Here is a 144,179-nt window from a genome sequence, read left to right on the forward strand (position 1 = left end):
TAAACACACACACACACTTGCACGGTTTACATCCACACACAATTTCATTGCACTTTCATTTCGTTATTTTAAAAGAAAAGTAGGGTTCTTAGAACAAGAGAGCAGCCCCCCCTCTTCAGTTTTCCAGCAGATTTTCGTTGGGTTTCTTCAAGAGAATCGTTCCACGATCGTCCCGGATCAACCCTCGTACCGTTTCTGCTTCGGTATCGCCGTATCGTGAGTTTTAAATATCAAAAGGCATAAATAGTATTTCATTCTTCCATCGATCTTGTCATATTATATGTTTTGTTGTTTATTATGCGTGAATTTAATTAATGTATGTTGTGCAAAGTATGAACAAAAAATTTGTTGGATCGGTTTTGAAACGATTTTAGATCTGGAAACTTGAAATTAGCTGTCATTTTAAATATTGTGACTTTTGGTCGATTTTTTGGAAAAACTTTAAACATATAAAACGTATAACTTTTCGATACCTTCGATTTGACAGTAAATTCGTAATTTTTGGACAAGAAACGAGTGAGTTATGAATGTTTTCGTGGGACTGCTCAAACTGTAATTTTCTGAAAATATGTTCTTGACGTGTTCTTGAAGTTTAATTGGTGCAGACTTCGTTGGCAACCGTTGGAAGATCGCTGATGCGTTTAGGTATTGTGAGTATGATGTTGGGATGAGTTTTGATACTTCGTTTCGTGTCGATGATCCTTGGGTGCATTAGAAGTCATAGGAAAAGCTTTGGTGTTAAATTATCGCGTTCACAGGTTGTGTTACGTTGTTTGTGTTGCGTAGTTGTTTTGGAGCGTTTGTTTGAGTTTGAATCAGTGACATAGCATCCTAGGATGAGTCTTGAGGTGTTGGTTCACGGTCCGTATGATCGAGTGAGTAGGATTAAGTCACAAGTGTAGGGAATTCCGTTGGTTCACAATTCCAGTAGGTACATAGACCCGAAGCCGGACCCTTACACAGGGTCTGTGCCCTTGTTTCCTTCGAAATGCGAAATTCCAACATCTACCCGGACCCGTACCCGAATCCTTACATGGGTCCGTGTACTCCTAAAAAAAATTAAAATTAAATTTTAGGGATTGTTTTGAGGTTTGATGTCATGATTTAGTACGATGATTAAACGAGGTCGAGTCCCGAGAGATTTAGAATGTCATAAGGAAAGTTGTCATTTTCGGGTGTAAGCATTACTATACATCTAAGTTATGCAAGATAGGTATTCGAACTCATGTTATTATGTGCAGCAGTGGCCCCAAGCGAGATCCAATAAATCCCTCAACGCCAAGTAAGTATGTTCGAAGTGCAAAAGAAAATATTTTATGTTTTTGAGGTATGCTAAAGGTCTCGTGACCAAATTATGAACGAGTTTGGAAGTCGGTGAACGTGGTCGAGGACCTCTCCACCTCGGTAAAGCATGACCGGGTTTAAATCAGGATTGGAAAGCGGTAAAGCATGACCAGAGACCAATCCACGCGGTAAAGCATGACCGGGGATCTCATGTATGTGGCAGTGGATTTTCTCTGTCAGCCCCGTCTGATCAGGCACATTTATGTATGGTTCACTTGTTTTGAAACATATCTCTACGCAAAATGATGTTATGTATGCTCAAGTATGTATGATGGAAGTATGTTTAAGAAAAGTTCTATGATGATGACACGTCTACGTTTATGCTACTACGTTCAAGTTTCAAGTATGTTTATGTTATTACGTTCAAGTTTCAAGTATGTAAGCCCTACTTTAAAGATGCATGTGGTTTTATTATGCAGTACTTGTTATCTCCAGTTTATACTTCTAGACTTGATCGATGCAGGTGAGGATGACTTTGAGGAGATGAGAGGTGGGGACCAATGAGCCAGCTTGGACTGCGCAGGAGGCTAAACCCGATGACCGCTCATGTTTTAAGATTTTATGTATGACGATTTTAATACTCTGATTTCACGTTATGGTTTACGATGTTTAAACAAGTGTTTTTCTTGGGTAAAATTTATTTGTGATATCTTTTATTGCAAATATTTTGGATGAACATTTTATTGATGATCGAAATTTGAAAGTTTATTTTATATTTAAGAAAATTTTTATTTTTCCGTAAATTTTAAATAATTTAAAAGTACGGTACGTTACAATGAATGTTGTGGCTTCTAAAAAAGGAAGGTGAATGGAAGAAAAGTGACAAATGACGCGAAGAAAAATAAAAAAGATAAAAAAGAGAATAAATATTTGAATGAGTTATATTTCATTGAAATCTAAATCCTACCAAATCTTCTCAAATTCGTAGTGATTTGAGCCAACATAATAAAATCATTGCAAATCCCATAGAATTTTTCAAAATTCGATTCCTTTATTAAATTCTATGAAACCAAAGAGTGAAAACATGATTCACACATCCAAGTCCCATCAAATCCAAGCTTCGAAACAATGTGTAAAGGATTTTGTAATGAGTGGATCTCATTTGAGACTGTCTCACAGATCTTAATCTGTTATACGGGTCAACCCTATGGATATTCACAATAAAAAGTAATACGCTTAGAATAAAAAATAATATTTTTTCATGGATGACCTAAATAAGAGATCCGTCTCACAAGTACGACCCATAAGACCGTCTCACATAAGTTTTTGTTTTTTGTGATATCTCATTCATTTTTTTCCAGATTATTATAACCAATAATCGGCTACATCTCTTTTTTGTTGGGGGCCCACGGCCAATCTTCGAGAAGAAAAACCCATGTATTAATTATTATAATACATATTTCAGTAGCGTATACACAAATATATCTTACAATATATAAATAAACACAAGAAGTAGAAAAACAAACATAAATTAAATATTATTTTTACCATATATATTAGCTAGCAAAAAGAGGATATGCAAAAGGGAATAGATCCTAAATTGGAAAAAAAAAAATTAATTAAAAAAAAACACACATTTTTCATCTTTCAAGATAAATTCGGAAAATTGATTGTTTGAGCCGCCTTGTCAGTAAATCCATCTCCCATAAATTTTCACAATATATAAAGTTTTAGATGAGAAAAGAAAATTGAAAGCTAAATAAACTGTGAAAGGACGGACATTCTCTGGTAGCTAATGATTTCAAAATTTGTGATATACATTATTTTCATTTTTTGAAACCTGTACATATACATTAATAAAACCATGGAGAATTGGAAATAAACCATGGACACAAACAAAAATATGGAACATGCCTTTGTAATAACACATAAAAAATTACTAATCAATAATTACTATATTACTTCATTTCACTTTGAACTACATTTTCTGGTAATCAATCTTCTCATGAATTGCTTACAATGACAGAAAGGAATCCTTGTGCTAAACTTTCAATGTACAAGAGAAACCAAATTCATATTGGGTTGTCTATATAAAAAACAGAAAGAAGAAAAACAAACATTCAATATCTCATGAACCAGTAATTATGGGAAAAAAATGGTAAATAAAAAAAAATTAATATTATAAAACAAAGAATTCCAACCAATATAACAACATAATAGAGGATTTGGAGCACGCATGGGCTTAGCTCAGTTGATCAGTGACCGACGAATTCGGTTGGGATTAATTCTAGCAAGCGGACTAAGTCAAGTTATAGTAAATGGACAGACGTCCAAGTATCGATCCCACAGAGACTATTATTTAATTACTAAGATTCAATTATTTTATTTAATCTAGGCAAATAATAATGAGTGATTTGATTTTTATTTCAACTACGTGGATTTTAAACTAAGTTATGCTAATTTAATGACTAGATCAAATATCAGGGAAGTTGGGACTTGGGATTTTCAAATTTAAATAAAATGACCGGGAACACACGACGGTAACAAACTTTAATTATTATCATGCACTGGAATTATTTAACCACAAATTATTCGATATCACGATGCAATTCCCTAATTTAATCATAAATCTATTTCTAGAATTTATAATCCTATTTTTATTTAATAGTCCAATGATTTCTAATTGAATTTAATTAAACAAAAATGCATTTATCAATGAAGGAATTACAGCTGTCGCCTGAAATCGCACACTGAAACCGAATACTATTTCTAGTCGGTTTAACCGCGTGTTGATTAATATTTTCGAAGCTAAATTCAATCTATTCTCTTTCGAGTCAAGATTGAACAACAAACATGCAATTAATTGGCCAAATTAAAAGCAAGAAAATTACGCAAATATTAATCAATAACAAGAAATAATTTCATAAATCAAACAATTCAATGAATAAACAAAAATCAATCGTTTGTTCCTATCGTGGTCCCGATCATAAAAGAAAACTACTCCATAAATTCAAAACTAAAATCAAATTTAATAATTGAATTCATGTTTGACAATGAGAAAATAAAAGGGAAGAGAAATCTCAATGACGGTGTGCGGATCTTGCGTGTAAATTGCGCTGTCTTGTCCTCTCGTTTTTCCCCAGTCGTCGCCGTCTTCCCAAAGTTTCAAAGCTTGCGCCTTTTCTCCCTAAAAGTCGGCTGCCGTCTCCAATATTCAACAACCCTCTCGTGTTAGGTTTTTTTCTTTTTATATCTCCAAACTCACGAACAAAATCTTTGCCAAATTCTCGATCTGATATTGCATACACGGACCCCGTGCTTGCATCCGGGAAAGGGTCCGTGTAGATTCTGCCTCAAAATTCTTCCGGAACACTGGACACGGACCCCGTGTAGAGGTCCGTCCTGGGGTCCGTCAGCATACTGGATTTGTATTCTTTCTCGAGGATGGCTGACACGGACCCCGTGTAGGGGTCCGTCTGGCGGTCCGTGCAGACACTCTAAGTTGGGTTCTCGGCAATTGAATGGCACGGACCTGTCTCCGGGGTCCGTGCCTGGGCCCGTGCTTCTTCGGGTGATTTCTTCTTTATGGTTGAATGACACGGACCCGTCTCCGGGGTCCGTGTATAGGCCTTTGTTTCCCAAAGCTTTTGTGTTTTCTCCTATTTTTCCGAGTATTTCTGATGTGGCGTTGCGAGGCTTGACTTTTCTTCCATTTCTTTGGTTTACACCCACTTTTGGTCAAACCTGCAAACAGCCATAATGAGACGAAATAAGCGCAAAACTCGGAATAGAAAATGCCAAATAAGCACGAATACGACAAAATAAAATCCCTAAAATGCTATATAATTCGTGCTTATCAATCAGCAGCAGTAAATCTTGGAGCAATGATCAGAGATCGAGTCTCGCAAGCGGCAGTGTGGGAGTTAAATTCCCTCCAATGAGGGGGAGCTCCTTGTGCGCGGCGTAGCATAAGGTCTAGCTGTTGCTGGTTGGATGAGTCACCATGATTTACCTCCTCTCACATTCCTGTCGAGCCGAGGGGTGAGGGGCGCCTAAGGTGAGCGATTTCACCTTTTAGAGCAATAATAGAGGATTTGGAAACAACCCTCTATAAATCCGATGTTAGGCAAGATCCCAAGTATAGTGTCAATAATGAATGAATGATAAATTAAATCTATACATCACATTATTTGACTTGGCAACAATGTTTGTATATAATCTCTATAAATTAGAATCTACATGCTTTTGAAATTATATATATAATCTAACTAAATTAATGAATTTTTGGTCGGGTTCAAACTTCAAACCACATATTCGGTTTTATTTATAATATACAAAATAAATAACTATATTAATTTGTATCAAGATTTTATAAAATGAAATTGAAAAAATAGTAGTGAAACGCCGTCTGTGGGAATCGAACCCACGACCACATGGTTAAAAGCCATGCGCTCTACCAGCTGAGCTAAGACGGCTTAGTCGTTGAGAAAGTTAATACTATTAATATCATTTATTAAATGTTGGAATCCATTCATCTAAATTTCCGAAACGCGCGTTTAATTCGATCATTCATATTTTCAGAACTCCTTTGTATTCTTCGATTATGTGGCACATACAAAATACACAAAGAAAATATAGATATGTAAGCAATATGACACATGTTAAAAGAAGTAGTGTGTACAAATTGAAATTGGCGATGGCTAAGAAAATTTAGATGCGCACACGATTTTTCTTCTGACTCTCGGTTCCCGATACACTCATCGATGGTATGAGAAATGCATATAAATAGAGCGATTGAGGTCCCTAAACACACACCTCATAAGAAAAATTTATACCACCATCTATTGAGAGGGTGGAGTGCTTAGAAGGCATCAACCGAGAAGAAAATCGGAGAAATCAAAATTTTCAATGGCCGGAAGTAACACTCGATTTAAGCTTCTGCATATTGTTCGTGTATATGTAAAAACATGATTTTGAGAAAATCTATATCATTTGGTATCAGAGTCATGATACCTCTGCCTTGAAAATTTTGCTTCTGAGAATTTAACGTAAGAAGTTTGAAGATCTGATAAAATAACTTATCTGATAATTTTGTCCTCGGTTCCACCTTTAAAATCTTCCTTGAATCTTGAAAAATAAAATAAGAATTTTTTTTTGGGAGCTAAATATTTTCGGAGATGCTATGGGTTTTTTCTGAAAATGGAGATGTAGAAGACGAAGCATATACAAATGAGCTGCCTTCACATTTCATACAATTAATATGAATTCAACATATCACGTGAAACATTCAATGTTCTACAGAATTTTTGAATTCACAAGTAACATTAAATGCTCAAGGGCCTATATGTCATTATATGAATTTGCTGTCGGTTAAGGTTTATTATTTAAAAAATAATAATTATAATACTAATAATAATTAATATACATGTGTATATATATTGTTGGAAACCCACAACTTTTGACAATTGAAATATTTGTCAATTTTCGGTAATTTTTTGTAATTGTTATTATTATTATTTTAATAATAATAAATAAATAATGATTAATATACTATTAAGTTATATGTATAATTCGGTATATATATAACATTTGGTTAAATAATTTATACACATTAAAATAATTTCAAGTTCGACGTAATTTCTAATACATTTTAGAAATTATTTTTGCATGTTAGATAAAATGTCAAATATTATGAATAAGTGTTTGATGTGTGTACATGCAAATTTAATATTATACTTGCATTTATTTTTTAAAATATTTTTTAAATACAAATTGTATTGAAAAATATTTTGGAAAAACAATATTCACATTGTGTTCATATTAAATTATATTAAGTTGTTTATAATTTTAAATGAACAAATCAAGTAAGATGTGAATATAATAAAATATTTCAGATATTCACAAACGAACAAATAATCCTCACTTTACCACTACTCTGATAAAAGAGAAAAACTGATGAGGAGACCACATTTTTATGTAAATGTGATCCTCACATCATTCTTAATTATGAAATTAAGGGGATTTGGATCACATAATGGACATCAATTGTAATTAATTATATAAGCATAATAAAATTTACCCCACAAGAATTTTTATTATATTTATATAACTAATTAGGTTAAAATATCAAATTATATTTTTCTTAATTTACCCACAAGTAGGGGTGTTCAAACTTCGGATAAAACCGAAAAAACCGAAAATCCAAACCGAAAAAACCGAACACTAAACCGAACCGAAAACCGAATTTTATAATTCGGATATAAATGTTAAAACCAAAATTAATTTGGTTCGGTTTCGGATTACAAATGTCAAAACCGAACCAACCGAAAAAACCGAAATTTAATTAAATTAATAATGTTATTTTTATTTTATATTATTTATTGAGATGATATTAGTGAATGAAGAATTATTTTGAATAATACTTAGTTGATTGTTGTTTATGTAATTCATTTATACTTTATATTTAAATATTTTACTAAGAAATCATTTAAGAAGATAACATATTATATTTTATAATATATTTATATTATTAATTTAAATAATTGTATCAAAACCGAAATAACCGACCGAAATAACCGAACCATTTCGGTAGAAACCGAACCGAACCGAAGAAAAATGGTTCGGATATCGGATTACATATTTGTAAAACCGAAAACCGAAAAAACCGAAATAAAAAACCGAAAACCGAACCGAACCGAACCGACCGATGAACACCCCTACCCACAAGTGAAGTAGAGAAACAGTTGGGACAAAGCATCAAGTTACTTCGATCGGATCGAGGTGGTGAGTACTTGAGTGCCAAGTTCCAAGAGTATCTTAAGGAGAATGAGATTCTCTCGCAGTGGACTCCGCCTGCTACACCCCAGTTGAATGGTGTTTCGGAGCGTCGTAACAGGACTTTGATGGACATGGTTCGGTCTATGATAGGGTTCACGGAGTTGCCGCCATCCTTTTGGGGATATGCGCTTGAGACAGCGGCACTGTTGTTGAACAATGTCAATTCAAAGGCAGTTGATACGACAAAAAATGAGATATGGATGGATAAGCCTCCCAAGTATTCTTATCTTAGAATATGGGGGTGCCCTGCTTATGTGAAGCAGGTAGTGGGAGATAAATTGGATAGTTGATCCATTTTATGTTATTTGTGGTATATCCAAGGAATTCAGTTGATTATTATTTTTATCATCCCCAAGAAACAAAGGTGTTTGTTTCTAGGAATGCAACCTTTTTGGAAAGGGAATTCTATTGGATAAAAAAGGCGAGATGATCGAACTCGAAGAGGTTCGAGAGACACCAACAATTATAGAACCCACATCCGAAGAGCCAAGAGAGGATATACAAGCTCCTAGAAGATCCGAGAGTCTCGAGACCACCTATGAGGTATGGTCTGCTTCTTGAAGAGGGCCATGATGAGCCTAACCATGGATGTATTCCAAGGACCTTCAAGGAAGCGTTATCTGATGCCGATTCATCCAAGTGGCTTGAAACAATGGAATCTGAGATGAATTCCATGCATTCGAATCAAGTGTGGAATCTCGTGGATTCACCTGAGCGAATTGTTCCCATAGGGTGTAAATGGATTTGCAAGAGGAAACTTGGGGCGGATGGGAAGGTATTGACCTTCAAGGCACGATTGGTGGCAAAAGGATATACTCAAAGACAAGGAGTTGACTTTGAGGAAACCTTTTCTCCAGTTGCAATGTTCAAGTCTATATGGATATTGCTAGCCATTGCTGCATGGTATGACTATGAGATATGGCAGATGGATGTCATGACAACCTTTCTTGATGAGGATATTAAGGAAGGGATTTACATGTCTCAACCTGAAGGGTTTACATCTGTCGGAAGTGAGCATAGGGTATGCAAACTTCAAAGATCTATTTATGGTCTAAAACAGACATATAGGAGTTGGAACCTTATATTCGATAGTACAATCAAAGAGTTTGGTTTACTAAGAATCCTCAGGAACCCTGTGTGTATAAGAAGGTCAGTGGGAGTGCTGTGACATTCCTGGTGCTGTATGTTGATGACATTCTACTCATTGGGAATGATGTAGGAATGTTGCAATCAACTAAAATATGGTCAGCGAGTAAGTTCTCGATACAGGACTTGGGTGAAGCATCTTTTGTATTGGGAATACAGATCTATAGAGATAGATCGAGAAGATTGCTTGATCTCACCCAGTCCACATACATTGATACCATCGTGAAGCGGTTCTCGATGGATGAGTGCAAGAGAGGACATCTACCAATGTTTCATGGCGTGTCCCTATCCAAGTCTATGTCTCTCAAGATTGATGCAGAGATAGCGGCGATGACAAGCATTCCTTATGCATCTACGATTGGTAGCATCATGTATGGGATGATATCTACACGTCCTGACGTGGCTTTTGCACTAAGCGTAGTGAGTAGATATCAATCCAAACCCGGTCTTCCACACTGGAAAGCTGTGAAAGACATCCTCAAGTATTTGAGAAGGACCAATAAGTTGTTCTTGGTCTATGGGGGTGGAGAACTGAAATTGGAAGGCTATACCGACTATAACTTCCAAAGCGATATCGATGACTCGAAGTTCAATCTCTGGGTTGATATTCATGCTCAATGGTGCTGCTGTCTCTTGGAAGAGTTCCAAGCAAGACAGTACTGTGGATTCCACCACTGAGGCCGAATATATTGCAGCATCAGATGCAGCAAAGGAGGCTGTTTGGATAAGGAATTTCGTCCAAGAGTTGGAGGTCATTCCTAATAGAGTTGCTCATGTCCCGGTGTTGTATGACAACACGGGAGCTATAGCTCAAGCAAATGAGCTGAGGTCTCATCATAAATCCAAACATGTATTGAGAAAGTACCACATCCTCCGAGAGATTGTGGAAAGAGGAGATGTCTCGATTGACAAAGTCGGCTCCACAGATAATGTTGCTGATCCGCTAACTAAGCCTTTACCTGGACCATTATTCGAGATGCATCGCGAATCGACAGGTTTAAAGCATATGGGTAGTTGGCTCTAGTGCAAGTGGGAGATTGTTAGAATAGGTGCACGTCGAGCCAAGTGTTGGCCGAGTGTTCACAATGAAACTCTATGTATAAACGATATTTATTTTATAATATTTGAAATTATTATTTTGGCACATCTTTATCTGTATACCTATGCTAGTTGTATAGATAAAGCCCTTGAATAAACAAATAGTAGAAAGAATGTGAGATGCTCATATGATGAGTATCATGAAACTCATATTTGGAATACTGTATATTCTAAACAGTTTCTAATCGATTCAGCCGCCGCTAAGAAGGATATAGGCCGCTCGAGTTCGAGACTAGTATCTGCGATGTGAGTACCATGTTTCATTGGTAGGGGACATTGTGATGTCTGAGCATGCAGATAGGTGCTCCTGGTAGAGTGCACTGAACAACCTTCCATAAAGGACTTTCCAAGTGGTTCTCACTTATCGAGTGGAAACGTCCTAGTTTATGGTTGTACACCATCAGTCCTTATGACCAGGGACAACATTGAGACTCTATGTGCTAGCATTACACTTTGACTTGTTTACCGACTCTCAAGGGGTCATCAGGTGGCAAGGTTGGGTGTTTTGTCGAAACATATATGAGTCGATGCATTGTAGTCGGGTATTCACCACTTACCTTCGGGTATGGATATCTTATGTGTATGTAGTATGAAATCTCTGATCAGAGTATGTTGGTAATTATGAAAGGGGTTTCATAGATTACACCATCGATGCAACTACAACATGACACATAGTATCGATTCTTTGACAACTCTCGATATATCAATGGTTGTCGAATCGGTCGGGATATATGAGTTAAAGGGACCGTACTGTATGCTAATCATAATTGAATGGTTCTTGCAGGCACTATCATTTGATACCTAGGGAATCATGTAAGCGATGCTGCTAGGCGTTTAACATGATTGGTTGGGTACTATCAGACTCGAGTTCTGACGTTCTTGTTATCAAGGAGTTGATAAGTAAGAATGGAGTAATTGAGGTATGCTCATATAAGGACATGTTTAGTCCGAATCACATGGAGATGTGAACCCACGGCTAGTTGTATCAATGAACCATTGAGGGCCACACAAGTACTAGCTTTCTAGATCCCGTTGAGAAGTAAAATATTTCAATGTATTGAACGGCTTATAAAGGAGTTTATAAGCGTAAGAAAAAATAGAAGTATGACTTCTATGAGAGAAATGTAATTTTAATTTATGAATGTGTTCCTAAATTAAAAAGTTGGCCAAATAAATAATGTATTTGAAAATTGTGATTTTCATAAACATTATTTTGGACTAAATTAAATTAATTCAAGTGTTGAATTAATTAAATCATATTGGGTCTTGTAGAGCCAATAGTAAAATAATTATTCAACTAGTAACTTGAGTAAATTCAAGTAATGTTTAATTAGTCTCAAATATGTTTGAGATAATTAAATTAAGTCCATGGGTTTTTAATTGTTAAAAACCATATAATATTGCATGCATGGGAGGTGAAAGGTTGGGAGATAACTTTTTTTATTATCAAGACTTGGGATGATAAAAGTGTTTTAATTTTTCCCACAATCAAGACAAGTCTTCCTCTCCCATATTTGAATGAAGCATGGCCGAAACTTGCAAGTATATTCTCTCCATATTTTTATCTCATACTTGTTCTTCAATTGTTGGAGAATAACACTCACTTCTCAAAGAAAAATCAAATTGTTGGAGAATAACACTCACTTCTCAAAGAAAAATCCTCATATTTTTCTAGTGAAAAATATGAGGGGATCTACCTAGTTGGTGGTGGGCTTGATTTTGAAGGAAGGACTCAAGGACAAGGAGAGCTTGTAGATTTGTCTTACCTTTGAAGAGCCAAGTTGTTTACAACTTGGTTGGAGCCATTACATCAATCTTTGAGATTGATAGGTAAATTTCTCAACACCCTATGTATGACAAAGGTGTTTAGTATATGTTACACACTAGTACAAAGGTGTTCATTTTTACTCAAAAATTTCGATTTTATGCCATAGAAAAGATATTTGAACTTCCGTTGCGCATTTGAACACCCTAAAATCGATCCCTTTCAAGTGGTATCAGAGCTAAGGGTACCAGTTTTTGTGTATTATATGCGTAATATAATATTGAGATCGATTTTTAACCGCTTGGGATATATTTTGCAACCAAAATCAAGGCTTGTTGGGGGCAAATTTCGGACAGCATGTTGCTGCCCGTTTCGGGCAGCAAGGGCAGCCCGAGGGGCTGCCCGAACAGCCCCGATATTTAAATAAAAAAAATTTTGGGTTGGTCGGAATCCGGCGACGGAGCTCCAGCGACGGCGATGACGACTAGGGTTTTCCAAAAGTGTTTTGGATTATCAAAGTGTCATGAGACTTGAAGTTGTTGGGTCATTGGATGGCTAACATATTTGTGAATTTTAAATGGCCAAAATTTTTTTGGTAAAAAATGAGTTTTTTTGCCCCTTAAGTTTAAAATTACAAATGTTGCAAATATTTTCTCATAAAATAAATAATTGAAATTGGAATTTAATTATTTATAGTAAATTTTGATTTACAAGAAATTCGGTTAATGAATAAATTAATTGGAAAGTAGACAAAGGTGTTTGTATACTTTGTTAATTTAGTTTATAATCGTGGCGGTTAGTGATTGGTTCAAGATATATAATATTGGATCAATTAATTATTGTGATAATTAATTGATGTTGTATGATATGTGATATTATACATGAAGGATGATCAAAAGCCCAAGCCCAATTTTCTAGGTGTATGCTAGGATATTTTGTGTTGAATGATTGTAATAATTGTCAAATTTAAAGTGGATTTGGTTTATGGCCCGTTCCCACCCCCATGAGATGTATACCTATTTGCCATGGATATTTATTTGTAAATATTAGTATAGTGGAATATCAGGATTGGAAGATGGTGGCCATGATGATTATGAAGATCGAAGACATGTAAATATTGGAAGCTTATGTAATAGTTGCATTTGCATCCCTTTCATTTCCCTAGGATTGAACCTAGGCCCGTGCTTAGCTCACACGGGTCATTAGTATTGGGGCGATTGATCATCCTTGGTTTGTTTACTGTTTATAATATATGCATGATATGTTATAAATAATGAGTATGTGTGTTATTATTATGATAATAACAAAGTTGCATGAATCCGGCAAACATACGATCAAACATGGCGAGCTTTTAAATAAAATTAATGATGAGACCTTTCAAAATTAAAAACCCTCATTTTGAATAAGATTCAAAATTAATATCAAGCTCGAAAAGGGGAATTATAAATTTGTTTATAATTTCCATGTCTTCCATCGACAATGGGTGCATGATGAACGCTACCCATGCTCGGGGCTCGGCTCATATTATTGGGGGAGTCTTGGGTGCCGGAAAGCTGTGACATCCATTGACATGGTGATGTGAACTACGTGGAACTCCCATGATTTCGGTTTATATTATCGAGGGAACTCATGGCGACCGTCCATTAAGGTTCAACATTGATGGGTAAGGCTTGACACGTAAAGATGAACGACGTCATATTATTGGGTCCTAATCAAGCGTGAGACAAAATTTTACGTAGAGGGTTGCATGGTGATGCAATTGGAAACTACCTTTTAGGAATTGTGATTGGCTGATATTATTCGGGATCGTAATTCCCTAATTGGACCTTGCGTACCTACTGAGGAAAGGAGTTTCATGTTTTCACTAGAGGGTAGTGAAAGATGTCAAAACAGTGGGAGTAAAAATTTATGAAGTAAAAGTTCAAACTTCATATCTTACTAAATATTTTAAAATAGTCATCAACATTTATTTTTTCTTACTTTTCAATACTTTTTGACAATGTCTTCGATTCTCAATTCGCTATATGTAATACTCGACAAACACATATTAACCAGACCTAATTACCTCAGTTGGCTAAGAAATCTGAAAATCGTCTTGAATTCGGAAAGGATAGCATATACACTTACTAAGTCGCCCCCTGTTGAGGTTCCGACTGACTGCACTCCTGAGGAATTGCAGACTACAAGGAATGGTGTGATCATGACTTGAAAGCCGAGTGTTATATGCAGGCTTCTATGAAAGATGAGAAGACGGTTCTTCATGTGGATTCTTCAACTGGCACGAAGATTGGTCCACCTGGGAAGGGAAAGAAACGTTCTTTCCAGCGTCCCAAGAAGAACGTGCCCTTGAAGAGGCAATCTCCGAGTCCCGTTGTGGCAGCCACACCAGTGAAGGCTGACAAGACTGTTGACATCTGTCATCACTGCAAGAAGCCTGGACTTGGAGGCGTAACTGCAGGGAATATCTTGCCCAGAAGAGTTCTGGAAACGTTATGTTCTATATTGAAGTAAACATTTCAATTAACTCTACTTCTTGGGTATTGGATACCGGTTGTGGCTCGCATCTCTGTAATGAGTTACAGGTGATGGGAAGAAGTAGGAGGCTTAGGGAAGGTGAGACCTTCTTGAGGATGGGCAAAGGAGCAAGAGTTGCTGCCAAGACTATTGGAGATGTTTACTTGCTTTTGAACAATGACGTTAAGTAAATTTTAAGAGATGTTTTGTTTGTACCTGAATTGGTGAAAAACATTATTTCCATTTCTATGCTTGATAAAAATGGATATTCTTGTTTATTTAGCAAAGGTGTTTGCAACATTTACAAGAATGAATGCTTAATTGGTACTGGAGAACTTGAAAAACGATCTCTATAACTTAAAATTGAAAGATATTCCACTAAACAATGTCCAAGCAATAACAACAACAAACAAGCGAAAACAAGTTACTCTAAAATCGGCACAATTATGGCATGCTCGATTAGGACTTATTTCCCTAAGAAGGATGAACAAGATAGTGGGAGTGGGCATGTTTGATATGTCTGATATTAATGCTCTCACGATTTGTGAATCCTGTCTAAAATGAAAGATGACCAAATTCCCTTTAAGTGCCATGTGGAGCGAGCCAAAGGGTTATTGGATTTGATCCATACCGATGTGTGCGGTCTGCTTAGCATCACCACTAAGCATGGACATGCCTACTTCATCACCTTTACCGATGATTTTTCACTAAGCATGGACAAAGGGTTATAGGTATGTGTATTTGATTAAATACAAGTCTGAAGCCTTTGAAAGGTTCAAAGAATTCACAAGTGAAGTAGAGAAACAGTTGGGACAAAGCATCAAGTCACTTCGATCGGATCGAGGTGGTGAGTACTTGAGTGTCGAGTTCCAAGAGTATCTTAGGAAGAATGAGATTCTCTCGCAGTGGACTCCGCCTGCTACGCCACAGTTGAATGGTGTTTCGGAGCGTCGTAACCGGACTTTGATGGATATGGTTCAGTCTATGATAGGGTTCACGGAGTTGCCGCCATCCTTTTGGGGATATGCGCTTGAGACAGCGGCACTGTTGTTGAACAATGTCCATTCAAAGGCAGTTGATAAGACATCATATGAGATATGGATGGGTAAGCCTCCCAAGTATTCTTATCTTAGAATATAGGGGTGCCCTGCTTATGTGAAGCAGGTATACCAATGGTTGTCGAATCGGTCGGGATATATGAGTTGAAGGGATCGTACTGTATGCTAATCATAATTGAATGGTTCTTGCAGGCACTATCATTTGATACCTAGGAAATCATGTAAGAGATGCTGCTAGGCGTTTAACATGATTGGTTGGGTACTATCAGACTCGAGTTCTGACGTTCTTGTTATCAAGGAGTTGATAAGTAAGAATGGAGCAATTGGAGTATGCTCTTATAAGGACATGTTTAGTCCGAATCGCATGGAGATGTGAACTCACAGCTAGTTGTATCAATGAACCATTGAGGGCCACACAAGTACTAGCTTACTAGATTCCGTTGAGAAGTAAAATAGTTCAATGTGTTGAACGGCTTATAAAGGAGTTTATAAGCGTAAGGAAAAATAGAAGTATGACTTCTATGAGAGAAATGTAATTTTAATTTATGAATGTGTTCTTAAATTAAAAAGTTGGCTAAATTAATATTGTATTTGAAAATTGTGATTTTCATAAAAATTATTATGGACTAAATTAAATTAATTCAAGTGTTGAATTAATTAAATCATATTGGGTCTTGTAGAGCCCAATAGTAAAATAATTATTCAACTAGTGACTTGAGTAAATTCAAGTAATTTTTAATTAGTCTCAAATATGTTTGAGATAATTAAATTAAGTCCATGGGTTTTTAATTGTTAAAAACCATATAATATTGCATGAATGAGAGGTGAAAGGTTGGGAGACAACTTTTCTATTATCAAGACTTGGGATGCTAAAAGTGTTTTAATTTTTCCCACAATCAAGAAAAGTCTTCCTCTCCCATATTTGAATGAAGCATGACCGAAACTTGCAAGTATATTCTCTCCATATTTTTCTCTCATACTTGTTCTTCAATTGTTGGAGAATAACACTCACTTCTCAAAGAAAAATCCTCATATTTTTCTAGTGCAAAATATGAGGAAATCTACCTAGTTGGTGGTGGGCTTGATTTTGAAGGAAGGACTCAAGGACAAGGAGAGCTTGTAGATTTGTCTTACCTTTGAAGAGTCAAGTTGTTTACAACTTGGTTGGAGCCATTACATCAATATTTGAGATTGATAGGTAAATTTCTCAACACCCTATGTATGACAAAGGTGTTTAGTATATGTTACACACTAGTACAAAGGTGTTCATTTTTACTCAAAAATTTTGATTTTATGCCCTAGAAAAGATTTTTGAACTTCCGTTGCGTATTTGAACACCCTAAAATCGATCCCTTTCAGTTGGGTCCAGAGATTATTCAGCAGACTGTTGATGTAGTAGCCCGGATCCGTGATAGAATGAGGACTGCTCAGAATCGACAGAAGAGCTATGCAGATCAGAGAAGGAGAGATTTAGAGTTTGCTGTCGGCGACCATGTCTTTGTGCAGGTGGCACCCATGAAGGGTGGCATGAGATTTGGGAAGAAAGGGAAGCTCAGTTTGAGATTTATTGGACCATTTGAGGTCCTCGACAGGGTTGGGACGCTAGCTTGTCGTGTTGCTCTTCCGCCGAATCTGGCCGGAGTACACAATATGTTCCACGTCTCCATGCTGAGGAAGTATATGCTGAATCCTTCGCATGTGCTGAATTATGAGCCGTTGCAGCTTACTCCGAACCTATCTTATGAGGAGAGACCAGTGCAGATTTTAGCCAGACAGGAGAAGAAGCTTCGGAACAAGCTGGTTAAGCGAGTGAAAGTCAAATGACTTAACCATTCAGAGGAGGAAGCTACGTGGGAGTCTGAGCCAGAGATGAGGAGTCGGTACCCCGAGTTATTCGGTGAGTCTTAAATTTCGAGGACGAAATTTCTTTTAAGGGGGGAAGGATTGTAGAACCCGTAACTTAGACTACGTATAAGCCATGCATAATTCTAGTATTTTAAATTAAAATGATTTTTATCGCATGAGTATTTAAATTTAATTATTTTTCGTAGCAGTTTAAATTTTTAGCATTTCAGTTAATTCAGTGAGGCCGGACTGGAGTTGGAGTTTCGAGATAAAATTTAAGATTTAGAAAACATTTCCAAAATTTATTTTAGCTAGCAAGTAAGTTAATTTAAGTAATAAGGAGGTTTAGGGATTTATTTAAACAACTTGAGGTGAGTAGAGAATAAGTTCATTTAAGTTCCAATAATTAAGGGGTTAATTCACTAAATTATTTAAAGGATAGGTAAGGCTTTAAAGGGTTATAAATTTACTAAATAATCAACATTTCCCCTTCATTTTATTGTGTAAATTTCGGCCCCCTAGATGATTAAGCAATGCCTTGCCAACTTATCATCTTTGACCCATTCTTTGTTAAGTTTAGCATGCAAACCTTTTTATTTATTGATCAACCTTAATTAATTAATATTAGAGCTTATCCTAACCTAGTCTAGCATGAGAGAATCGGCCACCTCACCTCCATTAACACCCCAACAAATATTTGATATCAAACCATAATTCAAATTTCAAATTTGTAGACTTGGTCTTGCTTTGTTCCCTATATTTTGTACCCATCTCCCTCACTCCCCTAACCAATATTCTCCTCCCCTATCCACTAAAATCAGAGAGCATTTTCAGAGTGTAAACTGTGGGATTCAGAGCTAAAACAAGAGAGGAAAAATTCAGTAGCAAGCTAGGTAGAAAGCGCTCCACCTCCTCCGCTCCGAATCGTCTCATTCTTTCGTTTTTCTTTCAAACGAAACCAGGCATGCATTTATTCTTCCTTGACTCTTCAATCAAGTCCTACTAGCATTATTTAAAATTACATGATCATGTTTTGATAGCCAAAAACCGAAATATATCAAGCAATTTTCAGAAAAACAAACATGCGCGCAGTTTTAGGATTTCATTGTGCTCCTCACGGGTTTCATTGGTTTTGATGGTTTCAGGTATTGGTTCGATTCCACTCTCCCAAGGCGACATCTATACATGTAATATGATGCATTAGGACCATGTCGGTACATTCATTTAAACCCATGTTCGCTGGAAAGCAAGAAAATGACAGCAACTCCACCTTTTGTCCATTTGAGTTTTCGAATTTCAGCTTTTGCTGTCATATAGGAAATGATTCTGATCATGGCTGCCACAAAGCCTATAGCCATGGTTAGATCACTTCCCTAGCATGTCTAAGAAGTGAATAAGTCGCCCTTTTGGAGACTTGGTCCATGGTGAATCGGTTTTTACAAAATAACACTAGCACAACCCCTCACCATTTCGGCTTCCTCATGTTTACAGATTATATGTTTCGAAAATGGTGGAATGGTGTGGATCTTGTTTGGCCTATGGCCCTTAGCCACAGTTCATACCATACCAAAAGATGTCTAGATCGTGCCATGATCAATCAAATGGCCACTGGAACGACGCGAGACAGCAAACGAAGCATTAACACCACACACGCATACAAGGTGTTCTCGGGTGAACCTTTCGGGTTACTTCTGGAATGGTGCGAATTGTGGCTGGCCTAGGGCACTTAGCCATGGTTCAAATCATTCTTTGGGATGTTGGTAAGAGTCTCTGGTTGATGGTTTAAGCTCCAATGGCCGGTAGTCTCGAAAACGACACAAGAATTGCGATTGCACAGCTGCTGTAATTTGACAGCAAGTGGTGCTATTGTTCTCAGGCGTGTTTCGAGTTATCGTTTGGCTTTTAGCCTATGGCCTTGGACTGTACAGTGCCTCATCAAGTTAGGAAGGTCATGTTTTTGGCCGTTCGTGATTCGGATAATTTTTGAGGTTGTACGAGAATTTACGGTGCGATGTACCAAATTGACTCTCGAAAGAGCGTTTCATGTTTTGGCCTCCATCCACCTAGATTTAGACCCTCACCATTTTAGGGGTATTAATTCATCATTTTAAGCGTATTTTAATCATGACTATATGATGTTTCAGTGTTGGTTCGGGTTGGTTCGGAGTCATGATTAAATACGAAGTCATTAGGCGCACTTGTCTCAGTTTTTGGATTTAATTGCATAGTTTGGTCAAGTAAAAGCTATTGCATATTTTCATGGCATACGTAGGTTGCAGCGAGCCTGGGAGCGATCCAATCCATTCAGTAAAATTATTGCAGGATATTTAATTATGTTAATTAATTATATTACGTGCAAAAATATTCATTTTGAGATTTATGCGATATTGCTTGTGGTCACTTTACTATCATGATTAAAACTGGTCGCCAGTTACCGGCCCGGTCGCCCGTTACCGGTCAGTTCAGTTGTTTCACCCAGTATACTGTGGCAGTAGTGTGATCAGACGTACATTATTAAACCCGGTCGCCAGTTACCGGTCAGCTCAGTTCAGTTCAGTTCATGGACCACTTGCGTAGACCATAATCTCACCAGAAAATTATTACATGCTATTTCAGTACAGGGCTCCAAGGAGCAAACATTTTCACTATGATTTTCAGTTCAGTTATGCACGTATTATAATTGCTCATGACAAGTTATTTTCACATTATGCCTCATGACATGATATTATTATCCCATGCAAAATTTTACTATTTATTTGTTTGTTATTTACGATATATGCATACTGAGTCTTTAGGCTCACTAGACTTGATTTTTGTAGGTACTGATGATGTCGGGGCCGAGGGCGGGGACCAGTTAGTTAGCTTGGGTCGGCAGTAGTGGCACCCGAGGACCTCATTTACAGCACTTGCCATTTTTTTTGCTCAAACATTTTATCAGTTGTTGAATACTTTAACTTGTTATTTTGGCGAGTAATAATTTCTTCCGCTGCTATTTTGAACATTTACACTTGATCTATCAGTTGATTTTGTGAATGAGGCAATTTTGATTATTTTAAAAAGAAAATTTTTAATTTTCCGCAAATTTTTCAAACACGGATTTTTAGGCCTTCTACAGATTCTTCTCTAGTAATGGTGAGAAATTGGTTTGTAAGCTTAAGAAATCTATATATGGATTGAAACAAGCTTCCCGTCAATGGTATTTAAAATTTCATGATGTTATCTCTTCATTCGGATTTTTTGAGAACCCCATGGATCAATGTATACACCAGAAGATCAGTGGGAGCAAGATTTGTTTCCTTATTCTATATGTGGATGATATATTACTTGCAACCAATGATAAGGGTTTGTTATATGAGGTGAAACAATGTCTCTCTTAAAACTTTGATATGAAGGATATGGGTGATGCATCTTATGTCATTGGCATTAAGATACATAGAGACAGAATTCGAGGTACTATAGGTCTGTCTCAAGAAACCTATATCAACAAAGTTTTAGAGAGATATCGGATGAAAGATTGTTCACCAAGTATAGCTCCCGTTGTGAAAGGCGATAAATTCAATTTGAGACAATGCCCAAAGAATGATCTAGAGCGGGAACAAATGAAAAACATTCCTTATGCTTCTGCTGCCAGAAGCTTGATGTATGCTCAGGTTTGCACTAGACCTGACATTGCATTTGTTGTTGGGATGTTGGGAAGATATCAGAGTAATCCAGGTTTAGACAATTGGAAAGCTGCAAAGAAAGTCATGAGGTACCTTCAAGGGACCAAAGATTATATGCTTATGTTCAGACGAACTGAGAATTTGGAAGTAATTGGATACTCTGATTCAGACTACGCTGACGGCATTGATTCAAGAGAATCCACTTCAGGATATATTTTCATGCTAACTGGTGGAGCTGTATCTTGGAGAAGTGCAAAACAGACATTGACTGCTACTTCCACTATGAAAGCTGAGTTCGTATCTTGTTTTGAGGCAACCTCACATGGTGTATGGTTGAAGAGTTTCATTTCCAGGCTTAGAATTATGGATTCTAAATCTAGGCCATTAAGAATATTTTGTGACAATTCAGCTGCTGTTTTTATGGCTAAAAATAACAAAAGTGGTAGTCAAAGCAAGCACATCGACATTAAGTATTTAGCCATACGAGAACGTGTTAAAGATAAGAAGTTACTTATCGAGCACATTAGTATTGAATTGATGATTGCGGATCCTTTGACTAAGGGCATGTCACCATTGAAATTTAAGGATCATACAGAAAGAATGAGACTTGGTTCCTTTATGTAATTTTGTTGTAAGAACAAAGTTCATGAAACTATGATGTGATATTTTCTCATATTTTTTGTGCACACATTCGATTCGAGAAATATCAATAAAGTTGGACCTTGAATAAACATAAGGTTTATTCATTAAGTTATACAGTTTGAGATACATAATGCATTGTGATACATGGAAGATAATACTCGCTTCTAGAGGAACTATCGCCATGATTCATGTATTCTGTTTTCTACTATGGTAAATGAGATATATGTGTCAAGTGGGAGAATGTAAGAAATATGACACATGTTAAAAGAAGTAGCGTGTACAAATTGAAATTGGCGACGGCCAAGAAAATTTAGATGCTTACACGATTCTTCTTCTGAATCTTGGCTCCCGATAAACTCGTCGATGGTATGAGAAACGCCTATAAATAGAGCAATTGAGGTCCCTAAGCACACACCTCATAAGAAAAATTTACACCATCTATTGAGAGGGTGGAGTGCTTAGAAGGCATCAACCGCGAAGAAAATCAGAGAAATCAAAATTTTCAATGGCTGGAGGTAACACTCGATTTAAGCTTCCGCATATTGTTCATGTATACGTAAAAACATGATTTTGAGAAAAATCTCTAACAAGATACAATATTTGTTTGTTTAATTTTTCACTCCTCTTTTTTTCCTTGTTTTATGATAACGTTTATTTTTGTATATGTGTTGACTGATTACAAAGTCAGTTCACTCTAAAGTGTTGCAAGGATGATCTCATCCAGCAATCCATTCATCATGTACCTCTCCACGTCCTTTATGACATCTTCCATTTCAAGGAACATGTACATCATCATTTTGTTCCATTCAAAGGCCCATGCGCTGTTCACATCCGGTGCCTCATTATGGATGTCTTTGTGGAGCATGTCATATAAGGTAGCCTGCTTCATCAGTTTCACGGCCGATTCCCACCATATAGCTTTATAATTTCTAAATCTTTTCACTGTATCTTGACCAAATCATCCAAGGACTTTCGCATAGCACACTTCGTACGTATAGGGATGATATGTGACTTGATACCTCCTTGCTTTTATATTCATTAATTTCATATCCACATTCCAATATGAGCCTCTTCTTCGCGACTTCGTCACTTGGATCCCCAGCATGAAGAAAGCTGAAAGGTATGTTTAACTTGAACATTGCCTCTTTAGCATTAAGGAACAGCTGACTTTTTATTAGTATCTCCTTCAGATCCTTTTCACTCATCAGAGTTAATGTGTTCTGCCAGTTCTGTTTTTGGCAGTCCTCTTCCCCCGAACTGCTTAGTGTTGTCGTCTGATCAGCTTCCATTCGTCACTTGTGTAACTGATTTGATGAGTCTGTGTTCAAGTCCTTTGGCCCATTTGAAACACACGCAGAACAAAAGTAGCAGCACCAAGAAATTGGAGAATCAAATGGGCCAAAGGACTTAAAACGTTCACTATTTTTTAACTTTAAAATCCTATTAAATTTTTTTCTTCTTGAAGAATAAAATTCGAAGTTCTCATTTCATTAACTCAACATTTCATAACCAAAAACTTAAATTAACATTAAAAATTTCAAGTGCATAAAATCCCTAAATCGTCAATTAACAAAAATCCAACTTCTACTTTTTAACATGATCAAAACTAACTTCAAAATAAAGCGTAAAAATATCTAATAAATCATTATCAAAATCTTTAAAACTTTAACTATCAAGCTAATGTGGAAAATAAATGTCCAGCGGGAGTGTATTGCCGACCTCGATCTACTTAAGCATCAGCGCCTCCCTCAACCTCATCCTCACCTGCAACATTCAAACCTAGTGAGTCTAATGACTCAGCGCGTTCTAAACATGAATAAATAAATAATACATATACAACCACATGCATTAAAATCATACTTTTATTCAAAATAAGCTAGCATAAATTTATAAGCATAATTTAATCGTCAAATCGTAAAGCTTTCAATTATTTATCATTTTGGGTGAAGTTTGATCCTTGAAACTGATTAGATGTATCTTATGGTCTACTGATCAGTCTTAGCTCACCATTTTGCATGGGAACGGACACTAGGCACTGATGTAAAATGGAAATACGATCGTTGGGCTCCCTCTGGGGCCTTCTCCCGTAAACGGGCCCCCTCTGGGCCTTTTCCCTCACGATATTCCCAAAAATCATATATCATATCCTTTATGTCACAGCTCACATCCTTCAAAATTTTTTTCTTTTTCTTTTTAATCCAAAATATCGTATCTTTTTCACATTCGAAAAAAAAAGTATTTTAACAAGGAAAATCATACAACTTTATCATGCATCATAAAATTTCATAATTTCATCATAAACATTTTAAATATCATTTAGCATGTATTATGATTCTTCGGGACACTGCCAAGCCTTTCGTGCTACACGGGATGTAAAATGACGATTTTTACCCTGGACTCTAAAATTCTCGATTTTAACGTTTTCTTACTTTTATCGACTCGAGCCTATCCAAACCATCATATAAGCTTAAAATTAATTTCTTATATTTTTCTTGGATGTAAACCCGAGCCTTTCGATTTATTTCCTTAATTAATAAATCGTGAAGCGTTTTAATCCCGAATTATTTCAATACTAATATTTTATTCCCAAAATTTAATTATAAACTTTTCATACTTAAAATACCCATGTGAGCCACGAACCAGCCCTCGTGACCCATGGTTCCAACCATTTCCTTTGATACTAGTCAATTCGAACCATAAGCTCTAAGTCATGCCACGACTCCCAAACACCGAGCCACCCTCCAGCCCCCTAGAACCAGACCTAACCTTGACCCTCTTGGATCCTACATGAACCCTCCTGTACCAGCACACCAGCCCCAGCCCACGCGAACCACCCTTATGCATGAACTCCTAGCCGCGACCCTCCCTCATCGAGCCACCATGCACCATGCTGCACCAGACAAAGCCTCGACCCCAAGCCATCCTCCCTAGATCCTACTAGACCAGCCTACGCCCCTAAACCAGCCGCAAGCCCCTTGCTGCTGAATCACGCCATGCGCGTGCATGGGAGGAGTCCTAGGGTTTATGAACTCTTCCCTCTTTCCCAAGCCAGCATATAGCCTGCCTAGGGACCCTTCCACGACTGCACCAGACCTTATTGAGACAACCTCTGACCAGATCTAACCTTTACACGCAGCCCCTCGCCCAAACTCCCATGACTGAGCCTTAACCCTCATGAAACCCTAGGTCACGGCCCTTCACCATGCACAACCCTCACATGCTCGTCCAGCCCTCGTGTTGCCCCTTAAACGACACTTTTCCTAGCCCTTAATCATTCTATATTGGCAGCATGTTCATTAGAATTCATAACGTTCACAAACGAATCGTAAAACGTCAAAACTTTAACAATAATCATCAAAACGTTAAGAGATTTGTATTCAAATAATTTTCATGATAAAATACGTAAAAGAATGAATATTATGACTTTAATGGTACATCAAAAAAATTTAAAAGTGTGCCTTTAAGTTTTAGAACGCTCGAATATACGATAGTTGGCGTGAGAAGCGAAGAAGGACGAACGAGCGACGAAGAATCCTTGTTTTTGCCTTTGATTTTTTTGAAAATGTGTGTGTAGTGTGTGTGTGTGTGTGTTTCGGCTGATATGGTGTACAAAAGACAATAGGTTTCTATTTTATAGATTTTAATTTGCATGTTAATTGGCTTAGATTTTGGGCCTTTAAATTTAGGAGCAATTGGGCCTATTAATCTTAGGTAATTTAGGCTCAATAACATCTATTTAATTGAAAAATAAAAGTTTATAAATATTAGTTTTCAAAAATGATAATTTTGGCCTTTTAAAAGTTCTTCGTTTGGCCAAAATTGGTTTCCCGGATAAAATTAAGCTCGTCTCATAAAATAATTTTAACTCTACCATTTTTATAAAAATTTAATCATATTTAGTTATATTAATAAGCCTTGAAAATATTTATTTTATCTTTATCGTCCCCGGTCTCCTTTCTCATCCTATTATCGAATATTCGGATTAAATCTACATTTTTCATAAAATCATGCAATTAGACCCTTAATCATATAGTATTCATCATGTAAGGATTTAAAATCGATAAGTAAATCAAGTAAGCAATTTAAATCGTTTGCATGCATGTGGTTTACATTGGTTGATTTTTGAACGTTACAGGACTTTATTGACTTTAATGTAAAATCGATCTTTATTTTAATAATATTTTACGGTTTTATCTAATTATGACATTTATTTATCTATATACACATGCAAGCTGCATAGATAAAACTCTTGAACAAATAATATGTATCATGATGTCTGTCTCACAACGTAAGATCACGAAACTCATTAGGAAGTGTATCATATATTCTAAACAAGTTCCCAATTGAATCAGCAGCCTAAAATTATGTTAAAGGTCGCTCGAGTTTGAGACTAACATCTGTTATTTAAACGTAACGTTTCATTGGTAATGGCATGGAGATGTTCATTCATACAGATAGATGATCATTTGAAGATTCACTGTACAACCTTCCATCGGACTGTCCAAATTCTTATCATTTATCGAGTGGAATAGTACGCAGTTACGTTTGAACACCATTAATCCTTTAGCCAATGACAACATAGAGGATATACGTACTAGCATGCACTTTGATCTGTTTACCGTCTCCATTGAGGGGTCATGAGGTGGGTGTAGTTTTGAAATACGTAGGAGCAAATACATTGTATTCGGGGATTCACTGTTTGCCTATGAGTGAAGATATCCTATGTGATCTGATGAATTAATAGTACAAGGAAACTATGGCCATAGTAAGACATGTTCATTTTGGAAAGATGTTTCTTCAGTTGCACATAACATATAACTATTATTACTAAGATATATCACATCGTTATTGAATTCTTATGCAACTCTCCGTATATCAATGGTTGCAGTTTCGATTGTGATTTATTTATGAGTCAAAAGGGCCGTACTTTACGCTTACCATAACATAATTTTAATGCAGGAACTATCATTGATACCTAGAGGATCATGAGACGATGCTATTAGATGCTTTTACCATGATCTGATTAGTGCAGTCAAACTTGAGTTCTGACATTTTTAATCAAGAGGTTGATGAAAAGAATGTGGCAAATTAGGGTAAGCCCGAATAAGAATAAATGTTATTCTAAATCACAAGGAGGTGTAAACCTGCAGCTATAAGTATTCATGGACCATTGATGATCATATTAGTATCAGATTCTGCATTCCCAATAAGATATTCTAAGTTCACGAAATTGAATTTGGCGAATATAGTTTAATAGAGATAAAAAAATGCTTATAAATGAGTTTATAAGTTGATTGCATATGATGAAACAAGTGGAAGTTAACTTAAGTGCTAATTGAGTAAGGAGATAGGAATTACATGTTTTGATGAGGGAATTCACAAAACTGACAGCTGCCAAAAATAGATTAGTAGAAATTTTGATCTTCGAAATTTTCGATTTTCGCTATAAAGAGATAACAACAATGGAACAGGGGATTCTGCTATGGGCGGAGACATGTGTTATCTCTTAAGCTCTCCGACGGCGAGAATTCATAGATCTTGAGCTGAAAAAAGTGTCTTATGGTAATTAATCCAAGAGAAAGGAGAGACTTTACCGCTCATGGACCTACTGCCAAGGATGATGCAGCGGTCATCGGTCAGATCGAAATGGATGCCGACTCTGTCAATGATGATTAAAGTGAAGAGGCCGGAGTATGAACTCCTAAAAGTGGCAGAGGTTCCGGCTGTTGAGGAGGTAGTAATGTCAGAACAAATTCAAGCCACCGAAATAGAAAATAAGGCATAATGTGTTACAACTGTTCCTCCCTCGAATGTTAAAAATGAAGATCTCCCAGAGATTCCGTTAAGCTCAATGGATGAATTGGTTATGTCACTCTCACAATTTGAGTTTGACCAGTCATATATGGACCATTTTTTTCTCCAATGATGCAAGACCAGATCGATGAAGACGTCCATTCTAAGGTAGAATCATTGCCAACCACTTTGAACGAAACATAAATAAAAGTTGATCCAATTATTTATCAGGACAATCTGACCAGTTCGGATATGGTAATTTAGAAGTGCAATAAAACCTTCTGATTCTCATATGCAAGTGATTGAAAATCTCACCAATCCAACCGTTGATTATCAGGCCATTCTAAGAGCTCAACCAGCGATATGATCGGTTAATATAATCAGAGTGTTTAGAAAGGGGGTCGAATAAACATCGGGCTTTTTATTATCTTTTGAGGGATGAATCAGTCTTTTATATGACTGATCCTGAAATCTTGTATGTCGAAATAAATCAGTCAATTAATAATAGTGCGGAAATAGAGTGAAATATAGATTGAATACCAGTGTAGAATATTGTGAAAATTGAATAACTAATCAACTAGAACACATGAATTTTATGGATATTCGGAGTCTTCAAGTGCTCATACATGACCTCTCCCATCTCAAGGATATTTTTTTCACTAAAAGACTTTGATGTATCACAACATATTGTTATAATCCACTTCAGTTGGATTTATACACTTCCAAACTGAAACTTTTATTTTTTTCAAATTCTTTACATTCATAAAACTTATTCGCTCTTAACAAGTAGCCTGACTGCTATGAATAAATAAAATGAAAATAAGAGCGTAAGTATGCGATTTGCAGATTTAAAAAATGCTTGAAGAGAGTATTGCAATTGATCGATGATCTTCAATAGTGTGTTCAATATGTTCACCATCTTGTGTTCAACTGAGTTGATCAGCTATATATAGTCTTCGATCCCAACGGTCGTATTGAATGGAATGACAAATATTCGATGAATCGTCGTTTAGTTCAAGCTGATGACTTTATCTAACAGTAGTACGAAATATCAGATTGTTTTGGCCTGTTACATCTGTTTTGCTTGTTTACGAACTGTCTGTCTGTCGTCTGATATATCAACTGATGTCATGGCTAACTGATCAAGAGTCAACTGATCAACATATCAGTTTAGCTGGACATTTTCAGTCCAAAGTGATATTATTTCAATTCGGGATACTTCAGTTGACGAGGACTCTCTCAGTTCAGTTAATCGAATTTTTCAGTTTTAAATATCGATTAGTTAACTGAAATTTTACGTCATTGGATTTATATCTTATTTCAATTACTATTTTTCCGATCAGTTTGGTCCTTCAGTTCTTTTGCAAGTATATTTTTCAAACTCTGAAACTTATAATATTCCAATAATTTCCCTATTTTTGGCATTTGACAAAACTTAGATGCCTTGGACTGATGAACCGATTAACCTGATGAAGAAATTGATTGTAGATAAAATAATATACAGATTAGTACATAATCAGAAAAGATTTTTCATTGAGTTTGAAAGAGGTAAGTACAGATTCGTACATACATTTCAAAATGAAAAAAAAAATACAGATGTCCAATAGACTATCAACTGACTTAGGACTCTTGATCATTTCTTGGACTTCTTCTCAGCTGTTCCTTTGTCAGTTGGTTTGTCTGGTTCAGTCCTTTTCTTGCTGCTACTCCCCATTGCTGTTGTCAGCTTTCGTCCCCTTTTTTGTCAACACCTGCTGATCCAGTGAGGAGAAGGACTGCTGAACTGACTTGATCCGAAACTTCAACTAGTTGATCTGGTACCAAGTCAATTTTCTTTGAGAGACTTTCGTGGACAAAATCAATCATGTTGCTTAGTAGTTCCTTAGAGGAGAGAGAGTAGGGATTGTAACTGGCGGTGGACGTGGAAGGTAAGCTATCTCCTCCTCGCGAGCCCCACGGTCCTCGCGATCAATCATACGTCGGGGAGGCATACTGTTCCATAATCAAACCCAACACATAACCAACATACATAACAATAATAATATTTATATAACAAATTAAATATTATTCAAAATTTAAACATGCAATTAAATAAACTCGCACTTTAATACTTCTTACATTTAAAATTGTAAAAACATACAAACTTGAGGCGTGACTTCCTGAGCTACTCGCAACCAACAGTAGGCACAACCTTTTTATCATTACTTTCCTCTGATACCAACTGTAACGACATATACTTACTATACTACTTAAAATATGCGAAAAATAAAATTTTTCTATCTAATTAATTCTTAAATTTTACACTCAATAAAAACCTACACATCATTTTCGAAAATTTCAGTAATTAAACCAACAAAATTTGAAACAAAAATAATAAACAATTCAGATGCTGATTATTTTGAGGCATAAAAAAAACATCCACGCCAACGTCCATAAAATATTCCCAATGAACCAACAAAATAATTTGTTCTCAACCATGAGTAAACAAAATAAATCAGAGTACTAAATCAGTTTTAACACTCATAAACTGGAAGGTCATCGGGCGTGCACTGCCTAAATCCCGAGTTTGCTCACTGATCATCACCTCCAGCTTCCTCAACAATGTCATCTGCATCAATCAAGCCCAATGAGTCTAAAGACTCCGTATGCATAAACTGTAAGTAGCAAATACTACATAATAAAAGCAAAAATGTGATTTAAACAAAATTAATACGTAAAATAACTAGGCATAAATAAATACTACGTGACTTCCCTGCATAAATAATTTCATAAACGTGCTTCATGTTTGATATAACATAAACATAATCATTTTGCGTAAAGTTTTGCTCATTGAAATGTGGCACCATAACATAATTTGTTTGATCAAACTAACACCACAACGCTTGTCCGACAAGGATCATCATAGCCCTTGATCTGGATATTAACTACCAATCATAAGATACTCATAACATAAATTGGAAAAGTCCCCAGACACAGTTCTCCTGTTCCAAACTCGTATTGGCCACAAGACAACTTACATAACTCAAAAATAATATTTTTGCATATTATATTTATTTAAGAACGTCGTGGACCTCTTTGGATCGACCCCCGCACCCGGTGCCACCACTTATAACTTACAATTCAAAAACATCCCAAAAACTTTCATCTTACCCATACGACTCTCGAATTAAATAAAACCACTTGCGACTTACCCTCACGACTCGGGACTCAACTCAACTTTGACCAGCAACCTAACACGTTGTCCTAGCCCAGCCCGAACCTGCCCCCAACCACCCGAACCTGAAGAGCAGCCCCCATGCGCATCGATGCGACATCTTGTGCTCCACATATTCTTCGTGGGACTAGACCACTTCCGACCCTTTAAAGACTGATAAATAATATCCGAACGATCCACACGACGCCTACGCAACAAAAACTCACGAACTCTTGAAAGATCTTGCACAAAACAAAATTCAGCATACAAATATATGTTTTGATTCAAATCTTTCATATATAAAAACGTTTTTCATGCATAAGTATTATCAAATAGCAGTATATAACAAGATTGATGCGTCAAGAAAGATGTAGAACATGTCTTTACGTATAAAAGCTCGAATAAACGAATATCGGTGCAAAACAACGTGGAGGATAAACGGGAAACGATCGCAAAATGTTTTTCCTTGACAGAACTTGTAAAAAAAACTAACTAAAGTATCAATACAGGAGAGGAGAAGTGGTGGTAGCATCTAGGGAGCCAAAAACCCTAGGTTTCTTTAGTGTGTGTGCGCACAATTGGTGGGTGTAAGTGGGTTTATCATTTTTTTTTCCAAAAACCATGCAAATTTAATATAATGCTAACATAGCAATTTAATTAAAAAAAATAAAATTATTAATAAAACATTAAAAACCACGCTCAAAAATTAAATCTCTTAATTTTTAATTTGCTAATAAGATTCTTTTAAATCTTTTGATTCACCTAAAATTTGATACTTAACTTTAAAAAGCAAAATTCATAAATCATTTAAATTAACTAATTTCTGGGTTTAAAATTAAAAAATAAGGTTTAATTTTAGCATTTAAAAGTTCATAAAAAGAAAAAAATTGGCTCTCACAACATGATGTACGATAATATAACATAAAGTCTATCTTACATGGTATCATATAATATAATTTAATTTTAAAAATAATTATAGTATTTTTACATATGAATTTGGATATTTTATCCATCTGCTAACCATTTTCGATGCATTATTCAGCTTCTCTCTTGAGCTAAAAACCAATTATGCTTTTAAAAAAATTATGATCCAGAAAAAATTATATGTCCGATCCACAAAAATCAGAGTCCAAATAAGACAGAATTTCGGAGGATCATTCGAGCCCTAGGTCTTGATGTACCAAGTTTCCACAGGTAAAATTTAACGTAACTAAATCGAAACAGAATCATTCCGAATAATGAATAGCCAAAACAAAAGGACACGGCAACATAAATTGAAACATCGAATCATATATCAAGAAGCATATTCACCTCCAAGAACCTTGTTACGATAGCCCTCCCTGTCCACCAGACACCGCAACATAACCTAAAAATAATTGCGCTTCCTCGAATCATTTGACGACAAAGTTCTGCATCATGCGCAACCATCTTTCTTTACAAATTTCAATAGATGAACCAAGTTCTTTCTTCAAGTAGCAAACTAATATTCACCAAATATCTTTCTTAGCTCAATGGATGAAGCGGACAGTTTGAATCAAGGTAAAGAAGCAATTCAAAAATACTGATCTTCCAACCACCACAACAGCAAAATCTCATAATAAACATGCACCGGTGACAGCAGTTCCACAAGTACAAAAACGTGAAAGTAATTCATGGCCAGGCTCCAGCGGTCAATTGGCAAGCCACAGAGCGAAGATTGCTGATCTATTACAATCGACAGATGCCTCCGAAACTTTCAAGACAAAGCTTTCCTTTAATATATATTCTACATTACAGCATATTGACCATTGATAGCTCAGAGTGCAACAAAAGTTTCAGTGGCTTAATTGATTAGCTTAATTGATATAGTTTCGAATGTACAAAAGAAAATTCGCAGAACTTGGAAATGTATGACGAAATGAATAAATATGATACGCAATGCCAAACATCAGAAGCATAATGTAAACACCGATGCGTATGTAAAACACGGACTAGTTAATAGAACAAAATTAGCGTTGTAGATCAGACGATGACCAACAAACACAGTTGCTGTGATTACTGCAAGAAGAAAGTGTAGCAGAACTGTTTGGATTGCATGATTAACATTTACCCCATCAGGATGCCTGTAGATGGAAAACCTCATATTCCAATTTTAAAGCTAAAATGGTATAAAAAATTTCCAAGAACTGAAAAAGTCCAACAACATTGTTATGGCTGTAACTGTACAACGTCCTTCACTCTTCTGAATTTGATAATAATGAATTAAACATATCCTTCTCATTGTTCTGAATTTGATAATAATAAGTTAAACATACAAAGACACGAAGTTTCATTTTTGTGAATCCAATTATCATAAATTTATTAGACAAATTAATGTGTGAAAATTGCAAAAAAAAAATTAGATGGGAACATTTTGGGTGATATATCAAACATGATACAAAGGAAAGCTGATATATACCTTTGAATTCGTTGATACTTTGGGTGATAGAATCCTTGTTTGCTTTCTTACTTCTTTCCTCGCAAAAATTGAGATTCAGTTTGGTAATGAATGGATTGGGATAGAGTTTGATTAGTTGTAATCAGTATCCCATTCAAGGCCAAACTGCGGGATAGATTGCCGGATACGCACCATTAACACCATGGAAGGAAACAAAAGCAAATGGCAAGAACAGAGAGAGAGAGAAAAAAGACACAACGCGCACGAGAGAGGAGAGTCGGGCAATTTCCCGTACCATCTCCCCTCCAAAACAAAAAAAACATTTTTTTTATTGAATTCGCGACCTGCCATGCGAGCGCACCCATCATGGCAAAGGTCAAAATCGACAAGCGATCGCCATGTTACACGACTATTTCCTCACCATTCTTTCACAACAAATCACACAACGATGATATTGAAGCAATAACATGCAATTAAACACAATTATTTGTTAAAAACTTTCTCAAACCGCATGGTATTCGCTATTCCACTGCATAAATCCTCCACGCAACGATTGTTTCTGAGACGGGAGAAAAAGGCTGAATCCGGTGAGAGAAGTACAGTTCAAAAACCTTGTCGTCGAACAAAGATCACCTAAGGATTTAAGATCAATCAAAACACGAAAAATATAAGATCACGGACGTAAGCTATAGCAAAAAGGCAAAAATAAGAATCAAACAACCAAAAATCAAGAAATTCCGAAATGAAAACTCGCCAGAGGCCTTTGTGGCATAAACCATCATCAATTCAGCCATAGATCATCTCTACATAGGGTAAAAAGATATTACAAAACACAAAACAGTCATAAAATACCTTCATCAAAGACCATGGATAATACGAGTAGATTCGTAAACTACCTTCATCGTTCAGCCGAAATCCTCCACAAATCTCCCGAGCAGGATCGATCGAAATCAAGAACGGAACCGAAAGAAAGGCCCGAGAAACGGTTAAAATCGTAGAGAACCATTAGTTTCAAATCCACGATCGAAACTCAGATCGTCGCACGATGCAACAGAATATTAAAGGAAATTTTCACCAAAAAGAATCAACGAAGCGAAAATCTAAGAAAAAAGAGCGAGCTAAATAGCTAGTTAGGGCTTCATAGCGAGGCGGCGATAATAGAAGATTGCGAGGCGGCTGATTGAGGGTTGTAAAAGGCAGTATTTATTGAACGGTGTGGATAGGTTATGTAGATTAATCGATGGCTGGGATTGGATCTCGGAAATTTCTAGATGCGAGTCTTCGACGGGAATGAGAATTGGAATATCTTTTACTATTTATTAAAGTTAAGCTCATTATAAAAATTATTTGGTGTCTTTGGTCTGTTTTTTGTTTATGCAAAAATGCCCCTCCATCTCCTTTGACTTTCTCCCCCACGTTCCCATCTCCTTTCATCATATCCAACGCATACATCAAAATAAGATTCTCTCAAATCAAATCCGTATCTCAGATTTCACCCGCAAATCTATCGTGGTTGTTGTTTCCTCCTCCACGTTTGTTTATTTTTCTCCCACTACTTAAAGCGTCATTGAACAGGATGACTTCGACGGTCTTCCTCGATACTTCGAGCAATTGATTGACACACTCGACTCCAGCCATCCTCTCCTTAGTGTCCTTCCAGCACGCCAACTCGCGCTCCTCATCCATAGAGGCGGTGGTTTGGCTTACGGTGATTTCAATTTCTTCCCTATTTAAATTAATTTTAGTTTGATTACTGCTGTATCACCTCGGACACCATTTAGGTCTTCATCGATACTTCGAGAAATTAGTTGAGACGCTCGACGCCAGCAATCCTCTCCGTAGTCGCCTTCAAACGCCCCAACTCCAGCGCATCCTCCATAGTGGCGGTGGTTTGGATGCAACACCCTACGGTGAGTTCCATTTTTTCCATCTTCAAATTTATTTTATTCTCATCACTGTGTAACGGCATATTATTTATCGTGTTTTATTTGCTCCACTGTATGTGTGTTGATGTGATAATAGTCATATATTCATGCTAATACTCATATATTCAATGACATCAAAATTGTTTATTTTTTTCACATTTTATACGTGTGCAAAGTAGCCAACAAGAAATTAGGATACGAGGCACTTCAATGAAATTGTGAGAGAACCCATTCTGTACATTGATAACAGGAGCCAACCGCCATCCTCAGGCAAATTCGGTTCGTCCCTCGATTTTCCCCTACATCGTCACGTCCACACATCGCTATCGACGCATAATCAGGTAATTCTTTCAATCCTAATTCCCTTTTCTCTTCTTTTATTTTGTTTGTTGGACCACTGGTTGATATAGTGGATCATTTGCCTGCTTTTCATGTTTGTACATTATGGCTGCACTGTTTGTATGTTATGGCCCAGCATTTTCTTGCTGCAAATTGAAACCTTTTTGGCTTTTACTATCTTGAAGTAGATTTTTAAAAAGTTACAAATATAGCTTTTAAATTTTACAGATAGTAAAATTTGTAGCCGAATGGTTCTGTAGGGATAAATGGACAAGTTGCAAAAAGGGACAAATACTATCTTTCTTTTTGTTTTTTTCGGGGTTGGGCTTTTCTTTGAAGATGTGATGTTAAATAACGTGAAAAGATGTGGAGCTATGAATCCTGTTCTAACTGCAATGAAATCCCTCTAAAGCCGAGTTGATCTAGCCATCACCCATGTAATGTGTGAGAGTAAGGCAGCCAAGAAAAAGACATGAAGCAATATACACTAATTTACTAGAGGATATGTAAATACACACATTTAAGTATTCTCAAGGATTGCCTGATCACAGAGAAATTTTAAGAAAACTTTGGTTCCATAAGGTAAATACGAGAATGAGCACATACAAGCTCATGAATGTCGACCTCAAAAATGTCGATTGGAATGGCTCTGTCATCTTTACTTTTTACCGCCAAATGATGGAAAAATAAAATGTTCTGCCTGTGTGTAATCTTGATTATTGGATCAGTGGAATCCCATTAAATACTTAATTTCACAGATCTATGAAGCAACAATTTTAAACTTTTGAAACCAAAGTAGGGGTTCCCCAGAGTAGCATAGATTCGTGAAGAATCGTAGCCCTTCGGAAACATTCTGATGAATGTATATATTATTGTGGCAATAGCTAGCGTTACTTAGCGGCGGTGGTTTGGCTTACGGTGATTTCAATTTCTTCCCTATTTAAATTAATTTTAGTTTGATTACTGTTGTATCACCTCGGACACCGTTTAGGTCTTCATCGATACTTCGAGCAATTGGTTGAGACGCTCGACGTCAGCAATCCTCTCCGTAGTCGCCTTCGAACGCCCCAACTCCAGCACATCCTCCATAGTGGCGGTGGTTTGGCTGCAACACCCTACGGTGAGTTCCATTTTTTCCATCTTCAAATTTATTTTATTCTCATCACTGTGTAACGGCATATTATTTATCGTGTTTTATTTGCTTCACTGTATGTGTGTTGATGTGATAATAGTCATATATTCATGCTAATACTCATATATTCAATGACATCAAAATTGTTTATTTTTTTCACATTTTATACGTGTGCAAAGTAGCCAACAAGAAATTAGGATACAAGGCACTTCAATGAAATTGTGAGAGAACCCATTCTGTACATTGATAACAGGAGCCAACCGCCATCCTCAGGCAAATTCGGTCCGTCCCTCGATTTTCCCCTACATCGTCACGTCCACACATCGCTATCGACGCATAATCAGGTAATTCTTTCAATCCTAATTCCCTTTTCTCTTCTTTTATTTTGTTTGTTGGACCACTGGTTGATGTAGTGGATCTTTTGCCTGCTTTTCTTGTTTGTACATTATGGTTGCACTGTTTGTATGTTATGGCCCAGCATTTTCTTGCTGCAAATTGAAACCTTTTTGGCTTTTACTATCTTGAAGTAGATTTTTAAAAAGTTACAAATATAGCTTTTAAATTTTACAAATAGTAAAATTTGTAGCCGAATGGTTCTGTAGGGATAAATGGACAAGTTGCAAAAAGGGACAAATACTCTCTTTCTTTTTGTTTTTTTCGGGGTTGGGCTTTTCTTTGAAGATGTGATGTTAAATAATGTGAAAAGATGTGGAGCTATGAATCATGTTCTAACTGCAATGAAATCCCTCTAAAGCCGAGTTGATCTAGCCATCACCCATGTAATGTGTGAGAGTAAGGCAGCCAAGAAAAAGACATGAAGCAATATACACTAATTTACTAGAGGATATGTAAATACACACATTTAAATATTCTCAAGGATTGCCTGATCACAGAGAAATTTTAAGAAAACTTTGGTTCCATAAGGTAAATACGAGAATGAGCACATACAAGCTCATGAATGTCGACCTCAAAAATGTCGATTGGAATGGCTCTGTCCTCTTTACTTTTTACCGCCAAATGATGGAAAAAAAAAATGTTCTGCCTGTGTGTAATCTTGATTATTGGATCAGTGAAATCCCATTAAAGACTTAATTTCACAGATCTATGAAGCAACAACTTTAAACTTTTGAAACCAAAGTAGGGGTTCCCTAGAGTAGCATACATTCGTGAAGAATCGTAGCCCTTCGGAAACATGCTGATGAATGTATATATTATTGTGGCAATAGCTAGCGTTACTTCAACAAAAATGAATGCTATGAAAAGGTCAAACATATCAATCATATCAATAAAATACTATAACTGTGGTTAATTTTTTTTTTCCATCTCCTCCAAATCATCATCTTTAATTTTTTTTATGTTATAAGGTGTTAAATTTCATCCACCTCTCAATTGTCTCAACTCATCTACGTGTATTGAATTGTTCTCCTATATTGCAACATCACGTCTAAATTTTTTTATTTTATTAACTCATTCATGCCTTCAAAATTTTAAATTCATTTTATTTTCGGAAAAAAATAAATCTCTTTATGTTATTTTTTTTTCTTGCAATAAAATAAAAATAACTACACGAGCTTTTTAATTTTATGTTTTTTGTTCCATATATAAATTTAAAATTCAATTTCAATTTAGATCTCTATGATTGTGATTCCAAAATAGATAATACTTGAGTGAATTTACTATTTAAACTATAACATAATAATTCGTCAAATACTATTTGATTTATTTTCCAGCACCTTTAAATTTTATTTCGTGTGAAAATTAACGTTATAGATAATGGAGTTTAATATGTTATTAATTGTATGATTTGTTTTCGTTTTGTTTAAAGATCCTCTGTCAATAGCTTGATGTATTTTATTAAAAAAAATAATATGATGGATCTCCAACTTTGTTTTTCTCAAATAGTATATTGCTTCAACATTATTGTTTTTTTAATCCTTATTCGATTTATTGTTTATAAAATTGTACATAAACCTTTTTTGATATTATTTTTTTAATTCACTTCGAGCAAATTCCTCTTCCCATCATTCGAATGCATATTTGTCTATTGTAATTGAAGTATTCATATTCCAATTAGTTTCATTATGGAATTAAAATTCTTGAATCGAGCATCATCAAAGCTTGGGTTTTTTGGTACATGCAATTGTAATAAACAAATTATTTGTGATAATATATGCAATTGCAATAAAAAATATTTGAACAGGGTGCTCTAAAGTGTGTACTCATTACTCATTTATACCCTGAGTGTGATTCAAAGTTGAGACCTTTAGGTATGACTTCTTCGGATAATTTACAGTTTCTCATAACTAACATTTTTTCATATCTTTTTCATCATATTCAATGTATCAAAAAGGTCCTATTTTATTTATTTTTGTCTTTGGCTGTCTTCATGACAACCTTTAATTTTTTAAAAAAACTCATGTCTCATTTATACTACGACAGTGATGCAAAGTTAAGACCTTTAGGTATGACTTCTTTTGTTAATTTACATGTTTTCAGATATTTTTCATCATATTCAATTAATCAAAATGGTCCTATTTTATTTATTTTTTGTCTTTGGTTGAGTTGATGACAACCTTTATTTTTTATAAAACTCCAGTTCTCACATGTTAATGACAACCTTTAGTTTTTAAATAACTTCATTCCATCGCTTTATATTTGTTGTTATTGTTTTATGTTGGGAATTGAGTTCTGTTCAAACTTTTTTTTTATCCAATACTCCAGTTTATAATTCTTGGAACCATTAAAAACTGTCAAATGTTTTGACAAATTCAATGTTATTCTGTCACTTGAACCTAAATAAAAAGAGGTACATTGTCTTTAACTTTTGCTAAAAGAAAATTTATTTCTAGAATTAGATGCAATGTTTTTATGTCATCTCATGTTGATTCGTTCTTCAAACAAGATAATCAAGTTTTGTAATTTTGTATAAACGTCCTTCAAATTATTTATGCTCATGAAAATTTGAACTTATTTAACTTCAAAGTGATCATTTGGTTGTCTCAAAAGACACTTTTTCTTCTGTCATACGTTGTCATATTACCCGTCATTATAAAAACTGTTTGGTGTCTTTGGTCTGTTTTTTGTTTATCCAAAAATGCCCCTCCATCTCCTTTGACTTTCTCCCCCACGTTCCCATCTCTTTCCATCATATCCAACGCATACATCGGTTTCTTTGAAAACTGAAAATCAGATTCTCTCAAATCAAATCCGTATCTCAGATTTCACCCGCAAATCTATCGTGGTTGTTGCTTCCTCCTCCATGTTTGTTTATTTTTCTCCCACTACTTAAAGCGTCATTGAACAGGATGACTTCGACGGTCTTCCTCGATACTTCGAGCAATTGATTGACACGCTCGACTCCAGCCATCCTCTCCTTAGTGTCCTTCCAGCACGCCAACTCGCGCTCCTCCTCCATTGAGGCGGTGGTTTGGCTTACGGTGATTTCAATTTCTTCCCTATTTAAATTAATTTTAGTTTGATTACTGCTGTATCACCTCGGACACCGTTTAGGTCTTCATCGATACTTCGAGAAATTGGTTGAGACGCTTGACGCCAACAATCCTCTCCATAGTCGCCTTCAAACGCCCCAACTCCAGCGCATCCTCCATAGTGGCGGTGGTTTGGATGCAACACCCTACGGTGAGTTCCATTTTTTCCATCTTCAAATTTATTTTATTCTCATCACTGTGTAACGGCATATTATTTATCGTGTTTTATTTGCTCCACTGTATGTGTGTTGATGTGATAATAGTCATATATTCATGCTAATACTCATATATTCAATGACATCAAAATTGTTTATTTTTTTCACATTTTATACGTGTGCAAAGTAGCCAATAAGAAATTAGGATACGAGGCACTTCAATGAAATTGTGAGAGAACCCATTCTGTACATTGATAACAGGAGCCAACCGCCATCCTCAGGCAAATTCGGTTCGTCCCTCGATTTTCCCCTACATCGTCACGTCCACACATCGCTATCGACGCATAATCAGGTAATTCTTTCAATCCTAATTCCCTTTTCTCTTCTTTTATTTTGTTTGTTGGACCACTGGTTGATATAGTGGATCGTTTGCCTACTTTTCATGTTTGTACATTATGGCTGCACTGTTTGTATGTTATGGCCCAGCATTTTCTTGCTGCAAATTGAAACCTTTTTGGCTTTTACTATCTTGAAGTAGATTTTTAAAAAGTTACAAATATAGCTTTTAAATTTTACAGATAGTAAAATTTGTAGCCGAATGGTTCTGTAGGGATAAATGGACAAGTTGCAAAAAGGGACAAATACTATCTTTCTTTTTGTTTTTTTCGGGGTTGGGCTTTTCTTTGAAGATGTGATGTTAAATAACGTGAAAAGATGTGGAGCTATGAATCCTGTTCTAACTGCAATGAAATCCCTCTAAAGCCGAGTTGATCTAGCCATCACCCATGTAATGTGTGAGAGTAAGGCAGCCAAGAAAAAGACATGAAGCAATATACACTAATTTACTAGAGGATATGTAAATACACACATTTAAGTATTCTCAAGGATTGCCTGATCACAGAGAAATTTTAAGAAAACTTTGGTTCCATAAGGTAAATACGAGAATGAGCACATACAAGCTCATGAATGTCGACCTCAAAAATGTCGATTGGAATGGCTCTGTCCTCTTTACTTTTTACCGCCAAATGATGGAAAAATAAAATGTTCTGCCTGTGTGTAATCTTGATTATTGGATCAGTGAAATCCCATTAAATACTTAATTTCACAGATCTATGAAGCAACAACTTTAAACTTTTGAAACCAAAGTAGGGGTTCCCCAAAGTAGCATAGATTCGTGAAGAATCGTAGCCCTTCGGAAACATTCTGATGAATGTATATATTATTGTAGCAATAGCTAGCGTTACTTAGCGGCGGTGGTTTGGCTTACGGTGATTTCAATTTTTTCCCTATTTAAATTAATTTTAGTTTGATTACTGCTGTATCACCTCGAACACCGTTTAGGTCTTCATCGATACTTCGAGCAATTGGTTGAGACGCTCGACGCCAGCAATCCTCTCCATAGTCGTCTTCGAACGCCCCAACTCCAGCACATCCTCCATAGTGGCGGTGGTTTGGCTGCAACACCCTACGGTGAGTTCCATTTTTTCCATCTTCAACAAAAATGAATGTTATGAAAAGGTCAAACATATCAATCATATCAATAAAATACTATAACTGTGGTTAATTTTTTTTCCATCTCCTCCAAATCATCATCTGTAATTTTTTTATGTTATAAGGTGTTAAATTTTCATCCACCTCTCAATTGTCTCAACTCATCTACGTGTATTGAATTGTTCTTCTACATTGCAACACCACGTAAGAAAATCTAAATTTTTTTATTTTATTATCTCATTCATGCCTTCAAAATTTTAAATTCATTTTATTTTCGGAAAAAAAATAAATTTCTTTATGTTATTTTTTTTCTTGCAATAAAATAAAAATAACTACACGAGCTTTTTAATTTTATGGTTTTTGTTCAATATATAAATTTAAAATTCAATTTCAATTTAGATCTCTATGATTGTGATGCCAAAATAGATAATACTGGAGTGAATTTACTATTTAAACTATAACATAATAATTCGTCAAATACTATTTGATTTATTTTCCAGCACCTTTAAATTATATTTCGTGTGAAAATTAACGTTATAGATAATGGAGTTTAATATGTTATTAATTGTATGATTTGTTTTCGTTTTGTTTAAAGATCCTCTGTCAATAGCTTGATGTATTTTATTAAAAAAAATAATATGATGGATCTCCAACTTTGTTTTTCTCAAATAGTATATTGCTTCAACATTATTGTTTTTTTAATCCTTATTCGATTTATTGTTTATAAAATTGTACATAAACCTTTTTTGATATTATTTTTTTAATTCACTTCGAGCAAATTCCTCTTCCCATCATTCGAATGCATATTTGTCTATTGTAATTGAAGTATTCATATTCCAATTAGTTTCATTATGGAATTAAAATTCTTGAATTGAGCATCATCAAAGCTTGGGTTTTTTGGTACATGCAATTGTAATAAACAAATTATTTGTGATAATATATGCAATTAACAATAAAAATAATCATTAAACACTCCATTCTCGCTTTTGTTCTGAAATGTATCCCACTATTATTTTTTTTATTTTAATATGTACATTAACTATTGGTCTATAATTCTATATATATAGGACATGACAAATTCTAACTCCAGCTCTTACATCAACGAAAGGCGACAAATGCTAACTCATAACGAACGTGAAAGGATACATTCTATGAACCAACAACGACGACAATCTTACCTTGCTCGACGTCGATCAAATTACCAGATTAGAAGAATGGAATTTAATTCCTCCATTTCTACTTCAAACCAGCATGGGTATGATAAGTAGATCAAAAAATATTTACATGGTCTATAAGTGATATTTTTAATGTGTGCTAGATGCGAAAAACACTTACAAAATACATATATTTTAAACAGATCGACAAATAAATTGGAGATTGGCTCAACGTACCAGACGAAGATCAATGAATGAGGATGCAAGGAACATGGAATTGGCTCGCCGTCGTGCAAATTATCGAAGGAGACAAGACAATGAAAGATCATCAATCCCAGATGAGTCTAATCTTGGTAATAATGATTTTGATGCACCAATTACAATGAATCAAGAATCAACCCATAACATCGTTGAAAATCGTAAGTATCTTTTACAATATTTGGAATTTAAATCCACAATTAAATGTAAATGTGGGGACCCGGACGCTAATCAAGTTCTTAATCATCATTGGGACTAATTAATCAATTATAAAACATGGTCTAAATTTTTTTTTAAAAATGCGGAACGTAGTGAAATCAAACTAATATACATATCGGTATAAAATACAATACAAGTCCTGTACTGCATGCATCCAAAATAAACTAAGGTTCAACATCTAAATATCAAGTGTCAAAACCCTAGATACATCCAAGTCGAAGTCTCCACTCTATCACGATCTCTCATCATCTCCTGGACCCTGATCCTGTCCCACCTATTGTCATGTACACATACAGACAAGACAACAGCCGGATAACTCCGGTGAGAATAAATCCCAGTATAAATCAACGAAACATGCAATCATATAAACAAATATAAAGCATGTAATCAGGTAACAGTAATATGTATCACAATCTGAAACATAATTACAATTCTACAATTCAGATTAGACTCAATCCTAGTCTAGGGATCCCGGTTTCCAAATGTGGTGTTCCTATATCGAATTCCGTAATAGAAGGAACTCCGTTCCTATTACTCGATATAACCAAATATGGTGTTCCTATATCGAATTCCGTAATAGAAGAATTCCAATCCTATTACTCGATATAACCAAACATCTGGCGTCCTGACCTATCCGTCATGGACTGTAGCTCTATCGCTAATATCATTATCTTGAGACATCGTGCAATGTTCCCGTGGCGATTCCACCACTATCAGGAACTTCTGTCACAAGATTACTCATCTGATACCTGCTATCTATAATTCAAGAAAACAAGTACATCAGTCAAATCAATGCAATAAAGTAAAGTATGTGATTTAGGGAAACTCAAGTCTAATCCGACTCAAGTCGATCTCCCAATACCACATTGACTCATACCTTTCTTTCGTCGGTTTCTGGCTCAGTCGAAGTCCTGAATTCACAGTCTGTCTGGCAATGACAATATCAATAATCTCATGTCAATATACCTTCCAAATCAATAACAATCTGATCAATCTGGATTTAATTCAAAATCAACGACATAACGGTACAATTTCAATATCCCCGTCAATACAATATCCTCAAATCACAGTTACAATCCATAACCCATATCCAATACAATCCGTAATCCAATCACAATTCAAATCTGTCTGGTATAAATCAATATACCCTAAAAATTCATAACAATTCCATAATCAGTCCGTTTCTTAATCTGACTTCGATTCTACGATGTCTAACATGTCAAGAACATCATATATGAATTCCATTCAATTCTGACAATAGCATAATTTCAAAGTATGTCAAAACGTAGTAAAACTTACGTCCAGTTGTAGCCTACGTCGATAGGAACTCGGTACCGAAGTCGGATTCAAAATCAGATAACCGGATATTACACAATTAATTCTGGAATCAAAGGAAATTGGAGAGGTCTTGCTTTGGGGATTCTCGGCTGTTTCCTCTGAAGGAATGAAATGCAATTTGGAAATTTATATATCAACTTGCATGGTGAGAGACGTGGCCCTTTCTCCAATTTTCGCCCAAATCTCTCAAAATTACGAAAATGCCATCCAGTAATTACGAAAATGCCATCCAGCAATGTCATTCAATAATTACGAAAATGCCATCCAGAAATTACGAAATTGCCATCCCAATAATTACGAAAATGCCATCCACTATTTACGAAATTGCCCTTAAATTTAATTCAACTATTTTACCACTTAATTACAAAAATGCCATCAACACGATTTTATTTTCGGGGTCTCAAAAAAATGATAACATCTCGGGCCTTACAATTCTCCCCCTCTGAGACACGATTTCGTCCTCGAAATCTCAAGCACTCATATCACAGGCAATCATATCATAAGCTGAAATAGTAAACTCACATCAGTGGAATAATTCTGGGAATTCCTGTCTCATATCTGATTCAGTTTCCCAAGTAGCTTCTTCCATACCATGACGAGTCCACTGGATTTTTACAAGAGGAATTGTCTTTGTTCTGAGCTGTTTTTCTTTACGATCGATAATCTGAATCGGTTTCTCGACATAACTCATTGTCTCATCCAGCTCAGTCTCGTCTGGTGGAATAACATGTGAATCATCAGGGAGATATTTCCGCAGCATTGATACATGAAAGACATCATGTATTCCTGATAATGAAGGCGGCAAGGCGAGTCGATAGGCGCGATCTCCTATCTTTTCAAGAATCTCATAAGGACCGACGTATCGTGGAGACAACTTGTGGGGACCCGGACGCTAATCAAGTTCTTAATCATAATTGGGACTAATTAATCAATTAAAAACATGGTCTAAATTTTTTTTTTAAAATGCGGAACGTAGTGAAATCAAACTCATATACATATCCGTATAAAATACAATACGAGTCCTGTACTGCATGCAATCAAAATAAACTAAGGTTTAACAACTAATGTCAAGTGTTCAACCCTATCTCTAATCCAAGTCCGGAGCCTCCACTCTAATCACGATCTCTCCTCATCTCCTGGACCCTGATCATGTCCCACCTGTTGTCAAGTACACATACAGACAAGACAACAGCCGGATATACCGGTGAGAATATAATCCCAGTATAAATCAATGAAACATGCAATCATATAAAACAATATAAAGCATGTAATCAGGTAACAGATATATGTATCAAAATTTGAAACATAATCAATATCAATCTGTCGACATAACTCATAATTCAGACTAGACTCAATCCTAGTCTAGGGATCCCGGTTTCCAGATGTGGTATTCCTATATCGAATTCCGTAATAGAAAGAACCGTATTCCTATTACTCGATATAACCAATATCCTGGTATTCCTATATCGAATTCCGTAATAGACGAATTCCCATTTCCTATTACTCGATATAACCAAACATCCGGTGTCCTGACCTATCCGTCATGGACTGCAGTTCTATCTTTAATAACCTATCTTGAGACATCGTGCAATGTGCCGTGGCGATACCACCACTATCCGGCACTTCTGTCACAAGATAAATCGTCTACTACCTGTCATCTAAAATCAAGAGAACAAGTATATCATCAATTCAATGCAAATATCAATGCAATAAAGTAAAGTATGTGATTTAGGGAAACCCAAGTCCAAACCGACTCAAGTCCATCTCCCAATACCACATTGACTTATACCTTTCTTTCGTCGGTTTCTGGCTCAGTCGATGTCCTGAACTCACAGCCTGTCTGGCAATGACAATATCAATAATCTCATGTCAATATACCGTTCAACTCAATAAGAATCTGATGAATCTGGATTTAATTCAAATCAACGGTATAACGGTACAATTTCAATATCCCCGTCAATACCGATTCAACAGATAATAGTTACAATCCATAACCCATATCTGATACAATTTGTAATCCAATCACAATTCAGATCTGTCTGGTATAAATCAATATACCCTAAAAATTCATAACAAGTCCATAATCAGTCCGTTTCTTAGTCTGACTTCGATTTTATAATGTCTCATATGTCAAGAACAACATATATGAGTTCCATTCAGTTCTGACAATATCATAATTCTAAACCATGTCAAAACGTAGTAAAACTTACGTCCAGTTGTAGCCTACGTTGCCAGGAACTCAATACCGAAGTCGGATTCAAAATCAGACGGACGGATTGAAAGATAAAGGCGTAAGGATTTTTCACAAATCTCCCTCGACCCTTTCTCGATTTTTACCTTCTGAAAACTGACTTGCATGCTGCTATATATATCCGTTCATGCATAAGGCGAAGTGGCACAATTTCCGCGCAACACGCAGCACCGCGGGTGCGGTCGTTGCCGCACCGCGGGTGCGGTCGTGTTAGCACCGCGGGTGCGGTCTTGGTTCGCACCAAAATTCCTACCCTACTGGCCATCAACCGCGGGTGCACTCCTTCTTGAACCGCGGGTGCGGTGTTGCTTCGGCAACACATTCTAAAATTCAACATAAATGGCCGTACATTATCTTAAATCGTGTCTCAATTGGCCCTTTCGTAATCACGTTAAATTATAAGTCAATAATCCTTGATTAACAGTGATTAATTCTCGGGCATTACATTTCTCCCCCCTAAGATACGATTTCGTCCTCGAAATCACAAGCAATCTATCATATCAGTAAGGAGTATATATAGAAATGTAATAGAACTTTACATCAGTGGAACAATGCTGGGAATTCCTGTCTCATATCTGATTCAGTCTCCCAAGTGGCTTCTTCAACACCATGACGAGTCCATTGAACTTTCACAAGGGGAATCATTTTCGTTCTGAGCTGTTTTTCTTTACGATCAATAATCCTGATCGGTTTCTCGACATAACTCAATGTCTCATCCAGCTCGGTCTCGTCTGGCTGAATCACGTGAGAATCATCGGGGAGATATTTCCGCAGCATAGATACATGAAAAACATCATGTATTCCAGATAATGAAGGCGGCAATGCAAGTCGATAGGCACGATCTCCTATCTTTTCGAGAATCTCATAAGGACCAACATATCGAGGAGACAATTTCCCTTTCTTGCCAAATCTGACAACACCTCTGAAAGGAGAAATCTTCAGGAATACCGACAAGCCAAATATGCCAACCTCAGACGACGACCGTTGGTATTTGAGGCTGGAGATCGAGACATCTGAGTTGAAGTTGAATAGTCTATCCAATGTATATATGTATCTATATACCGAGGTATGTTCTGGGATATTATTTTTTGTATGTAGTCGATTTCAATCATGTGTGCGCTTTTTTATACAATGATGTGAGTAAACGGGATTTTATTATATACTATATTTAGTATTATAATCACAGTTGATAAAATTTGTGTTCATTGTAATGAAAAATTAACTCGTTTTTTCGTTGTAGTAAATTAACTCTAATCAAATTTCATAGTAAGAATGATTAGAAGCTAAGGGTCTCACAAACATCTAGGAGATCATGAAGCGATATTATTAAACGCTCTTACCATAATCCGATGGCTGCAATCAGACTTTAGTTATGATGTTCTTGATTAAATGGTTAATGAAAAAATTGAGGTTGGTTAGGGTAAGTCCGAATAAGAACAAATGTTGTTCAACGATCATCTGTACTAAATTATGACATATTGGTATTGTCAACCTCTCTTCATTAAAAATGTACTAAATGACCTTTTAAAGCTTATATTGACATTTTAGGAAATATTTCTGTCAATCAGGAGTTGATAGGATACTATGTTTCATACTTTTTCTAATAGTCTTTGAACAACTTGATTTGTCGTACCTACCTTGATTTGTTAATGTCTGAACGGTTAGAGTTGAACAATCATACTTCAAGAATTTCCTCGATAGAGCAATCAGGTTAGAAACAGATACAAGTGATTATCTTCTAATGATGTCTGTAGCTTGAGCTTATGATAGAATATGAAATACTTGACTTGTCCAACGGCTATTGTCCTGTAATTAAATGAAAACAACAATTGAGCGAGAAACCACTCGATATTGTTTTTGCCAATGCCAAAACTTACGGTATTATAAAGTTAACATATTTGTAGAAATTTCAATACACTCGCCTACAATTTCTATGCTCTGGTGTTCCATTTTCTCTCCCAAATTGGATTGGGATTCCTCGAGAATCAAAGGCGAATCCAAAATAACAACTATTTGTTTGTCTAGAGCAACTGATGGCGAGAATCGAAGAAGAATTTTTGACTTGTGCCAAATTAAGATCTAAATTTCATGTAGTGAACAGACTGAGTAATTTGGTTGTGTTGGGTCGATATACATAGACACACACACACACACAGATATATATATATATATATATATATATATATATATATATATATATATATATATATATATATATATATATATATATATATATATATAAACATATGATATTTGTATACAGATATTCAGTTTTGGATGGTAAATTTAAAAATTCAAAATCTATATGGTAGAATTTAAATATTCCAAGGAACTCTTCGTATTTTTTTATTATCTAAACTAAATTAGATTTTTTTTATTATCTAGACAAAATTGGATTTTTTTATTTTCAGTTTTTATTATTAAAAAGAAATAAATAAAATTATAAATGATGGAATTTTTTAAATAATTCTAAAAATAATTTGTACGCCTTAAAATAAGACAAAAACTTGTGTGAGACGGTCTCACGGGTCGTATTTTGTGAGACGGATCTTTATTTGGATAATCCATGGAAAAGTATTACTTTTTATGCTAGAAGTATTACTTTTTATTGTGGATATGGGTAGGGTTGACCCGTCTCACAGATTGTGATCCGTGAGACGGTCTCACATGAGACCTACTCTAAAATAAAGGATGAGTTTTTAAAATAATAAAGATCTTTGGCAAAAACTTATGTGAGACGGTCTCACGGGTCGTATTTTGTGAGACGGATCTTTATTTGGATAATCCATGAAAAAATATTACTTTTTATGCTAATAGTATTACTTTTTATTGTGAATATGGGTAAGGTTGACCCGTCTCACATATTGTGATCCGTGAGACGGTCTCACATGAGACCTACTCAAGATCTTTTAGGAGTTGAAAGAGTTTTTTTTAGGATGAAGTTAGAGTATTTTAAGAACCCATAGTTATTTTCTCACATACTAAAAAATTAGCTCTTTGTTCAAAATAAAAAAAATTTAAGATAAATTTTTGCTAAAATAAAAATTACATAATTTTGAAATTAAAAGTAAATTTCCATTTTCGTGTAGCATTTACTAATTTTTTTTTTAAAATATGACGCCACTTTTAATTTTAAATATCTGATATTAAAATTCTGGATTAAACAAAACAAATTATAAAAAAATTGAAAGAAACAATGGTGATTTTTGGTGGATGGTTATAACATTTATAACAAGAAAATGTAAATTCCTTGCACTTTTTAAAACTTATCATTATGTATTTTTTGTGGATGATTATTAGGAAAGACATGGTTAAAAGTAAGAGATATTAACAAAATAGGAAAGAAAATAAAATGGAAATAATGAAATGAGTCGTAAAAAAAAAAAAAAAAAAAAAAAACGATATGATAATTCAAGATTAAGGAAAAATACGAAAAAAAGGTAAGGAAGAATTTTTTTTAAAGAAGAAAACAAGTGTCAATTTATGGGAGTAAAGCTCCAAGAGGAGCATAGACTTCCCCGGCGGCTTCTCTCTTTTTCTCCTCAACCTACAACAGGGATTTAGCAACATTTTCAGCTGTTATCACTCCCCAACGCCAGGTTGTCATTGTAGTAAATTTGGCAAGAAAATGGGGACAGCGGGAGTAGCTAGTATATGATAAAATATATGAAATGGTAAGAAAGGGAGCGAGCAATTGGCTCTATGCAACACCTTAGATAGAAAGATGCAAGTGGGAACCACCACAGACAGGACATGTTCTGCAACTTGCCAAAAGAGAGGCACGAAAGGGAAAAATGGCTTTAAAGCAACAAAGATATGAATTGGAAGCAACTCGTGGTTCTTTCTTCACCTTCTCTTGCCCTTCAAAAAACAAGTTTGGATATCACATTCGAGCAACTTTCTGAGACGTTGGTTTTGTGTGTGGCTCTCTTTTCTTATCCCTACCTACAATGTCCTCCCTTCTTGATTATATAAATTTTGCGGGTATATCTCTTTCTTTCTTCCCTTTCATCTATTCTTTTGAATGAAAGATAACACTAGTCACATAATAATAGTATGACGAGTCAAGGAAATGGATTACCGGAAGACAGTTCTTGGCCAGTGCTTGAGTTACCTGAATTGCTAAGTATTGGCACCGTTAAAACTCTTCATGCAGCTATTGAAACTGATTGGGACTCCCTTCGTCGATCAGGATGCCAGACGGCAGCCGGAAGAGCGTCTTGGAAACACATGATACATGATCCGGTAGCAGAGCTGCTAGCCGGCGAGACGTACCTGAGAAGCATTTACGAAAAGATTAAGAAAGACAGGCTTAATAATGCCAGGGAGATTTCGGGGGTGATTCTTGCTGTTCGAACCCTCTGGATTGATTCGAAACTCGAGTCAGCACTCGATTCCTTTCATGGTGCCGAAGCTCAGGTGGTGCTGCTGGGTGCAGGTAATGTGTCAACGCTTTTTGAATTTTATCCTACAGATAGTTTTGGTTCTGCATTTTACTAAAATGAAATGACATTGAGAAGATTTAATTTGAAGTGGTCTATTATAGAAAATTTAACTGGGATCACCAATGCTAAACTATTAATATTTCACATTAAAATCAGCATCTGTTCCCCATATTTGATGGTGTATCAGTGTTTCCGATGTATGAATATTGTTAATGGGAAAAGGAAAAATTGACAATTGAGAACGAAAAAAGTTGACAATTCAGAATAAATATAATTTCGGAGTTGCTTTTCAAATTTGACAATTGGGAAAAGTTTCTAGTCTAACCACTAACTATACAAAATTCGCATCATGATCATTCACCCCTGCACACCATAGGAACAGGAAAATTAGTTAACACTGTAAAGTAAGTCTTGAGCCAAAATGCTATACTTACAAATGACAGCTGTGTCCGTCAATTTCACCGGTGATCCATAAAATAACATCTTCCCATTGTAAAATATGTACCTGGATTCCAACTGCAACAGTCCTAATCCCACCTTCTTACGGGTACTGTGTACAAAACATTATTTAATGTGACCAAGAAATATATGGCAAAGCCAAAAACAGAAATGGGTTTCGATAAATTTCAGCATCAACATAAAGACTAATATTCGTTAAATTTTAGAAATTTTGAGCCGCTGGGAAAAAGCAACCATTTTAGTGGTTGAAAGTTGAGTTTCCACAGTGTGAACGTGACGAGGGTGAATGTTGTGTGTATCAGAATGTTGTGTTGTTCGTAGGTGTTGTAACACCCACGACAACATGCAGCGGAAATTATACTTTTAACACACTAACATGTAACTGGAACAATAGTAATACGAGAGACGAGTCAGTTAATTATGCACAAGTATAAAATACTTGTGCGGTGCCTTAGGGCAAAATAATTCACTAGAAAAACTTGTAAGTTTACAAAAACCAATACTAGTGAAAGAATAAAACAACTCCCTTAACAAAGTGAGTAACAAATTGCATCCTAAACCTCTAACAAACCGTATAATCAAAACAATATGAGATGCATCAACTGAGAAGTGAAAGATCTTCAAAACTCAACACTCTAATCAAAACAGTGATTAGGTGTTGTCTTCAGATGTTGTCAGCACTTCACAGCAACAAGCTTTCAACGACACGAGATTTGCTATTCTCGGAAACCGTCTCTGCGTATCAATTCGTCTCTGACTCCCAAAAATCACCAGCCCCGAGTTCAATATCGTCTCCTCTTATTTATACCCACTTCATCCTTTTTCCTATTAAACATGGAAAACCAATTTCATTAGGAAACAAACTCTATTGAAAATAAGCATAATATATCTTATAGATAATCTTGAGTCTTTTGAATCCACACGAAATCATACTCCAGAAAGACAAAAATACTACGGATATTATCAAAAGGAAAGTAATTTATAAGGAAAATATATCAAGGAATAAATCAAGGAATAAAATTCCTTTCAATCTCCCCCTTTTTTGCCTTTCTGGACAAAACCAGTAAAAATGGTAACTCCCCCTGGATTAGTCAACCAGTTGTTGACTCCCCCAATGTCAGAATTTTATGAATTACAGCCACAAAAACATCAGTCAGTTTCCTTCACTCCTGTTTGCGTCTTCATCAGCCATTTTTGTCCCACTGGTCCCAGCAGTGTCTACTCCCCCTTTTTGTCCAGAATGGAGACTTGCCGCTAGCAAAAGCTCATAATCAGCCACTTGATTTTCATAATGCTCGATTGTCGCCCTAGCATTATCAATCTGTTGTCGACCATAGGCGATTTGAGCACGAATGTAGGAGAGGGACAGTGTAACATAGCTAGCAGGAGGTGTCGGGGGCAGACTAGAAATGTCGGGCAGAGGGTCAGATGTTGTTTCACCAGTGTGGCCAACATCTGCAGCAACACTTGAACCCATCCAAGGCAGATCGACTTTTGTTGCCTTTGAAGTACGCTGGGGAAATCTTCAGGGAATCGCCAACAGGGCAGAGCTCTTCATCAATATCCGGAATGAACCCTTGAGATTCCAGGATGCCATAGATGAGCGAAGGGTAAGGGAGCTTGGTTTTCTTGAAATCCCCTTGAGCGTATTGCACTGTATTCTGAAAAACCAGCTTCCCAAAGTTAAAAGCACGCCCGGTTCCAATAGCAAATAGCATGATGGCCTGTGAGCGAGTCACGGTGGTATTGTTGCTTGATGGAGTCCAGTTCCAAATAGCAGTTTTATGTAGAACAGAAAAGAAGGAGGTGAGATTTGCAGCACTCAATTTCTTGGGATGATCAGGGAAAATATTGACCACACCTCCAGTAAGCACAGTGGTGACAGCATGAATATCTAAGTCCTCTTCAGCTTCTTCAATATCTGGGGTGTCATAGAAGGCATTGATCACAGTCGGCGAGCAATTGTAAATACGATCCCGAATGAACACTCTGCCGTATTTCACCGAGTCCTCATCGGCCACACTCCTCAAAAGATTGCAATAAAACTCCAGTACCACTCTGCGACAGTAGGGCATGACTGCAGTGACAGTTGAGAGCAGCCTTCGGCTCTTCAAAAATTCAATCAGATTATGCTTTCCATACGCATCAAAGTCAATGTTTTTCTCTTCAATCAACTCTCGATGAATAAATATGGGCCACAATGCCAAGGCCTCTTCTGAGTAAAACTTCGGAGAGAAGGACTTACTGAGATCATAATCAGCAGAGTCAATGTTGTGGGAGGTGTTGTCAACATCCTCCTAAACATCGGGTGCAGCAGCAGCAACATCAGCATTCTCAGAGGATTCGCTGGCTTCAGAGTCAGTCTCTTCCGATGCATCATTACCTTGTTCCTCTGACTCAAAATCAGACACAGACGAAGAGGAGGAGTCGTCAGAAGCGCCAGGCCGGTTTTGTTCAAACTCCTTCATCATTTCTGAATCAGGCTCTTCCTCCTGAGCCATTTGTCTCTTGGCCGCTTTATCTTCTTTAAGCTGAGAAAGAAACTCGGCCAGTGATTGCTCATCGTCTTCAGGCTTATCAGGAACCCTTTCTTCAGAAGCAACTTGATTGTCCGTGACTGGGTGTTGCTTGTGGGCACCAGTAGAAGAACCACTTTCCTTTGCAGTAACAGTTGGTTTGGGGCGAGCCACCAACTCAAAATCCTCATCGTTGGAGTCATCTCCAGATGAGAAATCCGGATCCAGAATAAATGGGACGGTGGATGCCCTTGGTTTCTTTGTAGGAACAAAGTCAGGGTCAAACCCTGCTTGTCTCTTTGACGTGCGACGCATAGGGACAGGGGGGAAAGCTCTCTTCACAGCCTCAAAATCTGGTGGATTTTCAATGTCGATTGCATTCCCGGGTTCACCGGGGGCAATAGTTTCCAGTGGCACTGGTTCTTCTGGTACACTGACCATTGCCATCCCTCCCACATTGGTTTCGGCTGCGGGTGTTGAGTCAGGTGATTTTTCCCCCAAACTTGCAGCCATTTCATTTCTGATGTCGTGACGATCGAACCCAGCCATCTGTCGAATAAAGAACACAAGAAATAGTGTGGATTGAAGGGACACAAGAAAATCCGAAGACAGAGATAACTTTTCGCAACAAATGAGTAATGAGAGCAGGACAAAAATTTATACTGTGCAAGGAAATATCAGTCAGTAAAGTTGTGCATCATCCATTCCTAAGTATTTAAGCATATTCCTCCAACGGTAACATTTTCTTGACCCGTAACCGCAGCCTCTTTCCAAATCAGAATTTACGCTCATCCAACGGTAACTTTCCGAGCCGGTGTAATAAAAAAAAATCAGGCAGTGTGAAACGCCACATCGAATTAACCCCACTAACCGTTAGATAGCAATGTATTTCAAGATTGGGTTGGTCGGGGTTTTTGTTCGAATTTCATTTGTCAAGAACTGATAGCCCACTGGACATGATGAATTTACATAACAGCGATATGAGTAACTTAAAATTTATGCCTAAAATATGATCAAAAATGAAACACCACAAGCATGTGATCAAATTGTGGTCTGTCTGTACGTGGGTGTTGGTAACACCGTTAGGCAACACTCACTGTTTTGACTCAAACTTTCTTGAGAATGTTTACATCAGATATGGTAGCTCCCACTCTAGAAGAACGGTCTTCGTTGGACTCCTCTAGATAGCTTTTTCCGTCTGTAGTTTGACTTAGAAGTGGTAGCTCCCACTCTAGAAGAACAGTCTTCATTGGACTCCTCTAGGTAGCTTTTTCCATTTTCTTCTAAACATTTAGTTTCATTTTTCTTCCCTTTTCTGTTTTTCACCTTCTTGCTCACCAAGTTTCCAAGTCATTTTCACATCAGTCATGACTATGTGATATGCGGGTAGCATAGTGACTTCGATTGAGCATACACCACACCTTAAAGGATTTTGTTAGAAAGTTTGATTCTCAACTGAGAGCACATCATTCAGTAACCGACACTTTGTACAGACTTCACACAAAACAGAATGAATGAAATATGCCTAGCATCCTAAAAATAAAATGCACATGCATGCTGGGTGTTGTCCATAGGTGTTGTAACACCCAGGACAACATCTGTGAGTGATCATTGTGTACACAAGCTGAGAGACTTCCTTAGATTGGAGAATCTCTCAAAATCCAATGGTTTTGTAAAGATATCAGCCAGTTGGTTCTCAGTTCCAACAAATTCCATTCGAATCATACCCTTCTCAACCAAATCTCGAATAAAATGATGTCTAATGTCAATGTGTTTCGTTCGAGAGTGTTGTACTGGATTTTTTGAAATGTTAATTGCACTCGAATTGTCACAGTATACAATTAAGGTGTCACTGCTGAATCCATAATCGTTAATCATTTGATTTATCCACAAAAGTTGTGAACAACAACTAGCAGCCGCAACATATTCAGATTCAGCAGTGGACAAAGACACACAATTTTGCTTTCTGCTATACCATGACACCAAATTGTTACCAAGATAAAAACACCCACCCGTGGTACTTTTCCTATCATCTAAGTTTCCAGCCCAGTCAGCATCACTAAATCCCACTAAATTGGTGTTTGTTTCTTTGGTGTACCATAGACCTAAGTCAACTGTTCCAGATATATATCGCAAAATTCTTTTGACAGCCTTTAGATGAGTGACTTTAGGATCAGCCTGGTATCTAGCACACAAACATACACTAAACATGATGTCGGGACGACTCGCACTTAAGTAAAGAAGACTGCCTATGATGCTGCGATACTGGGTGTTGTCAACACCTGCGGCAACATCATCTTTTGATAATTTTTCAGACGATCCCATTGGAGTTTTCATGTGTTTAGTGTTCTCAGCAGCAAATTTCTTTACCACATTCTTGGCATACTTGGATTGACATAGAAAGATACCATCATGCATTTGTTTAATTTGTAGGCCAAGAAAGAAACTCAATTCCCCTACCATGCTCATTTCAAATGTGTTAGACATACAATTAACAAACTCAGTAACATGCTTTTGAGAGGAAGCACCAAAAATTATGTCATCCACATAAATTTGACACACAAGTATATCTTGCTTTGACTTTTTAATAAAAAGGGTTTTATCAACCTCACCTCGTTTGAAGCCCAAGTCAAGCAAATATTCCGTAAGCTTACCATACCATGCTCGTGGAGCCTGTTTAAGCCCATACAGTGCCTTCTTCAACTTGTAGACATGGTTCGGGTGGTGTGGATCTTCAAATCCTTTAGGTTGGTTTACATACGCTTCTTCTTTCAAAATGCCATTCAAAAATGCACTTTTCACATCCATTTGATATAATTTTATGTCCATGTGACACGCAATAGAAAGCAACAGTCGGACTGATTCAATTCGAGCAACAGGGGAAAATGTCTCATCAAAATCAATTCCTTCAATTTGATTATACCCTTGAGCAACTAGCCTAGCTTTATTTCTTACAACAATTCCAGATTCATCAGTTTTGTTTTTAAAAATCCATTTTGTTCCAATAACATTCACATTGTCGGGTCTGGGGACCAAATCCCACACATCATTCCTAACAAATTGTTCAAGTTCCTCATGCATCGCATCAACCCAAAATTCATCTTTTAAGGCTTCACTTATATTTTTGGGTTCAACGAGTGAAACAAAACAAGAGTGGCTTACTTGAGAGTACACGGAAGTCATGCATACTAGTCCCATCAATTTCCGATAGTCTACCTTCTCCTTTCTTCTAGTTTGCATTCCTTCAAATGTTTCTCCAATGATCTGAGATGATGGATGATTTTTCTGAATCTTGGTAGGAATGTCAATCCCATCATCGGTTATACCATCATCATTTTCAGTATTCTCTTCTGGTTCATCATTTGATTCTGCCAATGCAGGTGTTGTCTCAGGTGTTACAACACCGGGTCCAACATCTGTGTTAGGCAGTGTCTCACTTGTATTCAGGAGCCCATCAACTTGATCCTCGATTGTTTTTCCTGTTAGATCTGCAAGATCGTCAAACACAACGTTAATAGATTCCATAGTCGTTCTTGTTCTCAGATTATACATGCGATATGCACGACTATTGGATGAATAACCAAGAAATAAACATTTGTCACTTTTAGAGTCAAATTTTGCAAGATGTTCTCGATCATTCAAAACATAACATACACACCCAAAGACATGAAAATACTTGAGGTTTGGCCTCTTTCCCATGATGATTTCATAGGATGTCATAGTAAAACCACTCCTTAAGTACACACGATTTGAAATATGACATGCTGTGTTCAAGGCCTCGGCCCAAAATCTCTTTGAAATATTTTTAGAACTTAACATGACCCTAGCCATTTCTTGCAGTGTTCTATTCTTCCTTTCGGCTATTCCGTTCTGTTGAGGAGTCTTAGGGGCCGAAAATTCATGAGTTATCCCTCTCTTTTCACAGAATGATACAAAGTGTGAGTTTTCAAATTCTTTACCATGATCGGTCCTTATCTTACCAACCCTCAGATTATGTAGATTAGTAATCTTAGCATGTAATTTCTTGAAAGCATCAAATGTATCGGATTTTTCTCTAAGAAATCTTATCCAAGTAAAGCGAGAGAAATCATCCACACAAACACATGAATACTTCTTACCTCCAAGACTTTCCACTTCCATTGGACCCATAAGATCCATGTGCAAGAGCTCAAGACACCGTGTTGTCCCAAAGTGTTGCAACACTTGGTGGGGAACACGTGTTTGCTTACCTTTTTGACATGCACCATAAACATACGGAATTCCAGAGGATAAATTAGGCATACCTCTCACAGCATCGTACTTACCAAGATTCTTTAATGTCTTGAAGTTTGCATGTCCTAATTTTTGATGCCACATGTTTAATTCGCTCACCTTTGAATGATTGCTCACTATGTCTTCTCCAAGTTGATAGCAATTATCAGCAGACCTAGTACCTGTCAAAATGCGAGTATTAGTCTTATCAAACACTTCACAATTGTCTTTATCAAACTTAACATGCAAACCGTCGTCACAAAGTTGACTTATGCTTATTAAGTTTGAGTTAAGCCCTTCGACATAGAGCACATTGTGTAGATTAGGCAATCCATCAACATTCAAGGTTCCTTTCCCAGCAATTCTTCCTTTAGCACCACCACCATATGTCACATGACCACTTCTTAGTTCAACAAAGTCAATCAAGTGGTCTTTAGAACCTGTCATGTGGCGCGAGCAGCCACTGTCAAAGTACCATATTCCTGCAATGTTAGTCTTTAATGAAGTATAAATAACAGAGCATTGAATCTGTGCCTTTGGTACCCAAACCTTTTTTACCATCGGTTTTCTGTTGGCAGTGTTGCGCCGGGTGTTGTACAACACCTGTGACGACACCTGTTCAGATTCCCATCTCTTGTAATCCTCTCTCAGTTTAAAACAGTAGGGTTTGATGTGTCCAGGTCTGAAACAGTAGTGGCAGATAAAGTGACGTTTTCTGGATTTAGACTTCTTGATAGACATTCGCACTTTTGATGGTGCACTCTTTTCAGTATGTGTGGTATTGGGGGTTTCAACACTTCCTTTCACAAAAACAGTTGGTTTTTCCTTTGCATTGGAAGATTCTCCAGTTTCGAACAGACTATTCGAATAACCAAGTCCAGCCTTATCATTCTGTCCAATCATCAAAAGTGAGTCAAGCTTGGATGAACTTGAATTCATCTTGGCAAGTACCTGAGTTGCTTCTCTCAGTTCTTCCTTGACTTTGCATAATTCCAGATCTTTCTTGCTCAGGATTACTTCAAGTCGTGATATTTGAGACTTCAGCTCAACGTTCTCTTTGGAGAGAATTGCATTTCCTTTTGTTCTTTTGATCCAGTCTTCATATAGTTCTTCGTACATTGACTGCACACTTTCTAGGGTGACTTCATCATCATCAACCTCTTGTGTTTCGGACTGACTTGACTCCCCAAGGACTGTCGAATTAAGGCATACAGGATTCGAAGCGGTGTTGCGACCAGGTATTGCAACACCTGTGGCAACACCCAACGGATTGATTTGCATGGAGCGTTTCTCCTTGATCACAGTAGATAATGATGTGTGATTTTCAGATTCATTTGATCCTTGATCATCTTCAGATTCTTCATCACTCAGGGTGACAGTCATGCCTTTGTTTTTCCTAAGACGATTGGCACACTCATTGGCATAGTGTCTATATCCCGAACACTCTCTACATTGCACTGAGTCCAGGTTTCTGACATTAGATTGAACTTGCACTTCGGTTTTTGGTCGAACCTGTCCTTTCATAGAAGTAAATTTTTGAGCTTTTGTAAAAATGGTGTTATTGGGCAGCTCAGATTTTTGCCCAATTCTCTTCTTTTCTCTCATGGTCTTCAAGTAATCACCAAATTTCTTAGTAAACAGAGAGATCGATTCTTCACCTAAATCAGACTTATCCACTTCTTTGGATAGTTGAAGAATTTCATCATATGATTCGGTTGAGGCTTCAAGGGCTATTGTATTCCCTTTATCCTTTTTCTGCAGATCAAGATTCATTTCAAAAGTTCTTAGAGAACTCATGAGTTCATCCAGGTTGATGTTTGAAGCGTCTTTAGATTCCTCAATGGCGCAAACTTTGACATTGAATCTCTCAGAAAGAGATCTCAGAACCTTGTTTACCAATCTTTCGTTTGGTATGGGATCTCCTAGGCCATGTGATTCATTTGAGAGTTGTCTCAACCGGCAGTCATACTCAAGAATGGACTCCTTGTCCTCCATTCTCATACTTTCGAACTTTGATGTCACCATTCTTAGCCTAGTTTTTCGCACACTTGCAGATCCTTCACAGTGTTTCTGGAGTATCTCCCAGGCATCTTTGGCACATACACTGGTGGTGATTAAATTAAACATCCTTGTGTCAACAGATGAAAATATAGCATTGAGAGCCTTGGAATTGTAGTTTGAAGATTGCACTTCATCGACAGTCCATGCACTTTCAGGTTTGAGCCGTGTGTCTCCATCAGCATCCTCGAGTTTCGGTGGACTCCAACCATCAAGTACACGTTGCCAAGCTCTTTCATCAATGGATTTAATAAAAACCCTCATCTTAACTTTCCACAGTGCATAGTTTGATCCATCCAACACGGGAGGCCTAAAAATAGTATTTGTTGATCCTTCCATAATTCCTTTTCACTCTGAAAACAAAACAAAACAGGATCTCACTTAGTAACGTCAAGTGGAAGCTCTGATACCAATTGAAAGTTGAGTTTCCACAGTGTGAACGTGACGAGGGTGAATGTTGTGTGTATCAGAATGTAGGTGTTGTTCGTAGGTGTTGTAACACCCACGACAACATGCAGCGGAAATTATACTTTTAACACACTAACATGTAACTGGAACAATAGTAATACGAGAGACGAGTCAGTTAATTATGCACAAGTATAAAATACTTGTGCGGTGCCTTAGGGCAAAATAATTCACTAGAAAAACTTGTAAGTTTACAAAAACCAATACTAGTGAAAGAATAAAACAACTCCCTTAACAAGGTGAGTAACAAATTGCATCCTAAACCTCTAACAAACCGTATAATCAAAACAATATGAGATGCATCAACTGAGAAGTGAAAGATCTTCAAAACTCAACACTCTAATCAAAACAGTGATTAGGTGTTGTCTTCAGATGTTGTCAGCACTTCACAGCAACAAGCTTTCAACGACACGAGATTTGCTATTCTCGGAAACCGTCTCTGCGTATCAATTCGTCTCTGACTCCCAAAAATCACCAGCCCCGAGTTCAATATCGTCTCCTCTTATTTATACCCACTTCATCCTTTTTCCTATTAAACATGGAAAACCAATTTCATTAGGAAACAAACTCTATTGAAAATAAGCATAATATATCTTATAGATAATATTTTGAGTCTTTTGAATCCACACGAAATCATACTCCAGAAAGGCAAAAATACTACGGATATTATCAAAAGGAAAGTAATTGATAAGGAAAATATATCAAGGAATAAATCAAGGAATAAAATTCCTTTCAGTGGTAACATTTTTGTTTTACTTATACGGAAAATATTGGTTAATTTGTCCTAACACAAAGTAAATTTTTTTAATGATCACCCATATATGATATTGAAGCCCAAGTGTTTTAAATGCTCATAATCTTGTCCAAAATAAAAAGCACAAAAGTGGAGTCCATCTCAAACTTCGTTGCAGTTATTATGTAAACACAGTGAAAACCAGAAACTCACCTCATCTCCTGTTTTCCTTGTATCAGAAAAACAATTAAAACTATTAGAACATGCATAAATCTTTGAAATTTAGTTAGATTTGACCCCCTAATCTGCCAGTCAAATGATGAAGCGAAGTCCAAATGTAGTGAATGTATAAACTTCATCCTTCCTAGAGACACTATCATTACACAATAAAATAATTCAAGACTTATTTATAATGAGTAAAGTTAATAAAAATGGAAGAAACACAAGAAACAAATATCAAATTTTCAATAAATAAGATGAAAGAAGTTCTTTCTTACCTGCACAGGAATGGATGCAAGGGCATATCGCCTCAGCTGCTTGAAAGAAAGCAGTATGTTCGAGGTTGATTTTCCAGAAGTTTTGAAAGCAAAAACTGAAATTCTTGAGGCAGCTGTGAATGCAATGGATGAGAAACAACAACCCATTTTGAAAGCCAAATCATTGAGTAGAGTGGCAGCTGATTTGACTGAAGATGACTGGCTTCAAAAGCTTCAAATATCAGGATTCGAGCCAAAGAAGAGTACAGTATGGATTTTGGAGGGTATCTTGTACTATCTATCACATTGTCAGGCTATGAAAGTACTTAAAATCATTGCCGAAAAGTGCCAGCTTACCCATACAGTTCTCTTAGCAGACTTCATGAACAAACAGGCAACAACACTATCTAGCTCCACTTTTCATTTCTACTGTGACTGGCCTGATGAATTACTCCCATCTCTAGGGTTTTCCGATGTTACTCTTTCTCAGATTGGTGACCCAGATGCTAATTTCGGATTATTGGAAGATCCACTAAATTTGTTCAATAAGTTACGCAGCTTGCCTAGATCTATTCAAAATCACCCAGATGACGGTACACCATGTGGCCGCTTGTATTTGTTGCAGGCCTCTGGTTCACCCAATCAAACAATTTCATGAGACGAAGTTTCAGTAGAATACATGATATACATATTAAACTTGCACTTTCACATTATAGAGGTAGGTGATAAATCTTATGAGTATCATTTACATGTTTTCATAGACTTGATCATATTAAATGAGAGCAAATCATCCAGTTTGCAACTCTAAAAGACCATGAAGCATTAATAAAGAACAAAATGGTTCACTTTATAGTTACAAATGTCCTTTAACTTTAAGCTGTCAAAATTGAACTGGTAGATTTCAACGTGAATGGGAGGAGCAGAACCTTTTTTGAGGCATAAATCTGCAACAATTCTAGTGTCTGGCAATCTTCAACTTGATTTAAAGGCATTAGCATAAAATGTGCGCCTATGTTACATGGTACTACCATGAAGAACTATAAGAAAACTAGCATGCTCTTTGTATTTCCAAAAAGCTTCGACCAATGCAATTATAATGGATGATTTCCATATGTATGATACCAACGCAAGAAAATAGAATAGTTCCATCCATTGCAAATACACAGAAACCATTAAACTCTTCCATTTGCAATCCACAAATGCAAAACGATATTTACAAATTACAGAGAGTTCTTGACAAATGGAATGTGCTTCACAGCCTATAGTCTTTTCATTTTGTTATTTCATATCAATCAAAAAATGTCGAAAGAAGTTGATGTGGATGGTGACTACTTATAAAAAAAGGCGCAATCTCTCCGATCTGGTGCACCTAAATATCTGGACTCACACTGTAACATACATTTGTCAAGATTTAAAATTTTAGTTTCAACGCTCGAAACTTTCTTTGGACATCGTATGCATTTAAACGTCCATAGGGTGTTTAGTATTGTTACATTCGTGTAAATTACGTTGGACAGAAATAACCCTTCTTTGTATCTCCCTTCGAACGGATCTCTCTTCTTTGATCGTCAAATCAAGCCAACTATCAGAGACTATGTTTCTTGTTTGAATTATACTAGAAATCACAAATAATTTTTCCGTTGAGAATAGGACACCCGAATTTCAGAAATCCGGAGTCTGTATGGCGACACAAGGAAGAAATCTCGGCTGAATTTTTTTTCTTCAAAACTTGGCCTGGCAGAAACTTGTTGGGAAGGGAAGCAGGAATTTTGTGTTGTGTTTTTAATGTTATGTGTTATCAACCTTTGATAACCTATTTATTAAAATATACTAATTGTACACCACTATAATTCCTAATCCTAGTCTCACAAGGACTCTTAATTTCATTAATTAAAATTCTCATATCATTATTATATCATGTATTTATCAACTTTTGACAATATATGATATATTTATAATATATATACATCCACTTCTTTAAATCACCTTATAAAGTATATACAAATATTAATATATTTCAACATGCACTTTTAATACATGCATAGACATATTGATTTAAATTAAATAACAATTATTTATTTTATTAATTAACTCATTAGTTAATTAAATCTAGAACCATCTCAAATATTTCATGAGAATTAGTACACGTTAGAAATCATTATTACTAGTACTATTATTTAATTAGTAATTTCAAAATTCACTAAATAAATAATTGTGAACTCAGTATAACTCTTATCGACGATCCGACATCGTCGATATACCAAGGATACAAATTTTGTTAATATAATAAAATTAAAATTTCAAATATCAAAATTTTCACTGTCCATGTTTGGCAGTTGTGAGTTTTGTGAACTCCTTCACCAAAACAGGCAGTCCCACTTTCCTTACTCAATTAACAATTAAGTCAACTTCAATTTATTTCATCTTATGGAATCAACTTATAAACTCTTTTATAGGTTTTCTATTTGATCTCCATGAAACTTTAGTCGTCAACTTCGACTCCTTGAATTTCTCAACAATAACACAGAATCCGATACTTGTGCGACCTTCAATGATTTAGGGATACGACTAGCTATGGGTTCACATCTCCATGAGATCTGAATAACATTTATTTTTATTCGCGCTTACCCTAATTAGCTTCATTATTTTCATCAACAACTTGATCAAGAATGTTATAGCTCATTTCTAATTGCACCAATTGGATCATGGAAAGAACGTCTAGTAGCATCGCCCAATAACCCCTAGGTATCACTGATAATGTTTGCAAGAACCTCAAGTTATGATTAACGTCAGTACGGTCTATTCAACTCATATATCTCTATCGAATCTTCAACCATTGGTATATCGAGAGTTGCATATGAATTCGATAACGATTTGATATATCTTTGAGTAATAATAGGGACATAGTATGTGTAACTAGGAAAACACCTTTCCCTGAAATACATTTCTTGCTTCGGCCAGAGACACCTTGCACTATTAACTCATTATATCACATAGAATATCTTTAATCGTAAGCAAACGGTGAATCTCCGACTACAAAGCATTGGATCCTACGCATTTCAAAACTACACTCAACCTTGCCACTCGATGACCCTCAATGGAGTCGATAAACGAGTCAAAGTGCAGTGCTAGTACGCAAAGCCTCTATATTGTTCAAGGTCAAAGGACTAATGATATACAACCATAACCGCTGACTATTACACTCGATAAGTGATAACCACTTGGACAGTCCAAAGAAGGATTGTTCAGTAAATCATCAAATAATCACTCATTTGTATGAATGGACATTTTCATGCCATTACCAATGAAACATGATGTTTACATCACATATGCTAGTCTCAAGCTCAAGCGACCTTGATCCTTATTTTAGGCGGCTGATTCAACTAGGAAACTATTTACAATTATATGGTACACTTCATAATGAGTTTCATGGTCTTACGTTGAGATGCATATCTCATGGTACCTATTATGTATTCAAAAACTTTATCTATGCTGCTTGGATAAGTGTACAAATAAAGTAAATGTTATAATTAGATAAAACCGTAAAATGTTATTAAAATAAATATTGTTTTTACATCAGAGTCAATAAATCTCAAGCCACAAGTTGTCTTGTTGAGCACTTACTCTAACAATCTCTCACTTGCCCCCTATAGCCAACTATCCATAGATTTTAGACCCACTGCTTCATGATATTTCTCAAACAATGGTCCTGGTAGAGGCTTTGTCAATGGATCAACAGTGTTATCTACAGAGACGATTATCTCTATTTAAATGTCTCATCTTCCCACAATCTCCCGGATTATGTGGAACTTTCTCCGTATATGTTTGGATAACTGATGAGACATTTGTTCCAATGCTTGGGCAATTGCACCGATGTTGTCGCAGTAGACCAGGACTTGATCAACCATTTGAGGAATGACACCCAACTCTTGAACGAAATTCCTTATCCAAACCCCCTTATATGCTGCAGTCGATGCAGCTATGTATTCGGTCTCAGTGGTTGAATTCACTGTGATGTCTTGCTTGGAACTCTTTCCAAAGACAGTACCACCATTGAGCTTGAATACAAATCCAGAGGTTGATTTCGAATCATCCATATCTTATTGGAAGCTAGAATCAGTATGACCTTCCAATTTTAATTCTCCACTCTCATAGACCAAGAACGGATTCTTATTTCTTCTCAAGTACTTAAGAATGTCCTTCACGGCCTTCCAATGTAATGGACCGAGATTCGATTGATATTTGCTTGCAACACTCAGTTCAAATGCAATATAAAGTCGAGTAGATATCATTTCATACATTATATTGCCTATAGTAGACGCATATAGAATGTGGCTCATGGTTTCTATCATTTCATTAGTCTTAGGACACATAGACTTGGATAGAGTCACATCATGATACATTGGGAGATATCTAGTCTTGGACTTTTTCATAGAGAATTTTCTCAGTATGTTATCGATATATGTGGATTGAGTGAGCCCTAGCATCCTCTTTAATCTATCCCTATAGATCTGTATTCTAATACATAAGATTCTTCGGTCATATCGTCAAGGTTGTAAATGGCGAGAGGCGGTGGTGGGGCTGTCGGTGACCGCCTACCGCCTAGGAAGTGCCCAGGCGGTGCCTAGGCGGTTGAATTTTTTAAGTAATTTTTTATAGATAATCATGCAATATATATAATCACAAATAGTCATCATTTTTTATGTAAAATATGCAATTAAATAATGTTTAAGCACAAAGAAGCTTCATACAATATAATATCATCTAAATAATGTGCAATTAATAAAAATTCATCATCATATTAATGCTATTATGCTAACAAAGTAATATACCAAAAAACTTAGTTTAAATTTCAAAGTTTCAATCGATTATCCATGATTAGAACAAGTAGTCTCTCAATCTTTTTTTGTCATCATCGGATGCTTTATGACATACTTCAACTTTTCCTACAATACCAAGAATATGATGCTTCATTCTATGAACTCCTTCTTTAATAAGCCTCTTACACAACTTGCATGAGATCCAATCCTTTTTTTCTTTATCATACAACACCTCATATTCCCAAACAATATCATTAGAATTTAGCTTAAATTCCAACTCCAGTTGTTTATCTTTTTCCGTCATTAATCTTCCACAATAAATCAATAATAAAATAATAATAGGAAAAACAAATTAATTCTTGAAATCACAAAATCTGAAATATTATAAAAAAAGTATGATAAATAATAAATATGAAATGTCTAACCTAAATATTCTGACTACTGACAGCACTCGGCAGCGGCCGTCAGTGGGTGGCAGACTGTGAGTGGTGATTGAGACTTGAGAGTGAAAACCAAAAATAGAATAAAGAAAGTGAGGTATACTTGGGTGGCAGACTGTGTGGTGGTTGAGACTTGAGAGTGAAAACCAAAAATAAAATAAAGAAAGTGAGGTATGCTAGGTTTTTGATATTTAAAATTAGTTAACATTGACTAGGTTTTTAAAATTGTTGATTAAAAATTCAAAATCTTGACTGTCCGCCTCGCCCGCCAACTCGCCGCCTCGCCCTCCTGCTCGCTGCCTAGCCCGCCTGCTCGCCGTCTCGATCCGCATCCCCAACGCTATATAGCTTAGGCCGACAAAAACACCCGCCTCATGTATAGGCGGTGCGGTCGAGGGCCGCCTGCCGCCTCAACCGCCATTTAGAACACTGCATAACGTTCATAGAGAATTTACAAGCTAACCATACTTTAGATGACTGCAACATTCCTATATTATTCCGAATTAGTAGTATGTCATCAACATAAAGTACTAAGAATGTCACTGCACTCCTATTATTGTTGTCAAACTCTTTGATATTGTTGTCAAATCTGAAGTTACAGCTCCTCGATGAATGTTTGAGTCCATATATGGATATCAGAAGTTTGCGTACTATATGCTTACATCTTACTGATTTGAATCTTTCAGACTCAGACGTGTAAATCTCTTCTTGAATGTCGCCATTAAGGAACGATGTCTTCACATACATCTGTCATATTTCATAGTCATACCACGTTTTTATGGCTAGGAATATCCTAATGGACTTGAATATCGCGACTAGAGAAAAGATTTCCTCATAGTTAATACCTTCCATTTGAATATGTCATTTTGCTACCGATCTTGCTTTGAAGGTCACTACCTTCCCATCCGCCCCAAGTTTCTTTTTGTAAATTCATTTGCATCCTATGAGAACAATACCCTCAGGTGGATCTATTAAGTTTCATACTTGGTTCGAATACATGGAGTTCATCTCGGACTGCATGGCTTCAAGCCATTTAGATTAATCGGCATCAAACAATGCTTCTTTGAAGTTTCTTGGATCACATCCAGGAACAGGCTCATATTGGCCTTCTTCAAGAAGCATGATCATCCTCTTTTAATGTTATGTGTTATCAACTTTTGATAATCTATTTATTAAAATACACAAGTTGTACGCCACTATGATTTCCATTCCTAATCTCAACAAAATTCTTAATTTATTAATTAAAATTCCAAGGTTGTAAATGGCGGGAGGCGGCGCCTAGGCTGTTGAATTTTTTTAAGCAATTTATTTATAGATAATCATGCAATATAATCATTTTTATACAAAATGTGCAATTAAATAATGTTTAAGCACAAAATATAATATCATTTAGATAATGTGCAATTAATAAATATTCATCATCATATTAATGTTATTATGCTAACAAAGTAATATTATTATTTTTAATAAAAAACTAAGTTTAAATTTTTTAATTATTTTTCTGACTGCTGGCGGCGGCGGTCGGCGGCGGGAAGATTGTGTGTGGTGGTTGAGAGTGAAAACCAAAAATAAAATAAAGAAAGTGAGGTCTGCTAGCAATTAAGTTAACTTCCATTTCTTCCATATTATAGAATCAGCTTATAACTTTTTTATAGGCTTTCTGTTTGATCTCCATCAAACTTTAGTTATCAAATTCAACTCCTTGAATTTTGACTTAAAAACGAGAATACAAAATTCGATACTTGTGTTACCCTCAACGGTTCAGAGATACAATTAGTTGTAGGTACACATCTCCGTGTGATTCACAATAACATTATTTTATTCGGACTTACCCTAATTAGACTCATTATTTTTAGGGGAAATTGCATATACTACCCTCGTGATATCCCTAGTTGGCATAAATCTCCTCGTGAAAAATATATCATCTAAAAACTCCCTGTTTTTTTAAATGTCCAGCTCACGCATGCCAACCATGCTTTTAGTCAAACAAAATTTGTTTATTGTCCAAAATGCCCCTCCTTAAATAATAAGCTCAATTATTTCATTTTCATTTTTGCTGTGTAAGAATCCGATGAAGCTTTTGCCCTAAGCTTCTCGAAATCAAGCGTTGGAGCTGGGTGGGCTTTTCGTCGGTTATCTCAGTAAGTTAATGTTTTTTCTTTACAGCATATAGACATCATGGAATCAACAGTTAGGATTGAGTTGTGGCATGGTGGGAAATTTGATGAGACAGAGGTGGTAAGAAATTTGTTATTCCAGATGTTGATCTTGATAGGTTTTGCCTCGATGACTTGTTTGATATGTTAAAAGCGGCGGGAGGACAACAAATGAATGCGCATTTTTTCTTTAAATTGCCGAAAAATGCATTTACCACTGAAATGGTGCAGATTGTTGGTGATGCAGAGATCCGCACGATGTGTAAGTGCTTTAGGAATCATAGTGTTATAACATTGTGGTCACAAGAAAATTATTTCACTCCACTGAAAGATGCAAATATTGGTGTTGGAAGTAATCCAAGTGATGATACAAAGGCTGGACCACAAGTACTGAATGCAACTGATGATAATGAAGGTGGGACAAGTGAGTCATTTGGGAGTGACCCGATAGATGATAATCACATTGGACTTGATGATGTTTCAATTGGAGATGATGAAGACTCATTAGATGGTAGCTTTCATGAATCTGATGAGGATGTGGATTCAGAATCTTCTACAGAGAATGATGAAGGAGATGAAAAGGCCACAGAGTTTTGGTATAGCGACATTGAGGTAGATGATGAACTTATTAGTTTGGCAAGTTCTGATGATGAGGAAGCTTGTCGAAAACATCATTTCTTCTCTGACAGAATGAACATGAAAAGGTTTGAACTGGTAGTGGGTATGAAATTCAAAGATGTGCACGAATTTAGAAGTGTTCTTGTTGATTGGACTGTGAGATCTGGAGTGGAGCTAGTGTTTAAAAAGAATGAGAAAAGTAGGGTTACTGCAGTGTGCAAAGCCGGATGTGAATGGAGATTGCATGCCAGTTTGGTAATGGGAGGGCCAACATTTCAGGTAAAAACTCTTACTGGAAAACATACATGTGTTAGGGCCAGTAGCAACAACTTGGCGACATATAAATATTTGTCTAAAAGAATTGAAATGATTGTGTGCGAGAATCCTACAATTCCAGTGGAGAAGCTTAAAAGAGTTATAAGAAGAAAATGTAATGTAGATGTGAGCAAATATAAAGCATACAGGGCCAAGAAAGCTGCTCTAGAAAAACTTAAAGGAAAGTTTAAAGATCAATATCTTAAACTTTGGGATTACTGTGAGACCGTTAGGAAATATAACCCAGGTAGCAAGATTATAGTAAAAAGGGATCACTCATTTTCTGTGCCTACATTTCAAAGAATGTATTTTAGTCTTCAAGCATTGAAGTCTGGGTTTTTAGTTGGTTGTCGACCTGTTATAGGTCTTGATGGATGTTTCTTGAAAACAAATTACGGTGGACAACTTTTAGTAGCTATTGGCAGAGATGGAAATGAAAATGTTTTCCCAATAGCAATGGCAGTGGTGCAAGTGGAGAATTTTGATAATTGGAGATGGTTCATCAATGAGTTGTTGGAAGACATCGGATTCGAGAGATGGACATTCATCAGTGACAGACAAAAGGGGCTGTTAGAGGCGCTTAATGAGCTTGCACCAGAGTGTGAACATAGATTTTGTGTACGCCATTTGTACCAAAATTTTGCAAGGAAGCATCCTGGTTTAGAATTGAAAGGAATGTTGTGGGCAGCCGCAAGTACAACAAACAAGAATGAGTTTGCTATGTGGATGAAAAGAATAGAAGCAGCTGATAGAAAGACTTCTCCAGATCATGAGACTGCGGCTGAATGGTTGAACAAAATCCCACCTGCTCATTGGACCAGGTCTCATTTCCTTCTTTCTTCATTTTCTGATGTTATTGTTAATAACATGACTGAATCTTTTAATAGCTACATTAGGTGTTGGATCGGACTTTAAAAATCTTAAATTGAAGTATCACTTCTTCATTGCCGTTGTCGGGTGAGCTCTCAGTTGCTGGCCTTGGCGTTGAGGTCGATGTATTCCCAGCGTCCATCTCAGACTTCACTTCGGAGGAACCTCCAACATCAACACCTCGTACAATTTCAGGCAAACACCAGCGGAAATAGCCACATTTTTTAGAATAACAACAATAATACAGACGTCCCTTCGATGGTTTGGTTTCGGTTTGAACAACTCTAATCTCTGCCCTAACATTGCACTTGCACATTGGAGTTTGGGGATATCTTACATCAACATTTGGATTCATAATTTTGGATCAATGTAGGGTTTTTAAAATGGGAAAATGAAGAAGTCGCGAAATGAAGAAGAAGAAAAGGTCTTCTATTTCTATACCGAACGAGGGCATTTTAGACAACAAAACTCATAAAACAATGACAATTCGCAACTTTAGACGCGTGTTGTATAAACCATACTGGCGAGGGGGCATAAGCTGGACATTTAAAAAAACAGGGAGTTTTTAGATGATATATTTTTCACGAGGAGATTTATGCCAACTCGGGATATCACGAGGGTAGTATATGCAATTTCCCTTTATTTTTATTAACACTTTAATCAAGAATATCATAACTCATTTCTGATTGCACCTATCAAATCATGGTAAGAGCATCTAGTAGCATTGCCTTACGATCTCCCAAATATCACTCATAGTGTCTGCAAGAATATTAAGTTATGGTTAATTTACAGTATGATCATTTCAACTCATATATCTCGATCGAATCTGCAGCCATTGGTATATTGAAAGATGCATATGAATGTGATAATGATATGATGTATCTTTGATTAAAAAGTGAAATCGTATGTGTAACTAGGAAAAGACATTTCCCTAAAACACATTTCTTGCTCCAGCTAGAGACACCTTGCACTATTAACTCATCGGATCACATATGATATCTTTACCTGTAATGCCCGAGATCTGTTGTGTTGTTAATCTGAAATGATTTGTTAATTAATTGAGGTGATTATAGATGAATTGGATCGGACCGGGATAGGCGGAAAGGAAAGTGGATTATGTATGAGGATCGAGCCTCGCGCATATGCGGGTTCATGCCGGGCGCATATGCGCGGAGTGGGCAGAGAACCTCGCGCTTGTACGCAAGGGTACCCGAGAGTTGGGAAAAATGAACAAGGGCCTCGCGCATATGCGCCGAGTAAGGGCGCGCATATGCGCGAGCTACCGTGAGGCAGACGCGCCGAGACATATTGTCTCGCGCATATGCGCCGAGGAGGGTCGCGCATATGCGCGAGACGTGCAGCACAAAGACTTAGCCACATGCCTTGGACATGCACGGGATATATATATATACGAGAAATTCGTCCGTTTGATTTACGAGAAATTCGTCCGTTCGATTTTGAATCTGACTTCAGTACTGTGTTCCTATCGACGCAGGCTTCAATTGGACATAAATTTTGTTACGTTTGATTATGTTTGAAATTATGATATTATTGGAATTGAATACACTTCATATATGATGTTCTTGGCATGTTAGACATCGTAGAATCGAAGTCAGATGGAGAAACAGATTGATTATGAAATTGTTATGATTTTTCAGAATATATCGATTGATATTGGACAGAATTGGATTGTTGATTGACTACCGATTGTATTGGATATTGGTTATGGATTGTAATTAATATCTGTTGAGATTGCATTGACCGGGATATCGGGATTGTGCAGTTATGCCGATTGATTTTGAATTAAATCCAGATTAATCATATTGGTATTGAATTGAGCAGTATATTGATATGATATAATTGATATTGTCATTTCCAGATAGAGTATTGACAGGCTTCGACTTCCAGACTTGAACGTCGTCAAAACTTCAACGAAAGAAAGGTATAAGTCAATGTGGTATTGGGAGATCGACTCGAGTAGGATATACTTGAGTTTCCTTAAATCACATACTTATTATTATTATGTTCATTGATTTGATTTGATATGCTTGTTATATGAATGTATAGAAAGCAGGTATTAGTCGAGTGATCTTGTGACATCAGTGCCTATAGTGATGGAACCGTTACTGGCACATTGCACGTTGTCACAAGATAGTTGAATTGGCGATAGTGTCATAATCTGTGACGGATAGGTCAAGACGGATAGGTCAAGACACCGGATGTTTGGTTATATCGAAGTGGATAGAATTGGATTTTCTTCTATTACTGATGTTCGATATAGGAATACCAACGTCTGGAAACCGGGATCCCTAGACTAGGATTGAGTCTAGTCTAAGACGTGGAGTCACGAGTATGATTGACAGTTTTGTATTGATTATGTTTTCAGATTTGATACATATTACTGTTATTTGTTACATGCTTTTACATTGTTTATATGATTGCATGTTTCATTGATTTATACTGGGATTTTATTCTCACCGGAGTTATCCGGCTGTTTTCGTGTTTGTATGTGTGCATGACAACAGGTGGGACAGGTTCAGGGTCGAGTAGATGAAGAGAGATCGTGATTAGAGTGGAGACTACGGACTTTGATCTGAGATAGGGTTTGGAACACTTGATATGTAGTTGTTAAACCTTAGCTCGAATGATTGTATATAGTACCAGACTTGTACTTTTAATACTGATATGTATATTTGCATGTGTTCCATTTCGTTCTGCAATTTAAAAAAAATAATTTAGACCATGTTTATTATAATTGATTAAATTGTCTCAATGATGATTAAGAACTTGATTAGCGTCCGGGTCCCCACATTACCTCTAGGCAAACAGTGAATCCCCGACTACAATGTATTTGCTCGTATATATTTCGAAACTACACTCAATCTCACCACTTGATTGCCCTCAATGAAGTCGGTAAACGAATCAAAGTGCATGCTAGTACCAGAGCCTCTACATTGTCTCGGGTCTAAGGATTAATGATATACAACTATAACAGCAGATTATTCCACTCGATAAGTAATAACCATTTGGACAGTCTGAGAGAGAGTTGTTCAGCAAATTATCAAATGATCATTCATCTGTACGAATAGATATCTTCATACCCTTATCAATGAAACATGACATTTACATCACATATACTAGTCTAAAATTCAAGTAAAATTTATCTTTTTTTTATGCGGTTGATTTGACTAGGAATCTATTTAGAATATATGGTACACTTTCTAATGAGTTTCATGGTTTTATGTTGAGAGGAACACTTCCTAATGAGTTTCATGGTCTTACGTTGAGAGGAAGACTTCATGGTACCTATTATATATTCAAGAACTTTATCAGTGATGTTAGCATTGGTATAGAGATAAAGTAAATGTTATAATTAGATAAAATCATAAATTATTATTAAAACAAAGATCGTTTTTACATCAGTGTCAACAAAACCCAAGCCACAAGTTGAGTTGATGGAAACCTACTCTAACATAAACTTCGGCAACGTACATTTTCTTCTCGCTAAGTTACCAGCAATCATCTTTTTCCAACACCGAAGGAGGGTTGTCCTTTCAATTAGTGAGCGCTATTATAATATAGAACCACCTATAATGGATAAAATCATATGTTAAATCATATGAAAGTTGAAAACTAAGATTATCGAAGTCCTGGAGCCCAGTTAACGGGTTTTTCTCAATAGTAAGCCAGCTCATATGCATACTGAAATTCTATTTTGCAATCAAAACATGGATAGTGGTCCTAGACCAGTTCCTGTTATTTCGTGTTTTACTGAGTTGCATGAGTCTTCAACCACTGAGTCAGACGGCTCTTACAACAATTACGATATCTCATGCGACGAGCATAAATAATAAATAATCATCCAGCAGTTTAACAAAGCTAAGCATTCTAGTTCAGCGATCAACGCAAGAACATTTGCACCGACACCGGACAACACAAAAAATGTATTATCCCTATCAGTTTCTTAACGCAATATGAGCTTTTAAAAACTGCAGTACAACAAAACAAATCGGAAACAAAAATTAATATCATAGTTCTGTAAATTTTAAAAACAGCATATACACGATCCAAGATTGACTTCAAAACACAGAAATGATCTTCCAAAACCGAGGGTACAATAAACCATTTGGACAGGGAGAAAACAATATCTAATGACTTTTAAGGTTTAACTAACTGAAAAAAAGGAAGTTACCTCAACTCCAGTTTTGGATTGGAGTACAACAAAAGAATTCCTGTCCGGAGGAACACAGTCTATAGCGGAAGAGACAAGCAGCTTCTGAACCTCCTCCAAATCATTTTTGCTGAACTCTGCTTCACGCCCCGATAATATCAAATGCCAAAGTAAAATAAAACAAACAAACAAATCCATGAAAAGAAAGTTACTTGATAAGAGGTAAGCAAAATGAAGGAAGTTGCGCGATGCGTCAACAGGCGCCAACAAGAACCAGTAAGATTTTTTCTTTTGCGCCATTCCTTTGGCCCTGCTAATCATTTATTTTTAAAAAAAAAAAAGCAATAATCAAACAGGGAACAATCGTGTCAATTTTATACTTAATATATGAAATATAATGATGGAGAATGAGTACAGATGCCAAATGAGAATGCAGAAGCCGGAGTGGTCGTACGAAAGAAGGTAGGACTGTAGCGATAATTGACGAATACAAAATGGCTGCATTCCTGCGGGAGATGGATTCAGCTTCCAGGGATGGTCTGGGAAATGGTGGATTTCAGGACTTCTTAACGACCGGAGAGACGGAAGGGATAAGGAGGAGGCGAGCGGCGGCATGGTGTAGTAGTACTGGTTGGAAGCTTTTTGGGCCGTATATGTTATGGTTTGAAAACCGGCAAATACAAAATCGAAACAAGCGTTTGGGGATCGACGCCCGTGCCTCTCGCATGCGAAACGGGTAATCGACCATTTGACCCACAGCCCTTTGGCCTGACAAGCTCATTTGTTAAGTAATTATCACAATACTAAACTATCTGTAACTAAAACTTTAACGCGGGAAGCTGCTCTCTTCTATCAGAGCCAGGTTTCGATCCTGGGACCTGTGGGTTATGGGCCCACCACGCTTCCGCTGCGCCACTCTGATTTGTTGACACTAAGTCTTCGAAAACATTTATAAATTCCAAAGTCAAACATTTAATGATCCTTTTGCGGCTTTATATGGTAACGGGAACAATTTTTAAATTAATCATTTAAATTTTTATTCCAAACTTTAATTTACTTTTGAAGTTTTCTTTGTATATTTCATGTTCGATGATTCAGTATTTGATTATTTTTATAATATATATTTGGAGTCAAAAATTTTCAGCATATAATAGCTTCTTTTTTAATTAGATTAGATAGGAAGAGCTCTCTAAAACTAATCAAATCAATTCCTGGATTGTTTTTTTGGCTTCAAAATTTAATTTGGAAAATGATATAATAATAATAATTCGTGACATGGATCGACCTAATGTATATATTGAGCGAATGTAATATTTTTGACATCAAAATAATTTGTATTCATAAATCGGTTCGGAGAATAATTCTATCTTATAAAATTGACCTGCGAGACGATTTAACAAAAAAAATTTGTACAATAATAACTATTGAACAATGCCAACGCGGTGCTTAAAACCAAGATATGTAACAAAAGATTTTGTCTAACCAGTCATCTATCATGCTCCAAGCATTTCATAAAAAAAATTTTGCACTAATTTTACAATATTTAGTACATAGAATAATTTTTAGATCCTTGAAAAATAAATTCTAATACAGTGCCTAAAAAAACTTACCCCTCAACAACATTGTGCCGAAAACTCAACAGACCCCTATTTTGTTAAATGATCAAACATAAATATCAATTCCTAAAAAACTAAAAATGACTTCAAGAATATTGTGAATGCATCGACCAAAACTCTATACTAAAGTATATCATATTCTTGATCTAGTTCCATAAAAAAGAAAAAAAAAATAGTATTGTTTAATGGAATTGATCGAGACAGCCTTTCATAAACCAAAAACCAACGGAGTGGAAATGCGAATTTTGATCTCAAACAAATACTCTTATTGAGTTGAGTAGGTCTCTTGTGAGACGGTCTCACGATTCTTTATCTGTGAGACAGGTCAACCTTAACGATATTCACAATAAAAAGTAATACTTTTAGCATAAAAAATAATATTTTTTTATGGATAACCCAAATAATAGATCCGTCTCACAAAATACGATCCATGAGATCGTCTCACACAAGTTTTTGCCTATTGAGTTTGAGTTTGTTATGTTGGAACTTAATAAAATAAATCTATAAATAATGTGATTAAATCCATATATCATAACACGCCAAGAATTCATGTCGAATTATCAGAAAATATAAATAACATTAAACGCATATCAGAATCCATTGATTGATCTAGCGTTGGAGTTATAAATCCTCCAAGACAACAGAGAATCGATCACCTTATTTTTTCCTTATATGAGAGAAGGAGAGAAATCTAGAATATGTGTGATGTATATATTCTCTGTTATTCTCTGTGCCTCGGAGACCATAACTTTATATAATCTTAGTAGTCTTCGACCCATCGTAGAAGACTTAATTGGGTTTGGTTTCTACACATAAGATGGAGCATACCAATTTTTTTAATATTTTGGAAACTCTTAATTAACTAGATCACCTTATTGGGTTCTTTATTAGATAGCTTGTCCACGTATAATTAACTAAAATATGTAAGCCCACAAAATAATTCCAACAATCTTTCACTTGGCTTACATAAGTTATCTGTATATTGTACATGAAAAAAAATTGATTACTATCTTACCAAAATATTCCTAATAGGATCGGTTAAGGGAGTTTAAGCGTTTAGAAGTGAGGTTGAATAAACACTTAAGATTTTTTGTATTCTTTTCAAATATGTGAATCGGTTTTTTGAAGAACTGATTCTAAAATCTTGTTTGTCAATATAAATCAGTCAAAAGTACAGAAAGTGACTGAAATATAGATTGAATACTTAAGGTCGATAGAGTGTAAAACTGAAATGATAATTGACACGAACACACATATTTTTATAGATGTTCGGAGACTTCAAATGTTTCTACGTCACCCCTTCTATCACGAAGATAAAATTTTACTAAAAAACTTTGATATATTACAACAAATTGTAATAATCCACTTCAGCTGGTCTTACACACTGCCAAACTGAAACTCTTAGTCGAACAACTCTTATACAATTATTAACTGAAATGCTCTAAATTGGTAGCCTGAATGCTACTGATAAATACAATTAATATAGAGTTTGAGTGTGCGATCTGTAAACTGAAAATTTACTCGTGAAATGTATTGCGATTGATTGAAGGTTGTAGCTCGATTGCTTCGTGTGTGTTAACTTGTTTTCATTAACCTTCTTCAACTGATTCGACCAGCTATATATAGTATTCGATATCAACGGTCGTATTGAATACATTTAATGACAAATATATGTTGAATCGTCGTGTAGTTACTTTATCTTACAGTAGTACGAGGTATTCAGACTGTTATGTTCTGATTCAACCGTTCTGATTGGGTACGACCTGCCAGTTTGTCTTGTGATACTTCAACTGATGCGTGGTCGACTGATTAGAAGTCAACTGATCAGCTCAGCTGGGCATTATCAGTTGTAACTGATGTCATATCAGTTACGAATACTTCAGTTGGTAATGTTTTTTCAATTCAGTTCAAGCGAAGTATTCAGTTACGATTATTTGATTGTTCTATCAGTTAGATTTTTCAGTTCTCTTATTATCAAACTTTAAAATTTATAATATTCCAACAATTTTCCCATTTTCGGTGTTTGACAAAACTTAGATTTCTTGAATTAATGATAGAGAATAAAATGGATTGTAGATAAAATAATGTACAGATTCATACATATTTAGCAATAACAATTTCATAGATTTTGAAAGAGGTAAATACATATTCGTGCAAACATTTCAAAACAGAAAATAATCTTTTAGACTAACAATTGACTTAGTACACGAATTATTTCTTCGACTTTTTTCTAGTTGTTCCTTTATCAGTTGGCTTGTCTAGTTCAGTTCTTCTTCCTGCTTGCTCCTACTACCTATGACTTCTGTTTTTCCTTTTTTTGTCAACACCCACCACTTTTGTGAATAGGAGGAACGCTGAAATAACTTGACCAGATACCTCAGCCAGTAGACATTGCATTAAGTCAATCTTCTTAGAGATACTTATGTGCACAAAATCAATCCGGTTGCTAATTAGTTCTTGGGAGGAGAGCATGGTAGGAATTGTAACTGATTCTTGTTTAATATTTTCAACTGAGTCGAAAAGGGAAATTCCATCCTTTTTCAGCTTCTTTATGTCCTTCGTGGTGTGATCTTTTAGTGTGTCCAGACTTAAAGAGTGCAACAGCTGAGTAGATTTGATCTGACTGATATTTAAGCCAAGGTTGTTCAGTTATGAAAGTATAGAGACCAACATCACATCAGCTACTAATGGCATTTCAGGAGAGAATACTTCAGTAGGAACTTTTTCTTTCCCCTTTCCCTTTTTAAAAAATTCCACGACAGCAAGCTGATTTGGGGCAACATCTTGGTCGATATCAGCTGCGAGTTCTTCTACTGCTTATTCTTGAACTAACTGACTATGAGGGTGATCATGTTGTTCAGTTGAAGAGCTGGATGCTTTGGCAGTCTTTTGAGCAACAAACAATGGAAGAGTGGCTTCTGACATAAAGAAGTCTCAGGAAGCAGCTGGTCGATGGATGACAAAGAAATTGCAGCTGTTGGTTCTTGGAATGAGGGACTAATTATTTGTTCAGTTGGTAATTGAATAGCTTCAGTTTGAACTTTTGCCTCAGTTGTTGTTATCACAACGTGATCATTATTAGGTTCAACAACGTCATCAGCAGATCAATCGTATTTGAATTCCATTTGAATATTCACAGCAACTGATTGCAGCAGATCATCCACATTTGCGAATGCTAGATCTTCTTCAATATATGTAGACGGCTGCACTGTGGGTTCAGAAACTGGTAGGATAATCAATGCTACAGATGAGGAGGGTTGTTCATCGGTGGAGAGTGCAGGAGGGATTTCTGAAACTGGTTCAACTGTTTGAACCACAACTGACTCTGTTTCAACTGGAGCCATCAGCTGCTCCTCTGCAGTTTCAGTTGGAAAGTCCTCCACAGCTGACTCAGTTGGAATTTCTTCCTCGGCTGATTTTGAACTGCTGGTCTGTACTGGAACATATAATTGTTGTCTCATTTCTCAACTTTTCACTTTCATCTGAAGGGAGATGAGATCATAGTGCAGTTGTTAAAACACTGCTCTGTATTCATAGGCAGTAGGACTAGCTGGATCATAATTTGTCTTCAATTCAGCTATCACCACAGCCAACTTTTGAATGAATTTAGCTGAAAAGAGAGAAGAACACAAGTGATTAGCTCTGAAAATATGAAAGCTATAAGTTTTGAAAATAGAGACACTTCTGAGAGGCGGTTTCTATTTATATCTCGTGTCCATTCAAATTTTGTACACTTGTCAGTTCGTGAGAGGTTTTGACCAAATAAATAAGATATTCAATCAATGATCATTTAAATTTAGTAACTGGTTTGAGCATTTAGATAAAAACAGAAATAAAACGTTCGAAATTCAAATTTTAAGTTAATAATTTGTACTTGGTCACGATTTCAATTAAGGAACTTAAATCGAATTAAAGTTAGTCAACGTATGAGATAAGTTCATTTTATTCAGATACCAACTGATCAGTTAGAAACTGATCCAGTTCAGTTTATGAAAAACTGACTGCTATCTTATTAGTTGACTTACTAAAATTCAATATTCCCCCTGAATTAAGCAGTTAAGATAAATCATAAGCCATAAGATATTTTTAAAGTAAGAAAACTCAGTCTTTGGTAATGGCTTGGTGAAGATATCAGCTGCTTGTTGTTTAGTTGAGATATACTCTAGTGTGATGTCCTTCTTGAGAGCACGGTCTTGATGAAATGATGTCTGACATCAATGTGCTTGGTTCTGGAGTGAAGAACTGGATTGTATGCAATCGTAATGGAGCTAGTGTTGTCACAGAAGATCGGTGACTCTTCAACTATTATTCCATAATATTTCAGTTGTTGCTGAATCCATAGAAATTGAGCACAACAACTTCCAGCAGCTAAATATTCATATTCAGTTGTGGAATTGGCGATGAATGTTTGCCTTTTGTTGAACCATGAGATCAGTCTGTCTCCTAGAAACTGACATGATCCACTTGTACTTTTGCGATCAAGCTTACATTTTGCATAGCCTGCATTTCGGACATATATACTTTCCACCATTTAAAATAAGCTCATCAACTAATTATTTGAAAATCCAAAAAAACAATTCAAAATATAAAATCCTAAATCATCAAACCAAACCTAAAACTAGCATTTTTTTTTTCAAAATAAATCATAAACTCTTAAATCTCTCAAAATTACTCAAAAGCATAAGGTCATAAAATCTTAAAAGCAATCTTAATGAGGAAAACTAGAAAATTCCTTGGGTTATGTGCATCACTAGTCCACCTAGTTCAACCATCAAGTCCTCCATCAACAACAACATCATTCTCACCAGTATCGATCACATCTAATGAGTTATTGATTCAGCAAACTTTAACCATGATAACAAGTAATACATATATGTTCACAAGCAACAGTGAAAGATACTTGTTAATGAAATAGATTTTCATGAACATGCATATCTTTAAACATTTTTCCTTTCATCATAAACATTTCTTTTCATCATATACGTATAAATTTTCCCTTTTTATTTAATTCAGATCGTTAATTGTGACTTTCGTATCAGCTGTAGGTCGATGGATCCATCTACGTATAACCATGGTAGCAGGCGGTGGGAACATCAGCGATACTCGCACTCATCAACTGAGCATTGGCCTTATGTATCATCATATCATCGTATCAATGAAGTGACCTCCTTCAACTTTTGAATATATTCATCACTTATAAAAATTTATGCATATATATCATTTTTCTTTTAAATGAAGCATGCAACACCGTCTTTTAGCATTATCGTTTTTCATCATAAAATTCCATAAGCGTTCAAAAAAACATTATAACATTCATTACATCATACAGGGCACTGCCAGGACGTCTAACATTTTTTAGGTATAAAATGATTGTTTTGTCCCTGAAACCCTCACTTTCTAAATTTACCCTTAAACTTAAAACGACAACCCAAATACATCCAAACTTAATATAACACCTTAAAATACACCCTTAAACATTTCTTAGACGTAAACTTAAGCTCATCAAATAATTTCTCAATTCATTTTAAAACTTGAACCTATATCTCGGTTTTAACTCGAATCGACTCGAAACTTAATCAAACTTGAACCATAACTTATTAACACTTAACCATACCATATGCAACCCAATTCAAACCATTTAGAACCTTTGGACAAGCCTAGAACCTTGCTAGAAAATTATGCATAATTTCACTAAACCATAGCCTCAACCAATCGCCATGTCCCTCGACCCTAGCCCTTAACCAACGTGACTAGCACCTAACCAGCCATCCTAGGACCTAGATCGAATCCTTTAGAACCTACTAGACCCATCTCTACTGCCCATGCACGAGGACATGCATTTTCTCCTTGGATGCACAGGCACAAGTCGTGCAGCCCTCTCCTAGCGACTGCTGCCCTACCGAGCTTCCCTTGGACCACCATGGCTCGTGGAGAGGACTCTCATGAGCCCAGACCCTCACGTAGCCAACCCTTGCATAGCCTCCTTCCTAATTTTTCCCAAAAGTCGAGCCCTAGCCCTCATGATCCCAATTTCGTTCAACATATTTCCCTTCTTGTCCAGCACTTTTCCAAGCCTCTATAGACCCTTAATCATGCTGAAAAATGTCCCTTCCCATAGCCCTACCATGGCAGCCTCTTTGTGCAACATAAAAATAAATTTAAAAGCATGAAAACTCAAGTTTTGATCATGTATTACCATAAAAACGAAAATATAAGAAAGTGTATCATATTTTTCATGCAATCATGTTAAATACACTTGATATGGTATGAACGATGAGTGAAGGAAGATTAAAGCGTGTCTTTGAGTATTTCACGCACGAAAAAAAATCTTTGACATGAGAGACATTGACGGAGAGACAAGGGAAGAAGCTTGCTGAATTTTCCTTCAAAATCATGTGAATTAGAATCTTGCGAAACTTCTTCAGCAATTCATTATTTTATTTGGTCTGACTGGTAAAAATACGTCTCCAGTTGCTTCACTTGCAAGCCTAAGAAAAATATCAGTTCACCCATTATGCTCATCTCGAATTTTCCCTGCATCAACTTAGCAAACTTATCACATAATTTGGGGTTAGTTGACCCAAAATATGATATCATCAACATAATTCTGAACAATTTATTAATGAATTTTCTTGGTAAATTTGAACAGATTTTTATCAATTGTTCCTACTGTAAAATCATGATCCATCAAGAATTCTGATAGGGTCTCGTATCAAGCTTGAGGAGCTTGTTTTAGACTATATAAAGCTTTTTTCAGATGATAAACATGATTAAGGAGTAAGTGATTAACAAAACCTAGAGGATGTTCTACATACACCTCTTCTTGAAACTGACCGTTCAGAAATGCGCTTTTGACATCCATCTGGTACACTTTGAATTTTTTGTAGGATGCATAGGCTAAGAATATCTAATTGCTTCCAGTCTTGCAACTGGAGCATAAGTCTCGCCATAATATATTCCTATCTGTATCCTTGTGTGACCAGTCTCGCTTTATTGTGAACAATTGAACCGTTTTCGTTCAGTTTGTTCCGGTATACCCACTTGGTACCTATAATAGATTTTGAAGAGGGTTTTGGAACTAATGTCCAGACATTGTTATGTATAAACTAATTATGCTCTTCTTGCACAGCAAGGATCCAACTGGGATCAGCTAGAGCTTCTTCAGTTTGCGTTGGTTCGAGTTGAGAGATAAAAACACAATGAATAAATAAATTTAATATCTGATTTCTGATTTCCACCGGATCATAAGGGTTACATAATACCAAGTTCTAAGGATGGTACTATTCCATCTATAATTAGGATCTCCTTGACACGTTTGTAAGTCTGGTCCAGTTTGTAACTGACCAGTTCCTTCTGCTTCAATTGGTCAGTTGGAACAACATTAGTTTGAGGTTGAATATTTTCTAGTTGACCATCAAACTAATTATCAAGAACCGTATTCTGTCTAACTTGTGGTTCTACCATTTCTAGCTCTGGTGTTTGAAGGGAATTTTTGACAATCTGATATTCATCTTCATTGTCATCCTCCAAATTTCTATCTGTTAAGAGATTAATTAGCTCAACTAGATCAGTTGGCTTATCAGTTAGCATATTCTCATCAAACACAACATTTATAGATTCTTCGACATTGAGAGTGCGTTTATTAAAAATTATATATGCTTTGCTAACAGATCAATATCCTAAGAATAGTCCTTCATCCGATTTAACATCGAAGGCAGTTAGGTGATTCTTACCATTTTTATGAATGAAGAATTTGCTTCCGAATATTTTAAAAGAATAAACTACACTTTTCTTGTCATGCCAAATCTCATATGACATTTTCAAATATTTTTATTAATCATTGATCTGTTTTGAGTATAACAAGCAGTGTTAACTGCCTCTAACCAAAATTTTCGAGAAATACTAGGATCAACTAGCATTGTTCTCGCTGCCTCCTTAAGAGTTCGATTTCTTCGTTCAACTACATCATTTGTTGTCTTGTTTCTTGTAGCAGAGAACTCATGCTTGATTCCTAAATTTTAAACATATTGAGATAAAGTCTGATTGACAAATTCAGTTCCTCGGTCGCATATTATTTTGTCAATCCCAATTAATTTTTCATTTAAAAGTCTTTTAAAGAGTTTGATCAATTGTGAAGCAGTTTGATCCTTTGATTTTAGAAAGATGACCCAAGTAAATCTTGAGAGATCATCAAAAATTATAAGAGTGTATTTCTTTCCCCCTAAGCTCATGACTGATATTGGAACAAATAAATCCACATGCATCAGTTCTAAGCATCGGGTTGAAGATTTACTTCCTTTATTTTTGAAAGAGGATCTAACTTGCTTCCTAAACTAACAAGCTGAACAAATTTTATTTTTTGAAAAATCACATTTGCGCAGACCAGTTACAAGCTCATGCTTGCTCAGTTGTGCAATAGCCTTGAATTTTAGATTTTCTATCTTTTGTGCCACAGCCAGTTCTGAGATTGATTAGAAGCTACTAAGAAAACTAGCTTATCAGATGGATTTCTTCAACTTACTTTTTATGTTTTCCATATCTGTTTCCCGTCATCATTAAATCATCAATCGCATTTATAACTTAACATGCATGCTTACTGAATTCACAACTGAATGATCATTATCGCATAGTTGATTGATGCTAATTAATTTGTATTTCAAATTGTCAACAAGTAATACATAAATAATGATAATGTTATCATGGATAAGCTTACCTTTACCCATAGTTTTACCTTGTGATGCATCACCAAAACTGATTTTAGGAAAAGAATATTTGATCAATTGAGATATCATATTTCTTGAACATCCACTGTCCAAGTACCAGACTGAATCATTGATCAGTTTACTTATAACCTGCAACCACAAATAATGAATAAATTTGGTACCCAGATCTATTTATGTCCAGAACTGATTAGTCTTTTGGGAACCCAAATTTGATCATTCGAACTGATCTACTAGTTTTTGTGTTCTAAATAACATTTCATGATTTGTGTTTGACATGTGAGTGCAGAGAGGTTGATATAACATTTGTTTGTGCTCTTTTATCCTTATTGTTCATCCGGTATCACTTTTGAACATGCTTGCTATTATAAAAATTGTAATAATAGCCTCCGGCTACATTTCGTTTGGTATAAATGGACTTCTTGGGTGACCAGTTGTTCGATTCATGTGAACTTTTGGGACTGTACCCAATTCCATGTCTCTTTGCCTTGTTCATATTTTCAAATATGTTTCAGTTGGTTTTCCTACTGAATTCTTGAACTCAGGATTCTCATGTACCATGACTAATTTAACAAAGTGAATGTATTCCATTTGCCTGTATTCAGTTTTGGCATTGTACCACTGGTTGAGGGTTCATCTTGGCTATCAAATCCCAGACTACTCTTATCTCCAACTAGTTTTTGCAACCCTTGCATTTCAGTCAGCGTAACTGACGACTTATCCCAAGCCTGAATTACTTTAGTCAGTTTAGAGTTTTCAGCTCTTAGCTGCTGAATCAACGAATCACTTTCATCTTTCTTAGTTTTCAGGTTAGCAATCTCATCTTTGACTTTTAAGCTTTCAACTAATTTAGGACTATCAGCTGTGTCAGTTGAGAGATCATTTTCCTTTTCTTTAGCTTCCTCAAAAGAGATAGCTAATTTTAGGTACTCATATACTCAGAGGCCCGGGACCAAAGAGGTGGGGGGGATTGATCGCCAGTGCCATGAGGTTGCACAGACAATGAGCGGCTCCTAGCAGGCTTCTAGGCGAAGAGAACATGAATGAACCGATCTCACACCAGAAAGAGAGGGATTCCAAAAACTGTTCAGGTATCGGACTCTACAATTGAAGAGGGCTTAAAAGATTTGATATGTACTACTCATATCAAGAAGGTGCGTATTATTTTCGGTAGCTCATCACATAAGAACTCCAAAGTTAAGCGTGCTTGACGTGAGACAATTCTGGGATGGGTGACCCCCTGGGAAGTTCCCTAAGGTGCATGTGAGTAAGAACATAAGCACGCTGGAAAGACTCGTATTGGTACAATCATCGAATATGGGGTGTTACAGTTAGTATCAAGGCCGACCTCTCCTAGTGTTGTGGTTTGGGGACGAACCAAGTGGAAGCTGGTGGGCATGTGAGGCTCGGGGCCGAAGAGGGCGGGGAGTGATCGTCGGTGCCATGAGATTGCACGGACAATGAGCGGCTCCTGGCAGGCTTCTAGGCGAAGGAAACATGAATTAATCGATCTCACACCGGAAGGTGAGGGATTCCAAAAACTGTTCAGGTATGAGACTGTACAGTTGAAGAGGGCTTAAAAGATTTGATATTTACTATTCAGATCAAGAATTTGCATATTATTTTTGGTAGCTCATCACATAAGAATTCCAAAGTTAAGCGTGATTGACTTGGGACAATTTTGGCATAGGTGACCCACTGGGACGTTTCCTAGGGTGTGTGTGAGTGAGGACATAAGCACGCTGAAAAGTCTCGCCTTGGTACAATCGTCGAATCTGGGACGTTACAGTTGGTATAAGAACCGACCTCTCCTAGTACGGTGTGGTTTGGATACGAACCAAGCGGAAGCTGGTGAGCATGTGAGGCCCGAGGCCGAAGAGGGCGGGGGGTGATCGCCGGTGCCATGAGGTTGTACGGACAATGAGCGGCTCCTGGCAGACTTCTAGGCAAATGAAATATGAATGAAACGATCTCACACCGGAAGGTAAGGGATTCAAAAAACTATTCAGGTATGAGACTGTACAGTTAAAGAGGGTTTAAAATATTTGATATGTACTACTCATATCAAGAAGTTGCATCTTCTTTTCGGTAGCTCATCACATAAGAACTCTAAAGTTAAGCGTGCTTGACTTAGGACAACTCTGTGATGGGTGACCTCCTGGGAAGTTTCCTAGGTGCGTGTGAGTGAGAATATAAGCACACTGAAAAGACTCGTTTTGGTATAGTCATCGAATCTGGAGCGTTATAGTTGGTATCAGAGCCGACCTCTCCTAGTACATTAACCTTCTTCCACTGATTCGATTAGCTATATATAGTCTTCGATCTCAACGGTCCTATTGAATGCATTTAATGACAAATATCCGTTGAATCATCGTTTAATTAATTTATCTTACTGTAGTACAAGGTATATAGACTGTTATATTCTGATTCAACCGTTCTTCTTGGGTACGATCTATCATTCTATCTGCTGATACTCCAACTGATGACGTGGTCAACTGATTAGAAGTCAACTGATCAGCCGATCAGCTCAGCTGGGCATTATCAGTTGTAACTGATGTCCTATCAGTTACGAATACTTCAGTTGATAAGGTTTTTTCAATTCAGTTCAAGCGACGTCTTCAGTTACGATTACTTGACTGCTCGATCTGTTAGATTCTTCAGTTTTCTCATTGATTAATGTGTCAAACTCTAAAACTTATAATATTCCAACAATTCCTTAACAATCTGGTCTATGAACTATACAAATATTGAACAAAATCAGTCATCGCCACATTTAAAATCACTAAAACCATCAATGATCACAGCATTAGCACAATTAATAACATACATCAATTATTGATTTGTAGCATAAAAATACATAATGTGATCCAAGAATAAAACACGCGTTTCCAACTGGTCCTTTTAATGACTCAAAGAGTCCAATAACATAATTTCAAGCAAATGCTAAACCGCAATAAAAGTCGTAACTTTATTTTAGATTAATTCAAATAAATTTTAGTTTGTACATAAACATAAATCATATCAAATGAGTCAATGCTCAAACCGAATACAAATTCACAATGTACATGCATATAATCAATATTAAAAACATCAATGTGTGTCACATGCCCATAAACATCTTAGGTGGTCAACCCATGACAAACACATCTGCATGCATAATATCAATGTCATTTTAAATTTTGATGTTCAATTTATCAACCTTATCAATCAAGGAACTCATACCATACATATTTAAATTTCAAAAAATTGAAAAGTTTCATTACCACGTGGATAAAAAAAAACTTGATTTGTTCAAACATGAAACTAAAATCGAATTTTTCCTAAAAGACTGCCACAAAATTTTTTCCAAATTCAAATACCAGAAATAATAAAAAACAGTTCTTAAATAATCTTTTCAAAACAACAACAATCTTATTGTCATTTTTCATAAGATGTATCTTTCACATCAGTTAGCATTCAGATCCTTAGGCAATCCTTTCTTTGCATGCCAATTGGTATATTTGGGACAATTCTTTTTCACATGCCCATCAGTCTTTTTGCAAAAGAAACAAGTGATCACTTTATTTTTTTTCAATTGCTCCATATGATGTGAAGTTTCAGAGTTTCCTTCTTTATTGCTCCATTTCCTTTTCTTATTGTTGCAAATATCTTGATAGTTAGATGCCAAGTGAACACTTTCAATCACATCTTGTTTTAATCTCTCCTCCTCCTGAACGCACTACGCAATAAGCTCATTCAACCACTCCACCTTCTAGGTATTATATCTTATTTTGAATTGATTAAATTGCGCATGGAGAGAGACCAAGACTAAATGCATGACTATGTCTTCTGAAAATTCCAACTTGAATGCTTTTAGTCGAGTCACAAAATTTGACATTTCCATTATGTACTCCCTTATATTCTCTTTCTCTTTGTACCACATTGAGACAAGTTTAGTCAGGATAGTACTTGTCTCGACCTTTTCGTTTGCAGCGAAACGATCTGCTATTTGAGTAAGGAACTTTTTGTCATCATTTTCTTTAGGAATTGCACCCTTATTGTATCTGGAATGGAATGTTTCATAATCATCAGACTTGTTAGATTTGATCGCTCACACTTTTCCAAAGAACCCTTTTGATTAGTAGTTCTTGAACTGGTCAAAGGTGCGAGGAGATCTTCCCTTAGCGCATAGTACAAATTCATGCAGCCGAGCACTATCATAACATGCTCTTTCCATTTCTTAAAGTTTGAGCCATGAAGTACTAGAATATTGTTCAGATTGAAAGATATAGAATACGCTATAACAAAATAGAACAAAAAACTCACAATAAATTATATTTCATGCATATATTTAAATTAGATAAATCACAAAAATATATGCATGTAGGTGGTGTGCTCATAAAAAAAAAGTATCTGACACAACATTGATATTTAGTCTTTGAACAAAAACAACAATTTCTAAGTGGTGCATTCAAATATCATGGTTATTAAATATTGATAATAAATCCGGCCAACCATTTTTTTTGGATCGAAATGATCACATATTTAGTACCACATATTGTGCTTAAATTTGGCCAGAAAATGACCTTTCTTTGGGCCGATCACTTTTCGCATAAATTCAACACAATATAATATCATATAATGTGTCTACAATATGACAAGAAAATACTTTCTCTTTGGACCGGTTAATTTCTGCATAGTTTGACACGCTTTAAGATCACATGATTAAGTGATTATAATGTGGAAAAAAAACCTTCTTTTGAGTCGATAATTTTCTGCATAAATATAAACACATTTTTTTGTCACTTATTAAGTCTGCAAACTGGCCAAAAATTGTCTTCACTTGGGCCGACCATGTTTCGCATAGGTAGAAATGCACTTGAAGAAGATATATTGAATATAAAATCTGGCCAAAAAATAATCTTACTTTGGGCCGATTATTTTCCGCATAGATCTAGATGCACTTTATAATCATCTTTTGTGTTTTCAATTTGGCCAAAAAAGTATTCTTCCTCAAGGCCGGCCATTTTTTGCATAAATTGAAACACAATTTATTTTGAACTTTAACAATATCTACTTATCTCAAAAATAATTTTATTAACATGTAATTTAAATTTAACTAAATTTTAGATACAAGATATTAATTTGACTTAAAATTTTCGCAATAAAATTTAATTTACTTTAATTGGGCCAAATAAAACATAGAGACCAAATATGCAAGAAATAAATATTTGCACCTTATAATTATTTATCCATAAATATTTTATCGAAATAAACAAAAACAATAAAATGATGAATAATTCCATATAATTTTATTTTATGCAATTAAATTTTGAAATTGTCGAATTTAATTTCAAAGATTAGAATTGCCGAAGTCAAAATTTAATAGAAGATCAAAATTCTGGATTTCAAAATTTGGTTCAAAATTGGACAACCAAACAAGGCCTTAAATTCAACAAAAAATCCTCGAATCGCGAAACCCTAACTCCAACCAAAAATTGTCGCCGACTGTGCCGCTAACTCATCCCGCCGCAACAGTCGGTGGCGACCATGACCCAGGATCACCTTACCATGGCCGACCAGTATCTTTCCATCTCCGACTAACAAACTTTCTGAATTCGATTGAAATCTTCAAAAAAATCGGACGAAATTCACGCGGCATAATTTCCGAGTTTCAATTGAAATTTCGATCATGTTACGACGGTCTTCGATCAATAGATGGTATTAATATGGGCGCCAGGAGATGGGCAAGAACACAACTAAACAATTACCGCCGGAAAGTGGCTGGAAAACGTCCGACTTGCCCAAAATCCAGCAGCTCTATCCCTAATTCGAAAAAATAGAAAATTTGATTTTTTGATTTTTTTTAAATTCGAAAAATAAACCTGAATGTTGAATGTAAAATTCGAAAATACTAAATCCAAAGAGCATGAATTTATTCATATCCAAATTCAAAAAACTTTATTTTTCTTAAAAAAATCAGATCTGAATTCAGAAAATTTATATACTAGAAAATCGCCTCAGATGTGAGAATAAAACATAATTTCTGTTTCGATCCATCAATAAACAAAATTCTCATAATTCAATATGAATGTGGCTCAGATACCACTTGTTGGAGATTTAGTAAAATAAATCTATAAATCATGTGATTAAATCTTTGCATCACAACATGCCAGGAATTCATGTAGAATTATCAAAAAATATAAATAACAGTAAATGTGTAACAAAATCCATTGATTGATCTAGCGTTGAAGTTATGCATCTTCCAAGGAAACATAGAATCGACTACCTTATTCTTGCCTTAGATGAGAGAGGAAGAGAGGTCTAGAATATATGTGTTGTATATATTATGTGTTATTCTCTGTAATTTGATCGGGTTTCTACACATAAGGTGGATCGTACCAATTTATTTAATATTTTAGAAACTCATAATTAACTAGATCACCTTATTGAGTTCTTTATTAGATAGCTTGTCTATGTAAAATTAATTAAATTATGTGAGGCCACAAAATAATTCCAACATGTTAGAAATTAAATTTGATAATGATATCCAATATGATATCTCCTACCCAGGAAACCAATTTTTTTTTGTAAGTTGACAAGAATATGAATAACACAAATTATCATACCTAAGTTTATGTATATGACATATCGATTTGTTGGTATGAAGGCGGCACTGTGCTCATGAAGCAATGCAATGTGGTTACATTTCCATGCCAAAATTAGTGCAACAACCAACCGAGTTATGCAAACAAACACACCCTTGTATCTTGAAACAGTCTAATAAACTCGGCTCCTCCGATTTAGTGTCCTCCTTGAACCAAGAATTTTGTTGTTGAGGATAAACAAAATTTATAAGAAAATAATGAGAATGGACATAAACAATCCTGGAATTCAAAGAATGTGTCTAGATTTGGGAAGAAATCTGGGAAAAAATATATGAATTGCATGAGATATTTGAAACGAAGGGGTTCATTGGTGGATTGCAGTTCTGAAAATGTAGTGTGTTCAGATTACCGAAAATATGTGCAAGGAATGAGTTTTGCATCGAGAATTGTAGTAGCCCGAATTCCAAATTGGGTAATTAACGGATTAATGGTGATTAAGAAGGTTTAATGTGTAATTTTGACCGTGGTCATGATCGGACGGACCGAAGATGGTTCGGTAGCACCGAAGAGTTCGGACGATCCGAAGTGGGTTCGGTGGATCCGATCATGAGGTGTCAAGAGTTGATCGACACGTCAGTTTACATGCAAGTTCGGATGATCCGAAGTGTAGGTTCGGTGGATCCGAGCATGAGGTGTCAAGAGCCGATGGACACGTGGGAGTTCGGACGTTCCGAAGTGGGTTCGGTGGATCCGAACATAGCCTATAAATAGTGCTCGGATTTCCTCATTTTGTATTGTCAATTCTTGAAGTTGTGTCTCATTTTGAGAGGTTTGGAAGGTTTCTAGGGTTAGTTTGTCGGTCGAGCGTTAGCCAAGAGCTGCCAGGATTAGTAGCGTAGTGACGCCTGAGTTACGAGGCAATCGACATCAAAGGGCTGTCGACGGACGAAGGTAAACCCTAAACCTTTGGTAGTACTGGTTTTGCTAGTCTAGCATGGTAGTATTGTTCATTGGGTATGCTTTTGATGCGTAGGCTTGTTCTAGACCTGATTAGCGGTGTTGCGTAAGGCTAGGCTTGCTGTGATAGAGGTACGAAAGTACTATCCGAGATATCCTGGTCGAGTATACATCCTTATATGTGTTGCATGATTATGTGGTGCATTGATATATGTCATATGATGCATGCTATTATGTCACGTTTTATGATGCATGTTGCATTTCATGTTGAGCCGTATCTCCTTCGAGATAGCCTTTACTGTTGAGCTGTATCTCTTTCGAGATAAGCTATATCTTGTGGGGCCGCTCAGCCCTGTCTTGTCTTGTGGACGCATGGACACCGAGAGTACACAGTGGCCGACGGGTCCGGAGGGCTTCGGTGATCCGGGACATTTTAGGTCCACGTCTATTCTTGTAGTGGATGCAGTGACCCAGAGGAGTACCGCGCGGCACTATCCACTTGGCGCCTCTAGACTGAGCATTTTGAGATCCTTTGTTACTCCTATTTCTTGACTACCCTGGTATCATATCATAGCATGTGCATTTCATATAGGTTTGTATACTCATGCTTTTGTACTGGGCGTTCTTATCGCTCACGTCCTCGGTTTTGTTTATCTTGGACACCCCATTCCCACGGGGCAGGCCTCAGGTTGGACAGCTCAGGAGGAGGAGGAGGAGGACGTTGAGTAGATGGTTGGTTTAGTTCTTCGATATCTTTTTGATTCGATATGGTTGTACCGAATATATTTTGAGTTGTTCTGATTTCGATTGGGTTGTATAACTACTGTCATTGGCCATATTTCCGCTGTTATCTCTGATTATTATTAATTAAGTTAATTGCATGCTTAGTTCTTGATTAGTAGGTGATTCTGGAACGGGTCACTACAAGAATACCCATAAGTTCGTTTACAATACGTTTTCTAGCAGAATCTGTAGTCTCTATATACTGTGAGTGAATGTTGTTCCCTATTAATTATGTCTAAAGAAACTAAGTTTTTTTATATTTGTCATATAATGTCAGGAATTGAGTCATTTATTTATAAATTTCTTTATTTGGTTGAGCAAAAAATTTCAGGTCGTTAAGTAGCATATCCAAATCTGGCTTGTGATCATGCATTTGACAAAAAACAAAATATTTATGGTCTGATGAAATCGATTAAAAAAGACGAAAGCTTACATGTTCTAATGCCTCAAGGAACTTTTGCTTCTAGATTTCAAAGTAAGTGTTGGTTGAATATTTTATATCTTCAACTCCAGTGTAACCTGAGAGATAGTTCTCTGCATCCTCCCAATTCCCATCAAGAATCATATCCTCAAAATATTTCATATCAAAGAAATAACATGCCTCCTGCTTAAAGCCTATTTCGAGCACATATGCAGAGTAAGTTAAATGCTACAAATAAAAAAATGGTTAAAAAAACAGAATCACAAATTGTCGGCAATATGCTAGGTTTGTGGCAGACAATAATTTAACGAGGTAGGAAAAATAATGAGGGTTGGCGAAATTGACGAAGAAAAACGCAGTTTCATATCTTAGAGTTCGGTTATAATTAGAGGCACAATTCAACCATTTCATTCATCTCATTCTCAAGTATTTCTCTTATCTTATAGCATTTGAATACTTAGCTCTATAATATTTTATGAGGTGTTTTGTTTTCTTTTATTAAGAGAGTCTGTGTTCTCTTTGGAAACACGGTGAATGGTTGTACACCATAAAATATTATAATGAAATTCTTTTCATCTTGCCCGTAGTTTTTACTCTAATAATTTTTAGGGGTTTTTCATATAAATCTCGAAGTCCAATTTTATACTTTATTTTCATGACATCGCAAAGAGAATGGTTTGATCATTATGAACCAGTCTCAAGAGGATCTGTATTAATGAGAAACTATCATGCCTTGGAAATCGTTGGGGTCGATACTATGAAAATTAAAATATTTGATGACAACATTCGCACCACACAGGAGGTACGACATGTGAAAAGACAGACGAAAAATCTTTTGCCCTTAGGGCAATTGGATGATATCGAGTGCAAAACCCGTATTGAAAATGAGATCGTGAAAGTTGTGAAGGGTGCGGTGCACTTGTGGTTATTAAGACGGAAAAATTTGCTGCAAATCTGCATGTACTTTTCGGAGACACGTGAAAAAATGTGGAACTAGTTGTTATATTAATTGATTCAGGGAAATAATTAACAGTATTATGGCACAAAAAGCTCGGGAATATATCAGAACGAGGATTGAAAATTCTGTCAGAACAGAAGCTGCTACCGGGACTAACAAAAGTGTCACTACTCTTTTGTGAGTATTGTGTTACCAGTAAACAACACATATCAAAGTTTGGCACTTTCGATGCCAAAAGCAAAATCATATTTGAGCTGATTCATTCGGATGTGTAGCAAGCACATGTTGTATCCCTAGAAAGAGAGAGATACTTTGTCACCTTCATTAATGAATTCTCTAGGAGATGTTGGGTGTATCCAATCAAGAAGAATCAGATGTTTTCCAGATCTTCAAAGATTTCAAGGCGGGAGTTGAACTTAATTCTGAAAAGAAAATCAAGTTTTTGAGAAGTGACAATGAAGAAAAATATACCAGTGATGAATTTGATGCACTTTGTCAACATGAAAGCAACAAAATACAATTTATGACGGCTTACACACCTCAACAGAATGGAGTGGCGGAGCATATGAACATGACCTTGTTGGACAAAACAAGAGCCATCTTGAGGATTGCGAGTCTAGATAAGCCATTTTTGGCGGAAGCAGTTAAAACAGCTTGTTATATTATCAATTGTTCTCTTTCAATGACGAATGATCTGAAGACTCCGGTGGAGATGTGGACTGGGAGGATGATTGATTTTTCTCATTTTCATATATTTGGAAGTTATGTGTACGTTCTGTACAATGATCAAGAAAGTTCGAAGTTGGATTCGAAATCCAGAAAATGTATCTTCTTGGGTTATGCTAATGGAGTAAAGATATTTCATTTGTGAGATTGTACTGCCCACAAGCTTTCCGTCAGAATATATTTTATCTTCTAGAAAGATAAAATCAATATAAACAAAGGCACGCTGAATTCAGAAACTACTATATTTCAGGTGAGAAATAAGATGGATGAAATTCAAATTTCTTGTGAAGAAGTACCAGAGCACGAAGAACAAGAACATGTTGAGTCTGAGGTTTCCAATGCGAGGTAGACAATTCGAGACAAAATACCACCAACTTGGCTTTCAGATTATCACTGAAAACAATATTTATATTATCTATTACCAGAGGATAACGATCCATCAAGTTTTTGCGATGCTACTCAAAGTTCATAAGTATCCTTATAGATGATAGCAATGCAATAAGAGTTGGAGACATTAGACAAAAAATAGAACTTTGGATCTTGTTACATTACCACGAGAGATGAAATCCATTGGTAATAGATGGGTCTATAAAATCAAGCATGATGGCAATAACCAAGTAGAGTTGTATCGTGCTTGATTTGTGGTACAAGGGTATGCTCAGAAAGAAGGCATTGACTTCAATGAGATATTTTCTTCTATGGTTCGGCTTACAACAGTCAGAGTAGTGTTGGCATAGTGTACAGTGTTTGACCTACATCTAGAACAGTTAGATGTTAAAACTGCATTTCTTCATGGAGATCTTGAAGAAGAAATTTATGTGCTTCAACCAAAAGGTTTTGTGCAAAATGATAAAGAAAACTTGGTTTGCAGGTTGAACAAATCTCTGTATGGTATCAGACAGGTGTCAGAGTGCTGGCACAAGAGATTTGATTCCTAAATAATGAGACTTGGATACAACAGACTAAGTGTAGACCATTGTACATATTTCAAGAGGTTTGGTGATGATTATATCATTTTGATGTTATATGTGAACGACATGTTAGTAGCATGCCCCAACAAATATCTGGTCCAAGAATTGAAGGCACGGTTGGATATGGAATTTAATATGGAAGACTTGGTACCAGCAAACAAGATTCTAGGGATGAAAGTTTACTAAGACAGATGTAATGTCAACTCATTTTAAATGTGCGGAAATATTTTTTTTTATTATAAAAGCTCGCATTTTTGAAATAACATTTAAAATTTTCGCATGCATGCGCTCTAAAGAAAAATATAAAATTTAAAAACGATCTTAAATATTTGACAGTAAAATAGTGCAGTTTGAAATAACCAACCGCATCCAAAATCATACGTAAACATGAACGTATAAAAATCTTAAAATCATCAACGTATGAAAATGTTCATATGCTCTCAAAACTCGTAACTCATAATGCGGAAAACATGTGGTCCTCGGGTCGTGTTACCGCACCAAGTCTGCCTACTCAGAGTTCGGCACCTCCAGTCCCCTCATCATCAAGCCCACCTGCATCACACACGACTAGTGAGTCTAAAGACTTAACACAGCTGTACCAAGAATAACAAGTACATATACATGACACGCAGCAGTGAAAAATACCATACTCAACATATATTTCGTGAACTTAAAAGCATGAACATAAACATGTCATGTAAAATAATATCGTGTCAAAACATGTCATCTCATGCCATCATATACGTATATTTTCTTTCAATTGAATTCAATTCATTAGTTGTGGCTTTCGTAGCAGCTCTATTCGATGGATCCATCTATGTATAACCACGAGACCGGCGACGAGGGCATCAGCGACAGCATTACCCGTCCACTGGGCCTTGGCCTCAGCTCATCATATCTCATGTTATCGTATACATATACATCGTCAGTCACAACCAACTCTCATCCTTCAAAAACATCATCATTTTCATCACTTATCAAAATCATGCATATACGTAAATTTTCTTTAAAATCAAGCATGCAACGTATTTTCATAATTTCGTAAAAATCATATTCATGATGCATAAACATTTAAAAACATGATAAATTTGTTCTCGGGGCACTGCTAGGACAAAAATCTCGACTTGGGTGCAAAATGACCATTTTTCCCCTGGAAACCCGTAATGACTGTTTTACCCCTGTACCTCAAGATTCAGACCCGAAGCTTACCAAACATATTAAAACATCCCAAAACATATTAAAAAGTATTTCTTAGATGTAAACTCGAGCCTGTTTCCAAACTTAATCGATTCGTTTTAAAACTTGAACCGAGTCTCGGTTTTAACCAGAATCAACCCGAAACTTAGCCAAAATTTTCCCAACTTGAAATATCACTTAAACCTGATGACCAGCCTTTAAACAACCCATTCCAGACCACTTATGACCCACAAAATAAGCCCAAAGGTTGCTGGAAGTATCCAGCATATGCACACAATTTTCACAGCTTGAGCGATCAAAACTTAATCGATTCATTTTAAAACTTGGACCGGGGTCTCGATTTTAACCAGAATCAACCCGAAACTTAGCCAAAATTTTCCCAACGTGAAATATGACTTAAACCTAGATGAGCAGCCTATAAAAAACCCATTCCAGACCACTTATGACCCACAAAACATGCCCAAAGGTTGCTGGAAGTATCCAGAATATGCACACAATTTTCACAGCTTGAGCGATTTTACTATTAAAATCGTATCACCCTCGTTTCTTATCAGAAAATTACGAATTTGCTATAGAATCGAAGATAACACAGTGTTATACAAATCATATGTTCAACACATTTCTAGAAAACAAACAAATAAGTCGCAGAATTTGAAATAACAGAGGGTGATGGATTTTGAGACACAGAAATTCCACAGCATGAGCGACATTACGATAAAAATCATAACTCCCTCGTTTCTTATCAGAAAATTACGAATTTACTATCGAATCAAATATAACAGAGAGTTCTACAAATCATATGTTGAACAAATTTCCATAAACCAACCAATAAGTTGCATAATTTGAAAAAAAAAAAACAGAGGGTGGTTGGTTTTGAGACACAGAAATTCCACAGCTTGAGCGATTTTACAATAAAAATCATATCTCCCTCGTTTGTTATCAAACAATTACGAATTTTCCATCGAATCAAGATAACAGATAGTGATATAAATCATATGTTGAACACATTTCTAGAAAACCAACCAATAAGTCACAGAATTTTAAATAACCGAGGGTGACGGGTTTTGAGACACGGAAATTCCATAGCTTGAGCGACTTTACGATAAAAAACATATCTCTCTCGTTTTTATCAGAAAATTACGAATTTGCTATAGAATCGAAGATAACAGAGAGTGCTACAAATCATATGTTGAACACATTTCCAGAAAACCAACCAATAAGTCACATAATTTTAAATAACCGAGGGTGACGGGTTTTGTGACACACTTCAACAAAAAAACCGATCGACCCTTGAATTAACCCATCTAACCATTGAATCCAGCCTATTAACACCCTCTCACCATCATGTACAGCCCTTAGAAACACAAAAACCGGCAGCCCCTTGAACAAGACAAAGAAACATGAGATTCATGTAAGGAAATTCGAATTTTTCATGTCAAACCTTTCACAAAACGTAACCACAAGCAAGATCGAAATATGAACATGCATAATCGTGTATTTCAGTATATATATAGCTTGAGTGAAGAGAAAACGAGATACAAGCGTGACTTGAAGAATTCAACGCAAGAATGTCGAAGAATGAGTGCCGGGGAAGTGTCGGAGGAATTTGTCTTGCAAGAAAATGATATGGCCCAAGCCTTGCTGCTGAAATGGGTGCTAAAACTGAGAGAAGAGTGGTTGGGGAAGGGGTGTCGGCTGATGAAGTTTAAATTTAGGTTTAATGGGTGATTAGGTATTATTAAATAGATAAAAATTAAGCTAATGGGCCGTAACTTTAATTAAAAAGGATTAAAAAGGTTTTGAGTCCAATATGCACAAAATAGGCCCATCAAGCCTAAACACACAACCGAAAAATATTTCGTTTTGGTAAGTTTTTGAAAATATTACCCGAACCCTCAAAAGATAAAATTTACGTACCGATTAAAAATATGTTCCAATGGGTAAAAATACCCAACCAATGTCCATTTTAAAAAATAATTCTTAAAAACACCTCATATTGATTAATTAAAATAATTAGTCCATAAAAATATTTTTCCTGAATATCTCCGGTCTCCGTTCTTCGTTCGAGTGCGAAATGCAATTTAAAATCCTAATGCATGAAACTTTAAATAAACCATGCATTAAAACACAAATTTATGAAATAAACATGCATTTAATGCTTTAAAACAATTAATAAAATACAAAAGAAATTTAATAACTTGCATGCATGTAGTTCACGTGGACCTCCAAATTTTCGAGACGTTACAATCTACCCCCCTTAAATTGAATTCCGTCCCCAAAATTCGCTTATCCTTGATCATTAAAAGTTTAGACTCTTAATCATAATATCCCAATATTCCACACTTCCGCTGAGCCACTCTGATAAAATAGGTATTAAGTTGTCCTTATGTCTCCTCAATCCACATTTCGAGCACATCTCAAATATCAAATTGTTGCAAACCTTAAATTCGAGTAGCGTTAATCCATAAAACCCAAAATATACGATACTGATCTTCTACCTAAATAATAAAATCATTCTAGCACCAATTACATGCTTAAAATATTTTCCTCCCAATTACATTATAGTTGAGGCCTAAGACCCTTGGACTTTCTTCATTGGAACGAATATCGCGTTTTTATGTATCCTTGATGCTTAATTAATTCTAGCGTACAAAACTTAATAAGTTATCCCATATTAGTATTAGACTAACTCTAGTAATTCAACTTCACTTATTCTCTATAGCGTTCTAGAATCCACATTTCGAGACTTTAAATTACTTACTCGACTAAAAATCTTAATATTCATTCATTAATAACCTATGTTGAACATCACTTCTTCCTTTTTGTTTTTATTTCACCCAAAATTTTCGTATTATAAATCTTAAAATTCAAGCTTATGCAACCTAAATAATATTAGATAACATAATTCCAATACACATATTCACTTATTCTCAAGTTTCTTAACGGTTTTAAAAAAATTTCCTCAAGACAATGTGTCTACCTCAATTTTTACATCCGTCTATCAAGTAACCTACCCATCCATCATACCCAACTTTCTAGAAAAATTTAACCCCAACAAAGGTATAAATTTAACTCTTAAGATCGAGATTAAAACTTATACCTTAAGTTCCCAAAATAAGTTAACTTAATGTCTAATCTATAACTTAACTAAATGATCATTTTACCTTAAATTGTTATCGTCCTAAATTCTTAATTTTCCACTGCCTTATTCCATTAACATTTAAATTTTCAAGCACAATATTGAGTCATCCTAAAATGCCCTTGATTGTCATTCCTTGTTACATTATAACCCAGATACAACAAGGTTCTAATTATCTCTTCAATTTCAAATCACCGAAAATTCTTATCATTTAAACCATTCTATTCTCACTTATTGCCAAACTAGTCCTCGAATTTCTTAAAAATTGCAAAAAATAATTCCTAATTTCCTCGAAAATTAACCACTCGGTCCTTCAATTTCGAAAATTCCTCAATTACCCATAAGTTATTGGCGTTCCTATTTCCATTTTACAGGTTTCATGTATCATAAAGTTCAATAATCTTAAGCTTATTAAACTTAAAATCAATTCTTATAACCAATCTTACATTTCCATCAATACTTAAAATCTCATATTCTTCATTTTTATAATTCTAAAGATCTTCGTTGTTTTATCATTATTTCTTATACGAAATTCTCAAAAATTAACTCAACTAGTAACCGTGAATCATCAGTATTTTTAAAAAATCTACATGTCCCGAAAGCATTCAGAATCATCATGATTAACTTATGACCCATAAAGTAGCAAATCAGTACTATAGTCAAATCAATTTCAACTTTTCCTAGCGCCCAATAACCGAATTCTTAGACATATCCACCTCCAAACGTAACAACCATGCAATCCAATCTAGTTTTTAAAACGTTTAATCTCCAAAACATAAAAACAGCTAAACATATACTGTAAAGCATATATCATGTAAACATGCAGGTGACAACATTAAAACTTCAAAACATGTAAACTTAAAGACTTGAGGCTTGAAGACTGAGCTGCAGTAGCTGGCGGTGGCACAACATTATACCGGACCCTTGATCTGATACCAACTGTAACGTCTACTCATTTTAAAAGCACGGAAATATTATTTTTTTTTAATAAAAGCTTGCATTTTCGAAATAACATTTAAACGTTTCGCATGCATGTGGTCTACAGAAAAATATAACATTTAAAAATGATCTTAAATATTTGACAGTAAAAATAGTGCAGTTTAAAATAACCAAACTCATCCAAAATCATACGTAAACATAAACGTATAAAAATTTTAAAATCATCAACGTATGAAAATGTTCATATGCTCTCAAAACTCGTAACTCATAATGCGGAAAACATGTGGTCCTCGGGTCGTGTCACCACACCAGGTCTGCCTACTCAGAGTTCGGCACCTACAGTCCCCTCATCAACAAGCTCACCTGCATCACACACGCCTAGTGAGTCTAAAGACTCAGCACACCTGTACCAGGAATAACAAGTACATATACATGGCACACAGCAGTGAAAAATACATTACTCAACATATATTTCGTGAACTTAAAAGCATGAATATAAATGTGCCGTGTAAAATCATATCGTGTCAACACATGTCATCTCATGCCATCATATACGTATACATTTTCTTTCAATTGAATTAAGTTCATTAGTTGTGACTTTCTTATCAACTCTATTCGATTGATCCATCTACGTATAACCACGGTACCGGGCGGCGAGGGGATCAGCGACAGCATTACCCGTCCACTGAGCCTTGGCCTCAGCTCATCATATCTCATGCCGTCGTATACATATACAACGTCAGTCACAACCAACTCCTATCCTTCAAAAATATCATCATTTTCATCATTTATCAAAATCATGCATATACGTAAATTTTCTTTAAAATCAAGCATACAACGTATTTTCATAATTTCGTAAAAATAATAGTCATGATGCATAAACATTTAAAAACATGATAAATTTGTTCTCGGGACACTGCTAGGACAAAAATATCGACTCGGGTGCAAAATGACCATTTTGCCCCTGGAAACCCGAAATGACTGTTTTACCCATGTACCTCAACATATTCCGACCCGAAGCTTACCAAACACCTTAAAACATCCCAAAACATATTAAAAAGTATTTCTTAGACGTATACTCGAGCCCGTTTCAAAACTTAATTGATTCTTTTTAAAACTTGGACTTGGGTCCCGGTTTTAATCCGAATCAACCCGAAACTTAACCAAAATTTTCCCACCTTGAAATATGTCTTAAACCTAGATGACCAACCTATAAACAACCCATTCCAGACCACTTATGATGCACGAAACATGTAACGTGTGCCTTTTTTATTGCTTAAAAAGTACTAAAATTTTTTTAAAATAAACACTCAATTTTCGGCCATAAACATAAACCTCGTGAAAATATTTTATCCTTTAAAATAAAACATCATTCAACTAGAATTTAAAAATAAAGTGAAATAGTCATAAAAATGAAATCGTCAATTGTTTTACCCAACCTAACAAGCAATAAGTTTGAAAGGTATGGCCCATACTAAACCTCTCAAAAATCTCTCAAAAAACATAAATAAATAGTCTTAATTTTAACATAAATCACGAGTCATAACTCGTAAATGCGGAAAAATTAGAAGCGCTGGTCTTCGGGTTATGTGTGCCTTCAGCCCAGTCAAATCATCCGTCAAGAGCTCCCTCAACCTCACCTGCATCCATCACACCTATTGAGTCTAAAGACTCAACATACCATAATATTTATACAAATAATATATATAAAACCACATGCAACATTAAAAATACTTTTACGTAAAAATAATTTTTTTCATGACATGCAAACTTAAACTTCAACTTTTTTCTTTTTCCTTTATTGAATTCAGATCATTAATAGTGATTTTCCTCAACATAACATAAACCTCAAAAATCGATGGATCCATCTACATGAAACCACAGTACTGGGCGGCGGGGACATCAGCGACACTCACCGGTGAACTGAGCCTTGGCCTATCCTCTTTCGAACAGAAATACGATCGTCGGGGTTCCCTCTAGGCCTTTTCCCATAAATGGGTTCCCTCTAGTGCCTTTTCCCCTCACGATATTCTCATTCTTACCGTTATCTCATATTCGTAATGATGAAAATACGATCGTCGAGCTCCCACTGGGACCTTCACCCTCACAATATCACCAACATTATCGAATTAGTCACAATTACTTCACTTCCTTCAACGTTTACATTATCATCACTTTAAAAAAATCATATATAACATATATTTTTATTTTTGAAACCAAGCATGCAACATGTCTTTTAAATGTATTCCTTAAATCATAAAAATCCATGGACATTTAAAAATCATAGTTTGGTTTTTTTCTCTTAACGAGCCTCATTAAACGAGCTCGAACGAGAAAATCATAATTTCATCATGAACATTTCATAAACATTTAAAAATCACCATAATATCATAAAAATAGCATTTAGAGCACTGCCATGACGTTTACCTATTTTTTTGTAAAAAGATCGTTTTACCCCTGGACTTGACATTCCTCGGTTTTGACTTTTTTTCTTGATTTATTGACTCTAACATGTCCCAAATAATTATTTAAGCCTGAATTATTTTTTCCATAATTTTATTTAGCTTAAATTAAGAACTTTTAAATTAATATTTAAATAAGACATATTAATGCATTTTAATCTAGAATTAAACCAAACTTTAATATAAAGTTTCCAAATTAAAAACTTAGAATTTTAATAATTATTTAAGCTTAAATATAATTTTCCATAATTTAATAGAGATTAAACTAGCCGTTTCAATTAATTCGTTAATTAGCGTTTCGAGCGGCGATTAAATCTCGAATAAATCTAAAACTCGTTATTTTGATCCCAAATTTTAAATATAACATTTTTAAGATTTATTCTACCCTTCCAAGTCATGAGCCACCCCCGTGGACCCATGGAATCAATTTTAGCCTTAAAATTTTTGAAATTGACACCCTAACGAACCCACCGAGCCATCTCCCAATTTACTCGAGCCATGCCCAAGCCACCTTGAACCAGAACCTTGCCACCCAGCCCAAAAACAACCCCCTAGCTTGCTCAAACTCCCTGGAACCGAGACCCAAAATTCTATATGCTCTGTGTGTGTTCCTTGATGCAATAGGACTCCTAACCCAACTAGGACTCTCCCAGCCGAGTCACCACCGAGCCACACGACCCTTAACTTCCCTGGACCACGCACAAACCAAGCCCATACCAACCCAGTTCCTGGACCTTGCACACGAAACATTGCATCAGTTCCTTGCTTGGCCGAGAGTCTCCTTCCTTGACATGAACTCCACGTTTTCTGTTGCTAGCCCTCTAACCATCGAGCCACCCTTTGAACCAGTCCCTCAAGCACCCTTCTAGGACCCTAAGGAGTTGACCTAACCCAGCCTTAGCCCCTTAACCCTGCACCTGCTGAAAACCTGTGCAGCCCCTTAGTCCCTCTCGGGTGCTAGGACTCCTTCCTAGCCCTGGTCTTGAGTCCTAGCGTGGCTAGGACTCTCTCCTTGACTCAAACTAGACCCTAGCCCAGCCCAGGTCCCAGCCATGATCCAAGCGAAGCAACATACCCCATAACCGAACCCTTTGAACAACAACACACACTCACAGTTCTTTTATTCTTTGTCCCACATTCCAGCTAGTTTATTTTTCTTATGCAGCCTTTTGGAGTGTTTTAGGACCCCTTAAACTTTTGCAAAACATGGCCCTAACATATCCTAATCATGGCAGCCCCTTAAGTAGAAGGATTTCATGGTTTTTGAGATCAAAACACATGTTTTAAAACCACATAAGATGCATGTGCGAAAATATTAAGATGTGTGGTTGTTTTCACAGAAAAAACATGATCAAATAAATACTATGGTGTGAAAGATGAGAAAAGGAAGAAATATGGCGTGCCTTTGCGTTTTATACTCACGGAAAGCCGTTGTCGACGAAGAACGGAGCGAGGAGACGAAGGCTATGAAGTTTGCCTTGAAGTTTTCTCAATAATTTCCTTGCTTTCTACGTGTGATGTGGGTGCCGTGTGGTTGATGGTTTTAGGGGAGATTTTTCTTAATTTAAAAGAGTGTGTGGCCGTGTACTTGGGGAACAAAGGGGTGGGTAATTGTTGGGGAAGGGGCCGTGAGTTTATGAGGGTGAGGAAGAGTTTGATCTTGTTTGATTTGTATTGGAGAAGTGGGCGAGAGTTTGTGGGGAAAGTTAGGGGAAAATTGCATTTTAAATACTTAATTATTTTACTAACAAGGCTTAGGCCTATTAGAGGTTTAATTAGGCCCATCAGACTTTAATTAAAATAAAAAAAAATAGTTTTGTTTAAATAAATTTGTGAATTTATTAGCCGGGTTGTCCATAAGTTCGTATTTTTTGTTAAACCAACAACACCAATAAAAATTACGTCCGGGCGTATAAAATGACCTAAAAACTCATTATTTTCAAAAATAATAAAAAACATCACCCATATTTTAAATAATTAAAAATTATTATTTAATAAAAATATTTTCTATTTTTGAACCTCGGTCTCCGTTCCTCGATCGCATCTTGATTATTCCTTAATAATACAATTTTATGCATGATGATAATAAAATCATATTTAATATATAAGCATGTATGTCACATAATCAAATAGCAATTAAACTCAGTTAATTACTCATTTTCCAATATTTCCTAGATTTGCATGCAGTTGGATTACGTCGTCTTAATTTTGGACCTTAAAATTCCTCCCCCATAAATAAAATTTCGTCCTCGAAATTAGAACTTACAGAATAGATCTGGATAGCGACTCTTCAAGTCCCTCTCGGTTTCCCAAGTAGCTTTCTCTTCCGAGTGATTCAGCCACTTGACCTTGACCATTGGAATGACTTTGTTTCGCAATCGTCTTTCTTGTCTTGCTAAGTTCTGGACAGGTCTTTCTTCATAGGTTATATTTGAAGTTAATTGAAGAGGTTCATAATTAAGCACATGTGACGGATTCGACGTGTACTTTCGCCGCATTGAAATGTGGAACACATTGTGAACTCTTGCAAGCGCTGGTGGCAATGCCACTCTATAAGCTAGTGTCTCAATCCTCTCCAAAATCTCAAACGGGCCTATAAATCTTGGACTAAGCTTGCCTTTCTTGCCAAAGCGCATGATACCCTTCATATGTGCTATTTTCACAAATACATGGTCACCTGATGCAAACTCTAAGTCCCTTCGTCTTTTGTCCGCATAACTCTTTTGTCGGCTTTGTGCAGTCTTCATTCTCTCATGAATTTTGACTACAAGCGCGGCAGTCTCTTCAATCACATCTGGACCAATATCTATTTTTTCCCAACCTCGTCCCAATGAATAGGAGATCTTCATTTTCTTCCATAAAGTGCCTCAAAAGGAGCCATCCCGATAGATAATTGGAAACTATTATTGTAGGTGAACTCCACTAGAGGTAACTTTGGTTCCCAACTGTCTTGGAAATCAATAACACATGCTCGCAGTAGATCTTCCAAAATCTGTATAACTCTTTCTGATTGACCATCTATTTGAGGATGGAACGATGTACTGAACAATAACTTGGTCCTCGTTGCTGCATGCAGACTTTTCCAAAAAGATGACGTGAATATCGGATCCCTGTCAGAAACAATAGATACAGGAATCCCACGCAGACAAACTATCTCTCGAATATACAAGTCGGCGTATTGAATCATGATGATTGTCGTCTTAATAGGTAGAAAATGCGCTGATTTCATAAGACGGTCAACTATCACCCAAATGACATTCAAACCCTTAACAGTTTTTGGTAATCCCACTACAAAGTCCATAGTGATATTTTCCCATTTCCACTCGGGAATAGGGAGTGGCTTCAATTTCCCCACTGTTCTTTGATGCTCTGCTTTGACTTGCTGACAAGTCAAACACTCGGATATAAATCTCAGAATGTCCCTCTTCATGCCTGGCCACCAATATAACAACTGCAAATCTTTGTACATCTTTGTACTTCCCGTATGGATGGAGTAAGGTGTGTCATGGGCTTCCTTCATAAAAAGATCTCTCAAGGAATCGTCACTAGGAACTCATAGACGATCTCGGTAGCGAACTAAACCATCCACCACTGAATATAAATTCCGGCCCTTGGCTTCATCTCTAGGTCTCCACTTTTGCAACTGCTCATCAGTGGACTTTCCATCTCGAATTCTATCTCTCAAAGTCGACTGGACTGATAATGTGGCAAGATTTGGGGCCTCGTCCCTAGTATACACTGTATGCTCAAACCGTTGTATCTTGGACTGCAACGGTTTTTGGAGTGATAACTGCTGCCTTTCTGCTCAACGCGTTTGCCACTACATTAGCTTTTCCCGGATGGTAGCTAATGTCACAATCATAGTCCTTCACTAACTCAAGCCATCTGCGCTGTCTCATATTCAACTCCTTTTGGGTGAAGAAGTATTTCAAACTTTTATGATCGGTGAATATCTTGCACTTCTCCCCATAAAGGTAGTGTCTTCAGATTTTTAGTGGAAAGACTACAGATGCAAGCTCAAGATCATGAGTAAGGTAGTTCTTTTCGTGAATTTTCAGCTGCCTCGATGCATAGGCGATAACTCGGTCGTTTTGCATTAGAACTGCGCCCAAACCAAGTTTAGAAGCGTAGGTATAAAGAACATACCCTCCTTGCCCCGATGGCATAGATAACACTGGTGCTGATATCAAGGCTTGCTTTAACTTGTCAAAACTGTCTTGACACTCGGGTCCCCAAATGAACTTTGCATTTTTCTTTGTCAAGGCAGTCATAGGTAACGCTATAGGTGAGAACCCATGTATAAACTTGCGATAATAGTCAACTAGTCCCAAGAAACTGCGAATCTCGTTGACACTCTTTGGTATTGGTCATTCTTTCACTGCTTCCACGTGATCCTCAAATGACGGCTATGCTCCTCTCTGCTCTTGGAATAGATCAATAGGTCATCAATGAAGACAATAATAAACTAATCCAGATACGGCTGATTACGCGATTCATGAGATCCATGAAGATCGCTGGCGCATTGGTCAATCCAAATGGCATGACCATAAACTCATAGTGCCCATATCTCGTGCAAAATGCCGTCTTGTGTACATCTGACTCTTTTACCTTCAATTGATGGTATCCAGATCGCAGATCAATCTTAGAAAATACCAATGTTCCTTGCAACTGATCAAATAAATCTTAAATTCTTGGCAGTGGATACTTATTTTTATAGGGACCCTATTAAGCTCTCGATAATCAATGCAAAGACGCATGCTACCATCTTTCTTTTTCACAAATAATACCGGAGCACCCCATGGAGAGTAACTAGGGCGAATGAAACCCTTGTCTAGTAATTCTTGGATTTGATCTTTTAGTTCTTTCATTTTGGCAGGTGCTAGACGATAAGGTGCTTTTGATATAGGAACTGTGCCTGGCATTAGATCAATAGTGAGCTCCACTTCACGATCGGGCGGAATGCCAGAAACGTCCTCGGGAAAGACGCTAGGAAAATCTCTCACAACATCAACATCTTCTAACTTCTGACTGAAAGATGTACTTGTAGTAGTTACACATGCTAGGAAATCTTGGCATCCACGCTTAATAAGATTCCTCGCAAATAGACAAGAGATAATGTGCGGTATTTGTTTGTTTCTCGCCGCCTCAAAGACAAAAGATTTACCACTAGTCGGCCTAATAGATACTGATCACCGAAGAAAATCAATCGAAGCTCCATTCGCTGATATCCAATCCATCCCAAGTATAATATCGAATTCGGGCATAGGAAGCACAATAAGGTCTGCCCGAACAACATCTAGGAATAATTGAAGCTCAAGATTCTTAACGATCTTAGACGTGAGCATAAGATCACCGGAAGGGATAATAACTTTGAAACCCAAACCCATATCTTGAGGAGTAATATTCAATCTTTTGATGAAGGTTTCAGATATGAAAGAATGTGTAGCTCCTGAATCTAGCAATGCATAGGTAGCTACACCTAGAATTATGATCCTCCATACGGTGAAAGATGTCTTTTAAATCTATTCATGTTGGATCTTAACGATTTACTATCATTAATTTCCAAAGTTATATGAAGGTTTCGTGTTGGACTTAAACATTTCTTGAAAAATTGCATTTTAGCCCTCCAATTTTTTTTTGAAATTTGCACTTTAGTACCCAAAATTTCGGACAATTGCAATATGGCCCTAATATTTACGAAATTTTTCATTTTGGTCCTTCAAGATTTCGAAAATTATAATCATAGTTCTTAAGACTCCAATAATTGCATTTTGTTCCCATATCTTATCGAAAATTACATTTTAGACCTCATATTTTCTAAAATTGAACATTTAACCCCAATAATTTTGAAATCCCCTAAAAATCCCTTAGTTATGATTTTCTTTAAATTTTGGCCCTCAACTTTTTATTTGGAATCAAAACATCCATAAAATATGGCACAAAATTAACATCATTTTCTATGGTTTCTAAAATCATAACTTAAAACCAGCTAATTAGAACATGCAACCTAATTTACACAAGGTTAAATCTTGTTCCCAAATCAACTTTAATAACCAATTTAACATTTCATGCAATAATAAGCAATATAAAAATGTTAAATGAGTAGGTTACCCGTAATGAGTGTAGTGTCTGCCTCTTCCTTAGCTTCCTCGGCATTCATAACATAAGCTCGGGTCGTATTAGCTGCTTTCCTCTTTGGGCACTCGATAGCTCTGTGTCCAGGCTCCTTGCAATAGAAACATTTAAATGATCCCCATTCACATTTTCCCAGATGTAGGCATTTGCACTCCTTGCATCGCTGTCTCTCAGCATGCTTGGGTGCTCCTGGATTTTGTGGCTTTGGTGGAGCTGGCTTTTTGGCTGGACCTTGGGGCTTTTGAGGCCCTTGAGGTCTAGGGGGACCCGTATATGGCTTTTTATTCGGCTGATTATTATTCTGAAAGTGCTGCCTCTTGCGCTGAATCTCAAAATCGATGTCTTTCAAAGACTGCTCAGACGGGAAAGCATAAGTGACGGCAGTAGAGTAATCCAAAGGACGCATCAACATAACATTATTCCGGATGGTAGGTCGTAGACCATCCATAAAGTGTCTAAGCTTCTCTTCAGCAACCCTGGCAATAAGGGGTACAAAATGACAACCCCTATCAAACTTCTTGACAAACTCACCAACAGTCGAGTCTCCCTGACGGAGGCTCATAAACTCTCTCTTCAGCCATCCTCTAACATCAGCAGTAAAATACTTCTCATAAAATATTGTCTTGAATTGAGCCCAAGTAAGAGTAGCAAGGTCAACACCGTGCTCGGCTCCTTCCCACCATAAAGAAGCATCTTCCCTAAAGAGGTAAGTTGTACACCTCACCCGGTCCGCATCCCTCATATCTAGATAGCGAAAGTGTACCTCCAGTGAACGAATCCAACCCTCTGTAGCAAAAGGATCGGAGTGCCAGAAAATTCCTTCGGCCCTAGCCTCCAGAATTGCTCAAAAATATCATGTTGTGGCCTAGGTGGCTGCTATAACTACTGCTGCTGCATTTGTTGCAACTGCTGCTGTAACTGTTGCTCGAAGAGACGAGCCATCCCCTCTAATGCACGAGTAGAAGGATCCCCTGGTGGTGATGGTGGCGCATTTCCTTGATTATTCACACTGGTTTCGGCTTGGTTTCCATTAACTGGGGCACGTCTAGGAGGCATTTTATCTGAACTTTTTCCAAATTCTAACGTAACCAACATGCATTTAAATCTAAGTTCTCTAATCATGTGACATATCATATCCCATGTAGCAATTTAAGCATGCAAAGCATAAATACTTAAAAAATGTTCGTAAACATGTACAATAAGCCTAATATTCATGATGTCATGCAGGTAACATCATACTGAATCATATAAATCATGTAAAAACTTACAACTTTGAGGCTTGATGACTGATCTTTCCGTCGCTGATGGTGGCACAACCCTTTACAGGACCTTTGCTCTGATACCAACTGTAATGGCTGCCCTTTTTATTGCTTAAAAAGTACTAGAATTTTTTTTAAAAAAAAACACTCAATTTTCGGCCATAAACATAAACCTCATGAAAATATTTTACCCTTTAAAATACAACATCATCCAACTAGCATTTTAAAAATCAAGTGAAATAGTCATAAAAATGAAATCGTCAATTGTTTTACCCAACCTAACAAGCAATAAGTTTGAAAGGTATAGCCCATACTAAACCTCTCAAAAATCTCTCAAAAAGCATAAATAAATAGTCATAAAATATTTAACATAAATCACGAGTCATAAGTCGTAAATACGGAAAAGATAGAAGCGTTGGTCCTCGGGTTATGTGCGCCTTCAGCCCAGTCAAATAATCCGTCAAGACCTCCCTCAACCTCACCTGCATCCATCACACCTAGTGAGTCTAAAGACTCAACATACCATAATCTTTGTAACAAATAATACGTATAAAACCACATGCAACAGTGAAAATTCTTTTACGTAAAAATAATTTTTTTCATGACATGCAAACATGAACTTTAACTTTTTTTCCTTTTCCTTTATTGAATTCAGATCGTTAATTGTGATTTTCCTCAATATAACATAAACCTCAAAAATCGATGGATCCATCTACATGAAACCACAATACTGGGCGGCGGAGACATCAGCGACACTCTCCCCGGTCAACTGAGCCTTGGCCTATCCTTTTTCAAACAGAAATACGATCGTGGGGTTCCCTCTGGTACCTTTTCCCATAAATGGGTTCTCTCTTGGGCCTTTTCCCCTCACGATATTCCCATTCTTACCGTTACCTCATATTCGTAATGATGAAAATACGATCGTCGGGCTCCCACTGGGACCGTCACCCTCACGATATCACCAATATTATCGAATTAGTCACAATTACTTCACTTCCTTCGACGTTTACATTCTCATCACTTTAAAAAAATCATGCATAATATATATTTTTATTTTTGAAACCAAGCATGCAACATGTCTTTTAAATGTCTTCCTTAAATCATAAAAATCCATGGACATTTAAAAATCATAATTTAATCATGAATATTTCATAAACATTTAAAAATCACCATAATATCATAAAAATAGCATTTAGAGCACTGACATGATTTTTACTATTTTTTTTGTAAAAAGATCGTTTTACCCCTTGACTTGACATTCCTCGGTTTTGACTTTTTTTTCTTGATTTCTTGACTCTAACATGTCCCCAAATAATTATTTAAGCCTCAATTAATTTTTCCATAATTTTATTTAGCATAAATCGAGAACTTTTAAATTAATCTTTAACTAAGACATATTAACGCATTGTAATCCCGAATTAAACCAAACCTTAATATAAAGTTCTCAAATTAAAAACTTAAACTTTTAATAATTATTTAAGCTTAAATATAATTTTAAATAATTTTATAGAGCTTAAAACTAGCCGTTTCAATTTATTCGTTAATTAACGTTTCGAGCGGCGATTACATCTCGAATAAATCTATAACTCGTTATTTTGATCCCAAATTTTAAACATAAAATTTTTTAGATTTATTCTACCCTTCCAAGTCATGAGCCACCCCCGTGGACCCATGGAATCAATTTTAGCCTTAAAATTTTGGAAATTGACACCTTAACGAACCCACCGAGCCATCTCCCAATTTACTCGAGTCACGCCCAAGCCACCTTGAACCAGAACCTAGTCAACACATCTATGGACCCTACTGTTCAAGCCCAGCCTGAAAAACAAGACCCTAGCTTGCTCAAACTCCCTGGAACCGAGACCCAAAATTCTGCATGTTGTGTGTGTGTGTTCCTTGAGGTAATAGGAGTCCTAACCCAACTAGGACTCTCCCAGCCGAGCCACCACCAAGCCACACGACCCTAACCTTCCCTGGACCACGCACAGACCAAGCCCATACCAACCCAGCCCCTGGACCCTGCACACGAAACACTGCATCAGTTCCTTGCTTGGCCGAGAGTCTCCTTCCTTGACATGAACTCAACGTTTTCTGTTGCTAGCCCTCTAACCATCGAGCCACCCCTTGAACCAGTCCCTCAAGCACCCTTCTAGGACCCTAAGGAGTTGACCTAACCCAGCCCAGAGCCCCCAGGCCGAGCCCCTTAACCCTGCACCTGCTGAACACCTGCGCAGCCCCTTAATCCCTCTCGGGTGGGAGTCCTAGCCCAGCCCTGGTCTTGAGTCCTAGCGTGGCTAGGACTCTCTCCTTGACTCAAACCTGACCCTAGCCCAGCCCTGGTCCCAGCCGTGATCCAAGCCAAGCAACATACCCCATAACCGAACCCTTTGAACAACAACACACACTCACGATTCTTTTATTATTTGTCCCGCGTTCCAGCTTGTTTCTTTTTCTTATGCAGCCTTTTGGGGTGTTTTAGGACCCCTTAAACTTGTGCCAAACATGTCCCTAACATATCCTAATCATGGCAGCCCCTTAGGTAGAAGAATTTCATGGTTTTCGAGATCAAAACACATGTTTTAAAACCACATAAGATGCATGTGCGAAAATATTAAGATGTGTGGTTTTTTTCACAGAAAAACATGATCAAATAAATACTATGGTGTGAAAGATGAGAAAAAGAAGAAATATGGCGTGCCTTTGCGTTTTATACGCACGAAAAGCCGTCGTCGACGAAGAACGGAGCGAGGAGACGAAGCCTATGATGTAACGAACCGTACTTTTCATACTTAAAATTTGCGGAAAAATTAAAAATTTTCTTAAATATAAACATCCATACGGTCGTCACTCATCATTCATCAAAATAATAATTGAAATCAATATCGCCCACTAAAATTTGCTAAAAGAAAAGCTGCCTCATAATATCTAACATTCAAATCATAAAATCAGAGTGTAAATGTTTTCATGCTTAAAATCTTAAGATAACGTAGGCGGTCCTCGGGTCTAGCCTCCCACTCAGTCCAAGCCTGCCCCTGGGTCGCCACCTCCCGTCTCCTAATCAACATAGTCACCTGCATCGATCAAGTCTAGTGAGTCTAAAGACTCAACACGTATAAACTGGGATAACGAGTACTACATAATAAAATCGCATGCATCTTAAAAATAGAACGTACATAACTTGAACTTGAGCTTGCATGATAACTTGAACTTGCATACATACATAGACGTGCCATCACGTGAAACTTTCATAATCATAACTGCATACTTGAGCATACTAAAACATACATGACTTCATCATTTTTCGTAGAGGATGTTTCAAAGCAAGTGACCCATAGCATAATAAACGCCTAATCAGACACACCAATGTACTGGGCTGACAGGGACGTATCCACTGCCGCATACATGATATCCCCGTTCATAATTTAACGGGCTGGTTGGTCCCCGTTCATAATTTAACGCTTTCCAACCACGATCTAATCCGTTCATAATTTAACGGGGCGGAGAGGTCCTCGGCCACGTTCACCGACTTCCAAACCCATTCATAATTTGGTCACAAGACATTTAGCATACCTCAAAAACTTAAAATATTTTCTTTGCACGTCATACATACTTACTTGGCGTTGAGGGATTCGTTGGACTTCGACTAGGGCCGTTGCTGCACACACTAACATGAACTTGCATACTTAACTTGCATAACTTAACGTAGAAATCATACTTACTCTCGAGTTCAATCATTACTTAGGACATTCTAAAATTTCCTATGGCGCGACCTTGATAATCCTTGCGCTACACCATGACGTCTAACCTCAAAGCATACTAAATTATTTTTCCCAAAGAAAAACGAAGGACACGGACCCCGTACCTACATCCGTGTAGGGGTCCGTGTAGACTCTGGAAGTAGACACCGAAAGGAAGCAAAGGCACGGACCCCGTGTCAGGGTCCGGGTGGACATCCGTGTAGGTACTGGAAGAATACACTAAGTGAAACCCAAAGGCACGGACCCCGTGCCCTCATCCGTGTAGGGGTCCGTGTAGATACTGGAAAAAGTCGCCGAGAAGAAAACAAAGGCACGGACCCCGTGTCAGGGTCCGTGTACGGGTCCGTGTACCCACTGTGATCGCGAACTTACGAAAATTCTGTATATGCTTTGCTGAACATCCTAGACTCGATTACACGGACTATGAAACGACACCATGAGTCGTTCCTAGAACACTAAGGCATTATACCAAACCCAAGTAAACATTATCATTACCCCAAGAGTAAAAAACCATCAACAACAACGACACAACTCAAAATTCAACACAATGTTACTTCCTACGACTCTTGATTCAACTTAGTGCCTATCGACCCGAAATGGACCATTAGTGACCGTCCAAATAACATAAACAAGGTACATATACGCAGCAACGAACACCCGTCGATCCCCAACGAAGCCTGCAACAATTAAACTTCAAGGATACATCAATATCATAACTTTTCTGAAAACGCAGTTTGAGCAGTCCCACGAAAAACATCATAACTCACTCAATTTTCATCCAAAAATCTCGAATTTTATATCAAATCGAAGGCATCGAAAAGTACAATTTTCTAGTTGAAAGTTTTCTCAAAATCCCGACATAAAAATCGCAGTTTTCAACAGAACAGTGAGTTACGGGATTTCATATCTAAAAAGTATTTCAAACGCATTCAACCCATTTTCCGTTCAAACGAAGAACGTCACACATAGATTTTCACGCATAAAACACAACGCATACTATGACAAGATCGATGCAGAAAGAACAAAATATACGTGTCTTTTGATATTTAAAGATAACGTAACGACGACACCGAAGCGGAGATGGAGCGAGGCTTGATCCGGGACGAACGTGGCACCGTTTTCTTGCAATAAAAATCCACCGAAATTTGCTGGAAAGGTAAGGGGAAGGGGGCGGCTGCTTTCTACCTTAGAACCCTAGGTTTTTCTTTCTTTTAAAATCTGAAAATGAGATGTGTAGAGTGTGCTGTGTGTTTTAGTGTGTGTAAAAACGTGTAAGTGTGTGTGAGTGTGTGTAACGTGTGTGTGTTTTAATTAGGAGAGATTCTAGCTAAATTAACTATTTAAAATACTACTTAAAGGTTAACACTTAATAATTCACTCAAAACTCTCCAATTAAAATGATCTCACACCAATTTTTTAAAATTTTAAACTCTTAAATCACTAAATACATAATAATGCTTTAAAATATTAAAACTTAATAACTTATTAAAGATGCCACATCCTCAACTTGGAAAAAAATACCATGTTTTAAATAGTCACAATCGTCACCGGTCTCTTCCTTGATCCCGCCTCGAATAATCGCCTGAAACATGAAGCTTGAAAAAGACATTTTAACGTGTATCACAATGAACGTGAATAATTTAAAATAATGCATTTTCATAACTTATGCATGGCTAAAACTCATTTAAAAATAATTAAATGATCTAATAATTAAATGAATGCATGGGTTATACGTGTACTGAATTTGGGCACTACATATGAAGTTTGCCTGGAAGTTTTCTCAATAATTTCCTTGCTTTCTACGTGTGATGTGGGTGCCGTGTGGTTGATGGTTTTAAGGGAGAGTTTTCTGAATTTAAAAGAGTGTGTGGCCGTGTACTTGGGGAACAAAAGGGTGGGTAATTGTTGGGGATGGGGCCTCAGTTTATGAGGGTGGGGAAGAGTTTGATCTTGTTTGATTTGTATTGAAGAAGTGGGCGAGAGTTTGTGGGGAAAGTTAGGGGAAAATTGCATTTTAAATACTTAATTATTTTACTAACAAGGCTTAGGCCTATTAGGGGTTTAATTAAGCCTATTAGTCTTTAATTAAAATAAAAAAATAGTTTTGTTTAAATAAATTTGTGAATTTATTAACCAGGTTGCCCATAAGTTCATATTTTTGTTAAAAAAACAACACCGAAAAAAATTACGTCTGGGCATATGAAATCACCTAAAAACCCCTTATTTTCAAAAATAATAAAAAGAATCACCCATATTTTAAATAATTAAAAATAATTATTTAATAAAAACATATTTCTATTTTCAGTCCTCGGTCTCCGTTCCTCGATCGCATCTTGAATATTCCTTAAAAATACAATTTTATGCATGACGATAATAAAATCATATTTAACATATAAGCATGTATGTCACATAATCAAATAGCAATTAAAATCAGTTAATTACTTGTTTTCCATTATTTCCTAGATTTGCATGCAGTTGGATTACGTCGTCTTAATTTTGGACCTTACAAAACAAGCCCAAAGGTTGATGGAAATATCTAGCGTATGCACAAAATTTTCACATCTTGAACTTTTTACGATAAAAATCATATCTCTCTCATTTGTTATTAGAAAATGATATTGAATCGATGATAAAAGAGAAGGCTACAAATCATATGTTGAACACATTTCCAGAAAACCAACCAATAAGTCGCAGAAGTTTAAATAACCGAGGGTGACGGTTTTGAGACACATAAATTCCACAGCTTGAGCGTATTTATGATAAAATCATATAACCCTTGTTTTTTATCAGAAAGTTACGAATTTCCTATCGAATCGAAGATAACAGAGAGTTATACAAATCATATGTTGAACACATTTCCTGAAAACCAACCAATAAGTCGCAAAATTTGAAATAACCAAGGATGACGGGTTTTGTGACACACTCAACAATAAAAACCGATCGACCCTAGAATTAACCCATCTGACCATTGACTCCAGCCTATTGACACCCTCTCACCATCGTGCCCTTAGAAACAAAAAAAAAAAAAAAACCGGCAGCCCCTTGCACAACACAAAGAAACGTGAGATTCATGCAAGGAAATTCTAATTTTTCATGTCAAACCTTTCACAAAACGTAACCACAAGCAAGATTGAAATATTGACATGCATAATCGTGTATTTCAGTATATATATATCATGAGTGAAGAGAAAACGAGATACAAGCGTGCCTTGAAGAATTCTACGCAAGAACGTCGAAGAACGAGTGCCGGGGAAGAGTCTGAGTAATTTGTTTGGAAAGAAAATGATATGGCCCAAGCCTTGCTGCTGAAAGGGGTGCTGAAACCGAGAGAAAAGAGTGGTTGGGGAAGGGGTGTCGGCTGACGAAGTTTAGATTTAGGTTTAGTGGGTGATTAGGTATTATTTAAATAGATAAAAATTAAGCTAATGGGCCATAACTTTTATTTAAAAGGGATTAAAAGAGTTTTGAGTCCCATAAGCTCAAAAATAGGCACATCAAGCCCAAACACACACCCGAAAAATATTTCGTTTTGGTAAGTTTTTGAAATATTACCCGAGCCCTCAAAAATTCTCCTAGTTCGATAAAATTTACGTACCGATTAAAAATATGTTCCGACGGGTAAAAATAACCAACCAAGGCCCATTTTCAAAAATAATACTTAAAAACATCTCATATTAATTAATTAAAAATAATTAGTCTATAAAAATATTTTTCCCGAATATCCCCGGTCACCGCTCCTCGTTCGAGCGGGAAATGCAACTTAAAATCCTAATGCATGAAACTTTAAATAAACAATGCATTAAAACACAAATTCATGAAATAAACATGCATTTAATGCTTTAAAACAATTTAATAAAATACAAAAAAAAATTAATAACGTGCATGCATGTGATTCACGTGGACCTCCAAATTTTCGGGACGTTACAACAGAAGTAAAAGAAATATGTGGCTTTCCCAGAACAATTATTTGAATAAAGTCTTGCAATGCTTCAACATGCAAGATAGTAAGTCAATTTCGACCTCTCTTCCTTTTAACCTCAAGTTATCCTCCGAGATGTTTACTGGAAGTGAAGCAGAGAGGATATATATGTCTCAAGTACCATATGCATCAGCAGTGTGAAATTTAATGTTCGCCATGATCTGTACAAGAGCAGACATTGCTCAAGCAGTGGGAGCAGTTAGTCGTTATATGGAGAATCCTGGAAGAGAGAATTTGAGCACTGTTCAGAGGATCCTTAGATACATTAATGGTACCTCAAATGCTGCATTATGTTATGATTTTACACTCAGGGGTTATGTCAATTCAGATTATGCAGGTGATCCTGATAAGAGAAAATCTACTACCAGTTATGTATTTACTCTTGCTGAGGTTAGCAGTAAGCTGAGTTTCAAAACTGCAAACAGTTGTGACATTATCTATAATGGAGACAGAGTACATAGCAGCTTCTCATTCTTGCAAGGAAACAACATGGATTAAAACATTATTGGAGCAGAACATGTACAAACAAAAGAAGTTTCATTTGTTTTGTTACAGTCAAAGCGCCTTGCACATTGCAGGAAATCCAGCCTTTCATTCTAGGACTAAACACATTAGAGTCCGGTTCATTTTGTTAGAGAAGTAGTAGAAGAAGGAAATGTGTATATGCAGAATATTTATACAAATTATAACATAGCTGATGTTCTGACAAAGCCAGTGTACACTGACAAGTTTGAGTGGTGTAGATCTTCAAGTGGTCTAAAAGAAACGTAACCAACCGTAAATGACAAGATTGAAAAGATGTGTGGAGATGTGTTTGATTATCAGTCAATTATCCAATTAGGAGAAATGTCGGTAATAAGCTAGGTGGGTGGCAGAAAATAATTTAATGAGGTAGGTAAAATAATGAGGTGGTGAAATTGACGAAGAAAAACATGGTTTCATAACTCAGAGTTCGGTTATAATTAGAGGTACAATTCGACCATTTCATTCATCTCATTCTCAAGTGTTTCTCTTATCTGATAGTATTTGAGTGCTTAGTTCTATAATATTTGTTAGGTCTTTTGTTCTCTTGTATTAAGAGAGCATGTGTTAGAATTGGAAATACAATGAATGGTTGTACACTGTAAAATAATATAGTAGAATTATTTATATTTTGTTCGTGGTTTTTACCATAATAATTTTTAGGGTTTTTCTAATCTCAATTTCCAGTTTTATACTTCATTTTCATATTATTACCACAAGTTACCGTACATGGCACATGTGAGCAGTCCTTTTCAGGTTTTCTTCCTCACAAAATTGCAAGATCAAAAAGATGTATAACAAAACAACTTTGGAATGAAGATGAATTCAGAAAAAGAATTTTAAAAAAAAAACGAAAGCATTTTTTTAATACAGCTGCGAGAAATCTAAAAGGAAATCGATTCTTCAATCAACGAAGAAAGCGTTGGCATATTTGAAATGAATGGGTTCACGGGTGGATGCAAGAAAGGTTCTACAATAAAAAGATGGAGGGTGAAAATGGAAAAAACAGTTTGTGCGTCTTGGCTGTACCAAAGCGGTTTTTATCATTGCTTCAATTCTTTATAATATCGTATAGATATATATCTACTTTTATTAAAGCTTGAACTTGGGAGAAATGGCCAGTTTTGATCCGGTAACAGGTTAAGCCAAAACACGTGTCATGGGCTTGCTCTTCCACCACATCACAGAATAGGGACAATAGCACGTGGGATGGACTCTTCTCTCCAAAGAACAACAAGCAAGAAGCAGACTTCGTTTTTTGCTTCTCGGGTTTACTAATGGCTTTCGAGTTTCTGATTTCTTCTCTCCACAGCGGCAACAAACAAAGGGCAACAAAGAAAGTAGGCTTGGTCTATTCTCCACTTCCATCTTCTTGTGATTTCTTCGTTCTCAAACCGCATGCGCGACGTTCCCCCCTTGTTGGCATTGGAAAGCTTCTACAATGTCAGTTTTTTCCCTCTTGTTTTTGTTCTGTTTTTTTTTTATTTTTCTTCATTATCTTTCTCTTGTTTGGGGTTTCTGATTTCTTGAGGTTCCTTGTTTTTGTTAGGTTGGTTTTCTTCTACTGTTTTTTTTTTGTTTCTCTCGATTTCTCTGGCATTCTCGCGTTTGATCATGTCTTGCTCTTTTTTAGGGTTTCTGATTTCTTGAGATGCTTTGCTTTTGTTGTCCCTATTATTCAAAATCTTCAGTCTCTATCACTGTCGTCTTGCTTAAAAATCCTTGTTTTTGTTTTGGGTTTTTTGATTTCTTTATGTCCACTATAAGGGCAGGGCCTTCTCATATCGCATCGTGATTGGAATTTTCTTTTTCCTTCACATAGACTCCCTTGTTGAATTTTTTGAGCCTATTTATCGTATGCTTTGAATTCGGAATGTTTCCACTTGAAAAAATAGGGATTTTTTAATTAAGAAATCCCTTCCCGACGTTCATGTGTTGTGGACTCTGAACATGCCTTTGTTGTTATATTTTAGAGTTCTTCACACGTATTTCTTAAGTGCAACAGTTATTGAAATGAATCCCTCTACTTTTTTTTGAACTTTAAATCCTACTAATTTTTTTTACTTCCGATATTCATCATTTAAAATAGCTTAACATTTCCATATATCAAAATAATTTAAAATTTAAAATCTCAAGTGCTTAAAAATCCCTAAATCGCAATTTAAAATCTCAAGTGCATAAAAATCTCTAAATCGTCAATTAACAAAATTCAACTTCAACCTTTAAAATGATCATTCTAACTCCAAAATAAAGCATAAAAATCTCTAATAAAATCATTAATAAAACCTTTAAATTTTTAACTATCAAGCTAATGCTGAAAAAAAGTGTTTCTCGGGAGTGTATTGTCTGTCTCGATCTACTCAAGTGTCAGTGCCTCCCTCAATAACATCATCACCTGTAGCATTCAACCCTAGTGAGTCTAATGACTCATCACGTTCTAGACATGAGTAACAAATAATATATATACAAGAACATGCATTAAAAATCATACCTTTATTCAAAATAAATTTGTAAGAATAATTTAATCATAAATCGTCAAAATCGTAAAGCTTTCAATCATTTATCATTTTGGGTGAAGTTTGATCATTGAAGGTGACTAGCCTTTATCCACTGGTCGACTGATCAGTTTTAGCTCACCATTGCGCATGAAGACGAACATTAGGCACCAACGTAAAATAGAAATACGATCGTTGGACTCTTTCTGGGACCTTCTCCCGTAAATGGATGGGGCTTTCTCCCTCACGATATTCCCAAAAATCATATATCATATCTTTTTTTATCACAATCAATTTTGTTGGAAACTAAATTCTGGAGTTTGACAAAACACAAATCAAACGATCAAATCAACTAAATACATGAAAGCAAATTCGGCAGCTGGACATTCAACTGAAATCAATCAGTTGAGAACAGATCAGTTAAAACATTCAGCCGAAAACATTAAAGCTTCTCAACTGAAGATACCTCGGGAAAGATCATTCAACAGACAAAAACACATATCAGACAGCAACTGCATATGGAAAGCCGCACTGCATAGAACAACGTATTTCGGCTATTGAGATTAATACGCCGTCGTACAATAAATGATGAAGCGGCAATCGAGAACATTGTCCAAGAAATGATAAGGTGGCAATCAACGGATACGAGAATTCAAAATTACCGTTGAAAGATAAGTCTATAAATATGACTAAAGAGCAGTTGACAAGTGACGCGATTGACCAATCTCAAACTTGCCATTACTCCGTCAAAATCTCAGCTCACACTTATCAGATCTACTCGTAGCAATCAAGGCTACACATTGAGCAAACTAGCACTCTGAAATATTGACAATTCGATAAGTGCTAAGTTCAGTTACTTACAGATATCATTGTATTATACTAAGAGTTTCAGTTCAGGCAATAGATAAGTCCTAACTGAAGTGGGTCTGTACGAGCGTTGTACTCGATCAAAGTCTTTTAGTGAATATCCTATCCTTGTGATAGAAGGGGTGACGTAGGAGTTATTCAATTCTCCGAACATCCAGAAACATATTGTGTTATCTTTACTTCAGCTCTTTATTTCCAGTTAGATATTCTATCTTTCAATCAGTTTATTTTCCGCAACTGCTTATTCAGTTTAACTGATTGATATTGACCGACGGGATACTTAGTTCAGTTTGTAACAAAACTGAACTACCTTTTTCGAAAAACATTTAAAATTCCTAGAAGTGTTTATTCAACCCCCCCTTCTAAACACTCCTTAGTCAATAACCGATCCTAACAAGTGGTATCAGAGCAAGGCATATCCTGTCAAAGATTATCTATCCTCAATCTAATCACTATGTCTTCATTCAATAAGATTCCAATGTTCTCCAGGGAAGATTTTGATGATTGGAAAATCAGAATGCAGGCTCATCTAGCTGCACAAGACGATGACATGTGGTACGTCATAACTGACGGACCCATGAAAATTTTGAAAGCAAACATAGCTGTTGCTATCACTGAAGGGGCACCTCACCGAATTGAAAAGCCTCGAGATGAGTGGACTACAGAGGACAAGAGAAAGGCAAATCTAGACAACGTTGCAAAAGATATATTGTATAAGACACTGGACAAAGTAACGTTCAGTAAGATCAAAATGTGCAAAACCGCCAAAGAAATTTGGGAGAAGTTAATTCAACTTTGCGAAGGAAATGATCAAACAAAAGAAAACAAACTTTCAGTTGCTATGCAGAAATTCGACAACATCAGAATGAAGATGGGAGAAACAATGGATGAGTATGATGAAAGAACAAGCTGTATCATCAACGAACTAAATGCACTTGGAAAAATGTATACAAATAAAGAAGTAGTATTGAAAGTAATCAGAGGACTTCCCAAAGAATGGGATGTCAAAACTATGGCAATGAGGGAATCCAAAGATCTTAACAAAGTTGAACTTAATGATTTATTTGCAGATCTAAAAGCATATGAGTTTGAACTTCAAACTCGAGAAGGAGAACCATCTACTCCAGCAGCAACTACTGCCTTGACTGCTGTTAGAAATGAATCAACTGGTTCAGTTGAGAAAACTGCTGATCAGCTGAGCAATGATGCCATGTCTCTATTCATTAAGAAATTTGGAAGATTCATGAGGAAAAATCAAGGAAATTTTCAGAAAAATTATCAAAGAAACAACTCCAGAGAAGAGTCTAATGTATGTTTCAACTGTGGCAAATCCGGTCACTTTATTGCCAACTGTCCAAAGCCTAAAAAGGATAATCAAACCTCAACTGAAAGAAAGAAGAAAATGTATGAGCACAAAAGAAGATCTAAGGACGAAAAGAAGCCTTACAAGAAGAAACATGAAGTACTCCTAGCTGAAGACAGCAAAGCCAAATGGGCAGAAACTGACAGCGAAGAGTCAGATCCAGAAAGCTCCTGCAGTTCAAGTGAGGATGAGGAAGAAGTAACATGTCTAATGGCAGATAACATAGAAGATCAATCAAGCTGCGAGCAGGTATTTGATTTTAGCTCTATTAATTTTACACGAGAAGAACTCATCTCAACTCTTCATGACATGGTCAATGAGTATCAAAAGCTTGCTTTATCATTTGAAAAACTCAGAGCAAAGCAAGATGATCCCAAAGACAATAAAACAAAAACTGATGAATCAGTTGAAATGCTGAGTCTGAGAAGGGAGATTGCTGAACTCACTGATGAAAGAAGCAGGAATCAATCAATGATTCAAAAATTGTCGCTTGAAAATACAAAGCTCAATGAGCTCATTCAAGTTTGGAACAAATCATCTAAAGCTTTAACTAATATACAGAATTCTCAGAAATCAGTTGATGATAAAACTGGTTTAGGATTCTGTAGTAAAGATGATTTGTCTTCCCAAGATACTCAACCAAAACTGAATATGAACAAAGGGAAATACATCCACTTTGTAAAATCAGTTATGGTACAAAATCAAGAAGAGTTGAGCAAACTGATTGAACAGACATCTCAGAATATGAATAAAGGCATGAGATGTGGAATTGGATATAATCCAAAGGGTAAGACTGACTCATGGAATCAGCAACCAAAAACTCTCAGCAGAAAATATTCATATGGCTACTCAAACTACTACAACAGTAAGCCAATTCAGAAAAGATATCGGCTGAATCATCAGTTGAAAAAGGTCAAAACACATGTTGTATCATCTACACACCATACACCAAGCACACACAAACAGGGAAGGACCATATGGAATACAGCAACAGGACGGTCAGTTAGACTGATTCAAGTCTGGATTCCTAAAGGACTAATCAACTTTGGACCCAAATAGAAAAAGGTACCAGAATCTTATTTTGTATTTAATGGCAGGCAATAAGTACAAGCATTAGATCAATATGGTATCTGGACAGTGGATGTTCACGACACATGACAGGAGATTCAAACTTATTGTCTCAACTGGTCAAATACAATGGTCCAAACATCAGTTTTGGGGATAATTCCAAAGGTAAAACTGTGGGTAAGGGTAAGCTTATCCATGGTAACTTCACCATTAATGATATTCTATTAGTCGAGAATCTTAAGTATAATCTGATAAGCATTAGTCAGTTATGCGATAATGGATTCTCAGTTCAGTTTGACAAACACTCTTGTTCAGTCAAAAACTCAACTGAAGAGATTATTCTAACTGGCAAAAGGTGTGGAAACACTTACAAAGTCAGCTGGAATGATCAACCTTATACACCATTATGCTTTATTGCGTCTAAATCATCTCAAAACTGGTTGTGGCATAAACGGTTAAATCATTTAAATTTTAAATCTATTGCCTATCTGAGTAAGCATGAACTTGTAACTGGTTTGCCCAAAATAAATTTTTCAAAAGAAAAACTTTGTTCAGCATGTCAGTATGGAAAACAAGTTCGATCCTCTTTCAAAAACAAAGGATGTAAATCTTCATCCCGATGCTTAGAATTATTGCACATGGATCTCTTTGGTCCAATACCAGTCATGAGCTTAGGGGGAATGAAATACACCTTAGTGGTCGTAGATGACTTTTCAAGATTTACTTGGGTTATATTTCTCAAATCCAAAGACTATACTGCTGCACAACTGATTAAACTCTTCAAAAGACTTTTAAATGAAAAATCAGTTGGGATTGATCGAATCAGATCTGATCGAGGAACTGAATTCATCAATCAAACACTTTCAAACTTTTTAGAAAATACTGGAATCAAGCATGAGTTCTCAGCAGCAAGAACACCTCAGCAAAACGGTGTAGCTGAGAGAAGGAATCGGACTCTTAAGGAAGCTGCTAGAACGATGCTTGCTGATTCAGGTATTTCTCAAAGATTTTGGGCAGAAGCAGTAAACACTGCATGCTACACTCAGAACAGATCAATGATTAATAAAAATCACAAGAAAACACCATATGAGATCTGGCATGGAAGAAAAAGCATAATCACTTACTTCAAAATATTTGGCTGTAGATGTTTTATTCATAACAATGGTAAAAATTATCTAAAAGCATTCGATGTCAAATCAGCAGAAGGAATATTCCTTGGATATTCATCAGTTAGCATAGCTTACAGAGTATTTAATAAGAAAACCTTGAATGTTGAAGAATCTGCACATGTTGATTTTGATGAAACTGCACTAATCGATAAGCCAACTGATCAAGTTGAGCTAGCTGATCGATTTACAGATATTAGTCTGGAAGATGATGACTCAGACGAAAGTCGTAATAATCAGAATATCTTTCATACACCTGAACCTGAGATATTGGATCAACCAGCTGAATTGAAAGCAAATCTTGACAATCAGTTAGTGGAGCAAATTAATGAAAATCAATTATCAACTGAATCAGCTCCAACTGAAACTGAGAACATTCAGTTACCTAATGAAGAATTTGCTGGCTGTGAAGCACCCAATGCTGAATTTAGATGGAAGAAATCACATCCTCCAGAACTGGTAATAGGTAACCCATCTGATCCAGTAAGAACAAGAAATCAGATGCTCAATTTATTTATTCATTCAGCTTTTGTATCTCAAATCGAACCAATAAAAACTGCCGAAGCTCTTACTGATCCTAATTGGATTAATGCAATGCAAGAAGAGCTAAATCAATTTGTTCATAACAATGTCTGGAACTTAGTTCCAAGACCAGTTTCTAAAACTTTTATAGGTACAAAATGGGTGTACAGAAACAAACTAAACGAAGATGGTTCAGTTGTGCGCAACAAAGCAAGGTTAGCGGCACAAGGGTATAGACAAGAAGAAGGAATCGATTATGATGAAACATATGCACCAGTTGCAAGACTGGAGGCAATCAGAATATTTCTTGCCTATGCATCCTTCAAAAACTTTAAAGTCTATCAAATGGATGTGAAAAGTGCATTCCTAAATGGCCAATTGCAAGAAGAAGTCTACGTTGAACAACCTCCAGGTTTTGTCAATCAAAATCTTCCTGATCACGTTTATCATTTAAACAAGGCATTATATGGTCTCAAACAAGCTCCACGGGCTTGGTATGAAACCCTCTCAAAATTCCTAACTGATCATGATTTTTCTGTAGGATCAGTTGATAAGACTTTGTTTAAATTCTCGAAAAATGATCATATCTTACTTGTTCAAATTTACGTTGATGATATTATTTTTGGGTCAACTAACCCCAAATTATGCAAGAAATTTTCCAAGCTGATGCAGGATAAATTCGAGATGAGCATGATGGGTGAGCTGACATTCTTTCTTGGTTTACAAGTGAAGCAACTGGATTCAGGAACATTTATTAGTCAAACCAAATATACCAAGGAATTGCTAAGAAAATTTGGCATGGAATCTTGTTCAGCAGCAAGCACTCCAATGAGTTCATCAGTTAAATTAGACACTGATCAAGGGGGAATATCAGTTGAGATGACACTATACAGAGGTTTAATAGGTTCTTTATTGTACCTAACTGCTAGTCGCCCTGATATTATGTTTGCTATTCAGATGCAGATTATGCAGGATGCAAACTTGATCGTAAAAGTACAAGTGGATCATGTCAGTTTCTTGGAGACAGACTGATCTCTTGGTTCAGTAAGAAGCAAACATCCATAGCAACTTCCACAACTGAAGCAGAATATCTTGCTGCTGGAAGCTGCTGTGCCCAACTGCTCTGGATTCAGCAACAACTGAAAGATTATGGTGTTGATGCAAAGGAATCACCAATATTCTGTGACAACACTAGTACAATAGCTATTGCATACAATCCAGTTCTTCACTCCAGGACTAAGCATATAGATGTCAGACATCATTTCATCAGAGATCATGCACTAAAGAAGAACATCAGATTAGAATACGTCTCAACGGAACAACAAGCAGCAGACATCTTCACAAAACCGTTACCAGAGGCTAAGTTTTCTTATTTCCGAAATATTCTTGGTTTAATTGATATAACTTCACTAACAGAATTAAGTGCAGAAAATAAGAATACAACAAATTGATAATAATATTTCATTAAGAATACCAACGTTCCCAATTTACAGAAGAAATCATAGATCCAACTGTATCTAGCCATGCCCTAACCCAGTCATTCAACTCATAAATTCGAACTCCAGCAAATGCCCTTGACTTTGAAATCTTATCAACAACATGCCACTCCTTCCATAGCATTGCCTCTAAAAGACATTTGTCTTCAACCAAATCATTAACGTGGCTAACCTCAAAACGAGCAAGGTATTTCAGTGCTCTTCTCTCCTGAGCACGAGTAGGAATGACACCACTGTCACTCACCATCTTCAGCTCATCAATCTTTTCCCAGATTGTCAATACCTTCTGAAAAACATATTTTTCCATCTTTCTTTTAATTTCAGCTAAACGATGGGCTGACTGATCAGTCACATGAACATGCGTGCTACTGCATGCATCAGAATCAGACATGTTGAAATAATTTTGAACTGATCACATTATCACCACTATCATCTCATTTATAAGAAAAAGGTGTTGAAGAAGTTGAAGAATCACAAGTCAATTAAATCGACTCTCACATTTACCGAGGACATTTAAGATATCAGTTAATAATAGTTTGAATTTTATTAGTTCATTTATTTACTTATCAAAACTGATGACTGTTAGCATGTCAATAGATCATATAACAGGATTACATAATCATTGATCGTAATTTGTTGTTAACCTTTATTGTTGTTTTACTGAATATATAAATAAGTTGCTTACTCTTATGAGTTCTTAACTAATGTCAGCAAGTGTTTGTGATTATATCTCTTCCAGATCATTGCAGGCAGAAATAGAAGAACAAAGACGATAAAACATAATAAATATTTTATTAAGAAGAGGAGCCGGTTACAATTTCATATTCATTCTCCACAGCAATTATCCACAAACTCATCCATGCAGCTAGTGCTGAGGAAGAGGTTTTGCAGAAATTGTGGGAGGCAGCGATGCGGCGGAGGATCTCTAGCTCCTTCAGAAGAAAGAGCTTGTAGAGATAACACTCTTTAAAAAGGTTCACCCCCGCAGGAACCTCTAGGAGCTCTCGCACCTCTTGAAGTTGGGCCTTTCGCCTGAAAGAAGAGACACGCCCAGAGTAATACAGGAACTCCAGTTCCTGCATCTCCTCCCAGTAAGGAAGGCTAGCATAGAAGACTTCATCTTCTATGGACTGCTTCCTGGCCTGCAGTGTAAACTGAGCGTCGCTTGAGCTTCCAGCTTCTGCCATTTTCCTTATCTCTGAAACTTACTTGCTGAGATAATTTTGGCTAACCCTTTCACTCTTATTTATAGGCCAAGAGGGAAATGAAAGGACACTTCACTCTGTGACGATTGCTATGCCGAGCACCATACTCACTTTAATCATTACCGACTATAGCCGTCATTTTGCGTTAATGCATTTATTAAGGGGGAATAATGGTTCAAGAAGTTAACTGAGAAGACAGTTGTTAGTGAACTCTCGACTGAAAGAACCCAGTCTTATCAACTGATCTACCAGTCGAATTTTCCACTAATCTTCTCATATAAGTTAACTAATTAACCAATTATATTTCAAAACAAATGAGGTGACTGTCTTCTAAACTAATGATGAATTTTAATTTATGACGTGGAATCAATTTTAACCGCTCATTATTTTACAAACACGATTATAGCACACGTACACATATTTTTACTCAAAATTTTATTGGACTAACACGTGTCCAAAAATTCAAACAGTCACAAACATTAGTACAATTACCCGCCTCATTTCAGTTTTACTTTTCGACTACTTCAAATCATCTTTAGAGCAAGAACTACCTCATCATTCGAATTTTCTTTCAAGAAATTTTTCAGCATTCAATGGCGACTCAAATTCCCGCTTTCATGCTAAATGCTATGGCCATCAATTTTGGATCTATCTTATCTTTCGGTGATGCTGAAGTTCAGAAAGTATTTCAGAAACTTGAAGCTGCTGGTCTAAGAACATTTTTGGGACAATCCTCTCAGGATATCTATCCCAAAGAACTTCAGGATTTCTACTCTTCTGGCGTGATTGATTCTGAGGGAAATATCAATTCTACTATCAATGGTCAGTTACTGATCATCTCTGAAGATTCTCTTGGTGATTTATTTCTCTTACCTTCTGAAGGAATGGCACAACTTTCGGATGTCAAAGCATCTGATATTGAGGAAATGTAAACCCTTCTCTCTGCGAATGGACAGAAGATTAAAGTTTCTGATCCTAAAAAAGAACTCAAGCATGAAGTTCAATTGCTGGCCGATGTAATTGCTAAAGGGCTTTTGGCAAAAGCTGGATCATTTGCTGCCCTAACTTTGGAGAAATTTCAGACCATTACTGTAATAATGGCTAATCACAAATTTAACTGGAAGCATCTCATATTTAATATTTTGAAGAATATGTTTCTGTCTCCTAAACAATCCAAGGGTTTTGCTGTTCAAATCAGTTATCTGCTGAAAGCAAAAGGTTTAGTGGCTGAGGAATCTGAGAAGACGTCGAAATTTAAGGTGTTCAATGCAAAGAACACGATGCCAATCAAATCCAAAATGGACATATCTCCTACTCAGTTTGTGCGAATCAAACAGGAAATTGGGACTCAGTTAGCTGCTCCCAAATCAGTCAAGAAAACCAAAACGTTGGCTCAACTGAAGGTTGCCAAAAGGAAGTTGATTTTGAGTACATCAGAGTCAGATAAGACTTCATCACCTCAAATTGCGAAGAAGCCAAGAACTCAAAGGGTTAAAACTACTTCTAAGGTATCCATTCCTACTGACAAAATGATTTCCTTTAATGATCAGCAGCCTATAGAAGCAGTTCCTCTACAGATTATTCCACAAGCTGATTCAGTAAGTACCATAAAGAAATCAGTTAGGAGCCAAGCTCCTGTTACTCAAATACCTCGACCAATTGGTGTAGCACCTGCCAGACCCAAAGGAATAAAGTTTGTAGAACAGATTGAATCAACTCGAACCGGACTGGAAATACCTCATATCATGAGTACTGATAAAGGGAAAGGGAAATTGATTGTAGAACCCAGACCCTCCAACCCGATTCAAACTCATATTGATCTGGTATGGGGAAAAGTGAACAGTTTTGCTGCTGCAAAGACTAAGTCCTATGATGCTTGGGTAGCCTATCGTACTGAGGTTTTTGCCAAGCAACTGAAGGAAAAGACCGAGCTCAGAAAATTCATCAAGCTGGAGGCCTTTGTTCTTCGAACTGTCAAAGCTGCTTCTATTGCTCAAGCCTTAGAGAGGAAAAGTTATTTCTTTGATCAGATGAGAGCAAAGAAGTTGGCTCAATTTGTAGCTAAGCTTAAAAACAACTACTTGCCAACTGGTCCTACTGCATATGCTGATCAAGTTGTAATTACTCAGCTTGACACTGACCTTATAGGACTACTTTCTCGAATTAAATTTTGGGAATTGGATCAAGAACTAGTAGTCTACCAAGAAGATTCAGATGATGATGTGGAACTAGTTGAAGAAGCACCCTCTAACACAACAGAACCATCATCAGCTTTAATTATTGTTCCAACTGAAGAACCAATTTCTGATAAGCTTTCTTCACCACCTGTTGAACAACAACTATATACTGAAGCAGAGCTGTCTTTTGCTCATATTGATGAAGTAATTCAAGCCGTGGTAGAGGAATCCCACCTTAATGGACCAGTGAATAATAAAGTTGATCACTCTATTGATCAAACCAATCCAGAGGTCACTATTCCTTCAGTAGAAATTGTTCCACCAGATCAATCTGCTGATCAGGTCATACCAACTGATATGTCAGATGACTCAATCGATCATTCCCTAGAGACATCAGTTCAGATTGTGTCACCATCAACTGACCAAAAACCTTCCTCACCACCTCGGGATCAAGCAGAAATCCCTGCTGCTGATATTTCAGTTCGAAATGTTACTGAAACAATTTCGATTGATCAAGCCTTGATCGTATCTGAACTTGATACAAGTAAACCAAGCACTTCTCAACAATCCAATCCTCCATCTTCAGCAGATTTTGATCTCATTTTTGAAGAAGTCCAACATATGCAGGACAGTATGAGTCAAATAATTACTGCCATCTCCAAAATTCAAAATACACAACTTTCGCACAGTCTGAAGTTGGATGATAATCAGGAATCCTTGAAAAGACTGAAAGATATTCAATCTGCTGTTTCCGCTCTCTCTTTTGCAGTTGGTGATATTCAGAAAAATAGAGGTATCATGTCCAGTCTGACTGCCACTCAAGAATTAATTACACAACGCGTCGACAATGTGGAATCGCTTGTGTCTCGGAAAATTGAACTAATGCAAGTCACAATGACTACTGCTATTGAAAATATGTCATCCTCTGTCACGGTTCTTTCTTCTCACGTTCGCAAGCTATCTGACAAGATGGATATGTTTGACAAAAAGGGGGAAAGCAGCTGAAGAAACTGATATCATTTGACAAGTTATTTTATGATTCAGTTATGCTAAAGAATTAGATGAAGAATTAATCAAGCTATTATTATCAACTGATATCATTTCCTCAGACTTCTATATTATCTACAAGAAACCCAGATATTCTATGATTCAGTTGCGTAATCTATTATCAACAAAGAGCTGAGTTAAATCTCTTGGTTTTGTCAAACACCATAAAGGGGGAAATTGTTGGAAACTAAATTCTGGAGTTTGACAAAACACAAATCAAACGATCAAATCAACTAAATACATGAAAGCAAATTCGACAGCTGGACATTCAACTGAAATCAATCAGTGTTCTCAGTTAAAACATTCAGCCGAAAACATTAAAGCTTCTCAACTGAAGATACCTCGGGAAAGATCATTCAACAGACAAAAAGACATATCAGACAGCAACTGAATATGGAAAGCCGCACTGCATAGAACAACGTATTTCGGCTATTGAGATTAATACGCCGTCGTACAATAAATGATGAAGCGGCAATCGAGAACATTGTCCAAGAAATGATAAGGTGGCAGTCAACGGATACGAGAATTCAAAATTACCGTTGAAAGATAAGTCTATAAATATGACTAAAGAGCAGTTGACAAGTGACGCGATTGACCAATCTCAAACTTGCCATTACTCCGTCAAAATCTCAGCTCACACTTATCAGATCTACTCGTAGCAATCAAGGCTACACATTGAGCAAACTAGCACTCTGAAATATTGACAATTCGATAAGTGCTAAGTTCAGTTACTCACAGAGATCATTGTATTATACTAAGAGTTTCAGTTCAGGCAATAGATAAGTCCTAACTGAAGTGGGTCTGTACGAGCGTTGTACTCGATCAAAGTCTTTTAGTGAATATCTTATCCTTGTGATAGAAGTGGTGACGTAGGAGTTATTCAATTCTCCGAACATCCAGAAACATATTGTGTTATCTTTACTTCACCTCTTTATTTCCAGTTAGATATTCTATCTTTCAATCAGTTTATTTTCCGCAACTGCTTATTCAGTTTAACTGATTGATATTGACCGACGGGATACTTAGTTCAGTTTGTAACAAAACTGAACTACCTTTTTCGAAAAACATTTAAAATTCCTAGAAGTGTTTATTCAAACCCCCCCCCCCCCCCCTTCTAAACACTCCTTAGTCAATAACCGATCCTAACAAGCAATTTACATCCTTCAAAAGATTTTTCTTTTTCTTTTTTTCCATAAAATATCGTGTCATTTCCACATTTGAAAAATAACATTTTTAGCAGTAAAAATTGCACAAATTTACCATAAATCATGAAATCTCATATTTTCATCATAAACATTCAAAAACATCATTTAACATGCATTATGTACTGCCAACCCTTTTCCTACTACCCAGGTGTAAAATGATCGTTTTGCCACTAGACTTAAAATTCTCGTTTTTGACTTTTTCTTATTTTTATTCACTTGAGACCATCCCAAAAAATAATTTAAGCTTAAATTTAATTTTTAATATTTTTATTTAACGTAAAATCGGGCTTTTTGATTTAATTCTTTAATTAATAATTCGTAAATCGTTTATTTCCCGAATGAATTCAAACTTAAATATTATATTCCAAAATTTTAAACATAATCTTTTTATACCTAATATACCATCGTGAACCATGAACCGACCCCGATGGACCATGGATCGAGCCCTTTTCCCATTAACCCTAAAATCCGAGCCCTAGCTGTTTTTATCAAGCCAATGCTCCAAGTTCATTGAACCATCACCGAGCCACCTTGAGCCAAACCCTGACCAGACCCCCTAGGGATCCTACTGAACCTTTTGGACCAACGCACTAGTCCCCTAGCCCACGAGAATCATCCACGCGCAAGCTTCCTACGTCGTGGCTTTCTTTCATCGAGCCACCTTGGATCATGCTGCACCAGCTCGAGCCCTGACCCCAGGCCATCCTACCTAAACTCTACTGGACCAGCCTAGACCACCCTAACCAAGCCATGAACCATCACAATCGAGATTGCACCTATGCATGCATCAGAAGAGTCCATGCGGTTGTGGACTCTTCCGTTCGGTAGCCCTCGTGTCCTAGCCCTGCTAGAACTCTTCCCAACTCTGAACCACATCCAGCACATGCCCTTGACCAAGCCCCAGCCCAACCACACGCGAGTTCCTCCCCTAACCGTAGCCTTGCCCGAGAGAAAACCCTAGGAACCCTAGGACTCTTCCATCCCTTGCCAACTCGATTCCAGCCTTCGTATTGTCACTTAACGATTCTTTTCCTAGCCCTTAAACGTCCTATGTTGGCAGCGTACTCGTTGGAAATCATAGCACATTCTTATATACGTAAAAAATTTCAAAACTTTAAAGGTAATCTTCAAAACGACAAGTGGTTTGAACACCAATATTTTTCATGCAAAAATAAACAAAAAATGCATAATATGGGTTGAATGATGCGTCAAAGAAATTAAGAAACGTGCCTTTTCCTTTTTTTAATGCTCAAAATATGCGATCGTTGGAATTGGCGCGAAAAAGATCGAACGGGCGACGAAGACTCCTTGTTTTCTTTCTTTCAAATTTTTCGAATTTTGGTGTGTGTGGAGTGTGTGTTCGGCTGATATGAGCCTCAAACTACCTAGGAATCCTTTTTTATAATTTTTAATTTGCATGTTAATGTGCTTAGATTTTGGACCTTTGAGTTTAGGTGCAATTGGGCATGTTTATCCTAGGTGAATTAGGCCCAATAACACCTATTTAATTGAAAAATAAAAGTTTATAAAATTTAGTTTTCAAAAATAATAATTTTGATCTTTTAAAAGTCCCTCGTTTGCCCAAAACTGGCTTCCCGAATAAAATCGAGCTCGTCTTGTAAAATTTCGAAATCAATTACTCTCTTAATCATGTCGTATGCATCATGCAAGCATTTAAAATCAATTAAATAAATTAAATTTGTAATTTAAATCATTTGCATGCATGTGGTTTACGTAAGTTAGTTTTTGAATGTTACAGTTGCTTAGATGCAACAGTTATATCTTGTGTACTCAATCCTAGGTTGTTTTTATAGGCGCTTCATATGTTTATGCATGTTTTACTAATTTATTATTTAAAATGTGCATATGCTCTCAATTTTACTTACCATTCGATGAATAACTTTCCTCTTCCACAGTCGAGCTTCATTAGTTTTACCATGATACATAGACTTGTGTGTTGTTCACTGTTGGCGAGCCACTTTTATTGTAAAATGATTATGATACTTCGGCAATTTCTTTGCCATTCCTTTGTTGTTCAACCAAAATTGTTGCTATCCATATTTTATTTGAAGCTAAAAGTATGCTCTTGGTGAAATAGGATAGAATCTCAATATAAGAATTAATGGATTCACGTGCTGGTAAAAGAAGGGCAGGTGGGCCGATCACTCAAAGAAAAGTTCTCACTGTTGCTTTTAAATATGCAGCTGCAACGAGGCGTTACAACGTTTTTATTTTGTAGTCGAATAGGGTGCAACGGAAGAATTAGGTACAGTCAGACTACAAATTTCGGAACCGTAGATAAATCCAAATGTCCTAGACCTTCTTTTTGTTCTTCGCATGAGAATGGAATAATTGGAACTTCTTCTAAGAGAAATTCTGCGATGATGAGTGAAAAGAAGTTTAATTAAATATATAGTTCATGTTGAATATAAAAGAACTTCCACTTTTATCTCAAATCAACATTTTTTTTCGTTATTTATACCTCCACAAACTTCTTCCACTTTCATAATATTTATTTCCAATTCTAACATGAGATAATAAATGTGTTGCTACGAATATGAAAGTATGTAAAAATCACTATATTTAAAACAAATATATCTCCAAACAAAAAATAATAATCAGATCTTTCTATTTGGTTGACTAACTCAGTTTTCAGATAAATCGATAACTTTTTCATAAAATACTATATATGTGTATGTCTTCAAATTTCACAACTTTAAATCTTCAAGTTATACAAAATTAGTAAATTTATAAATTTTCATATATGTAATGTCATATTAAAACTATTTGCTCAAAAATCTAAATTAAGCAATTATATTATTACTAATAATATATAAAGTTTGTCAAGTGTTTCGACGGTTCTAATTATTTTTTCCTAAACATAAAAATATCAGTTAATATACCTTAAACTATAATACATATTTACCTTTATACATAGATAAAAATCAAAATGTTCAGTTAGATGATATAATTTCATATTGTTGGAACATTTCATGTTCGCAATCTTCGCATGACTTTTATGTTAACAAAACTTTTTATTTTATTACTAATAATCTACCTTAGTGCGCAAATAGCTAAAAATGAATTAATCAGTTTACGAAGCCACAACTGAAGCTACTGGAAAATCCAACTGATTGAATCAACTGATCGCTGAAACTAAATCAATCAAACTGATTTATCAACAAGCAGTTCAGCTGACTGTCCAGCTGATAGGTGATTCAGCAGGTGAACCTCAGAAGCCTAGCCAGCCGATGATGTGTCCAACTGACGAAGAGCCCAACTGACCACGAGTCAACTGATTTCACTAGCCCAACTAAAGATCAGTTCCACTGACCAGTTCGAAGTATCAGTCAGAATCTTTTAGTTGTAGATCAAGACAAGCTTATTCAAAGTGGATTCCAGCTGTGCGTGAAGGTACAAAGCCATTGTCCAGTCAAAGGACAATAATGTACGTTGCCTCAGAGTATTATAGACAAAGCGCTCCATAGGGGCAGTCAAAAAGACGAGACACAAATTCCAAAGAGCCTATTCAAATTGCAACGGATACATTAATGAGTCACATTGAACGATCGAACTTCGCGCCTTTAAATAGAAGAGAAGATCACTGAAGACTTGACAATAAGAAGCAGAATAAAAAGAGCAATATACACAAACAAAAGATTCAACAAGATAGAAAAGAAAGGGCATGCACATTGCACATCATCTTTCAGAAGCAATCAGCCCAGATGGACACTTTAACGTGCTATCTGCTTAGTTCAGAAGCTTACTTCCCTCAGTGTGTGAGAATATCCTTGTTCAGTTCTGACACACAAACTCTCTCAACCACTCAAATACAGTCTTGCACAAAGACGTTAAACTTGTGTATGTAGTCTTTGACACATAGATGTTAAAGAAGTGTTGGCTGGAAAGTGTTGCCTTCAGTCGTAGCTAGGAGTTTGGTTTAGGCAATAGTGTAAGTCCTAGCTGAGTAGATTTGTACAAAGTGTTGTATAAATCAAAGTTTTCTAGTGAATCCTACCCGTGGAAGTAAAAGGGGTGACGTAGGAGCAGTTGAAATATCCGAACATCCATAAACATATCTTTTGTATCTAACCGATTAACTGTTGTTTTTAAACTGGTTGGATTAGTTAGAGTATCTGTCAGTTCAGTTGTCACCATAACTGAACTAAATAATGCAAAAACTAATTTAGTCTCTTTCAGTTATTCAGTTTACATAAGTTAAAATGTTTCCTAATATAACAGTTTTATTTACGAAGAATTACTTCGGGTATCTTCCGCTTGGCTTTTCTGTTAAACCAAACCCGATTTAATTCATCGGTGTTAATATTTATATAACACGAGCTATTGCAATCATTGGAGATTATTGTGTTTCAAGCATCCCCTGGAAGCCCAACACACACGTTCCTTCACATATTAACATTTTTTTTCCTTTCTAAAACACTTTGTTTTTCTTAGTTACCTAACATTAATATTTTTTTTCCTCCTATTCATAGCTAATTTCTGTTACATTCTTTATATAAAAAGTTTATATAATTCTAATATTTTTAGCTTATTCTAAAGTTTATATGTTGTTATCCATCTTCCTCTTATTAACCGTACATATATTATCATTTTTAAAATTGACGAGGAACGTGAATTTTTTTCATTATGAAACTATACGCGTGTCTTTAAACTGCTCTAATTTTTATAACAATGTTCATTTCATTGTCACGTAATATGAACAAATGATGAATAGATTTTTTAGGACATTACATGTGGCAGAAATAAACCAAATGATATGATGACTAAGGTTTCTAATTTAAAATAATAAATTATAACTTAACATCTGTCAATAATTACAGATAACTAACATACTTTTATTGGAGTTGACAAAAATAGTCACAACATTTTGTTTAAATTATCCATGACTCAACCTGTCACGGATCGAGACCGGGCTTAGTCGACACCGACGTTATTCGACAATCACATAATCGTCCAATAACAAGTCTCGTAGTACAGTATATACAAAAACTATTTTGTTGGAACATTTCATGTTCGCAATCTTGATTTTGATGTTAACAAAACTTGTTATTGTGTTTCTAACATATTTACTCAAGTGTGAAGTTGCAAACACAAGAAGCAAGCTGAAACTGAATTTTGTACAAACTGAATTTCTGGCGAGTTTCGGTATTTTGATGATATCTCTCAACTGAATTACCCAAATGACAATCCGTCAATTGGAATGATTAGAAAACTCAATTTGGAACAAGTTGTATCTCACGTCAGTTGGGCAAAATCGGATGTTATCATGGTCTAACTGATCGCTCAATTACCGAACTGATCACACGAAAACAGCAATCAGTTGTGTTTGAGCAGTTGCCGTATTTTGGTCATATCTCTCAGCTCGGTTATCGAAATGAAGCGATTCAGTATGCGTTGGAAAGATAAGACAAAGATCTACAAATCATTCGGAGAGTTTAAAGTCTGAATCGAAGATTACGATGCTGATAAATGACGATGAAGCTACTGATTCTGCACAAACTGAAATCAGCTAGGCTGATTTCAGCACACCAGCTGAAACTGAACCAACTGAACCAGCTGCTGACCTGCTGACCAACAAACTGAACTGAACCAGCAGTTGACCAACTGAACTGAACCACTTGCTGATCAGTTGAACTGAACGACCAGTTGAGTTGACCAGAGTTGACTAGTCGGGAAAATGCCCAGCAAGCTGAATTTGACCGTTGCGATCTCGGAAACAGTACAGAAACTTTTCAAACGGTCATATTCTTGTGTCTACCGTATATATCAGTGTTGGAGCCTATAAATACAACATATTGAAGATCAAACAAGAGCTTTTGAAGGGGATTCAAAGCATGGGCAGTTAGCATGAAAAAATTAGCTAGTTGAGAGCACAAGCCCTTGTGTGAGGATACATTTGAGATGCACACTGTAAATGATAAATTCCTCACACACAATCACTCACACATATAGAAGAGAGTTGAAATTCAAAGATTAGTTGAGTGAGTCTTGCACAAAGACAATAAACTTGTCTATGTAGTCTTTGCATATGAGACATTAAACAATATGCTGATTGTGAGGTGCTGCCTACAATCTTGAGTGCTAGGAGTTCTAGTTGGGTGCTGCCCTTCCAGAATGGGTTTGTACAAGTAGTTGTATAAATCAAAGTCTTCTAGTGAATCCTTCCCAAGGGGAAGAAGGGGTGACGTAGGAGTGTTGAAATCTCCGAACATCCATAAACAATTCGTGTCTATTTGTTTATTGCATTTACTTATCATTTTCGTAGTTTTTAAAGGATGAATTGTTGAAGAATTTTATGTGTTCTTCAAATACCAAAATATTGCATACCAAATGTTTGATAAAATGCTTCAACTAAAATATTTTTACTCATTCAACTTGCATATATTTTAAATGATTTACAAAATATTTATTTGGTTTCTACGAAAGATTATTTCGAGTGTTTTCCGCTTGATTTCATATCAAACTTGATTTAATTCATCGATGTTCAATATTTCAAAAACCGAGCTATTGTAGCTCATCGATTTACTCCCCTAACCGATCCTAATATATTTTATTTCTCATAATCAACAAAAATAATTGTCTTTACTAGGGGTGTTCAAACTTCGGATAAAACCGAACACCGAACCGAAACGAAAGCCGAATTTTGCAATTCGGATATAACTATTAAAATAGAAGTTTATTTGGTTCTGTTTTTGATTATATATGTCAAAACCAAAAAAATCAAAGAAACCGAAATTTCATTAAATTAATAATTTTTTATATTTTTATTTATATTATATATTTTGATATGATATTTAGTGAATGAAAAACCATTTTGAACAATTTTTAGTTGATTGTTGTTTGTTTAATTAATTTAGACCTTATATAAATATTGAAATTTAACATATTATATGTTACAATATATTTATATTATTAATTTAAATAATTATACCAAAACCGAATTAACCGACCGAAATAACCGAGCTAATTTTGGTAGAAAACCAAACCGAACCGAAGAAAAATGGTTCGGATATTGGATTATGTATTTCTAAAACTGAAAAAACCGAAATAAAAACCGAAAACAGAACCGAAGCGACCGATGAGCACCTTTATTCTTTACAACTTGAATGCCAAAATAAACTGAAAAAATGTCTTAACAGTACGGAAGCGATAAACATAAACTAATCTTTAAAACTTCGGGGATATCTCGAAATTTTCTATCTTCCCCAAAATTGCTCTTGTTCCTCTTCTTCCATTTGCTTTTTGTTCTTATTTGGGGGTGGGGGAGAAAGTAAAGGGTGAGTATTTTGGAAAATACTCAGCAAGCAAGGGCCCAATCGAGCACATAGATAACAATATACATGATCTGAAGGAAATAACATATCATGCAGAAATAATTTCGTACAACATACTTCATAAACATATACATCCTTTCTTATTCTTAGGCACTGAGATTCATCTACTTTCCATGGTTTACTAACGTTATTCTCTAATTTCTACTCCTCTAAGGGGACGAAGCCATATAGCGGTTACATCCCTACCGCGTAAGGGTCAAATCATATATTTGGGTTTCTTTCCCATATCCGGTGGAATCCTCACTGAAACGTCTGCCTTTTTTATTGGTTAAAATGTACTAGAAATTTTTTTTCCCTCCTTAATCTCAATAATTCGAAAATATACATATATATACTTTAAAATACCTTGACACCATTTTTAAAATAAAACAACCAACTACCATTTAAAATCAAAGGAAAATAGTTTGAATCATAAAATCGTCTAACATTTTACAAACCCTAAAATAATATTTGAAAAGTATAGCACATACTATAACCTCTCAAAAATCTCTCATAAACATAAATAAATAGTCGTAAAAATATCATTAACATAACTTAAAAATCATAACTAGTGCGGAAAACTAGCGTCGGTTCTGGGGTTATGTGCATCTTCAGCCCAGCAAAGTCAACCATCAAGACCTCCATAACAATTTTATCTTAATCACATGCATCAATCACACTTAGTGAGTCTAAAGACTCAACACACCATAATCTTGATAACAAGTAATACATATACAAATCACATATAACAGTGAAAAATACTTGTTGGAACTTTTCAAGTTCGCAATCTTGATTTTGATGGTAACAAAACTTGTTAATTGTGTTACTAATGATCTACCTTCGTTGTGCAGCATCTAGGATCACCTACGAGTTGTTTACATCGCAAAACTGAATACCCAACTGATCGCTCAAAATGAATCAGTTCAACTGGCTACGTCATTTTAGCAGTACAGCTGATTGACCAGTTGATAGGTAATTCAGCAGGAAAATCTCAGAACCTGGCCAGCCGAAAGAGTGTTCAACTGATGAAGAAACCCAGCTGATCAGTCCAACTGAACGAGTGTGAAATCAGTTCCACTGACGAGTCAACTGATTTAACCAACCCAACTGAAAGATCAGTTCAAACTGACCAATTCGAAGCATCAGTTAGAATCCTTCAGTTATGGACGATGATAGATTCCTTCGAGTGGATTCCAGCTGTGCAAGAAGGTACAAAGCCATTGTCTAGCCAAAGGACAATAATGGACGTTGCATCAAAGCATTAAAGACAAAATGCTTCAGATGGATAGTCAAAAAGACGAGACACATA

At 36.3% G+C, this 144,179-nt stretch overlaps 3 protein-coding genes, 4 long non-coding RNA genes and 2 other non-coding genes across 14 annotated transcripts; 4 read left to right on the plus strand and 5 right to left on the minus strand.

Annotated features, from left to right (window-relative positions):
• Window positions 1–5,686: 5,686 nt before the first annotated feature.
• Window positions 5,687–5,759, minus strand: TRNAK-UUU (transfer RNA lysine (anticodon UUU)). Its single transcript has one exon. It is a non-coding gene; the product is annotated as a tRNA-Lys (tRNA).
• A 15,183-nt stretch (window positions 5,760–20,942) lies between these two features.
• LOC140827086 (secreted RxLR effector protein 161-like) lies at window positions 20,943–21,833 on the plus strand. Its single transcript, XM_073189693.1, has 2 exons — window positions 20,943–21,541; window positions 21,650–21,833. Exons 1-2 carry the CDS (start codon window positions 20,943–20,945, stop codon window positions 21,831–21,833), a joined length of 783 nt encoding a protein of 260 aa, XP_073045794.1.
• Window positions 21,834–29,255: 7,422 nt separating this feature from the next.
• Window positions 29,256–34,441, minus strand: LOC140827301 (uncharacterized). Of its 5 annotated transcripts, XR_012116943.1 has the most exons (5): window positions 34,106–34,441; window positions 33,275–33,886; window positions 32,149–32,939; window positions 30,836–31,079; window positions 30,051–30,252 (listed from the first exon to the last, which is right to left on the minus strand). It is a non-coding gene; the product is annotated as an uncharacterized lncRNA (long non-coding RNA). The 5 variants fall into 5 exon arrangements; XR_012116942.1 differs by lacking the exons at window positions 30,051–30,252; window positions 30,836–31,079 and adding an exon at window positions 29,256–29,636 and having other exon boundaries at window positions 34,106–34,440; XR_012116941.1 differs by lacking the exon at window positions 30,836–31,079 and having other exon boundaries at window positions 34,106–34,440.
• Window positions 34,442–34,730: 289 nt separating this feature from the next.
• On the plus strand, window positions 34,731–40,639 carry LOC140828411 (uncharacterized). The gene is made up of 3 exons (XR_012117183.1): window positions 34,731–35,163; window positions 35,429–35,519; window positions 40,554–40,639. It is a non-coding gene; the product is annotated as an uncharacterized lncRNA (long non-coding RNA).
• A 9,845-nt stretch (window positions 40,640–50,484) lies between these two features.
• LOC140827303 (uncharacterized) lies at window positions 50,485–63,732 on the plus strand. The gene is made up of 2 exons (XM_073189953.1): window positions 50,485–51,441; window positions 62,436–63,732. Exons 1-2 carry the CDS (start codon window positions 51,060–51,062, stop codon window positions 63,062–63,064), a joined length of 1,011 nt encoding a protein of 336 aa, XP_073046054.1. The 5' UTR covers window positions 50,485–51,059; the 3' UTR covers window positions 63,065–63,732.
• LOC140827304 (uncharacterized) lies at window positions 51,435–62,896 on the minus strand. The gene is made up of 3 exons (XR_012116945.1): window positions 62,764–62,896; window positions 62,428–62,625; window positions 51,435–51,998 (listed from the first exon to the last, which is right to left on the minus strand). It is a non-coding gene; the product is annotated as an uncharacterized lncRNA (long non-coding RNA).
• A 3,233-nt stretch (window positions 63,733–66,965) lies between the features above and the next one.
• Window positions 66,966–71,840, plus strand: LOC140827088 (uncharacterized). The gene is made up of 5 exons (XM_073189695.1): window positions 66,966–66,993; window positions 69,732–69,807; window positions 69,900–70,084; window positions 70,238–71,576; window positions 71,687–71,840. Exons 1-5 carry the CDS (start codon window positions 66,966–66,968, stop codon window positions 71,838–71,840), a joined length of 1,782 nt encoding a protein of 593 aa, XP_073045796.1.
• Window positions 71,841–75,275: 3,435 nt separating this feature from the next.
• Window positions 75,276–76,563, minus strand: LOC140828412 (uncharacterized). Of its 2 annotated transcripts, none has more exons than XR_012117185.1 (3): window positions 76,212–76,563; window positions 76,009–76,106; window positions 75,276–75,933 (listed from the first exon to the last, which is right to left on the minus strand). It is a non-coding gene; the product is annotated as an uncharacterized lncRNA (long non-coding RNA). The 2 variants fall into 2 exon arrangements; XR_012117184.1 differs by having other exon boundaries at window positions 76,009–76,109.
• Window positions 76,564–76,646: 83 nt separating this feature from the next.
• TRNAM-CAU (transfer RNA methionine (anticodon CAU)) lies at window positions 76,647–76,718 on the minus strand. Its single transcript has one exon. It is a non-coding gene; the product is annotated as a tRNA-Met (tRNA).
• Between the last annotated feature and the right edge of the window lie 67,461 nt (window positions 76,719–144,179).

The sequence above is a fragment of the Primulina eburnea genome, chromosome 3 (assembly GCF_022965805.1).
Source record: "Primulina eburnea isolate SZY01 chromosome 3, ASM2296580v1, whole genome shotgun sequence".
Lineage (NCBI taxonomy): Eukaryota > Viridiplantae > Streptophyta > Magnoliopsida > Lamiales > Gesneriaceae > Primulina > Primulina eburnea.

Excerpts from the sequence above, each read along its gene's own strand:
- LOC140827086 (XM_073189693.1), top strand. The coding sequence starts at position 20,943 with ATGGGTGATGCATCTTATGTCATTGGCATTAAGATACATAGAGACAGA. Across the intron at positions 21,542-21,649 it reads GCAACCTCACATGGTGTATG|TGGTAGTCAAAGCAAGCACA; the intron begins GTTGAAGAGTTT and ends AAATAACAAAAG.
- LOC140827303 (XM_073189953.1), top strand. The coding sequence starts at position 51,060 with ATGACGAGTCAAGGAAATGGATTACCGGAAGACAGTTCTTGGCCAGTG. Across the intron at positions 51,442-62,435 it reads GGTGGTGCTGCTGGGTGCAG|GAATGGATGCAAGGGCATAT; the intron begins GTAATGTGTCAA and ends TTACCTGCACAG.
- LOC140827088 (XM_073189695.1), top strand. The coding sequence starts at position 66,966 with ATGGCGAGAGGCGGTGGTGGGGCTGTCG. Across the intron at positions 70,085-70,237 it reads TGCAGAGATCCGCACGATGT|GTGGGACAAGTGAGTCATTT; the intron begins GTAAGTGCTTTA and ends ATGATAATGAAG. Across the intron at positions 71,577-71,686 it reads CCACCTGCTCATTGGACCAG|TATCACTTCTTCATTGCCGT; the intron begins GTCTCATTTCCT and ends CTTAAATTGAAG.